At 40.9% G+C, this 135,640-nt stretch overlaps 1 protein-coding gene across 2 annotated transcripts; it reads right to left on the bottom strand.

Moving 5' to 3' along the window:
- Nucleotides 1-17,594: 17,594 nt before the first annotated feature.
- SMIM14 (small integral membrane protein 14) lies at nucleotides 17,595-94,323 on the bottom strand. Of its 2 annotated transcripts, XM_075544420.1 has the most exons (6): nucleotides 94,098-94,323; nucleotides 86,496-86,591; nucleotides 57,359-57,468; nucleotides 31,100-31,148; nucleotides 22,990-23,132; nucleotides 17,595-20,657 (listed from the first exon to the last, which is right to left on the bottom strand). In XM_075544420.1, the coding sequence occupies exons 3-6, from the start codon at nucleotides 57,431-57,433 to the stop codon at nucleotides 20,625-20,627; spliced, it is 300 nt and encodes a 99-aa protein (XP_075400535.1). In that variant the 5' UTR covers nucleotides 57,434-57,468; nucleotides 86,496-86,591; nucleotides 94,098-94,323; the 3' UTR covers nucleotides 17,595-20,624. The 2 variants fall into 2 exon arrangements, with proteins under 2 accessions (XP_075400535.1, XP_075400534.1); XM_075544419.1 differs by lacking the exon at nucleotides 86,496-86,591 and having other exon boundaries at nucleotides 94,098-94,319.
- Between the last annotated feature and the right edge of the window lie 41,317 nt (nucleotides 94,324-135,640).

Here is a 135,640-nt window from a genome sequence, read left to right as displayed (position 1 = left end):
GACTTCCAGGCCCTTGGGTCCGCACGCCTTTTGTGCTGGAGGCCCCAGATTTAGTCATAGGTCTCCCAGCGCATCGCTTTTGGGAAGCCGACTCCCCATGTCTGGACCACTAAGTACCCCCAACCGGACCCCTGGGAGGAGAAGCTGAACACCCACATCCTCCAGGCACATTTCCCAGATGTATTCCTCAGGCCAGGCTCCGTCAGGAATGTGTATGTGATGATTCATAGTCTAGAGTAAAATTCATAAACTTAGGCTACTCACATAAGCAGTACTACCCTGCAATGACTCGTTACATCTCGGAAACACAGGGGCAGTTCTACCCTGTCCTATTGGGACGCTATGACTTGCTATGACTGTATCGACTCCATGGCAGTGAGTATACATGAGTTTACATAATTCATTACCAACTAAGTGGACAGCACCACCCTTTCCCGCCAGAAGAATCCACTTAAGAGGACAGCACTGAGCTAACAGCTCAAGGGGGGAAAGAGAAAAAAAATAGTGAAGCACATCCTGGCTCACCAAGCCCTGAGGACAATGTTCCTGCTCAGAACAGCAATGCACACAGATGACCAAGGGCCAGCCTCACCACAGGACACAGCGTTCCTCATTGACCCATAGGACATTTGGGGACAACACTAGAGACACACGGCAGGAACGCTGAAGCCAGCCTCTGGGGGCATGCAGCAGAGCAGCGGGGGGAACAGAGCAATGAAGTCCCAGGGATAGATGTGGGGTCAGGGCATGGCACCCCATCAGACTCAAATGAAAAGCACTCCTGAAGAACAACAAATAGACCTTGAACTGTTTATAGTGTTTTTTGGTGGTGGTGGTGTAGCTATTGTTTTACTTTCTATTGTTGCATGTTGTTCTCAGTCTTGTGTCCTAGAAGGCATAACCAGGATAAACAAGCCAGAAGAGAGAAAAACGGGATGACAGTTCCGGGGGTACATGGGAGAAGGGGAGGCAGGGGAAAGGAAGTGGGTATTAACAAACCCAGGGACAAGGGAACAACAAGTGATCCAAAATCAGTGTCAAGGAGGGTCTAAGAGGTCTGGCAGGGAGGAATTCCTAAAATCCAAATGAAGGCTGAACAAGATAGTGGGACAAGAGGAATGTAAAAGAGAAATAGAGGAAAGAACGAGGAGGCAAAAGGTAGTTATAGAAATCTAAATACAAGCATGTAATTATGTAAATATATTTATATAAAACAAGGGGGAAATAGATGTATGTACATATATTTATAGGTTTAGTATTAAGGAAAGAGATGGACAGTGGGCCCCTGCTCAAGTACTCCCTCAACACAAGAACACTTTCTTCTGACAATTTGGCAGTCTGAGATGCTCACCTTCCTGGCACGATCACTGAAGACTATGGGTACACAAGTAAATATGGTGAAGAAAGCTGATGGTGCCCAGCAACCTAAAGATAGAGCATCTGAAATCTTAAAGGCCTGAAGTTAAGAAACAACAAAACCCATATGGAAGAAGCACACCAGCCTACCCCTACACTATTGCTGAAGACAAAGCGAGTGCATAAGCAAATGTGGTGAAGAAAGCTGATGGTGCCTGGCTATCAAAAGATGTAGAATCTGGGGTCCTATAGGCTGGAAGATAAACAAGGGGCCATCTAACTGAGAAACAACAAAGCCTACATGTAAGAAGCACACCAGCCTGTGAGATCACAAGGCATCGAGGGCAACAAGGAAACATACAATTTTCCTCTAGTTCTTGAATGTTTCCTCCCTCCCACTGTCATGATCCCAATTTTACCTTACAAATCCAGCTGGACCAGAGGATGTACACTAGAACAGATAGGAACTGGAAACACAGGGAATCCAGGGCAGATGAACCCCTCAGGCCAGTGTTGAGAGTGGTGATACCGGGAGGGTGGAGGGAAAGTGAGGGAGAAAGGGGGAACAGATTACAAGGATCTACATAAACCTCCTCCCTGGGGGATGGACAGTGGAGAAGGGGGTGAAGGGAGAAATCGGATGGTGTATGATATGACAAAATAATTTATAAATTATCAAGGGTTCATGGGGGAGGGGGATTGAGGAGGGAGGGGGAAAATGAGCTGATACCAAGGGCTCAAGTATGAAGCAAATGTTTTGAGAATGATGATGACAAACTATGTACAAATGTGCTTGACACAATGGATGGTGATAAGAATTGTATGAGAACCCAATAAAATGATTTAAAAAATTAAATATCCAACATGCAAATATCGTGTATAAAATGCAATAACATTAACAAACTAATGATTAAGAAATTAGCATGGTGATTGTCCACTTTTAATATGCAGACAGCTTTATTCATTAGCATTCTATGATGCTCACCTTCCCTACACAACCACTGAAGACAAAGTAGGTGAACAACTAAATGTGGTGAAGAAAGCTGATGGTGCCCGGCTATCAAAAGATATAGCATCTGGGGTCTTAAAGGTTTGAAGGTAAACAAGCGGCCATCTGGCTCAGAAGCAACAAAGCCCACATGGAAGAAGCACACCAGCCTGTGTGACCACAAGGTGCTGAAGGGATCAGTTATCAGGCATCAAAGAACAAAAAAATCCTATCATTTTGTGCTCATCTCCCTGATATAACAGCTGAAGACAAATGGGTGCATTAGCAAATGTGGTGAAGAAACCTAATGGTGCCCGGCTATTCAAGAGATAGCGTCTGGCGTCTTAAAGGCTTGAAGGTAAACAAGCGGCCATCTAGCTCAGAAGCAACAAAGCCCACATGGAAGAAGCACACCAGCCTGTGCGATCACAAAGTGTCAAGGGATCAGGTATCAGGCATCATCAGAACAAAAATCTTACCATAGTGAATGAGGGGTGGAGTGCGGAGTGGAGACCCAAAGCCCATTTGTAGGCCACTGGACATCCCCTTACAGAAGGGTCTTGGGAGGAGACAAGACAGTCAGGGTGTGATGTAGCAACAATGAAAAATACAACTTTCCTCTAGTTCCTAAATGCTTCCTTCCCGCCCCCCCCCCCATCCTGATCCGAATCCTACCTTGCAAGCCTGGCTAGACCAGAGGATGTACACTGGTACAAATGGGAACTGGAAACACAGGGAAGCCAGGGCAGATGATCCCCTCAGAACCAGTGGTGTGAGTGGCGATACTGGGAGGGAACAGGGAGAGTGGGTTGGAAAGGGGGAACCTATTTCAAGGATCTACATGTGACCTCCTCCCTGGGAGACATACAACAGAAAGTGGGGGAAGGGAGAAGTGGGACAAAGCAAGATATGACAAAATAATAATTTATAAATCATCAAGGGTTCATGAGGGAGGGGGGAGTGGGGAGGGAGAGAAAAAAATGAAGACCTGATGCCAGGGGCTTAGGTGGAGAGCAAATGTTTTGATACTGATGAGGGCAACAAATGTACAAATGTGCTTTACACAATTGATGTATGTATGGATTGTGATAGGTGTATAAGCCCCTAACAAAACGATTTTTAATAAATAGATAGATAGATAGAATCACAGGTCAGAGGAGGGAATTGCCTGGAAGCTTCAATTATAAGCACCTCACTTACAGGTTATGCATGATAATGAAAGACCAAACTTCCCAAACAGTGAATGACTTTGTCTTTCTCCCAAGGAGTGACTGGTGTTAAGCTGTTGAACTTGCAGTTGTCAGCCCAACTTGTGGCTCACCATACCACTGGGGCTCCTACTGCAGATATAATTAAGTAAAAACTTAACCTCTTCGCATTTATTTTCTCCTTCGAGCCATTTTTAGTTTTCCTAGTTTTTATTAATTTTTGCTTTCTTTTGGTTTGAAGTCTTTTTGTGTTTTAATCTGTGGTTGTGGTGGTAGGGTTTTGTGTATGGTTTCTTTTATATGATGCCCCGCAGGGGTAAGTCTATAGAGACAGTAACTTGGTTAATAGTTTCTTAGGATTATGGCAAGGGAAGTGGGGGAGAAATGGGAAGTTTATAATAGGTACAAGAATGAAAAATATGTTCTAAAATTTATTATGGTGGTAATCGCACAACTCATTTTAATACATTTAAAACATTGAATTGTATGGTACATGAATTATATGTCAATAAAATAATTTAAAATGTTTGCCACAAAATCATAGACACCTCTATTAAACAAAAACGAAAAAAAATGTGTGTGTGTGTGGGGAAAGTTCAGTGCTTTCTTCCATCACTCAGCTAAGTAAGCAGAAGAGAGAAATAATTACAAGGACAAAATGACAAGTACCTCCAGTGGTATATTTTATAAATTGACATATACAGATTTAAATTACTATTAGAACTGGCTTTATAACCATCATTAGCGACATTATTCTCTTTAGTTTTGTTTCAACATGCATGTCTTCATAGTCTTTAAAAATGTTTCCAGAATCACAATCCTCAAAACAGAATGTCAGGAATTAGGAGTCAGGAACAATAACTCAAAAATTAAACTAAGTCACACAACATCACTGCTAGAATAGATCTTTGAGATGAATTAACACAGCAGCTTTCAGAATGTGTGCTGGATCTCCAGTGGGCCCCTGAGATCATTTCAGGAAATACATGTGGTCAAATTTTTCGTTATAATATATATTTTTAATTTGCTCTTTTCACTTTCTTCATTATCATAAAGCACAATGCAATTCACCCTAGGTTAGATGACTTACCCACCACTTGATTGTCAGTTTGTCATAATGTGGTGACTTACATGTTGTTAGGATGCTAGAAGCTATGTCATTAGCATTTCAAAGTCCAGCAGGGTCACCCAAAGTGAACAGGTTTCAGCAGAGCTTCCAGACTAAGAACAGACCCAGGAAGGAATAAGCTGTCTGCTTGTGAGGAAGTAGCCACTGAAAACCCTGTGGGTAGCGCTGGCATAGCGTCAGATGATGAGCCCCTCAGGTCGGAAGGCACTCAAACTACAGCTGAGGAAGAGCTGCCTTCTCAAAGCAGAGTCCACCATCATGACAAGGATGGAGGAAAGCCGCCTGGACCGCCATTCACTTCCTAGGGAAGTGCCCTCAAAATGAGAAGAAATAGCTGAACCTCTGTTACTAATTGGAATTTAGAATATACGATGTAAGAATGTAGAAAAATTGGAAGTGGTCAAATGTGAAATAGACCACATAAAGATCAGTATCTTAAGCATTAGTGAGCTAAAATGGACTGGTGTTGGCCATTTTGAATCGGAAAGTCATTATGTTTAGTATGCCGGGAATGACAAAAATCAAGAGGGATGGAGCTACTTTTATAATCAAAACTGACATTTCCAGCTCTATCTTGAAATATATTGCTGTTGGTGATAGCAATTTATCTATCCACACACAAGGAAATCCAGTCAATACAACTATTATTCAAAGTTATGCACCAACCACAAAAGCTAGTGATGCAGAAATTGAATAATTCCACCAAACTCTAGTCAGAAGTGGATCCACTATGCAATCAAGATCCATTGATAACTATTGGCAATTGGAATACAAAAGTAGGAGACAAAGAGAAAGGGCAAAATCCTAGGTTCTAGTGAGCTGAAATGGACTGGTATTGGCCATTTAAAATCAGACAATAATTTAATTTACTATGCTAGGAATGACAAATTCAAGAGGAATTTTGTCATCTCCAAAAGGGCCATTTTAAAAGTTATGAAGTATAATCCTGTCTGTGATAAGATAATATCTATCCATCTACAAGTAAATATATTCAATAAAACTATTATTCAGATGTCTGCACCAACCCCTAAAGCTAGTGATGAAGAAACAGAAAAATCTACCAGGATCTTCAGTCTGAAATTGATCAAACATACAATCACAATGCATTGATAAGTATTGACAATCGGAATGCAAAAGTTGGAAACAAAAAGGAAGGAACAGTATTGGAAAATATGGTTTCAGTGAAGAGACAAAGCTGTAGATCACATGGTAAAACTTTGCAGGAACAAAGACTTGTTCATAGCAAATACCCTTTTTCAACAATTCAGAGATGGCTATCCACATGGACTTTTCCAGATTGAATACACAGAAATCAAATTGAATCCATCTATGAGAAGAGACAATGGAGCAGCTTATGATCAGCAGCTAAAACAGGCCAGGAACAGACCATCAATTGCTCATATGTAAGTTCAGGTTGAAGCTGAACAAAATAAAAATAAGTCCATGAGAGCCAAAGCACCATCGTAAATATATATGTATAAAGTACATCTGTACATATATAAATATTATTTTCTGCAAAGAATATTGGTCAACTACCTGTGTTTTGCAGACAGCTTGATGTTGTGGTGAGGTGCCATCGATTCAGTGCTAAATCATAGCGGCGCTAGCCAACAGAGTGAATCATTCCAGGGTCCTCAGCCATTCTCACAATTATGTTCCAGCACATTCTTGCAGCCACTGTGTCAGTTCTTCCTCTTTCTCGCTGCCTTTCAGCCTTACCAAGCACCATGTGCTTGTCTAGGGGCTGGTCATGTCTCTGACATGCCCAAAGTATGTACGATGAAATCTCACCATCCTTGCCTCCAAGTAGCATTTTGGCTGTACTTTTTCCAAGATCAATTTGTTCGTTTGGCAACCCATGATACTTCACCAGCAACCTAATTCAAATGCATCGATTCTTCTTTGGTCTTCCTTATTCTATATCCAACTAAAGAATTCATATTAAAAAAATCATACTTTCAGCAAGTCAATGCAGACTGATAGCAACTCTACAGGACAGGGTAGAACTGCCTCTGTGAGTTTCTGAAACTGTAACTGGTGACAGGAGTAGAAAGCCCCGTCTTTCTCCCTCTGAGTCTGGTGGTTTTGAACAGTTGACCTTGTAGTTTGCAGCCCAACATGTAACCACTACACCACCAGGGCTCCTTAAGAATTAATATAATATACAATTGATAAGGACTCACAAGGGTGAAAGGGTGTGGAAAGAGGGGAAAAAAAGAGTTGATACCAAGGGCTCAAATATAAAGAAACTGTTTTGGAAATGTTGATAGCAACATATGTACAGTGTGCTTAATACTACTGAATGATAGATAAGATTTATAAGAGCCCCCAAATAAAATGACTAATTTAAAAAAGAATAGAATTAATAAAGAAAATTCATAAAATTCTATTTTAATTCTAATATGGTAAATATTAATAACTATTTTTTTAGGTCTGCATATTTTTTAAACATGTTAAGGAGGTCTAGATCAAAAAAACTTCGAACAGTTGGAAGGCCAATTTTTTTAAAGTCATTAATGACGTTGCATTAGATTACACTGTGGGAGAGCAAACAGTCTAACGTTTGGCCAGACCAAGATGACACATAGACTTCACCACCCTAGTGTCCTTTCACAATCCTCCCACTCTCCTTTCAATCCAGCTCCTTTCCCTCTTAGAATGAAGGGGGCCTGTTTGGGACAGATGGGGGCAGAGGTAAAAACAGCCCAGCCTTTTCTGACCCCTCCTATTATTTCACAATGATGTGCACAGGGAGAGCTGTGTGGCAGAAACATGAGCACTGCTCCTTCATAAGCCAATTATTTTCAAATGATGTTTCCTGAAGCTTTGAGTTCTCTTTCGGTACCTCGGAGTTTGAGGTATGAGTGAGAAGTTAAAATCATCAGGTTAATTGGACTCCTACAATTCCTACACTCAAATAATAGTGCTTTCATCTGCTTAGCAATCTTTGCTCTTCCACATGCGATGGATGAGTACCAGATGCTGTTCCACTTTAGGGGACTGGATTCAGCTGATCTTTAGCATGCAAGTAGTGATGAAAGTTTGACCTTTGTTTAACGCATTATCTAGAGAAAATTTAGGTGTAATGAGAGAAACTGGAGCGGAAGAGTGCATGTGAAGAGATTAGCTCAGATGTTATTACAGTCACTGACCATATAAAGTGGAATGCCCAGGTAGTAGCTATGAAGAAAAAGAGGAATGCTCATCGAAGAGATGTTTGGGGAGGGAAAGTAACAAGACTTGGTAATAGTCTCCCATGTTGTGGCAGGTATACGGAATTCGTTTCTCTTTATGGCCAAGTGATATTTCATTGTATGCATTACCACATTTTGTTTCTCCATCTGCGGATAGACATTTAGATTGTTTCCGTCTTCTGGATATTGTAAATAGTGTTGCAGTGAACTCTGATGCACAAGTTTGTTTGCAGGGGTATATGGTAGTTCTGTGTTTAACTTTTTGTGGAAACCAAGATGTTTCCACAGCAGTTGTACCACACCTTCCTACATGACTGTTTCTGGCCTTTTTGTGAAAATACGACTGGTACTATTTTGTTCTATTGTCTATGAGGCATATGTATGAGTCAGAACCAACCCAATGGCACCTCCCCAAAGCAACCAGTAATGGATGTGGTTCTGATTTCTCTGTATCCTTGCAAATGCCTATTATTGCTTCTTCTTTTTTTTTAGACTTTTTTCTGGGGCTAGAATGCTACCTTATTGACTGTAGTTTGGGTCTGTATCCCTAATGCGTATCACATAATGACAGAAGGATCCCTGATAGCACAATGCTTAGAGCACTCGATTGTTAACCACTAAGATTGGTGGTGTGGACCCAGCGGGCGCTCTTGGTGGGGGCTAAGAGGGGAAGGAGGCTGAATAGATGGGATGGGATGGCACATGACAAAGACTAATGACTCTGATCATCATCCTGATTATTGGCCATTTGTGTGTGTTTTTGGAGTGAAATTGCAATCCTCACAATGTAAAGGTATTCATTCCCTGTGCTTACTAGTTCCATTCATCCTTTTTCCCTTCTGCCTTCCCAGCTTTACCCCTGGTTTGAAAAGGCTTCTGCCCTTTTGATCCCAGGTGGCTGGTAGTTCTAGGGAGTGAGTGCCTACCTGTTATTTTTTACTTTACAGGCCTATTGGCTGACTCAAAGTTGAGACACAAAACCTTACCCCTTTTTGTGATTGAGTTGTCTTTTTATTAAATTGCAGAGTTGGTTGATTTTTTAAATAAAATTTTGATATTAAATTCTTACCCCTCCCCAAATTCTTACCATATGGTTCTCCAAATTTTTATCTCACTCTGTAGATCGTCTCTGCTTTGTTGATCGTCTTTTAAAGTATTAAACATAAGAGAAAATTGTAGTTGTGAGATACTGTGAAGTTAATTCTGATTCGTAGCAATCCGATGTACAACAGGACGAAACACTTGGTCTGTGCCATCCTCGTAGGCATTACGCCCGCTGTCACAGCCATTGTGTCGATCCATCTCACTGAGGACTTCCTTTTTTGCTGACTCTCTACCTTCTTGAGCAGGACATCCTGTCCCAGGAATTGGTCTCTCTGGACATGTTGAAAGTATGTGCAATGAAATCTCAACATCCTGGCTTCTAAAGTGAATTCTGGCTGTATTTTTTTCTAAGACAGACTTCTGGATCTGGCTGGGATTTTTAGCAGTTCCCTGTTGACTTACTGCTGAAGCCATTTTTTAATTGAGCAAAAATTTACATGCATGTTAATGTCAATGACATTATTTGATAATTATCCCTTTTTGTAGAATTGGCCAGAGGAGCTGGTGTGACTGAAATGTTCATCAGTCAGTTATCAGCACTGATATCAGCAGTTCAGCATGTCGCCACTTCATTTCCAGGACTCTTTAAGAATACAGGCATAAAAATAGTTCAGTATAACGTTTGCTATATTAACTACTTTACTGAATAAACCACATAAATCCTATGTGAATTTTATCCAGTGTCTCTTGAAAAACTTAGTATCCCTGAAAAATGTTTTTTAAAGTTGTTTTTAATGTATTCAAGTCCACTAATTTATGACATTTTGGTTATAATTCAGAACACCCCAGCATAAACCAAAATGCTTTTAAGTCAGTCACCTTAACTAAAAACATGCGTAAGATAGGAAAAGACAGAGTCAGGGTGACTTCATTAATCATTTAAGGAGGCTTCCCACAAACCAGTGTTTCATATATCCCTTTGTTTGGCACTTAGGAGGATTTTACACCTGGGAATTGGATCATAGTAAGGTTTTTCTTTGGGTGAAAATGTAAGCCTTTCTTTTGTAAAGTGGAAAAAACAATGTTGTTCTCAGGCAGATCAGATTAACTGCAGGTTGAAACCTAGAAACTGACTCACTTTAAAATAGCTATGGCAAGGCAAAACACATCTTGACTAGCAGAAGTTAGGTTAGTGTCACCTTTACGGGTAAACTGGTGGATACTTTTTGTTAAAATGTTTACTTCTGTACCCTATATAATTTGATGTCTTAACAGAACTTGATACAGAACTTGAGCCTCTCCTTTAGATATATGATTTATTCTCTAGACTATATGACAAAGTAAAAAGCATTATGTTTGGGCATCAGGAAAAAACTCTGAAACATGATGTTTGTAATTTTACCCCCTCCTATATAATTTGGTGAAATTCAGGGTTTTGGTGGTTCCCTGCCCTTATATATCCATCACGCAGCCTGAAGGAAAGAAATGATTGTTTCTCGTGTTTCTGCTTTATTTCATCTCCCTAGAACTAAGCACAATTTTTAGCACTCCTTATGGTCAGCAGTTCTCTGCAGAGGTTCAAAAACTCCAGCTGCTCAAGATGAGCTTCCTATCCACTAAACCAGACACTACAATATCAGCAGTTCTTAAAATTCAACATGGCATGCAATGTACAGCCAAAGTTGAAAACTAATACTCTGTTTGTTCTGCTTTAAAAAAAATCATTTTGTTGAGGGCTCTTACAGCTCTTATACACTCCATACATCTGGTGATATTTCTTCTTTGGGGGTGGGTGGGGGGGATGGGGGTGGGGGTGGTAGCAGTAGTTGGGTTTGGAAGTTTTGCATGGTTTTTGATTACCATAAAAGTAGGAGATAGTTCTCAGGGGAATCCAGGGCAAAATGTAATCTTAGTGGGTTGCACTGGGGTCTTTATTGTAGAAGGTGGAATTTTAGAGGAAAGAGACCTTAGGAAACATATATAGCTAAATTGTTAACAGGGGGCATCTACAGAACTATGCCCTTAAGCGATGTGATTTGAAAAGTGAGGTTTGGGTCAGATCCGTGATAGGGTTATCAGTCTCTTCTCTGTATTTCTTCTCTTCTGGTTCACCTGCACTTCTGTGGACAAAGTTACCAGACATACATAGTTGAGCCATGTTAACAGTGGACAGGATTTCTGCACCTACAGAATTTTGCCTTCCGAGATCTTTATGAGTTAAAAACTGGGTTCAGCCATCTCTATGATATGGTATTATCAGTCTTTGAATTCTTTGAATTTCTTCCCTTTTGGTTTACCTAGTTATACAAATATTGGCACTTTCAAAGTATAACATAAGAACTATGCTATCTTTGTAAAAATATTCCTTATATTATATGCCAGCTATCGATCTAAATTCACCAGTAGGGTGAGTTCCTTCCAGTAAGGCATATAGATCTGGACTGTTTTGAATCCACACTTCGCATACAACTGGAATTTTGAAAAAGGAGGGTGTGTGTGTGTGTGTGTGTTTACGTATGCTGGAGTATTAGGAAAGCCTCTACAGAACATTATTGATGCAAGGCTTTACAAAGTATTTTTTGGCAAACATTCATCCTCATTCCAAGCTGTGCTATAAAGTAGCATTGCCCTAAATAAATGAAAGAGAACTGGTGCTATCAATTAAGTGTCCTTACCCAAGGGTCATATAATTTGTCCTTCCGAATCACGGTGTAAACCAAACCCAAACAAATTGCCATTGAGTAGTGACCCTGTAATCCTGCAGTGTGGATCTGTCCAAAAAATGTCTAAGGCTGCAAACCCTGACAGAAGCAGATTGCCACTTCTTTCTCTGGTGACTGGCTAGTGGATTCAACCTGTTGACTCTTCCACCAGCAGCCAAGTGCTTTAACCACTGCACCATCGGGGCTCCTTGATGTAAGGCATAGGCTACTCAAAAGAAACCTTTCAGTTATTGAAAACAACTAACATACATGCAGGGCCTGTCTTGGAACAGATTGAATGCAAATAAAGACATAAGGATACAGCCATCCTCTATTAAGTCAGACATGAGAAATTTGCCAAATTGTAAATAGTGTCATTCTTCTCACTAAACTCGTTTTTATAAGATATTTTTCATAAATCCACTATTTTCAACAAACCCAATATTTTTTATCAATAAATAATCATTTTAAGTGCTGTTTTAATTTTGTATGTGCTAAATATTGACAGAATTCATCTATATAAATAAAATCTCTCTGGGGTCTTCACTAACTTTTCAGACTGTAAAGCAGTCCCTGAACCCACGTTTCAGAACCACTGGGCTACAAAGGCTCTGCCATATTTTTCAGCCATGACCCAAGCTTAAAAACCACAATGAATTGCTTCCTTACTAAAAAGGCTGCTCACACAAAGCTAGCGAATTTACAATTGTTTCCCAAGGCTAAGCACTCTTAACCATACTTAATGTTTTTATTGCACATGACAAAATTGCTGCAGTGTGGTGAAGAAAGCATATGGTTCCCGGCTATCAACTGGAATAGCATCTAGAGCAGCGGTCCTCAACCTGTGGGTCGTGACCCCTTTGGGGGATGAAGGACCCTTTCACAGAGTTGTTTTCCGATGGTCTTAGGAACCGAGACACTGCTCCTCTATCCCTCTCCAGGTGGGTCCGCCCACATACAGATACAAGGACCCGGTGTGAAGACTTACCCATGCTACACCATGTTTTGAGACAAAATTTCATTTGTCATTAGAAATAAATATTTCACAATATATAATTACATATTATTTTTGTGATTAAGCACTATGCTTTAATTATGTTCAATTTGTAACAATGAAAATACATCCTGCATATCAGATATTTACATTATGATTCATAACAGTAGCAAAATTACTTACAAAGTAGCAACAAAAATTTTTATGGTTAGGGTTACAATCAGGAACTGTATTAAAGGGTCACAGCATTAGGAAGGTTGGGAACCACTGATCTACAGTGTAATAGATTTGTATTCAAACAAGCAGCCATCTAAGTGAGGTATCTAAGTGGAAGCATCCCACCAGCCTACCAGCCTGTGATCCAAAGATAACAAAATCCAAAAATGATGGCTAAAATATCAGCTTAATTGTGAACACCCAATTTGTAGAAGGCAATGGAGGGCAGTGGAAACCTAAAATCCCTCTGTATTTAGTCAGATTAAGCCTCTGAGAGATTTCCTCTAGCCACAGGGAAGGGACTCAAGTAGTTTTTATTGTTTTATGGGGCAACGGGGCAGGGTGGAGTGGGAAGGGTGAGCAACAGAACTGATTATGATGGTGTACGATTTTTAAAAGCAATGTAACTATGAAAGTGTATGACATGTGAATATACCAAGAAAATTACTACTAAATAAAGAAAACTAAACTTGACCTATGGTTACCATGGGAGAAGGAGGAAGTTTTTGCTTAGGGGGCACTGAGTTTATTTTAATGGTGGCAGAGCCATTTAGAGAGGGGTATAAAGAACGGCTACACCACACACAGAGTATAATCAATGGCACTCAATTATACATGTAGAGGTTGTTAAACTGAAAATGGTTTTGTGGTGTACTTTTGCCAAAATTAAAAAAAAATCACATGAATATAAGGAAGAAAAAATGTTCTAAAATTGATCATGGTAAAGATTATACAAAAAAAAGACTGTTAAGCTCTTCTTGATAAGATTGAACTGTTAATTGTATGGTATGTGAATGAAGTGCCAATAAAACCGTTAAAAAATAAATAACACTGCTACATTCCAAAGAGAAGTTGGAGAGCTGGATGAAAAATGAATGACAGGGGCTATGAGGTACTGTCATCAGTTTATTTGTCATAACAATTGCAGCGTTTAAAGTGGAAGATGACTGAGCTCCCATTTTCTCTTGGCAACAGAAAACCTTAATCTAGCACGACTAGAGGGTACAAAGATTTTCTAGTTGACCTCTGTAACCAAGTCTCTGTGCATTTGAATCCTTGAAATGGAACACAATGAAAATTCCTTGGATGTTATGGAACAGGAATATTGCAGGTTCTACTCATTCTTTAGTGAAAAACAAACAAAAAATACTGCTTTTCATCATTTCAGTTAGTCCAAAATTTCTTTAAATCTTCTATTTTCTGATTAACTTCTAAGAGATTCACGCTGAAGCTTGAGACAACCTGCTTTCAAAGGGAGCAGCGAGTGAACATCAGATGTTGGTACAGGTGCAGTGCAAGATGAAACAGCTAAATGTAGCCTGTAAGAAACACTTGTTAGCTAAACGTGAAGGCTAAGAACATGTGCACAGGTAAAAATCTCAACCCATTTGTTCGAGGTATAGGCAGGGTCTGGTCTGGTATGTATCTTTTAACCATAAAAGTAGTACTTGCTGCATTAGGAATAAGGGATTCCATTTAAATCATTCACACTTCCAAATGTACTAATTTGTTGGCATGGGAAGCTGCATTCACTTTGTGGTCTGTGATCTCACCTTTGCCTTTGGCACTAAAGTGAGTGACTAACAGATTCACTTAAAAAAAAATCATTTTATTGGGTGCTCGTACAACTCATCACAATCCATACATCCATCCATTGTGTAAAGCACTTTTGTACATTTGTTTCCCTCTTCATTCTCAAAACATTTGCTTTCTACTTGAGCCCTCAGTATCAGCTCATTTTCCCCATCCCTCTCTGCTCCCCCCAGATTCACATCTTTAAAAACACAGGACACTTCATCTACAATGCTGACCTATGTGCTGTTGTTTTAAAATAGACTGGAGTCAAATCTAATAAGGATTTCAATGTGGTGGCCTTTTCCAGGAAGATTACCAGGCCAGTCTTCTGTGGCACTTCTGGGTGGGTGTGAACCACCAACCTGTAGGTCAGTAGTAGTCTTTAATTTTCGCTCTTTCTATGTAGTCCTGGCTCTCACTCTTTAATTCTGCCAATTTTCTCACAATGAATGATCCAGTTTGAACCAATTAATCAAGACACGTAGAGGGTCTTGAGGTTATAAGCAGTGCAGCAGCATATATCTAAGAGTCTTTCGACACGAAAGGAACTTGACTGTAACTAATTTTTCTTATTCCTAAATCTCCTACAGTTTTGTATAAAGAAATATCTGGGTGTTTTTTTAAACCTTGTACAAAGCTACTCACAAACATTCTTTTGTTCTTCAGCCCTGTGTGTTCCCTGCTTCCCAGACACTGGTCTTCCCTTCACTTCATCCGCTTCAGTACCTTTCTGAATCTGATTCATCCCCTTGGTAGTTTACAATGATTTCTGTAACCCAATCCTGAATGGCATCCATTCTAGGACATACGTACATACAGAATTATGCAATAAACAAATATAAACACTTGTTGAAATTTATTGAACAGTGCCCGGTTATCAAAAGGTATAGTGTCTGGGGTCTTAAAGGCTTGAGGGAAAACAAGTGGCCATCTAGCTCAGATGCAACAAAGCCCACATGGAAGAAGTACACCAGCCTGTGCGATCACGAGGTGTTGAAGGGATCAGGTATAAGGCATCATCAAAACAAAAAAAATCTTACCATAGTGAATGCGGGGGAGGGGGGGAGAGTGCAGAGTGGAGACCCAAAGCCCATTTGTTGGCCACTGGAGATCCCCTTGCAGAGGGGTCTAGGGGAGGAGATGAGCCAGTCAAGGTGCGATGTTAGCACCGGTGAAAAATACAACTTTCCTCTAGTTCCTATATGCTCCCCCCCGCCCGCCACATACACACACTACCATAATCCCAATTCTACCTTGCAAGTCTGGCTAGACCAGAGGATGTACACTGGTACAGATAGGAACTGGAAACACAGGGAGTCCAGGGCAAATAATCCCTTCCCTTCAGGACCAGTGGTGTGAGTGGTGATACTGGGAGGGTAGAGGGAGAGTGGGTTGGAAAGAGGGAACCGATTACAAGGATCTACATGCAACCTCCTCCCTGGGGGACGGACAACAGAATAGTGGGTGAAGGGAGATGTTGGACAGGGCAAAATATGACAAAATAGTAATTTATAAATTATCAAGGGTTCATGAGTGAAGGGGGAGCGGGGAGGGAGAGGGGGAAATGAGGAGCTGATGCCAGGGTCTTAAGTGGAGAGCAAATGTTTTGAGAATGAATGTACAGATGTGCTTTACACAATGGATGGATGTATGGGTTGTGATAAGAGCTGTATGAGCCCCTAATAAAATGATTTTAAAAATTTATTGAATAGCTCTTTCGCTGTGGTCTCTCTCTCTCTCCTTTCTTTCCCCCTCCCCGCTCTCTCTCCTCTTTCTCTTCTCCTCTCTTCTCTTTTTCTTCTCTTCTCTATCACCTTCTCTCCTTAATAAAAACCCATTTGGATCACCAAAAAAAAAATTTTTTATTGAATAGTTGGTTTGATACGCAAACTAAAGTCCCTCAAACTAATAATTGTATTGATACCTCCAGTTTAAAGAAATATGAATGTGACAGATAATGACACATGTTTTTTGGCAGTGGGAAGGAAAAAAACTGGGGGTGGGGTGGGAGAACATTTTACAAATTAAGATCCTCACATTTGAAAACCATCAGGCAAAGAACTTAACTTTATTTGAATTCTACTTTCTGGGAAGAAAATTAGCATTGTAGAATCATTTAATGAAAACTTGTGATTGTCCTGGGGATTAACATATCCATTTATATTGATATGGATGCTTTAGTGTATAAACTTCCATTTAATATGTCCAAGAAATTATGTGTTTCATAAACATTAAGACATTAAAAAAATCATAATGGTTCCCTGGCAGGGACAACCTCCCCAGGTGATCACACCTCTCTCCCTAGGTGATCACACCTCTCACAAAAGATCTCCTCTATCCCTCTCCAGAAGACAAAAGAAACCCAAGAAGAAGCCCCACTTCCTACTTTCCGGATGTCAAATGCCCAGGCTGCTATAAAATCACCATGGTCTACGGCCATGCACAAACAGTGGTTCTGTGTATTGGCTGCTCTACTGTCCTCTGTCAGCCTACACGAGGAAAAGCAAGACTCACAGAAGGATGCTCCTTCAGACAGAAGCAGCACTAAAAGACCCTGAATCAAGAGGAGTGAGTGGGAGCCATCCCAACCAACCCATTTTGGATACATCCTGGGGGGTGGGGGGGAACCAGCATGCATCTGATTGAGTGAGGTGCAGAAATGCTTGACCTATCTGGTCCGGAGAAGTCATTCATTACTGGAGGCTTCGTGCTGTTTGAAATACCACTCAACAGGTTTAAATCCCGGACAGGGATATTATGGTCACGCCAGAGCAACTTTATCATTTTGAACATATGTGGGCATAATGATCTAATGCCTAGACACATTCTAGGTCACAAGCAAAAAGCAAACTTCTATTCGTGTATGGTTAGCAGTTTACATGTTGAACTCCTTTTGGATAATGGATGACTACTCAAAAAAATTAATAATGTCTATGTGGCCCTATATTCAGAGGGCTGGGGAGAAGAACTATAGAAATGTAACTGCAATTCATTCCTTGGGTCTAAGGATCTCTCTTTTAGAATACATAGCCCCATCTGTTATCATGCAAATATTTTTCTAACAACTTAAAAGTTCTCTGTTAGGAGTATCTTTAGTAAGGGTTTAGGAGCCATATAAGGATGTTAACATTTTACTAAGCAGAACTGTTTGCTTCTCTACCCTTGAAAGCCAAACAAAAAACAAAGAGTGTTACTAACATTTTCTATTTATTCATTAATAAAAAGTGCATAGTACAAGCCCTTTATCCCAATCCCAGTACTCAGGAAAATATTAACAAGAAACCCTGGATGGCACAGACATGATTTGTTTGGCATGATTTAAACATTTAAAAACAGCAATTAACATTTAGTATATCACATGACCACTTTTGCTTTTAACAAAGTAATCATCAGACATGGCAACAGATACATGATTTTTCATTTAGAAATATTATGTAACATTACGACTAACCCTGTTATTGCAACAACAAAAATGTAACCATTCACTGTAAACTCTCTTCATTTCCCTCACCAAGCTGCTGTATTTTGCATCCTAAGTGGAGCTGAGTCCATTTCAGCACATACTTAAGTGGCAGCCTTTCTTTCAGAGTGTTAGACTGCCACAGTTCTGTTGGAATAAACCTTGAATTCCATAAACACGATCATATCACAAAGGGTAACCATGAAATAGCCAGGCTCAACAGTTACGTCGAAAAAAATCTCAGCAAGTTATAAAATCTGATTTGCTGACCATGGAATAGTAGTTGGATAGCTATATAAATATTTCCAATGTTAACTTTTTCCACAGGGGAAGAAAAATATTTTGCATGAAAGAACCATAAAGGACCCTAAAACAATATAAACTCTTGATGGTTATGCAGTGTTTAAGATCAAAGGGAAATTAAAATGTGGGGTTTTGTATCTTTTTTTTCCAGATTATTTTAAAAAAGTTGTAGTCATGGTTCACATGAATGTTTTAAACAGTGCTCCCAATGGAAGCAAAGGTCACAGGTAGAAGTTTTAAGAATGAAACAGAATACTATCAATTACTTGTTAGGCTAAGCCACATATTTTATATGCACTACACTGTCTTTTTAGTAATGCAGAGAAATTTTGCTAGCAACCCCCCCCCCAAAAAAAAAACCCAAGATGAATACATCTCACTGATATAAAAACTTTTGCAACTAAGAATGGTCCATCCATATAGGAAAAGGCTAAAATGCTAACTATAATGTTAATTAAGTGTGTGTGAGACTGAAATCAGGGATTCAAGAAAAGAATCCAGATTTTCGGGTCTCTAGCCAACACTAAGAATTTGGTTTCTGTTTTTCACACCCCAGCCAGTTCTCAATCATTTGTAAGCTGCAGATTCAGTGTATACTTAAGTTCTTTCTCTTAGGGTTGGCTTTCTAGCAGCTTGGAGGACAGATTGTCAGGTTATAGGCATATGCCTTCAATGCTGAGGGGGCAGAATTCAGAAAGATGGAATAATAACTGGATTGAGTTCCATTTTCTGATGTGCCTGCCCTTTCTGCCTTAAACAGGTGGCCAGTTTTAGGCCCCAGCGGAGGAAAGACCTTGATGGTGCTGTTCATTTACGCAGGCTCTAACTTACCTGTGTTATGCTACCAATCTATCAGCACAGTGGTTAAGAGTTGATTCTATTACTTCAAGAAGTCGAACATAAAGCCAAGATACACAAGGAGGGATGAAGGCGTCAATACTGGGTTTGTGATGAAAGGCTGCCCTTGTGGCCTAGAATGTGATCATAGTGAAGGTAAGGAAACAACAAAATTCCACGAGGATGTCAGAGACTCTCTTCAATAATAATATAATGATATAGAGAAGTTTATTCAGTTTATACAATTTCTCAGATGTATACAATGAAAAGCTAGATTGATCTAGGGGGAAAATCCTTATACTGATAGCAAAATATCTATCAAAATAGCCCACATAAATCATCTGCAATTACTTGTTAAGAAAAAATCCATAACCAAGGTCATGCAGACTTTTTTTTTAAAAATGTCATTTGTATTCTTTTTTTCTAACTGTGCGAAACAGTGCAATCGTTTACTTTTGTGCATATTTCTAAACTTTACTTATATTAATACTCATCCCTGTCTCTGTGCAGTGCCCAGATAGAAGGAGAGAGGAAGTGAGAAAAAAAATCCTGATTCTAATTTTCTTCTCTTTTCCATAGAGTAAGTCAATAACCTATTTTTAAAACTTTAAAGTCAGAATAACAAAACAGGTCTCAAATTTATTTTCTTCAAATTAAAAAATAAAAACGCATTCAATTCAAATGTTGATAACCACACAGGGCCCCAAAATCACTGTAAGAGGAACTGTTAGAACAGAAGCTTCCCAAGAGGCACTCGTTTTAACAATAAATTATAGCTTAAATTACTACTGTATAGATTATACCTGGCAAAGGCGTAAAGAGTTTATTTTCTCTTCCTCTCAAGAATCCTCTTAAGGCGAATGTAGAGTGGATGACAAGTATTGTTACAAAATGAATTGGTAAACACCCACCAGACTAAACTGATCAATTAAATGGAAAGTTCTTAACATTAGACACATTTCAATGGGAGTAAAACACTTTGTAAGCCATCCTTTCATTTCTTCTCTTCTCTGATTCTACCCACGTACATACAACACTTGTAGTAGATGATACAGATTTCAGCTAAACTTTGTAAACTATTCAAAATGCTGCCACAGTCCCCAGAAAAGAAAATAACCATCCACAAGTAAACTCTCTCAGGGTAAATGCAAGTACAGCATGGTTCTAATTTTCTTTCATTCACTCTCAGACAAACCCAAGTAATTTTATAAATATCTTATGCAAAAAACCCACAATTTTTAAGCCTAAAAACTATTTAAAATATTTAAATGCATAGGTCTCAAATTTCCTTCAATCAGGTCAGAAAAATCATCAAAGAATTATGATCACAGTTAAATAAAATGAATGGAATGTTTAGAATAACCAGGGGGAAATCCCATGTAACTTCTTTAATATTTACTCAATATTCTATAAGTAGGAATGATAACAGAGAAAGCAAAAAATAAGCTCGCAAGTGAAATATCTAGAAGCTTAAGAAAAACAGTATCATCCCATATTGTAGATGTAGATGTAGATGCAAAAGCAAAAACCATTCTAATGGGGTTAAGAGTACTCTGGTCATCTTCGTTCATTTGGTCGTGCAAGGTGTTTAGCTATTTTCACTTCTCAGATCACAAAGTTAGTCCACAGGAGGGGCTGGCGGCTCTTGTCCCTGGCATTAGAAAGAGATCAATTATGGATTCACATTTCTAGTCCCAGTGAAAGCAATCGAATACATACAGTAATAACAGTGTAGCCATGCCCCTACCTTCCCATCTCAAAGCATGTACTTATTTGTACTTTTCACACATTTTTAAGGTGGATTAACACTGTGATTCCCCAACTTTTATCCCCTTCTTCCCTGTGGTATGGAATAAAGAGAAATTGTTTAACAGTGATATGATAGCTCTCTCTGTCAACTTTAGGGGTGAGTGGTCTTTAAACTAAAACAAGGAGTCTCATACCTCTGGGAAAGTAAATGTTTATTTCTCTTAAGATACCAGTAAAAAAGCATACGGTTCCAGTTGCTACTGACGTCATCCTCAGAATAAAGCAGACAGAGGAAATAAAGCAGGGTTTTGATGACACTGCTATGCTTGTTGAACTAATTATTCCAAACATCCACCTTTATTGTGTAAACAATAAAGTCATTTATTGTTTAAACCAATCTGAACTGCCTTTGGTTAACTGCAAAAGAGAGCTGTACTGGAAAGTTAAGAGTTTTTAGGAATTTTCAGAGGAACTCCATTTATTTACCCTACCACTGCTATGTTAGTTCCTACTTTTTCTCTTTGAAATTACATTCAAGACAGTTTCATGCCTATTCCTAGGGCAGTGGGACTGATCTTAGAACCATTACTTTATAATAAACAAAGGTCCAGAAGGCTGTTGCCTTGCCTTTCTGTCACCTTTAATGGATCATAAGTCTGTTTATTAATTTGAGTTTCTTTAGTTCCAAACATCATGAAATCAATAAAGCTTTAGGTAACCAACCAGTTGCTGTTGACTCATGGCGACCTCACTTGAGTCAGAGAACTGTGCTCTCTATAGGGCTTTCGATGGTTGGTTTTCTGAAGTTTATTGCAAGATATTTCTTCTGATGTACTTCTGAGTGGACTCAAATGTTAACTTTTGGGTTAGCAGTCAAACACTGTCTTTCTATACAGTGTGAGTGATGCTTAATTTTTTAAATTACAGCGAGCATCTACTTGATCTACATGTTCTACACCTGAAAAACACCAAAGCATTGACCAAATAAAATTGTCCATTTGCTTGCAGGAGAAAGCGGGGGCTGTCTGTTCTCTTGAAGATTTATAGTCTCAAAAACTCTATATAGGGCTGTTAGGAGTTTAGCAGTCACTTGATAGTAGTGGGTTTGGGTTTTTTTTGGTTTTATAAAGAAATTTGTTTAACTAAACCTTTTTCTAGTATTACCCACCTAAGGTCTCAGAAACAAAGCTATTATTTTAGAAATCCCACATGATAAAAGTTGAGAAGAGAATTAGGGAGTTCAGTAAGTGGATCCATCATGGAATTATTTTTAAAGAGATAATATCTAAGTTAAATGGAAATGAGAAAGAATTGAGTTCTGGTTCTTATATAACTAAAAGGTAATTTCTTAATGGAAGGCTCATTAAGTACTGAAAACTCCCTGTTGTGTTGCTTGATCATGTTTTTCACTTAGAAGGTTCTAAAATGGTAATAAGATATTCTGGTGGTACAATGGCTAAAGCACTGAGCTGCTGACCTAAAGGTTGGGGCTTCAAGCCCCCCTGCTCTCTGTGGAAGAAAGGCCCTGGTGAGATGCTCCCTGTGAAGATTACAGCCCAGGAAACCCGTGGAACAGTCACACGGTCGCACTGGGTCGCTACGAGTCAACTAGATGGCACACAGTGACAGTAAAGGTGACTATCAAGATTTATCAACATCATTGGTTCCTACCGCTTGCTCTCTCTTTTTTTGGCAGGGGGTGGGGGGGAAAGCTCGGGTGATCTATTGTGATGCAGAACAGGAAGAATGGGTTAGAGAGAAATAGGACAGGAAAAAACACTGGGAAAACAGGATTTATCCAGACAGGCTCAGGGGCCCTATTATATTTAATAGCTAAAACAGAGGAAAGAGAAAGGGGGATAAAAAACAATTGAGCTGGAGCTGGTAAGTGAGTGTAGGGTGTCGGAAGCATGAGAATCAAGGGAATCAACCACTATGGGGTAAGTAAAACTGGGGTTGAAGAACTGGGAATTGCTGTGAGTTATGAATGGAATTATTTTTGATATTTGTAAGAATTCAAATTTGTTTTACAATTTGGGAGGGCTAATTGTACTTCCATATGTGCAGACTAAGTCACTGGAGGCTCCAAGATTTATCAGGTCTAATTAGGAAAACCTTACTCCAGGAGTTCAATCTTCCCTTTGCTAATGTAGATATTTTATTAAAAACAAACTTTCCCTCTCCAGTTTATACCCTTTTACTCCTGAACTGGATTTATAACCCTTAACACTTACATGATGAGGGCTGGCTGGCTTCCCAGGTAAATTTGATCCTCTCAGATTAGGCGGTCTTAGTAAGAACAAAATGACTGCAATCACCATCCAGGCCATCAAGATCATGGTCATACTGATGCCATTGTCAGCAGAGGGTCCTGGTACTAAAGACAGAAATGTATTTGTAACACAACCTGCAGCATGATCTTTATAGGTAAGCAGGAAAAATTATAATGTTCATTAGTTTGAAAACAATAAATAATTTCAAGAAGTATACTTGTAAAATATTACATCTTTAATTTTTCTTCCTTCCAGTGAGTAAACCTAAATGGTGAACAAAGTTGAAAAGTCACACATTTACATGGGCAAATATCTATCACATGAAGATTTTAAAAGTTCAACAGTTCTTAAAAATTTGGGTGGGCTGGTATTAACAGAACCCTTTGAAAATCTGATAAAAGTATGAACTCTTCCCACTAGCAGAATGCAAATATGTACAATGGGTTACTAACTCATCCATAAAAAAGAATGAACACACAAAACATTTTGCAATGTGGATGAACCAGAAGGTCATGATGCTGAGTAATGTAAGTCAATCACAAAAGGACAAATGTAAGATCTCATTTTTAGGAAATTACAAGAATTGTTGTTAGGTGTCATTGAGTCAGTCTGAGTCAGAGACCCTATGTACACCAGAACAAAACACCGCCTGGTCCTGTGCCATCCACACATGTTCACTGGTGGTTATCATGGGTTGAGGAGGAAGGAAAAGAGGGAGATTCATTCTCTTGTCTAGATAGTAGTCAATTTTGTTTACGATGAAAGAAAAAGTATGTGAAGTATGAACACCTTGACTAGTGTAGTTGATGATAGTAAGAGGTACACTTGAAAAAAAGATGTAGTGGTAAAGTCTACATTATATATGCAAAACAAACAAATATATACACATATAAGTAAAACAAAAAGAGGTTATAGATATTTATTCTCCTTAAACATAACCAATCACCTGACAGGGTTAGGTTTTTTGATGAATTAAGAAACTACTGGAAGAGTTGGGACCACTGAGACTGTACAGAGAAAGCGGCACAATGGAGGAACAGGGAGACAGCAAGCTATTGCAATAACTATATGAGCGAATGATGAATAATCTACGTGAAAAGCTACTGCAATAACCTATGTGAGATGATGATGGACTACAACATGGAGGATGCAGTGAAGGTGGTAAGGGTAGAATTCTGGATCTACCTTGAAGGTAATTCTTTCTAATAAGACTGATATAGAATGAAAAGTCACTGATGACCCCCAAGGTCATTAACAGAAATTGGAAAGAACAGGAGGCCCGTGTTTAGAGGCGACTATCAGTTTATCAGCTCCGTTCTGAAATGCTGAGTTTGAGGTCCTATGAAACATCCTGGTGGAGCAATACAGAAGACAGCCAGCAGCAAACAAAGAGGGATCCATGAGCCCAGACAAACTCACCAAGGGAGTGAGTATAAGGTCAGAGGTCCAGGGACCAAGTCCTGAGGGACTCAATAGGAAAGAGGGTGATGTCTCTAAAGTGAACCAAGGGCGTATATAAAGACTAGTTAATTCTTTTTAAAATATCATTTTATTGGGGGTTCGTACAGCTCTTATCACAATCCATACATCCATCCATTGTGTCAAGCATATTTGTACATTTGTTGCCATCATCATTTTCAAAACATTTTCTTTTGACCAGTTAGCTCTTGTGATGTGGCACTATTTAATATTTGCCCTCATAAAGAGATCACTGAAGATATGGGTGCTGTAGTAATGTATGGTGAAGAAATCAGATGGTGCCTGGAAATCAGAAAGAATAGCATCTGGAGTCTTACCAAGTTTGTCTTAGAAAAAGCAGCCATCTAAGTGAGGTGTCAGCTAAATTCACATGAAAGAAGCACATTAACCTGTGTGATCCAAGGATTGTAAATAATAAAATCCAAGATGGGAGGAAAGAACTGTGTTTCAGCTTACACGCTGAGCACCCAATTTGCAAAAGGCTATAGATAATAGTGAATGCTCAATATCCATTTGCATAGTCTCTACTTGGATTAAGCTTCTGGTGAATTTCCTGACCATTGACCAGGAGTGCACTGGTAAATTAACTAAATGTAGATGTAGTTAGACTACACTCTAATAGCTTATCACTTTTGTTGTCCCTTTTGACCCATATTAAGAATTGTTCTAGCTTTTATTTTCTATTTTCCTGTTTTATTTTGTTATTGTTGTAGATTTTGTAAGTTTTTCTTTATATGAAATTCATGACAGTTAAATGTATAGTGACAGTAATTGGATCAATAATTTCTTATGGCTATGACAGGAGAGTTTGGGAGAAATGGGGAATTATGATGAATAAAAGAAAGAAGAAAATTTTCTAAAATTATGATGTGAAAGCACAACTCTTTAATATGTTTAGACTATTGAACTGTATTATATGTGAATTATGTGGAATTAAAACTGTTAAAAGAAATTAACAAACCCACAAAAAAGAAGAAAGAAAGGTACGCCAAGTGTCAGGAATGTCAGGGAAATGTTTCAATAAGAGAAATAATCCACACTAAACTGCCAAAGAATTATCAGAATAGTCAAGAAACAACACCTTTAGTAACCATCCAAACAAACATTAGAAACTCAATCTTTATCCAATGCCAAATTCCCAAAGTCTATAAACAAGAATATGTATACTGTATTAATTTTCCGAGAAACTACTTGTTATTCTATGTTTGAACAATTTTTCAATCTATCAGCTGGTTCTGTGGCTAAATAAATTTCATTTCTTTGTTTTTAACTGAGAATTCTGAATTGTTTTAGATCATTTTATTGGGGCTCGTACAACCCTTATCACAATCCATAAATACATCCATTTGTCAAGCACATTTGTTGTCCTCATCATTCTCAAAACATTTTCTACTTGAGCCCTTGGTATCAGCTCATTTTTCCCTGCCCTCCCCACTCCTCCCTCCCTCCCTCATGAACCCTTAAATTTCATTTCTAAAACAAGGAAATATATACAAAATCAAGCTGTAGGTACTGTTAAAAAGTGGGGACAGGACAGAAAAAAACAAAAGAAAACAAAACAAACAAAATTATAAACACCAATAAAACCATGGGAGGAAAATTAGATATGTTCACTTAAGATTTACTTCCATTAGATAAACAAGCGGCCATCTAGCTGAGAAGCAAAAAAAGTCCACACAGAAGAAGCACACCGGCCTGTGTGATCACAAGGTGTTAGGCATCAAAGAACAAAAATGCTATCACTGTGAATGAGGCAGAGTACGGAGTGGAGACCCAAAGCCCATCTGTAGGCACCTGGACATCCCCTTACAGAAGGGTCATGGGGAGGAGATGAGCCAGTCAGGGTATAGTATAGCACCAATGAAACACACAACCTTACTCGAGTTCTTTAATCCTCCCCCCACCCCACCCTGCATCATGATCCAGTTCTACCTCACAAATCCAGCTAGACCAGAGGATGTACACTGGTACAGATCAGAGCTGGAAACAGGGAATCCAGGACCCCTCAGGGCCAATGAGAATAGAGATACCAGGATGGTAACGAGAAAGTGGAACCGATCACAATGATCTACATATAACCCCTTCTCCCAGGGGGATGGACAAAGTGGGTGAAGGGAGACATCAGACAGTGTAAGACATGACAAAATAATAATAATTTATAAATTATCAAGGGTTCGTGATGGAGGGAGGGAGGGTGGAGTGGGAGGAGGAAAATGAGGAGCTGATACTAAGGGCTCAAGTAGAAAGAAAATGTTTTGACAATGATGGCAAGAAATGTACAAATGTGCTGACACAATGGATGGATGGATGGAGATAAGAGTTGTATGAGTCCCTCAAAACATGATTAAAAAAAAAAAAAAAGATTTACTTCAATTATCACCAAGCCCCCATTTTTGCCGGATCTGAAAACATATATAATTTTATTTTTAAAAGTAAATAATTTTACAACCAAACAGCAATATATATATATAAATAAAAAGGAGCTATAAAATATATCTTATTACTTTGAGGGTGAAAAAGGTATTTAAGAATTTGGCCATCAGAATGGATTTTGACCAAATGCTAAAAGTCCTGGGGGAAGGAGAGACAAAACTTGTCAATAAAAAAGGAAATTAATATATAGACTAAGAGTCCTGCCTTTATATTTAGATTAAGGAAGTAAAATTTTATTCAGATATAAAGAGTATATCTGGTTACAGATAGAGCTTGTTCAAGGGTCACAGGTAAGCAAACATATAATCAACACCTTTTTCCCATTAAGAATGCAGTAAGATTAATTTTCAACCTAGGAAAGCAGGTTTTAGTTTTATGTGCTGACTGGCTTATCAGAGGTTATACAATACAGAGGCCAAAGGCAGATATGGGAGAAACAACATACAGGAACCTGATATGGGGGAAGTGGGGAGCCACCACCCATCATTCTAACAACGTGGGGCAATGTCTACATATTTCCTTTCTGGCTTAAGGGAATCTAAATCATAATAAGCCAGTGGCTTCAAATTTCTTCTTCGGGCTAGATATTGCATTAGCTCATCTTCCAAGTTATCATATTTACCAAAGTTGATGTGCTGCCCAATCCAGACCAGGAATTCATGTATAACAAGTCCTTTCATACTGTGTTTTTAGTTTCATGGATATAAAGTGGAGTTCAAGTTTAGAGATGTTAAGTATAAAAACTAGCCCACCTCCATGATATGATCACTGAGGACAAATGGGTGCATAAGCAGATGTGGCGAAGAAAGCTGTTGGTGCCTGGCTATCAAAAGAGATAGCGTCTGGGGTCTTAAAGGCTTGAAGGTAAACAAGCGGCCATCTAGCTCAGAAGCAACAAAGCCCACATGGAAGAAGCACACCAGCCTGAGTGATCACGAGGTGTCAAAGGGATCAGGTATAAGTCATCATCAGAAAAAAAAATCTTACCATAGTGAATGAAGGGGAAAGTGCAGAGTGGAGACCCAAAGCCCATTTGTCGGCCACAGGAGATCCCTCTTGCAGAGGGATCTAGGGGAGGAGATGAGTCAGTCAGGGTGCGATGTAGCACCGATGAAGAATACAGCTTTCCTCCAGTTCCTAAATGCTTCCTCTCCCCCGCCACCCCCACAACTATCATAATCCGAATTCTACCTTGCAAGTCTGGATAGAGCAGAGGATGTACACTGGTGCAGATAGGAGCTGGAGACACAGGGAATCCAGGGCAGATGATACCTCCAGGACCAGGGGTGTGAGTGGCGATATTGGGAGGGTAGAGGGTGAGTGGGTTGGAAAAAGGAAACAGATTACAAGGATCTACATGTGACCTCCTCCCTGGGGGATGGGCAACAGAAAAGGGGGTGAAGGGAGATGTCGGACAGGGCAAGATATGACAAAATAATAATTTATAAATTATCAAGGGCTCACGAGGAAGCGGGGAGCAGGAAAAAAAAATGAGGACCTGATGCCAGGGCCTTAAGTGGAGAGCAAATGTTTTGAGAATGATGAGGGCAACGAATGTACAGATGTGCTTCACACAATTGATGTATGTATGGATTGTGGTAAGATTAAAAAAAACACGTGTCTGTTGGTTTGTGGTTCTGTGGTGGCTTGTATGTTGCTGTGACTCTGGAAGCAATGTCACTGGTATTTCAAATACCAGCAGGGCCACCCAAAGTGACTAGGTTTTACCAGAGCTTACAGACTAAGAACAGACTACGAAGAAGAAGGAATAATAGGCTGTCCATTTCTGAGAAATTAGCCACTGAAAACCTTATGGGTAGCAGCAGAATCTTGCCAAAGATAGTGCTTGAAGATGAGCTCATTAGATTGGAACCAACACACCACTGCCATTAAGTTGATTCTAACTCATAACAACTGAAGGCAAGACAGAATTGCCTTTGTGGGTTTCCAAGACTCTTTAGAGTAGAAGGTCTCATCTTTCTCCCAAAGAGCAGCTGGTGGTTTCAAACTTCTGACACTGCAGTTAACAGTCCAACCCACAATCACTATACCACCAGCACTCCTTCAGGTCCGAAGACACTCAAAATTTGGCTGAGGAAGAATTGCCTTCTTAAATTAAGAGCCAACCATAATGACACGGATGGAGTAAAGCCTTGGGAATAAAATCTTGGGAGCCTTCATTTGCTGAGGGAGCATTACTCAAAATAAGAAACAGTTGCAAACATCTATTAATAGGTGAAACTGGGAATGTATGAAGGCAGAGAATACCAGAAAGATGTTCACTTGTCTTTTACTGACTATGCAGACACTTGGCTGCATGGGTCATAACAAACTATGGATAGCTTTGAGAAGAACAGGTATTCCAGAACACTTCATTGTGCTCCTGCATTACCTGTACATGTATCAAGAAGCAATTGTGCAAACAGAACAAGGAAATACTGCATGATTTAAAATCAGGAAAGGTATTAGAAAAAAAATCAGGAAAGGTGTGAGTCAGGATTGTATCCCCTCACCATATTTATCCAAACTTTATGCTGAGCAAATAATCAGAGAAAATGGATTATAAGAAGAATCCAGCATCAGGATTGGAGGAAGGCTTACTAACAACCTGCAGAATGCTGATGACACCACCTTTCCTACCGAGAGTGAAGAGAACTTGAAGCCCTAGTGGATAAAGAACCAGGATTGCAGCCTTCATACACATGACAACTCAATGCCAAGAGGACCAAAATCCTCACGACTGGACCAATAGGCAACATGACAAATGGAGAAAAGATTAAAGTTGGCAAGGATTTAATCTTGCTTGGCTCCATAATCAATGTTCATGGAAGCAGCAGATATCAAGTGATGTATTGCACTGGGTAAATCTGCTACACAGTATTTATTTAAAGTGTTGAAAAGCAAGAATGTTACTTTGAGGACTAAGGTATGCAAGACCCAAACCATGGTATTTTCCAATGCATCATATGCCTGTGAAAGTTAGAGATTGAACAAGGAAGACCAGATAAGAACTGATGCCTTGAACTTTGATGTTGGCAAAGAATATTGCAAGAACCACGGACTTCCAAAAGAACAAACAAAACTGTCTTGGGGGTACAGCCCTAATGCTTTTTAGAAGCAAGGGCGATGAGACTTCTTCTCACATACTTTGGACATGGTGTCAGGAAGAGACTGGTCCCCAGAAAAGGACATCGTGCTTGGTAAAGTAGAAGGGCAGTGAAAAAGGGGAAGGCCCTGAACGAGGATTGACACAGTGGCTCTAACAATGGGACCAAACATAAGAACAATTATGAGGATGGTAGAGGCCCAGGCAGTGTTTCCTTCTCTTGTTCGGAGGGTTGCTAAGAGTCAGGACTGACTTGACAGCATCTCACAACAACAACAGCAACAATGAAAAACAACACACACAAGAAGATCTCATTTTTTCAAGTATATGTAATCTAATTGTGCTGGCCCTTCATCATCCTGTGAATATCAAGCTTACCTTCTTACAGTCAAATCATTAAGAAATAAGACTGGACTGTTTTACATGCTATATATTTGTGGTCCTCAATGTATGTCTCAGGTTATTTTTGAGTGTCTATAAAAGAATGGCCACTCCAATATGGACTGCATGGATCTGACACAGACTGAATGTCAGCAACATTCACCATGCATGATCTTCTTCCGGGGCTGTCTTTCACTTTACCATTGCCACTCACATGGCCTCATGGGAACGTGAGCCAGAAGAATGAGCCTCACAGACACCTAAAACTGACCAATGGATTCAAATGGATGCTGGGGAAAGGTGTGTGATTTGTGCTGGTAGCCTTGATGTGTCAGTTCGAGGCTCAAAGTGCCCAGATACAAAATAATGTGCCAAGATTAGGGTCTGGAAGGGAACCCACCAAGTTGTCAACAGTGATTAGTTTACATGATAAAATTCTGGGAGTTTCCCCTTCTTTTTATCAGTAATTTTATCATTTTCTTCAATAAGCAGATTTCGGTTTTGAGGCAGGAAAAAAAACAACTTTGCAAATTAAAGATGAAATATTAAGTGACAAATATACTACACACTATTGAGAAATAGTTCCATAAAGAGAAAATCTTATGAGCAAACATTCACAGTACTACAATTCTCCCACAATCCTAAATCTCCTTCTGTCCCAGCGTTACTTACATTCCTGAAGACATTCTGTGTCTGTGCAGTAGGACTGCGACTGCCTCAACTGCAAAGAAAAAGAAAGGAAAGTTAGCTTTGGACGTGACCAAAAGCAGACAATTATTGCAAGACTCATGTTCTGTTTTTAATGACTGCTACAATGTAAACAGTCCTGGTGGCACAGCGGCTACCCACTGGGCTGAGATCTGATCTAAAACCCAGAAAAACACAGACCACTTGAAAGGGCTGCTCTTTTTCAGTAGACTTTTTCTACTCAGAATCATTTTCAGATGGACTGCAATCTGATACAAGTCATCTATCTACGTCAGTATTTCCTGAAGTGAGAGCTACTGAATGCTGCTGGAATGATGGGGGAAGATACCTACACCTTATCCTGGATTATAAATGATAGTACAAAAGTTCTGAGTGGTTTTTCTGAAAAGGGGATGATGGGCCAAATAATTTGGGAACCTATCACCTACAGTTATTGTTTTACGTAAGGGCTTTACCTCTCCCTCCTCACTAAGTGACAAGGTTTAGAACAGTTGTCTCAATAGGGCAGAGTAGAATTGCCCCTGTGGGTTTCCAAGACTGCAAATCATAATCTCCCAGATCTCCAAATCTATTTGGCTTACTGCCTCCTTTTCAGGAAAAAAAAAACAAAAACCAACAAACTACCCAGCACTCCCTGGCAACTAAAAACTATTATACTATAGTCCACAATCCAGGATAAAGTGTAGCTATCTACTTTTGAAGCCCCACTGGATGGTTTAACACCCCCAGGGGTGGTATTGCCCACTTTGGGAAACATTGATCTACATTTTTTTTAAGTAGAACTACTAGAAAGAGCTCATTGATGAGTTTATTAATAAAATACATAAATTTATGAGTTTTTCTTCTTTTTGAAAATCAGAAGCACATAACGAAAAAGTAAATTCTATTTGTAGAAAATGAGCCTCTGGGGGTCAAAAATAGAAAATGAACCTTTGGGGGTTGAGGAACCCAAGTATGCAGGAGGGGCAGGGAGCACTAGAACTGATGATGAATACACAACTCATTTTTTATTACCTCTCTTTTTATAAAATAATTTTATTGGGGGGATCTTACAGCTGTTACCATAATTCATGCATTCATCCATCATATCAAGCACATTTGTACATATGTTCCCATCATCATTTTCAAAGCAGTTTCTTTCTACTTGAGCCCTTGGTATCAGCTAATTTTTTCCTTCCCTCCCTCCCTCCCTCCCACTGAACCCTTGATAATTTATAAATTATTATTTTCATGTCTTACACTAACCACTGTCTCGCTTCACCCACTTTTCTGTTGTCCATCTCTGAGGGTAGTTATATGTTGACCACTGTGATCAGTTACCCCTTCCTCCCCCCACCTTTCCTATACCTTCCTGTTATGGCTACTCTCTTTACTGGTCCTTAGGTGTTTATCTGATGTGGATTCCTTCCCTGTGTTGCAAACTCATATCTATACCTGTGTACATGCTCTGGTATAGCCGGATTTGTAAGGTAGAATTGGGGTCATGATAATAGTGGGGAGGAGGAAGCATTAAAGAATTAGAAGAAAGTTGTATGTTTCGTCAGTGCTATACTGCACCCTGGCTGGCTCATTCCTTCCTTGTGACCCTTCTGTGAGTAGATGTCTAATTGTCTACAGATGGGCTTTGGATCTCCACTCCACCCGCCCCCTTGTTTGCACTGATATGACTGATTGATTGTTCTAAGTCTTTGATGCCTGATACCTGATCCCACTGACACCTCATGATCATACAGGTTGGCGTGTGTCTTCCGTGTGGACTTTGTTGCTTCTCAGCTAGAGGGGCGCTTTTTTATCTTCAAGCCTTTAAGACTCCAATAACTATACCTTTTGATAGCAGGACACCACCAGCTTTCTTCACTACTTTTGCTTATATACCCATTTTACACAACTCACTTTAAAAGCTATTTAACCATAAAAAAGTTCAAGATTGAATGGAGTAATGTTCAATTCTTGATATCAAGAAGATTGAACTATTAAATTATATTTATGTGGGTTATGTGCCAATAAAACTAAAAAAAATAAAGTTAAATAAGGAAATGAACCTTTGAAAGGTAAATATATATACATATTATTTATATCTACATAAAGAAACTAAACCCATCTCATGAGGCTGGAGAGAATAAGGTAGGGGAATAGATGTAGGGATGGAAGCTAGTTTTCTTTTTTTTTTTTTAAGACAATAAAATTAAAAAAAAAATTTTTTTTTAAGGACAATAAAATTTTAATAAGCAGCAAATTCAGAATGGGTTGTCATAGCAGAAGCCATGGTGGCGTCGTGGGTTAAGTACTGGGCGGCAGTAACAATGACCCTTCAGCTGCTCCTTAGGACAAAGACGAGACTGTCAGCTCCCCTAAAGACTTGAGGCCTCAGAAACCCTACACAGGGTCACTATGAGTCAGAATCGCCTCAGTGGCAAGGGGTTTGGTTTCCCAAGATGACATCAGCTAAACCTGCTCAATACCATCCTTAAGCATCCGAAGTGATTCAATGGCAGTGAGTTTTTCCATTTGTTTCAACAAGAACAAGATTGTACAGGATGATATATTCATGCCCTTGTTTTCTGGAGAGCCTGTAGGCTGGTGTTACCCTCGTTATAGCAAGGAGAGACTTCAGCAGCAAAGACAGTCGGTTGTATACCGTGTAGGAAACTTTGATCTCCTTATCACACTTTTCATTCATTTCAAGACACCAAATCTCCAATTCCATGGAATCTCCCTCAAAAGTCTTGAGTGAGATCTCCACACACATAGACCTCCCCACAGCAGGCAGCTTCCCTGCCAGCGCCTTCTTTGCTTTATGTGTAACCTCTGGGATGTCCTTGATGGCTAAATTGAACCAGTCTGAACCCGTTGGAGATGAAGATGAACGAGTGCAAATCTTCTCACCAAGTCGAGCCTGGACAATCACTTGGACAGTCTTGAGGGCAAAAAACTTAATGAACTTGTCCAGGTCCTTCCTGTCCTGGGAATTGAGATCAGTTTCCATTTCCCTTTTTTTTTTTAACCATTTATTAGGGGCTCATACAACTCTTATCACAGTCCATACATATACATACATCAATTGTATAAAGCACATCTGTACATTCTTTGCCCTAATCATTTTTTTTCTCTTTTCTTTTTTTACATTTTATTAGGGACTCATACAACTCTTGTCACAATCCATACATATACATACATCAATTGTATAAAGCACATCCATACATTCCCTGCCCCAATCATTCTCAAAGCATTTGCTCTCCACTTAAGCCCTTTGCATCAGGTCCTCTTTTTTTTCCCCCTCCCTCCCCGCTCCCCCTCCCTCATGTGCCCTTGGTAACTTATATATCGTTATTTTGTCATATCTTGCTCTATCCGGAGTCTCCCTACCCCCACTTCTCTGCCGTCCCTCTCCCAGGGAGGAAGTCACATGTGGATCCTTGTAATCAGTTCCCCCTTTCCAACCCACTCACCTTCCACTCTCCCAGCATCGTCCCTCACACCCTTGGTCCTGAAGGTATCATCCACCCTGGATTCCCTGTGCCTCCAGCCCTCATATGTACCAGTGTACAACCTCTGCCCTATCCAGCCCTGCAAGGTAGAATTCGGATCATGGCAGTTGGGGGGAGGAAGCATCTAGGATCTGGGGGAAAGCTGTGTTCTTCATTGGTACTACCTCGCACCCTGACTGACCCATCTCCTCTCCTAAACGCCTCTATGAGGGGATCTCCAATGGCCGACACTTGGGCCTTGGGTCTCCACTCTGCACTTCCCCCTTCATTCAATATGGTATACACACACACACACACACACACGCACATACATACATACATATACACATACACCCCCTTTTTTTTTTTTTGCATGATGCCTTTATATCTGGTCCCTTTGGCATCTGCGAGGCTGCGGCACAGAGAAGGGCTTGGGCTCTCATTACGGAGGCCAGGGCCTGGGGCCGCTGGCCAACCGCGCCTCCAGGCTGAGGACTCGGGGCTGCAGTGACAGCTCGATCGATCACCGAGATACCTCACAGCCATGGCAGGTTCCTGCCTTAAGCCCAGCAGCCGGCCGCTTCCCGGCGCCGCCATCCTCCGGAAGCTAGTTTTCAATATGTATCTTTTCATATCATTTTTCTGGAGCTATGTGGCTCTATCAATTTTAAAAAGTAAAAAGTACATCTCTCCATGAACATATATCATACAAATGATGACACATCTCTTAAAATGTAAAACAGATGCCGATACAGTAAAGAAGGAAAAAAGCTCGATCCTGGCGTCAGACCCATTACTCTAAAGCCGCACTTTCTCCTTATTAAAGCAATAACTCATACCTGGAAATTGTTTGGGGAAAAGAATTACAGAACAGTGCTTAGCTGGTTAACTATAAGCTTTGTCAATAAGACAGATCTAGATTTCAAGTCTGGCTCAGCAACTTTCTAGAATTTCAAGACCATGTAGAAGTGATTTAATACTGTTTTCTCATCTGATAAAAATGGGAGGAATGATAGTACCTATAATTTCAGAGTACTGAGAATGGGAATAGAAAATTCATGAGAAATATAGTGATAGCCCAAGAAATGTTAGCCACTATTACCATGCTACACAAATTACCTCATCTAAATGATGCAGAATAAATCATTTCATAAGTTATTTGCTAAAAAGATCATGCTTGTCATGTCTATACCACTAAAAATACTATTTGAACTAGAATTGAAAAATGGATCTTAATACAGAATTGTGTTATAAAATGTATCTTAAGTCTTATTAAATATCAATTTAAAAACTCATATTAAAATTATAGTCCAAAGAAACTGAAAACAGGATGAGTAGGCCCTTCGGTCAGGAAACAGACCAAAGAACCTTTGCTTTGCACATTTTATTTCAAATTTTATTTCTTCCAATAAGGAAAACCTACACAGAGAGCAAAATTTAAAAGTATATAAGGACATTCTTTGGAAGGTAAATCTACTCTTCTGTCCTATTATAGCCTCACTAGCAGTTTTTCTTATGACTCCCTCTAGCGAGAAGCTTACATTTTCATAAACTTGTTTCCCAACCTCCAAAAAGCACTGAAGATATATAAAAAGAGCTATCAAATAAGGGGTAAAGAAAACTTTCCAACTCAACTGATTATGCTAAATTTAATCTTTAGCTAAGGCAAGTCATACTCCCAAACCTATAGCCGTAATCTAAATGACCAATGAATACCAGTTCTTTTGCATATTACCCAAACTAAATTCAATGCCATCGAGTTGGTTCCAACTCATAGCAACCCTATAGAACATGGGAGAAGTAGATCCGCCCCTGTGGGTTTCTGAGACTGTAACTCTTTACGGCAGTAGGAAGCCACACTAGTGGCTGGTGGTTCTGAACTGCGTATGGTTAGCAGCCCAATGTGTAACCCACTATACCACCAGGGCTCCCTATGTGACTAAAATATCAGCCTTAACTTTGGGTTATACCAACAGCTCTGTATGAAATCCTGCCCTTGTCTTGAGCTACGATTTGCTGGTTGTCTGTAGTTTAACTGACAACTATAAAGAACATGATTTCCAGGTGAAAAGCCCACCAGTCTCTACACATCCATCTGCTCACAGTCTATTTCTATGTGCGGCCATATCGCCAGCCTTTTTTTTTTCTTTTTTCTGTAATACCTTCCCTGCACTGTGTAGACAGACGTAGGGTCGACCAGAGGTTCATTGTGTTTCTTTTCTCCCTCCCACACCCCGTCCCTGTCCCTTCCCTGTGGATCCCTGATGGCACAGTGTAGGCTGGCAATTTAAACCTACCAGCTGCTCTTACTTCCACTGACACATGAGGAAGGAGAATCAAACTCATCAGTCCAAGGTCAATTGCCACCAGGCAGAGATCAGACATACCCACCACCCTTCTTAGTCTATCCTAACAGCAACCTGCCTTTCCCTGACACGCTCCTTCTCTGTTGGGAATTAATTAGGAGGCTACTAAATGTTAAAGACAATGGTTCTTTTTCCTGCAATGCCTCTTTCTCAGCCATGCTGGAAGGCATGCCTTTCACTGTCTCACTGGTCCTAGGCCTCTCAGCCAGTGTGGCCCTCTGCTCTGCCTCATTGTCTTAGTGCTGTGGTCTCTGGTGCCTCTGCCACTCAGACAGGGATTTTCCATACACTCTACTGGTGGCTCTTCTTTCTTGATGGTCATAGGATTCTCTGTTCTTGCTTTCTCAAGATGGCTCACTCTCATACCCAGCAGAATAACAAAACTGACCAATCCCCGAGTGAGATCCTCAACACTTTATTTACATGCTCCCAGTCTATGGATAGAAAAGCCACAGTTGCTATGAGCTGGATGAAGTGGATGACAGTGGTTGGAGGTGACTCTCCATGTTGGGGTTTGGTCTCACCCACATCCTGGTAGATGATAGGTCTGTGTTCTACAGTAGCGGTCAGCAAAGTACAGCCTACAAAACAAGTAGCCAGTGTTTGTAAGCACACTAAAGCACAGCCATAGCCGTTCATTCCTTGTTTTCTGTGGCTGAAAACAGCAGAGCTCAGTAGTTGCCACAGAAATTGTAATGCCTCCAACTCTAAAATATTTATTATTAGCCATTAAATCTATAAACACTGGTGAAAATGGCATCAATAAAAGATACCAAGGAATCAGCCATGTGGTAAGGGGAAAAACTATTAAATATTTTTATATGGCTATGTAAAAATGTTCATTTATAAATGTGAGATGCTCACTAATGTCTATTTATAATGCAACAATCATTTTACTTACCATATATACTCAAATATAAGCTTACCCAAGTATAAACCGAGGTACCTAATTATCACCTGGGAAACCAGAAAAACTGATTGACTCGAGTATAAGCCTAGGGTGGAAAATGCAGAAGCTATTGGTGAGTTTCAATAATCAAAACAAATGAAAATAAAATTACTAAAAATTGAGACATCATTGGGGTAATGTATTTAATTATTTATTTTAAATAAAAACATAGATAAAAGGACAAGTCATTTAACATTAGTAAACCAGCACAGTAAGTGGAAAATAGGTTCTAACAAAAGCAATAAGGTATCAATAATGATACTTTAAGAGTACTATTCCCCGAGCTCAATCAGCAACCAAGCTAAAATGTAAAGAGTTAAAATCCTTCAAAACTGGATTCCTCGTCATCATCCATATCCCAATGCAGAGCTTCAGCTGGTGTGAGGTCATCAGAGACGCTGTCCTCACTGAGATCGCCGTCATCACCATCACTGCTGTCATTTTCAGACAAAGCACAGTCTTCACTGCCATCCATAGCATTACTAATACTACATTTCTGGAAGGCACGTCGCACCCTGTCTTCTGGAATGTCTTCCCATGCATCTCGAACCCACTTTGCCAGTCTAACCTAAAAGTTGTGACTTCATAGGGGATTTTTTCCCCCTTAAGGAAATGGGCCAGAATAGTGGGGAGCAAATTTTAACTCTGAGCTTTTTTATGGGAATTTTTTATCGGGTCCTGCACATTGTGATTTACAGGACTTGTAATCTCTTCTTATAAAGGAGAAAATGAGTGCTTTGAGCTTCTATAAAATATGATTAATTAAATCAACAGAGATTTTAAAAAAGGAACTCAATTCATGGCACCTATCTTTGTAATACCGTAGCTATTATTTTTATGTACTTAATTAACAAAGGATCTTAAAAGATCTACTGTGCTTCCTAAGGTACAGGATTTACAGCTCCCTAGAACCTTTACTTTAAGAAGTCTTGGTGGCATAAAGGGCTATGCATTGGGCTATTAACCAAAAGGTCAGCATTTTGTAATCACCAGCAACTCTGCAGCAGAAAGATGAGGCGTTCTGTTCTTGTAATAATTGATGGCCTCAGAAACGCTGAGGCCGTCCTACTCTGTCCTACGCAGGCACACTAGGAGCTGCAATCAACTCAACAGCAATGAGTTTGGTTATTTGAAGAATCTTAACTTTGACTTTTCTTTTTACAAGTAAGGTCACTGGGAAGACTTAATTATTTTCCATCTTAATAATGTAATTTACAAAGAGGCATTTTTCTCTATATATTGTACGATGTAATGATCTTTGATTTTGCACCACAAATTTTTATATTCTGCTTCTAAAATTCAGATGTTTACGACATATTACTCCTTTTTTTAAAATCTTTTTTTTGGGGCTCATAAGGCTCTTATCACAGTCTGTACATACATCAATTGAGCAAAGCACCCTTATACATTCGTTGCACTCATCATTCTCATAATTCACCCAAAGCCAACAGATTTTAGAGGAGCTTCCAGACTAATGACAACAAAGCAACGGCATGGGTTAGGTGCACATATATATATATATATATATATGTATATATATATATATGTATATATATTAATTTATTTAATCTTTTTATTGGGGCTCATAAGGCTCTTATCACAGTCTGTACATACATCAATTGAGCAAAGCACCCTTATACATTCGTTGCACTCATCATTCACATAATTCACCTTCCACTGGGTTCCTGGAATCAGCTCGTTTTCCCTTTTTTCCCCGGTCCCCCTCCCTCCCCGATCTCGCCCCTGGTCCCTTGATAGTTTATAAATAATTATTATATCTTATCTTACACTCCCCGGCATCTCCCCTCACCCGCTTCCCCATTTCCCATCTCCCAGAGAGGAGGTTACACATAGATCTCCGAGATCGGTTCTCCCTTTCTACACCCCTTTCCCTCCTGATGTCGCCACTCCCACCACTGGTGTTGAGGGGTTCGTCTGTCCTAGATTCCCTGTTTCCAGATCCCCACTGCACCGCTGTACATCCTCTGGTATAACCAGGTCCGCAGGCAAGGTAGAATTGGGGTCATGATGATTGAGAGGGGAGGAAGCGTTCAGGAACTAGAGGAAGGTTTTTAGTTTCATTGTTGCTACACTGAACCCTGAGTGGCCCATCTCCTCCACACTACCCCTCTAGAAGGGGTGTCTAGCACGACATATTACTTTTAATGAGATTTGTTGTTTAACAAAGGAGATTTATTATTTGTCCTTTCACTTTCTAACTAGACCTGAACCAACATTTTATTGTTTATGGCTACCACTCGGAACTGAAACACATGTACACACCCATACACAGGAACAAAGAAATTCTATTTTCACCAAACGAGTATATAGTTGTCATTTCTAGAACAAAAGGGAGAAAGGAGATTGCTTTTAAATAATAAAGAGTTTAGAAGCAAATGATCTGTTATTTCCCACAATTTGGTTATATGTGGGAAAGATCCATCAGTAGCAAAATACTGTTCACATGTTCATTGAAATGGAGTTTGTGTATCACCTTTATGTATACTTTAAACCTTACAAGGAAAGAAATCAGGAACGAGGAAGAAGGAAATCATGACCTCTGGGTGGGTAGGTCGCTGGGGGTATGAATGGTATTATCTACCCACATGTGAAAACATTTTCTTTCTCCAGTCATAAAAATCAAATGATGAACTAGATGCAGGAAACTTGGGAGGGGTGGGGGGAAAAGTGGGGGGGGTGAGACCTTTTAATTTTACACGGGGCTTTGGTTGTTTGCATAAATAAACCTGCTCAGATTTATCACCACTGTTTAAACAAAAACAAACCTGAAAAACAGGGTTTCAAATCAAACCACTGGTGGAACAGCTCACAGAGCTCACGGTCTTCAGACTGCCTTGAAAACTTCTAAGCATTAAGAGTCTATCTCCTCACAACAAAGACAGAAAAAAAACCCCCAAAATTTAACAACTGCCTTCTAGGCAAATTGTGTACTAAAGCAGATTGACACATTCTTCTCCCGCAGAGTGACTGCTGGGTTCTCACCACAGACATCTGATTAGCAACCAAGTTGTTTGTTTGTTTTTTACTGTGTGTGAATATGTGGGGATTCCTAAACTACTATCATTTTTTTAAATATTAGCAACCAAGCTTTTAAACACAATACCACCAGGATTCCATCAAGAGACAAAAAAGTGATGAGAAATACTGCTGTTATGTTTCAACTCAGAGATGCCATGTGCAATAGAATGAAACACTGGCAGGTCCTGGGATCTCCTCCTCCTCATCACTCTGGGTGAACCCTGTGTTACAGCTACTGAGGCTCTCTCTCTCTGTCATGACCAAGCATGATGGTCTTCTCTAAGGACTGGTCCCTCCAGGTAACACAGATAGGTGCAGACAAGTCCATACGACAGAATGAAACAATGCCTGGCTCGTGCCATCCTCACAACTGTTATGTTTGAGCCCAACGTTGGAACTGCTTTGTCTATCCATCTCCTTCCTTTGTACTCTTTTGCGCTGCCCCTCTACTTTACCACGCGTGATGTCCTTCTCCAGGGATTGGTCTCTCCGGATAACATCAGCAAAGTATGTGAGACAAAGTTTTGCCAACCTTGCCTCTAAGGTTTGATCTGGCTGTATTTTTTTTTTCAGGACAAATTTGTTTGTTCTTTTGGCAGTTCGTGGTACTCTAAATATTCTTCATCAACATCATAGTTCAAAACATCCATTCTTCTACCGTTTCTATATTCAATGTCCAACTTTCACATGCTTATGAGGCAACTGAAAATACTGTGGCTTAGGTCAGGTGCACCTTAGTCCTCAAGTAAGCTCCTTGCTTTTCAGCATTCTAAAGGAGGTCTGATGCAGCATAATTACCTAATGCAATTTGATCTTTTGACCAATGCTTGCTTCCATGAGCATTGATTTTGGATCCAAGCAAGATGAAATCCTTGACAACTTATATCTTTTCTCTGTTTATCATGATGTTACCTACTAGTCTGGTTGTGAGGATTTTGGTTTTAACTTTGAATTATAAGCCATATTGGATGGTGGAATTCTTGATCTTCATCAGCAAGTGATTCAAGGCCTCCTCATTTTCAGCAAACAAGGTTGTGCTATCTGCATATCACAGATTGGTAAAAAGCCTCCCTCCAATCCTGATACCACATATAAAAGCTCTAAGAAAATACATGCCGCAAGCCATCCTTTCCAAAAGTGGCCACAGCAGTATGAAGGGGCTTCATAAAATTCACAGAAAAATAGAAATGAAAAATGTCCATGCACTTTTTGTAACTCCCTCATCTATCAGTGGCGAGCCACTGTCTGAATCCTGCCACTTCTTTTCAAGGATTTGTGACTGCTAAACTACGAGTACCACACAGTGCTATAAATGGTTTCCTATGCTAGGCCATAAAAAGGATACCACTTTCCCGTTCTCTCCTTCTGCTTGTGATGGATGCTTGCCTGAGAACGCAGCCACTATGCTGTGAGTAAACCAAGCAAGTTGTAAATGCTCTCACTGACATTACCACCCACCAGCATCAGCTGCCTGGGAGTGAGGGAGCCTACAGATGCTTCCCACTGCCAGCCTCTGAGTTTCCCAGCTAAGAACCTAGACAATGGACAGCAGAAAAGGTATATCCATCGCTCCCTGTTACAAATTCCCAGTATGCACTTTGTGAATTTAATAAACTGTGGTTTTATACTATGTTTAGGGGTGACTTGTGCTATGGAAATAACAACTGAAACAATATACAAGAAACTATCAATAGTGCATATTCAGTCAAGTGGCTAACAGGGCCTTAAGAATGGAGGATTTGTAAATGTTCTCTTCCTATACTTACCCTTGCTAGAATTGCTTGCCATAAGAATATGCAATAGTTATCTTTTAAGCAAGGCACAACCCCACTTCAGAAATACATTCCACCCCTCACTTATCAAGGAGTCTTGATGGCATGCTGGGTTACACACTGAGCGGCTAACAGCAAGGTTAGCAGTTGGAATTCACCAGTCACTATGCGAGAGATAGATGAGGCTTTCTGCTCTGGTAAAAATATACAGCCCATAAGTGGAGAGCAAATGTTTTGAGAATGATGAGGGCAATGAATGTACAGATGTGTTTTACACAATTGATGTATGTATGGATTGTGGTAAGAGTTGTATGTGCCCCTTGGAAATACACGGGGGCAATTCTATTCTGCCCTATAGTATCTGGAGGACAGAGTAGAACTACCACAGGGTTTCCAGGCTGAGTTTTTGTTTTGTTTTGTAATAAAAAAGAATCATTTTATTGGGGGCTCATGCAATTCTTATCATAATCCATACATACATCCATTGTGTCAAGCACATATGTACATTTGTTGCCATCATCATTCTCAAAACATTTGCCTTGTACTTATGTCCTTAATATCGATTCCTCATTTTCCCCCCTCCCTCTCCACTCCCCCCTCCCTCATGAACCCTTCATAATTCATAAATTATTTTGTCATATGTTACACTGTCCAACAGTATGTTCATGGGTTTTTTTTTGTTTTTCTTTAAACATTGTATTAGGGACTCATAAAACTCTTATCACAATCCATACATACATCAATTGTGTAAAGCACATCTGTACATTCTTTGCCCTCGTCATTTTCAAAGCATTTGCTCTCCACTTAAGCCCTTTGCATCAGATCCTCTTTTTTTCCCCCTCCCTCCCCACCCCCCCCTTCCTCATGAGCCCTTGATAATTTATAAATTATTAATTTGTCATTTCTTGCCCTGTCCGATGTCTCCCTTCACCCCCTTCTCTGTTGTCCATCCCCCAGGGAGGAGGTCACATGTAGATCCTTGTAATTGGTTCCCTCTTTCCAACCCACTCACCCTCTACCCTCCCAATATCGCCACTCACACCCCTGGTCCTGGAGGTATCATCCGCCCTGGATTCCCTGTGTCTCCAGCTCCTATCTGCACCAGTGTACATCCTCTGCTCTATCCAGACTTGCAAGGTAGAATTCGGATCATGATAGTTGGGGGCAGGGGGGAGAGGAGGAAGCATTTAGGAACTGGAGGAAAGCTGTATTCTTCATCGGTGCTACATCGCACCCTGACTGTCTCATCTCCTCCCCTAGACTCCTCTGCAAGGGGATGTCCAGTGGCTGAAAAAATGGGCTTTGGGTCTCCACTCTGCACTTTCCCCTTCATTCACTATGGTAAGATTTGTTTTTCCTGATGATCAGGCTGAGTTTTTTTTATGGCAGAAGGAGCACCAGGCCCTTTCTCCCATGGAGCCACTGTGTGTGTGTGGGGGGGGGGGGGGCGGGGGGTTTCATTCAAATTGCTTACCTTTCAGTTTGGTCTGCCAAACTGAAAGACCATGCCAACACTGCTGGACCCTGTGGATTCACTAGGGAGAATGTTCAGGAGACAGAAAATGGCATTAATAGTCCCCCTCCCCACCCCCAGGACTTTGGGTTTTGTTCCATCGACTACCAGTTGACCCATGACCGAAGGTAATCTGTAATATATCTAAATTGAACTGAATGTCAAACTCAAACCCTTGAGGGACAAATTCAGATACTTTCACGCACAGCATTTACCCAATATCTATCTGACTCTTAGGATAGGTGACTATGTAAATCTTTCATTCCTTTTTCAAATTTAAAGGAGACAGATCAAATGATTAGTTCCACTACAGTGTCATGAGCTGGCTAAGCTTGTGAGCTGCCAGCCACAAGCTGCTTTTGCTCAATTCCTATCATTCCTGTGAATAATTTTTGACATGCTGCAGAAATTCCTATCTGCTATTTCTTAAGTAGTATTGTATGTTCTGACTGTAGAAACATATTCATCCTTTTACTTTCATACTTTTAATTTAAAACTATTTAAGAAAATGGGGGTTCAAATTATTGTGTATATTTTTCTAAAAACCAAGTAAAGCTACCTATGAAAATGAAAACAACAACAAAACAAAAAAGAATTATCAGTCTTGGAAGAAATGCCACTAGAATTCTCCTCCGAGGCAAAAATTACTAGACTTCAACTTGCTCATTTTGGACATATTCCAGGAAAGATCAACCACTAGAAAAAGACATCATGTTTGGTAAAGCAGAGGGACTAAGGAAAATTGGGGTCACCCTCACCGAGATGGAATGGCACAAAAGCCACAACATGGACTCAAACAGGCCAATGATTGCAAAGATGGCACCAGACTGGACAGCATTGCATACTGTTACACAGGAAGTCACCATTTCAAGCTTGAATAACACAGAGTAACATATGATCAAAGATACCTGACAGCTACTACTTCAAGTGCTATTAGCCAACACTTATCAAGTATTAGAACGGAGTATCAAGACAAGAAAAGAAAAATGCCTACAATGTCAACCTGGCCCTCCATTTTTTAATGTTTCCGAACATTCTTGAGACAAATTGACATATGTATGCACACGGCAAAATGCTACTCCTTTAAGAACAGTCTTAACACGTTCACAGGTTAATCACAAAAAGGAACCGTGATGAGGCACAAAGCTTTGTCACGAGCTCCCCCAATGGGCATTCTTTGTACTGCAGCTCTATCAGCTTTGAATTTACAAACTGTTGGTTCAAACTTAAAATTCAAAGTACTTCTACAAGGAGCCTTAGTGGCAAAGCTAGCTAAATGTTGGGAGCTGCAGCTCAATAAGCTGAGACCGTCTGCTCCCATCAGCTTTACAGTCTCAGAAACCCTACAGTACCGTTTTATTATCAAGCCAAACTCACTACCACTGAGTCATTTCTGACTCATAGTGACCCTCTCCTCTCGGGCAGGGTAGACCCTATGTGCTCCTGTGGGTTTCCAAGACTCTAACTCCTTAAGGGAGGAGAAAGTCTCCTCTTTCTCCCTTGAGTCGCCGGTGGTTTCAAACTGCTGACCTTGTGGTTAGCAGGCCAACTCATAACCATTATACTACTCTGTTATATTAGGTCATTATTGTAGAAACAGAGTCAATAGCAGTGGGCTTGGTTTGGGTTTTATAATAATGTAGTCAGAAACACTGTCATTTGCTTTACTTTCCATATTAATAGATAATAAAATGAATAAAATTCAGGTTTATATTCTTCATACTATTACAGTTCAGCAGTTAGGCAATCAAAGCTTACCTGATTACCAAGGTAACAGCAGATAAGCTTGAATTGCTGCTTGTGACAGTATGGCATTGAGACATAAAAGTTAGTTATATATTGTTTCTTTGCTCTGATAAGAATAAATCCCATCAATTTAGAAACCAAAGAACCTAAGAAGCCTATGAAGTCTTCTTAGAATTAATGAAAATCTAAAAATTAGAAAATGCTTTCTTTTAAAATCATAACCACGTTGTTGTTGCTAGGTGTTGTCAAGTCGGTTCCAATTCACAGAGACCGTATGTACAACAGAACAAAAGAAAACAAAAGTAGTGACTGAGGTCCTAACAGTTCGTGAACAGCCATCTAAGGAGCAGGCAGGAGTCTTTTCCCGTCGAGAGGAAAGAAGTCTCAGGGGACACCGAGGTCTCCTGGCATGACATAGTTAAAGACAGTGATTCACACCCAACTCTGTTTTATTTGGTCATTGCTGCTGGTTCCTTGTTTTGTGTCTTTTGTTTTCTATGTTGTTGATTTTTTATAAAGGGTGTCAGGATGGATGGATTAACAATTTTCTAAGGGCACAATGGAGAAATGGGGGTGGGGGTGAGTGGGAATGGGGATTTAACAGCAATAGATACAATAAAGAAAATGTTCCAACAGGGAATCCAGGGCATATGATCCCTTCAGGACCAGTGGTGAGAGTGGTGATACCGCAGGGTGGAGGGAGGGTGGGGTAGAAAGGGGGAACCGATTACAAGGATCTACATATAACCTCCTCCCTGGGTGACAGACAACAGAAAAGTGGGTGAAGGGAGATGTCTGACAGTGTAAGATATGACAAAATAACTTATAAATTATCAAGGGTTCACGAGGGACAGGGGAGCGGGGAAAGAGGGGTAAAAATGAGGAGCTGATACCAGGGGCTTACGCAGAGAGCAAATGTTTTGAGGATGAGGGTGATGAATGTACAAATATGATTTATACAACTGATGTATGTATGGATTCTTATGAGTTGTATGAACCCCCAATAAAATGATTAAGAAAAATAAAGAAAATATCCAAAGTTGATTGTAGTGATGAATACAATCCTTCTTAATATGAATAAATTATTGAATTGTATGATGTTAATTATAAGCTCAATAAAACTATTTAAAAATAAAATAAAGCACTCAGCTGCTTAAGTCCAAAGGTTTGATATTTCAAAAGGTTGATAGTTCAATGGTTCAGCCAGTCTTCCAAAGACAAGACCAGGCAGTCTGCTTTTGTGAAGATTCCCATCTAGAAAACCACATGGGGTACTTCTACCAGCTATTTGTATACAAAGATCACTTAATATGTGTGTAAAAATACACTGGGTATGCTGGGTTGACTGAGTTGAAGTCCTGTTTCTAATAGTTTTTGCACTCTCTTTTGTTCAGAGCATACTGGTTCAAGTCTTCCTACTGGATTCCATCTTTTGTCAATATTATTCCTGTGGTCCGTTTAATTGTTTTGGCTCTTAGTTCTATTTTGTCTGAGATTAAGCATACTATGACCATGTTCCTTTGGCCAGTTTGTTTGAATACCTTTATTGCCTTTTTTTATGGCATTTTTGGTTGTGGAGTCTGTTTCCCTTATAAGCACCATTTAAAACTCTAATCTGTATCTTTTCATATAGGGGTGTAACTGGGGAGTCCACTCACACATGCTACCATCCTTTATGCCTTCAAATAGCTGTGTTTTTCTTCTCTATTGATTTGCTGGACTTCATTGGCTCATATGGGGTTCCCTCTTTTACCCTAAATTGCTTTTCATATGAAGGTTCTTCAGTGGGGCAGTACCACCCCTCTAAGGCATTCCGGAGATTCGAGAGGAAGGTTGTTGTGAATGGTTCATATCCCACAAGATTTTCAAATGTCCTTCCAGATATCCATGCAAGGAAAACCTGAGCTTATAACCTAACTCCATTTCACAGAGTCTTTTATTGGGTGGGCTTTATGTTTTTCCAACAATTTAACTATACTTTAACATGTAAATAAAAAAATATTTTATTTTAGTATGTTTATAGCTTTGCGCATCATGTCAGAAAATCTTGCCATAGATAGTATTTGACACCATCACAACATACTTTTACTAGTCTGGATTTGTGATGGTACATTCACCAGCGGTTTTTCATACCAGCAATAAGAAACTATTTCCTTTTTAAAAAATAGTTGTGCTTGATAACACCTTAGCCCTCTTTTATTTTCTTCAAATGCTTTTTTCCACACACACACATATATATATATATATATATATACACACACACATATACTTTTTTTTCCTCTTTATATTTTTTAAGGTACACTGAGGTAGGTAGGACAAAGGAGCCATGGTGGCACCGTGAGAAACACATGTGGCTGCTTACCAGAAGGTCAATTGTTTGAAACCACCAGCTGTTCTAGGGGAAAAAGTTGAGGCTGCTCCCACAGAGATTTACATCCTCAGAACCTAAGGAGGAAGCAGTTCAATCCATTCTGTCCTATTGGGCCACTGTCTCTTGGAATTGACTCAATGGCAGTAGAGTGGGTATGTAGGTAGAGAGGTAGGTGTGACAGTTACATAATCTACTGTCAACTTGAAGAAGGGGTAGAATCTAGCCTGTCAACCAAGTCATAGGAAATGAGGCCTGTATATGGGCATGGCCTTCTCCTAAGGATTATGGGAACTCCTGTCTTCGTGGGACACACACTGCTAGACATTCCTGTTGATGAGCCACATGAAGGCTATGCTGATGGAGCCAGAGCCCTGGAGCTAGAGCAGCCACATGGAGACCCATGCCAGTGCTGAGATGCTTCCACTGCCACCAGTCCACAAGACTTTCCACCCACTTGCCTGTATCGGCATCATTGCATGTGTTGTGTGAAGAGGAATGTATAGACTGGTATCGGACATATGGGCTAATATAGAACTTATGGACTTGATTTGGACTGGGCTGGGATGTTTTCTAAATATACAATTGCTTTTAAAAAAATCATTTTATTGGGGGGTTCATTCAACTCATCATACCCCATACATACATCAATTGTGTCGAGTACATTGTACTTGTACGTTTGTTGCCTTCATCATTCTCAAAATATTTGCTCTCCACTTAAGCCCTTAGTATCAGTTCACTTTTCCCCTCCCTCCCTGCTCCCCCCTTCCTCATGAACCCTTGGTAATTTAATAATCGGTTCCCCCTTTCTACCCCACCTTCCCTACACCCTGCGGTATTGCCACTCTCACCACTGGTCCTGAAGGGATCATCTGTGCTGGATTCCCTTGTGTTTCTGGTTCCTATCTGCGCCAGTGTACATCCTCTGGTCTAGCTGGATTTGTAAGGTAGAATTGGGATCATGATAGTGGAGGGTAGGAAGCATTTAGGAACTAGAGGGAAGTTGTATGTTTCATTGTTGCTACACTGCACCCTGAATGGCTCGTCTCCTCCCCAAGACCCTTCTGTAAGCATGTTCTTTGACCTACAGATGAGTTTTGCGTCTCCACTCTGCACTCTCCCTCTCCCTCATTTACAATGATGATTTTTTTGTTCTTTGATGCCTCATACCTGATCCCTTTGACACCTCATGATCGCACAGGCTGGTGTGCTTCTTCCATGTGGACTTTGTTGCTTCTGAGCGAGATGGCTGCTTCAAGCCTTTAAAAGCCCAGACACTATATCTTTTGATAGCCGGGCACCATCGGCTTTCTTCACATTTGCTTACAGTTGCTCTTTTATATAAAGCTCTTTCTTATACACATGTGTCTATGAGTTAGTTTCTCTAGTCAACCCAGACTAACACAGTAGGGTAGGTAGGCAGGCAGGCGGGTGGACATGTAGGGAATATGAGGGGGTACCCCCTAAAAAAATGACAGTAAAAAGCTCCACTGGGCAGAGCTTTCATAGTATGAAACCCTCCCCCAAACACCTCTTTCCCCCGCCCCCACGCCTCCCCTTCCTGCAGCAGTCAACTTGCTAGGAGTTAGTGTACCCAGTAGCATCGCCTGGGAAGGTTCTCTGGACACACTGACTTTTTTTTGAGAAGCAGTTTCTCTTGTTCGCTTCAACCTCATTTTTTTTGTGTGATGGCCGATTTAAGAAAAAAGCGTGCAACCATGAAATTTTGTTTCCTGCTCAGGAAAAAATTCACGGAAACTGTTGTGATGTTGAGCACAGCTTACAAAGACAGTGCTATGGGAAAACTCACGTGTATTGTTTTCTCGTTTCAAAAGAGGTGAAATGTCGATTTATGACAAACTTCATTCTGATGTCCTGAACAAATGAAACATTCCGTACAACGTAAACATGCTGTGCTTTGAAAGAACAGCTCCAAACTGACCTAGACGTTTTTTCCAAGGTCATTACTGGTGATGAGACATGGTGCTATTATGACCCCAAAAGCAAACATCAATCAAGCCAGTGGAAAATGCCAAAAACGTTCAAGTGAAATCAAAGATCAAGGTGATGCTCATTTGTGTTTTTTTATGTGAAGGGAATAGTGCATTTGGAGTTCAATTCCACCACTTTAGACTGTTAATCAAACTTTCTATTTAGAGGTTCTGAAAAGATTGCATGACAGTATGTGACCAAATAAAAGGTCTGATTTGTGGCAGACAGGTCTGGTTTTGTCACCATGACAATGTACCTGCTCATGTGGCCATCTCAGTGTGTCAAGTTTTTGGCAAAAAAAACCCATGCCTCTCTTGTCCCACACTCACTACTTACCTGATCTTGCTTTATTGAAAAAATTAAATACATAGCTTTGAGGGAAAAAATTCCATAGGTTTTTTTGGGGGGGCACCCCCTCATACACAGTTTCCCTTATCAAAAGTATATGGGCAGGAAGGAAACCATAGACTAGAGAATGCCCTACTTCTTAAAGTAAAAAAGGCTTTTATTCCTGAACAAGGTTTTTTCTTTTCTTTCCAATTCCTAAAATCTTCTGGGGTAACTTTGGCTTCCCTCTTGTTCCTTAAAATCCTACTGAGGTGCCCACCTCAGGTCTACTTCTACCTGTCTTTAAAAAACCAAACAACAAAACCCACTGGTTTTAGCCCATTAACATGGGCTCCAGCCCTCTTATATTCCACTGAAGGGAAAAGACACACAAGAAACCAGCTATTCAATAGATCGCCAACTCTTCTTTGGAGACACTAAATGTGTGTGTGTGTGTGTGTGTGTGTGTCTGTCTGTCAGGGGGATAATTTTTTCACATAGTTTAAAGTTAAATGGCCCTACAAGTTTTGTTCTAGAAAATAAGAGTTCTTCCCTCCTTCCCCCCTATCTTCTCCTGAGGTGCCCACTTTCACCTTCCAGGTCATTGTTGGTAATTACCCTCAGGTCACTGACTGACCAGTAGAGAGATATGAGATATGAGGATCCAGTCCTTTTTCCTTCCCTGGCTCATAAAGTCATTTAATTTCAGTACTCAGTTTTATGACCATATATGTTCTTCAGAATGAACCTAAGCATTATATTGTAATTATTCTTTTTCTGAATGACTTTCTGTATTTCCTTAAAATTAGTAAGTCATTTCTTGACTCTGCGGCGTTTCTGGCAGCCCTTCACACATTGAAAGTGTCTTAGGAACAAAGAGGTCTCCAACAGAAGAGGTCCAAGTAGCCCTGCACTGGATCATGAGCTGTTCCAACTGGCGAGGCAGTCATCTTCCCCAGATCTCTCGCACAGCAGGTAAAGCACTCACAATAAACCAGCTACGCTGTGGTCCCAGCACAGCTCTCACCTACCATCTCCTTTACCGTCATCCTGGAAGGTACGTTACCTCTTTCCTCAACTAGATCCCCCGATTTCTACATCCAAGCCTTAGTTTCCTTCAGTGACAGGTAGATTTTATGTCAACGTTCACTGTGCAAGGGGGAGTCCCACCTGTCAAACAGGTCACAGACTGATGATGCCTCTTGGGAGGGGTGGCCTTTTATATAAGAGATACCCAATAGAGTCCAATTTTCTTTGGCCCTTCACCTGCTGCTGAAGTGGGATCTACCATCTGGTTCTACTACCAATGGTGGATTCATTCAGCCAGCTTTGGATTCATGTTACGTCTGCATCCACTAGTCTGTGATTACCACTGTTTTCTGCTTCCTCATCCTGCTTCCTATTCACCAGCTTCCCTGAGTCAGGAGAAGCCTAACTTGAACCTGACTGGGCATACCTATTTCTACGACCATGTAAGCCATTTCTTGACATAAATCTGTTTCTACATACAAATACACATAAATATTGCTGGTTTTGTTTCTCTGAAGAACCCAACACATCTGGTACCATAGGCGTGGGTGGTCCTGAAGAACAAATCATGAAGATGGAGAGAGGAGGCTCTTCCTCATGGCAATCAGGTGGAGTTGGATTTCTTCTTTAGATGGCCAGAAGTGGCTAGATAGGGCCATGTGCTTTACTTAGGTTCTAGAAAGGACATGGGAAATGAAACTTTTGATTCTTAAAACACTGGTCATTACTACCTGAAATGGAGCAAAGGAATGTAATGGATTGTTATATTGAAGCTCAGGGAAATGAAGTGTCTGTTGGACTTATCTGAGGTAAAAGCCTTGCTGCTTAAACAAAAAGGCTGATAGAAGGCCAGGCCCTGGTTTGATCTGGCCTGGGGCCTAAGACTGGAGAGAAACTGAAAACCAGGAAGAAAGTGTATGCAGACAAATTCTCTATGCCTCCCAGGAGGCAGACTGTGGAGAAAGGCCTTCACATTTGTGAGTTGGAGATGAATACCAGTCATATTCTCCAGCCTGGGTATATCTACAGGCAAACTACTTGCTCAAGATTCAAAAAGTCAACATTCTCATAACTAAAAGTTATTCCCCACAATGTCCCCCATAATAATGCCAACTTAAAGATGTTTCTATTAAGCACATGGCTGCTCTCTAATACGCCCAGAGGCTATCTGCCATCAAGAGCAATCAGACTCTACTGTCTACCTCACCCTAGGCCAAGCCAACTGCCTTCTAATAAGGATCATTGTTCCTCTGGAGAAGAGCCCAGGGACACCTAAAGTCAAGTCAGCGTAGGGTAGCCAAGGTTAAGTTGCCATCTTAACCTAGATCCCGCCCACCTTGTTATGCATGTATGTGCCTTCCGGTATGCCCTTAGTGCCTCCCCTTTCTGTTGTATGTACGCTTTAGTACATTCCCTGCCAGTTATGTATGTGTCTACGGGGCTTTCCACAGTCTGTTACATGTACGCTCTAGTACACTCCCTGCCAGTTATGTATGTGTCTACGGGGCTTTCCACAGTCTGTTGTATGTACGCTCTAGTACACTCCCTGCCAGTTATGTATGTGTCTACGGGGCTTTCCACAGTCTGTTGTATGTACGCCCTAGTACATTCCCTGCCAGTTATGTATGTGTCTACAGGGCTTTCCACAGTCTGTTGTATGTACGCTCTAGTACACTCCCTGCCAGTTATGTATGTGTCTACGGGGCTTTCCACAGTCTGTTGTATGTACGCTCTAGTACATTCCCTGCCAGTTATGTATGTGTCTACAGGGCTTTCCACAGTCTGTTGTATGTACGCTCTAGTACACTCCCTGCCAGTTATGTATGTGTCTACGGGGCTTTCCACAGTCTGTTGTATGTACGCCCTAGTACATTCCCTGCCAGTTATGTATGTGTCTACGGGGCTTTCCACAGTCTGTTGTATGTACGCTCTAGTACACTCCCTGCCAGTTATGTATGTGTCTACGGGGCTTTCCACAGTGCCCACTGACCTACTTGGAATGAGACTGATATAATATGTAGAAGTTGTTGAATGGGAGAATGTTTTGTTGTGTATATTTTTGACACAATTAGAAAAAGTAATTACATAAATAACAAGGAGTACAATAAAGATGAAATGTTCTAAAACTGATCGTGGTAATTACTGCACAACTCTTCTTGATATGACTGAATTATAGAATTATATTGTGTGGATGAAATACCAATAAAACTGTTTAAAAAAAAGAAGAAAAAGAAACACATGTGCCCATGAGAAAACTATTTAAGAGCTGAACATTAAAGGGAACTTTTGGGCAGCCTGAAATGCTTGCTAATTGACCACCTGGATCCACTTATTGCATGGAAGTGGGGGAAATATGCAGCAAGAAAGAGATGGGTTGAGTGTGGCCACTGACAGCTCATAGGCACTAGGAGAGAAATGAAAATGGGTCAGGCTAGTCTGAAGTTTAAAGAGTTGCTCAGAATCCGATCCAATGGCAATGACCTAGCCGAAGGGAGCTAGGGTTGTTGAGAGTAAATGAAGGGTCCAGTGGCCTGAAGTTTGCCACACTACCCATTGGCCTACTTGGAATGGCTAGGACTGAGTCCACCAGAACCCAACCAGATGAAGATGATGTTTGACCATGTGAACTTGTACACGTCGCTTGCGGACTTGATGGCGATGTCCCGCTCTAGATTTGACTTTGTTTATGGATACAAGTTCCAACTGGAATGAAGATACTTCACATCAAAGAACATGTCTATCTCCTCAGAAATGACAGAAATGGGCTGTTTGGAAATTGGATACCCAAAATGGGGTTAGATAAAGGCTTGAAGTGACTGGTTTACCCACTTTCATGGGTAGGGGAAGATGTTGATAGGATTAAGGTGTAGGTGTTTACAAAACTGCAATTGTTAGGCAGAGATTTTTTGTTTTGTTCACTTACGTTTTCAGTTGTGCGAGTTTTAGTTTATCCTGTTAGGCACAAACATGATTTTACCATTGTCTTTGGAGATTTTATGTGGTTAAAGTATTGTGTATAGGTGTCGAATTGAAAAGGGGTGGTCCATGGCAGTTAAGATTTTATGTCAACTTGCACTTGTGGAGAGGTGCCGTCCAACCTATGGGGTCACAGCCTGATAATAGCTCCTGGGACCTGTGGCTTTTTAATAAAAGACACATTAGGGACCGCTGCCCCATCATCTTCTTGCAAGATGGGACTATGTGCCTCCTCCAGGGACAGCCCCATTCGGCCCCAAGAGGTTGTGGTGCCCTCTGAGATTTCCTCGGACCTAGGATACACATGACTCTGCACCCACTGGCCTGTGATATCCCTGCATTCTGCTTCACTTATCTATGTCACCTGCCTATAGCTATGAGTCTGAAGTGGGCTCTGACTAGCATTGGACCCAAGGATTTAAGTTGTAGTGGGCTGGGCTCCCTGAGATTACTTCTTGATATATAAAGATCTTTTTTATACATATGAGCATCACTAGTTTTACTTCTCTATCCAACCCAGGCTTATCTTGGTTTATGCTTTCATTTAAAAAAAAAACAAACAGTTCATCCTCTACTAAATTACTTTTTTGTTAAATGTTTTATTGTGAATTAGGTGGGGGGTTACATTACAGATAATCAATTTTATATTCAACAACTTAAACTACTTATCAAACTTCCCAAATAGTTTGTCCTGCCCTCCTGCCCAACCCCCTTGATTTCGCTTTTCCCTCATGTAGAACAAATGTTGCCCTTCACCCAAGTTAACACGCACATGCCTATCTTCTAGCTTATTGCTTCCCCTGTATTCCCTTCCCCTCTACCCAGGTTAACCATCAAGTCTGCTTCTTTTGGCATGAAGATGTTTATCTGGATTTTTTCTTTTGTATTAATGGTTTCATACAATATTGATCCTTTTGTGATTGCCTAATTTCATTCAGCACAATGTTCTCACATCCGTCCATGTATGAGGTGCTTCACAGCTTCATCATTATTCTTTTATTTCCATCATTATTCTTTAGTGATGCACAGTATCCCATTGTGTGAATGTACCAAAGTTTCCTTACCCATTCTTCCACTGATGGTTATTTGTTTCCATCTTCTTGCTACTGTGAACAGTGCTGTGATAAACACAGGTGTTTGTGTCCTGGTTCTTATTTCTTCTGAGTCTATACATCAAGTAAAAGGACTGCTGAGTTATTTCTATTACAGGTTATTTCTAGTCCCAGTTTTTTGAGGAAGCACCATACCACTTCCCACAGAGTTGACCATCTTGCTTTTTTTCCCCAAGAGTATTAAAGAGCAAACATATCAGTCTGAGGCTAAAACTGCACCTGACCCAACCCATGCTCCTTCTAATTTCTCACATTTTTAATGGAAATGTCTATCTTGTGCCTGTTTCATCATGGTGCTTTGGAAGCAGATGACTTCTAGTGCAGATTTCACAGGATCACAGATGAAGAGGAATTTCACTCCAGAGTGTAATATAACTAAAATCTCTTATCCATATTTGTTTAAATGAGTCAGCAGATAAGATTTCAGATTTGGAATTATATCTTGAATCAATCTCTTTTGCGATATAACAAGCAAGGAGAAAGGGGGACGGAAGGAAGAAGAGGAGGAAAAGGAAAGACAGATACCCAAGATACGTGGAGATCTCCAAAGAATCAGATCTGCAGAGACAAGACCCTTCCTCCACACACAACAAAGAAAAAGCCGCCTGCCCGAGTCTCCCATACTCTGAGAAAACAAATGTCTGTCTGTTGAAGCCATAGGCTTGTAGTATTTCTGTAAGAGTAGCACTAGATAATTAAAGAACAGGCAGCAACCTTTATTAAACATTTCTAACAGTTGAATGAAAAGTCTTTTTTGGGGGGTCCCCAATGTCTAAAGTAATTTGAAATAAGTTTTGCCTTTATTTGATTAAATTAGACCAGAAAGCCTATTGTTCTTTACTTCATAAACAAACAAGAAAAATATGTACATATTTTTATTTCTCACTTCAGATTTATCGACTTTTGTATCAAGTCATCAGATGTGGTATTCCATGTATATTTCTGTATCCACAAAAGCCTGGTTTAACTTGTAGGTTTTTATTTTGTTCCTTTCCTTCAAAATCAGACTTACGAATCATAAGTAAGTCCTAGCACAGAGTAACCCCAAAACATACTTCTAATCATTACATAGCCACACCAATCTAACAGAAAAATTGTTGATCAACTGACACCCATCCAAATGTTTGTGCCTGTCTTCATTAACTGGCCAGTATAGACCTCTAGTAGACGTTAGACTGCTAACTGCAAGGTTTGGTCATGCCTTGTGCTGGAAAAAGGGTTGAACCATATTACAGTGTTACCTGTGACTTGCTATTAGTTTACCAAACCAGCAGGGTTCCTGGAGCTACAGGCAACTACATGAATCTGAACTAGAAATAGCTATACCCAATTCGTGCTATCCACTCCTGCTGGCCAATTCACCAAAGTAAGTCTAGCATGGATGAAAACAGCAATGCTTTTATTTCTAATAAAAGGATCCCTGGGAAACATTTATTAGCCCAAAGACTTAAATCACTATGAATTTTCAATTATGAAATACTTTTTCCCAGTAACTAATATCCTCACAAAAAAAGGACAAGAAAGGTACAGCAGTTCAGTTCTGGATACGAGAGTTCTGTTATCTTACCAGATTGATAAGTCTTCTCATTGCGTGTTCATGAGAGCAAACGCATTCACAGGGATCGAATCCACCTTCTGCCATGATTACCCAGCTTGATTTAATGTGACTGTTTAAATCTAGAAGAAAGGGAAAACAGTATCAGATTGAGATTATTTTCTCCAGAGCTATGAACAATTCTGTAGACCCTCAATGAGAAGGAATGACACAGTTGAACCAAAAAGCTCAAACATAGCAAATTATTGTGAAGACCAGACTTTCATTCTGTCATACATGTGATCACTGTGGGTCAGAACCAACTAACAAGAACATACACAATTCACATAGTTCTCTTAAACTGTTATAGTGGACAATTTGGCATTTCCAAAGAGAAGTCTAGCATTTGCTTTTGGCTTCTATGTGTCTTTGTTTAGAGCAGGGTGGGGGATGAGGCCTGTGAAATCATCCATACCAGCTAACATCACACATTTCACCCACGAAGCACTCCAGCCATCACCTTAAACTGTTACCTCCTGCCTGCAAGTCGGCGCGCACTAACAGAAACCCTACAGGACAGTGTAGAAACTGCTCCTGTGAGTTTCCAAGACTACACTGTACCTGGGAATAGAAAGCCCCATCTTCCTCCCTTGGAGAGGTTTGGAACTGCAGACCTGTGGATTACAGCCTGTGTCACCACTACACCTCGAGGGATCCATAGCTGATACATTAGGATTGAACTAATTAAATGTTTGATAGCAGGCTAATTTTTAAGTTGATGAATTTGTTTGATCCATAAATAATGCTATAAATATCCAAATGGCCCTTGGCAGAAGTTCCCCGCCTCTGATTTAGAGTGAGGCTGAGTTGCTGTATATTAAGGAGAGGCTAGTGACACTTAATAATCACAGGGTATGGTTAGGCACACCAGAAAAACCAACTATATCACAGAGAATGAGAGCTTTGTGTCATGTAACATTACTCAACCTAGAAACTGTTTTCAACCACTTAATCAATCAGCCATGGCTGTGTAATGAGAGCCCAAGAAACCTCTGGACACTAAAGTTGGTGTGTTTCCGTGCTGGGCAATACTCTGTGGGCATGGAAAACTTGCTGTTTTGAAATCTTCTCACACTCTGCTGTATGTGTCTTTCTATTTTTTACTTATTTTTTAAAAATCATTTTATTAGGGGCTCTTACCACTCTTATCACAATCCATACATCAATTTTATTAAGCGTAGTTGTACATGTTGCCATCATTATTTTCTAAATATTTGCATTCTATTTGAGCCCCTGGTATCAGCTCATTTTATCCTCCCTGCCCCCTCCTATCCTCGTGACCCCATAATAAATTAGAATTATTATTTTCATATCTTACATCGACTGCTGTCTTCTTTCCCCCGCAGTTTTTTTCCCTCTCCTTTTCTCCCCACCTTCCCTCTACACTCCTGTTTGCTACTCCATTTATGTTCCTGAAGGGTTTATCTGACCTGGATTCTGTGTGTCCTGAGCTTTTTTTAAAAATCATTTTTATTGGGGGCTTGTATAACTCTTATCACCATCCATGCATATACATCCACTAAGTCAACAGTTGTACATTAGGTGCCATCATCATTTTCAAAAACACTTTCTACTTGAGCCCTTGGTATCAACTCATTCTTTCCTCTCCCTCCCGCCTTCTCTCTTCCTCACAAACTCTTGATAATTCATAAATTATTTAAATAAATAAATAAATAAAAATTTATGTTATTTTTTTCATGTCTTACACTATCAGATGTCTCCCTTCACCCACTTTTGTGTTGTCCATTCCCCGGGCAAAAGGTTATATGTGGGTTCCCCTTTTTCTCCCCAACCTTCCCATTACCCTCCGGGTATTGCTACTCTCATTATTGGTCCGGAGGGGTTTATCTGTCCTGGATTCCCTGTGTTTCCAGTTCTTATCTGTACCAGTGTACATCCTGTGGTCTAGCTAGATTTGTAAAGTAGACTTGGGATCTAGTGGGGGGGGGGTAAGCACTAAAGAACTAGAGGAAAGATGTATGTTTTTATAAGTGCTATACTGTACCCTGACATCCTGACTGGCTCGTCTTCTCCCTGCTACCCTTCTATAAGGGAATCTCCAGTTGCCTACAGATGGGCTTTGTGTCCCCACTTGCATTCCCCCTCATTCACAATCCTATCAGCACCTCGTGGTCACACAGGCTGGTTTGCTTCTTCCATGTGGGCTTTGTTGCTTCTCAGCATCAAGCCTTTAAGACCCCAGATGCTATATCTTTTGATAGTCGGGCACCATCAGCTTTCTTCACATTTGCTTATGCACCCATTTTGTCTTCTGTAGCCGTGTTGGGAAGGTGAGCATCATGGAATGACAGTACAAAGTGTTCTTGCATTGAGGCAGTACTTGAGTTGAGGCCCCATGTCTACCTGCTACCTTTAACACTAAACCTATAAATGTATGCACATAGATCTATTTCCCCATCATCATATAAACATATTTACATGTGTATATGCCTGCATTTAGACCTCTATAAATGCCCTTTGCCTCCTAGCTCTTTCCTCTATTTCCTTTTACTTTCCTCTTATCCCACTATAACGTTCAGCCTTCATTTGGGTTGCAGTAATTCTCGGTTACATTGCTCTTGATCACGCCCTACAAAGTCTCCTGCACAGTCCTCGCCATAAATTTTGGATTACTTATTGTTCCCTTGTCCTTGGGATTGTTAGCACCCACTTCCTTTCCCCTGCTTCACCTTCTCCCATGTACTCCCCCAACTCAACCCTCAGTCCCTTTGTTTTCTCCTCCAGATTGTTTATTCCACCTACCTTATCTAGATAGACCTGCAGAGATAATAATATGCACAAAAAACAAGACAGGGCAAAACAAAGCAACAAAAGAAAACAAAACAACAGAAAAAACCAATGACACAATAAACGAAAAGCCTGTAAATACTTCAAGGTTGACCTTTAGGAGTGATTTCCAGTAGAGTCTGATGGGGTGCCACGTCCTGGCCCCGAAGTCTATTTTTGGTATTCCCTGGGGACTTCGTTGCTCTGTTCCCCTTGCTGTCTTGTTGCTTATCCTTAGTGTTTCGCCTTAGTGTAGTGGGGTTGGATCGGGGAAATTCCCGCACTGTGTCTCCAGTGTTGCCCCCTTACCACTATGGGTCAGTGAGGGATGATGTGTCTCTTTCTTTAGCTGATTTGAACCAGAATCCCTGCCCTGTAATAAATTGTCACTGGGTATAAATAGCTTTCAGGAGCCAATACCAAGTGCTTAAGTAGAAAGCAAATGTTTTGAGAATGATTATGGCAACAAATGTACAAATATACTTGACACAATGGATGGATGTATGGATTGTGATAAGAGTTGTACAAGCCCCCAGTAAAATGATTGAAAAATAAATAAATAGTATCCATTAAGTTCTGTAGGTCTGTTTAGTAAACTATCCTCCCCTGAATTTGAAGGTGGTGTCAGAAGTAAGGACAGTCTTGTGTGCTGTGCCCTCCAACTTGGCAGTTTTGCTAACTCAATAACAATATAGCTCATAATTACCAATGACCTTTAGCTATATACTTATTACTAATCCTATATGAATTATGAATTTCCCCACAAATTTATATAAGCAAACGGATGCCCTTTCTGCCATTAAATTGATTCCCTACTTACGCAAACCTCTTCAGGTGCTCGATACGGGCTCCAGAGCTGCAACTGCTGATGCTAGACCCTCACTCTGCTCCAAGTTCAAGTGTTTTAAACAGCCTTTATCCAAGCATTAAAAGAAAAATAAGTTGAAAACAATACAATGGTTTATCTGGAAAATTAACTTGACACAGTCAGGAAATAGCCAAAAAAGATTGTGAAAAAGAAGCGCAGTGAGTAAGAGGCAAGAAGAAAAGAAGTACGAGTGGCTACATTTATCCTTGTTCCTAACCCAAAGAACTGGACAAAAGGCTATGAAGCAATGGTTTCTAAGACACTGGACATTGTGCAACGAAGAACAGCAATCCCTGAGAGATGGGAAACTAACAGGGTGAGCCTATGGTTTACCCAACTGACTGCCTGGAGGAAGTTTCCAGGATACGGTGGGGGTGGGGAGAAAACTACGTCTGATATGACAAATGCACTAGAGCAAAATGAAAGCAAACTAGGTAGTGAAGAAAACATTACAGAACTTGAAAACGTAGTAATTAAAACTATCCAAACTAACATATTAAAAAAACAACCTGAGTTTTAAAATGAGCATTTTTGATCTGGGAGACAACTTTAACGTCTAGTATGTGTGAGAAGTTCTATGTATATTTGTAAAAACTAATTAAACCATATATTTCAAATATGTACAGTTGATTGTACATAAATAATAATGCTGAATTTTACAATAATGAGTAACATCAATATTTATTATAAAAAGCTAAATTGTAAAAATACACTTTGGTACTATACATGGAATCAATGAGACAACTAACAAATAAGCCCAAATGCCTACAGAAACTTAGTTAATTTAACTCAGTTCATGCTTAAACACTGGGCATTATACAAGGCATTAAGGGTATAAAAAACAGCAGAAAATGTTGATGGCAATATATGTACAAATATGATCAATTCAATTGATGTATGGATTGCTTTGTTTTTTAATTAATTTTATTAGGGCTCATACAACTCTTATCACAATCCATACACACATCAATTGTATAATTGATCCCCTCCCTCATGAACCCTTAATAATTTATAAATTATTATTTTGTCATATTTTACACTGTCCAACGTCTCCCTTCACCCACTTTTCTGTTGTCCGCCCCCCAGGGAGGTTATATGTAGATCATGGTAATCGGTTGCCCCTTTCCACCCCACCCTCCCAGTATTGCCACTCTTATCACTGGTCCTGAAGGGATCATCTGCCCTGGATTCATTGTGTTTCCAGTTACTAGTTGTACAGTGTACATCTGCTGGTCTAACCAGATTTGTAAGGTAGAATTGGGATCATGATAGTGGGGGTAGGGGGTAGGAAGCATTTAGGAACTGGAAGAAAGTTGTATGTTTCATGGCTGCTACACTGCACCCACTGTATCATCTCCTCCCCGAGACCCTTCTGTAAGGGGATGTCCAATTGCCTATAGGTGGGCTTTGGGTTTCCACTCCGCACTCCCCCATCATTCACAATATGATTTTTTGTTCTGATGATGCCCAATACCTGATGCACCTCGTGATCACACAGGCTGGTGTGCTTCTTCCATGTGGGCTTTGTTGCTTCTGAGCTAGATGGCCACTAATTTACCTTTAAGTCTTTAAGACCCCAGACACTATATCTTTTGATAGCCAGGCACCATCAGCTTTCTTCACCACATTTGCTTATGCACCCGCTTTGTCTTCAGCAATCGTGTTGGGAAGGTGAGCATCATGGAATGACAGTTTAATAGAACAAAGTATTCTTGCATTGAGGGAGTACTTGAGTGGAGGCCCAATGTCCATCTGCTACCTTAATGCTAAAACTATACATATATGCACAGTGATCTATTTCCCCATCCTCATATAGAAATATATTTACATATGTATGTACATGCCTTTATTTAAACCTCTCTATATGCCCTTTGCCTCCTAGCTCTTTCCTCTATTTCCTTTTACTTTCCTCTTGTCCCCCTATCATGTTCAACCTTCATTTGGGTTTCAGTAATTTAGTCACATTGCCCTTGATCACACCCTACCAGGTCTCCTACACCCTCCTCACTACTGATTTGTATCACTTGTTGTTCCCTTGTTCCTGGGTTTGTTAACACTACTTCCTTTTCTCCCACCTCCCTCTCTCCAGTGTCCTCCTGGAACTGTCAGTCCCCTTGTTTTCTCCTCCAGATTGTTCATCCAGCTTATCTTATTTAGACCAACCTTATCAGATTTTTTTAACCGGAATTTACCAAAATGCCCAATGCTTATCCAGTTCTGAAGTCTCAGAATACACATATGGCAGGAGTGTCAGACACTGACTCATAGAGATTTGTTTTCACCACTGTTGTGCCAATCAAAATGATAAAACACAACTATTTAAGATCTCTTTTTAAACCACAGGATTATCAAACTTAGGTTTCACCCTTGATGCTCCCCTCACCAAGAAAAACCCTCGGGTCTCCCGGACAGGAGCCATGTGCTAGTCATGATTCTGCCTCCAAACACCTCCTTCATGGCTTACAGTCACTGCATTCCCTGAAGAAACATTGACTGAATTCTTAACAATGTTGATCTTCCCGCCTTGTGGTGTGCCAGGAACATGTAAATCAACTGAAATTTTAAATTATACTCCAGTCTTAATTAGCCTCCAGTAAATGAGAAAGTGTATTTACGAATAGGGCATTCCTCAACAGTATTATGCTTCTGTGGAACTTTCTCCATGTATATTTAGGCTATTTTAAGTACCATTCAGTTTTTAGTTAACAGTTTCCATTGAAAACATTTTTTTAATTGCAGTACAAACTTTACTTGTGGTGAATTATATTGGTTGATTACGCCAATATACATAACAGGAGCTTTTAGCTGCTCACTGAAAGGTTGAAGGTCCAAATCTACCCTTAGAGGTGCCTCAAAAGAATAGCTTAGTGATCTTAGAATCCTGAAACTCCAATGGGGCAATCCTACTTTGTCACATGGGGTTGCCATGAGTAACAAATCGACTCTACAGGACCCAAGAGATAATTATTGAAATTGAGTCTTAACCCAAACCAAACTCACCGCCATTAAGTCTCTACCAACTCAGGTCAGAGTAGAATGCAGGTCAGAATAGAACTCCCCCTGTGAGTTTCCAAGACTGCAAATCTTATAGAAGTAGAAGCCTCATCTTTTTCCCATAGAGTGGCTGGTGGTTTCAAACGGGGGACCTTGAGGTTAGCAGCCCATGTAATCCACTACACTACCAGGGCTCTTGAAATTGAGTCTTGGGTACTTGAAAAGTTCCCTACAATAGACTATTTTTAAAAATATTCCATAATGAAACGATTACATATCAACATGTCCCTATAATAATACAGGCATCTGATTCTAGATAGAAATTAGCTTACAGGTAACATTTTATGCAGTACAAAAGGCAAAACAAGTATACACATCTAAGTAAAGTAATGCACTAAGCATATTTAAAAGGCAAAGACTGCCCCTGGTCTCATAGATCCGGGTCATTTTCTCCCTCCACTACAATTAGCCCAGCCTTTCCTGGTAGTTTGGCAGTAAAAAGTCAGTTGAGTCATCTGCTTCTACATGTGCTGAATGAATTTGCCAATGGTGTTAACCAATTTGTCATCTGCTGTTAAAAACGTAAATATACCAGCTCATGCTGGATTTACTTTACCTTATTCCTTCCTTGGGGAGTCAACTATAATTGCCTTTTTACACCTGTGGAAAAGTTAAACAGATATTTTTGTTTCACTACAGTGTCTATATGCTGGAATCAAGGTGTGGAACTACAGGGTATATACAGGGTTGATTCCACAAGAAATAAACGTAAAGGCAGTTCATAATTAGCACCCCCCACAAAAGTAATGACAACAAAGTTATCAGTTTTATAGGTTTTTAAGGGCTCCATTATTAACAGCGAGCCCCAAGTGGCTCCAGATCTGGACCACCTGTATAAACTGGAACTGGTAGAAAATGTGATCCTTCTGGTAACTGATGCAGCTGGGTTCTAAGCCTGGACCAGGGGCTGGCAATCAGTTAAGAGTCTAGGACCACCAAACTCATGGACTTGATCCTTGAGGACAACCCAGCCTCAGTAGATGTTTCTCACAAATAAATAAAACTAATAGTTCACAAAGGCTTAATAAGAACATGAACAGTGCACTGAAAATTTTCTATCATCACTATCTAAAAATAAAACATGTAGCATATGCTTCCTCAACATGACTTTGCTCACCCCTATTAGGTATTCAATTATTACAGTTAGGTGCCCCCTGAGAAACACCCTACTCACCACAGAACAAAACAAGTCATTGCTCAGTCCGGTGTCTCCTCCCAATCATTATGTCTGATCTCACTACTACAGACAGTGTTTCCATCTTGCCGAGGGTCTTCCTTTTATTCACTGCCTTTCTACTTTCCCAAACAGGATGTCTTTTTCCAGGGACTGGTCTCTCTGGACAGCATGTCCAAAATAGGGAAGATAAAGTGATCCTTGCTTTAAGCAGCATTCTGGCGATTATTTCTTCCCGAGTTTTCATTCTTCTGGCGGCCCATGGTACTTTTAATAGTCTTTGTCGACAACATAATGTGATACATCAATTCTTCTCCAGTTTATTCATTTTCCAGCTTTTGCATGTATATGAGGCAACTGAAAATTCCATGCCTGCACCAGGTGCACCTCAGTCCTCAAAGTGACAGCTTTAAAACATCCAAGAAGTCGTGTGCAACATTTGCTCAATGCATTGCAGTACATTGTTCGATTTCTTGATTGCTGCTTTCAGGAACATTGATTGTGGACCAAGAGAAATTTTTGACAAGGACGATCTTTTTCTCATGATGTTGTTTATTGATCCAGTTAGCCTTTCCTTTCTAGTCCAACTGCATTGACTACTACTGTATTCATTTAAAAAGCCAAAAACATTAAATGGGAATATCCAAACCCTTGTTTACTAAAAATAGATTCAGAGTGCAGAGTAAAGTATCAACCTTTTAACTCCCTTTCCCTCAATTCCTTTCACTTTTTCCACTAGTGCCATGGTCAATAGTTTTGGGTGAACACTTCCAGGTCGAAGGTCTATATATATGCTAGTAAGTTTAAAGTATTGCTACAAAATCATAGAAACTTTTACTAAAAAAATAAAAACATGAAGCTATTGTTTCCTGGCATGCCCTCCACCAGGCAGTGTTTCCATGTCTTCTTTACTGAAGAATTCAGCACGGTGGTTCCACCACACCAAAACAGAAGCTTTGGTGCCCTTGAGGAATTCTAATCGCTTTCCTTTTACACATTCTTTTAGTTTGGGGAACAAGGTCTGAAGGGGGTGGTGGTGGTGTGTGTAGACACACATTGTTTTGGTGAGATTTATATTTGGCAACTTGGATTTTTGTAGCATAAAGATAAGCTTAAGAGGTAAAAGATTTGAGTTGAAATAAAACCCAAAAGAAAAGATAATTCCCAAAGGAGGCCAAGTATGAAATAATGAACAGTAAAATGGTCAAATACACATTAGAATGAGAATATTCACCTAAGAACATTGCCAGCCCTACCTTAAATTGCTACAACCCTGCTAGAGTACCATTTGGCAGTGTAACAAGAATTATGGAAATGTTCATATCAATGATATGTTACCTGAACATGGAAGGGATAGTGGAGGGATTGGGGGGAGAAGATGAATCTTTTTTAGGGGAAAAAATTAAACATAAGTAGGTTGTGAGAGGAGACCAGTCCCTAACACTATCACCGGTTTGGTAGGCGCAATTGTACAGTTATATTATATAAAGTCAGAGAGAATAAGGTAGGAGAGAGTGTAAAATAAAGGAGTCAGACACATTTTATGGTAGCATGCTCACCTTCTAGATGGCCATGATCTCAGTGCCAGGTCTGCCTGCAGTGCAGGTGGAGGAGAGAGAGGAAGGACCAGGCAGGTGGGAGAGAGGAGGAGGACAGGAGGAGAGCATGTCTTTACTTCTGACCAAGGCCTATATATACATCAAATATACTCATGTATAAGCTGAGCTTTCCAGCACATTTTTAATGCAGTTTTTGTGGTAAAATTAGGTGCCTCGGCTGATACTCAGGTCAGCTTATACTCGAGTATATACAGTACTTAGGGGGGTGATTACAGGTAACCACACTCGTCACAGGAAGGGGATGTGCAATAGGCATATGGGTGACAGGACACATAATTGGGAGGAATTAGGAGCACACGTGACAAGATGGGGGGACCCTACCTCAATATGGTAGCCTAACCTTGGTCACCCTTGAATGGGCATGGCCTTTTATCTGGGCTCTCCTTCAGGGAGACAATCACTATCCTTATCAGAAGGGAGTGGGCCCCACTTAGGGTAGGACAGACTACAGAGTCTGATTGCTCTAGATGGCTGATAACCCCCAAGGAGGATAACCTCTTGCATAGAGCTCCAAGTGTACAATCTTTTACCGTGTGTAGCAAGCAGCATCTTAGGTTTGGCACATATTTGGGGGAGACAACCTGGGGAAGAACCCTTTTGCATCACACAGTAAGTATGACCTCCCCACCCCCTTCCAGGAAGTGAAGATTAACACTCCCCACAACCTTGATTGTGGACTGGGCTAGTGACTCACTTTCAAAACTTAGAAGACAGGAAAGGAAGGTAACTTTACAGTGGAGAGTCCTAGCAAATACTACCTTAACCAAATGTTCAAGGTAAACATCATTAGTGATAAGGCATACTGTATCAGGTACCCCTCAATATAATGTGATAACATAGCACTTCACCTCTACGGAATTCCTCCCCTAAACCTATGAACCCGTCTAATGATGAGAAACTACTAGGCACGGAGGGGTATTTTATTTAACCAGTAGTAATAGGCAAGAGCATGACAAATAAGCAATGTCTAAGAAACTGTCTCAAATCAGAGGAGATGTAATGACTAAATGCAATGTGGTATTCTAGAAAATATCCTGAGCTATAAAAAGGATGAGGGGGGAAAATGGTGAGTTTAATGTACTACTATTGGCTTCTTGGTTTTAACAATAGTACAATGGTAATAAAACTAAGATATTAGCATTAGGAAAAAGGGGATAAGGAGCCCTGGTGATGCAATGGATTAAGCATTGGCATGCTAACTGAAAGGGCAGTAGTTTGAACCCACCAGCCCCTCCAAGATGAGAAAGACAAAGCAGTTGCTTCAGTAAAGTTTATAGCCTCGTAAACTATGGAATAGTCCTGCTCTGTCCGACAGAATTGCTTGAGTCACAATCCACTCAACGGCAGTGGGCTTGGGCTTTGTTTTGGTTGGGGGTACATACAAAATGTTATCTTCACAACTTTTCTATAAATTTAAAATTACTCCCAAATAAAAATGTTAACTTAATTAAGAAAAATAAAGTGGACGGTGGAGAAATGAAACAAGAGTGGCCAATCAAGCCTTGAAGATGACATTCCTGCTCAGAGCAGCCAGTGAACAGAGAGGACCATGAGGCTGGGCCTACCACGAGCCGTGAGGTCCCCTCACTGACTCACAGGGCTACAGGGGACAGCACTGGAGACCCAGAGTGGGAATTGTCCTGGTCTAAATCGCGCCCCCCCCCCCAATCAGAGCAAAAATTGAAGGGAGCACAGCCGAACAGCAAGGGGACTAAAACAATGATGTACCTAAAAATCCTGAAAATAGACCTCAAATCGGTAGGCAGGGTGTGGCACTTCACCAAATCAGATTGGAAAACATTCAGAAGGGTCATCAGACAGACCTGAAATTATATAGAGGGTTGTTTGGGGTTTTTTCCTCTCTTTTTATCCTTTTTCTCTCTTTCTTTTTTCATTCGTTTTCACATGTCTATCCATATAGGACAGGCAGGATAACCAATCCCAAAGAGAAAACAATGGGCGTCAACTTTGGGAGGACAAGGGAGAGGAGGAGGTGGGAGGAAAGGGAGTGGGCAGCCAATGAACCCAGGGACAAGGGAATGATAAGAGATCTAAAACCAATGGCTAGGAGGGCGAAGAATGCCTGATGGGGTATGATCAAGTGCATGCAGCCGAGAGAATGTACTGAGAGTTGAATGAGGGTCAAACATGATTGTGGGACAGGAGGAAAGTAAAAGGAAATAGAAGTTCCAGGCGCAAAAGACATTTATAGAGCATAAATTTAGGCATGTATGTATGTAAATATATTAATATATAATAAGAATATAGGTCTATGTACATATTTAAGTGTTAAGGATTAAAGTTGCAGATTGACAATGAGTCTCTACTCAAATACTCCCTCAATGCGAGAACATTTTATTCTAATAATCCAGCATACTGTGATACTCACCTTCCCGATTCAATCCCTTGTCAAAATGGGTGCATAAACAAATGTGGTGAAGCTGGTGGTGCCTGGCTGTTAAAAGATTAAGTGTCTGGGGTCTTAAAGGCTGGAAGTGAAACAAGTGGCCATCTACCAGGGAAGCAACTAAGCCCACGTGGAAGCAGCACACCAGCCTGTGTGATCATTAAGTGTCAACAGGTTAAGGTATCAGACATCAGAAGACGCCAAACAAACATATATCAATGTTGATGACGGGAGTCAGAGTGGAGACCAAAAGCCCATCTGTAGCTAATTGGACATTACTTTTCAGAAAGGTCACAAGGTCACAAGGAAAGAACAAGGTAGCACTGAAGGAACACACAACATTGCTCTAGTTCTTTTAACACTTTCAACCCCCCCACCCCCAAATCATGACCCCAGTTCTACCTTACAAATCCGGTTAGACGGGAGCATGTACACTGGTACAGGTATGACCTCTCGATACACAGAATCCAGGACTGATAAATCCCTCAGGAACAGCAATGGATGTAGAAATACCATAAGTAGAAGGAGGGTGGGGAGAAAAAGAGGAGAAACGGGGCAACGACTACAATGACTGACATATAAATTCCTCCCTCCCCAGGAGGATGAACAACAGTCATGTGGGCAAAGGGATACATCAGACGGTGTAAGATATGAAATTAATAATTTATCATTTATTAGGGGTCCATGAGGGTGGGAGGGGCGCAGAAAAAATGAGGATCTGATACCAAAGGCTCAAATAGAAAGAAAAATATTTTGAAAATGATGATGGCAACATATGTACAAATATGCTTGATACAATTGATGTATGGATTGTTATCAGAGCTGTAAGAGGAAAGAAAAAAAAGCTGTAAAAGGTCAGGAGTTAAAAACTATTGAAACTGAATCAAGGATAGGCGGGTCCATTATCCAAGGACTTCCTTTTGTTTATCTGTTCCATGAATACGCATGCCTACACCAGCTGCTCTGAAGGGCAAAGGAGTTTTCTAAATCCTGTATTAATTTTTAAATCCTGTTATTTTAAAAGTTTATATCTCTAAGAATTATGCCTATCATCTTGTCCTAAGGAAGTATCTAAAAATGTGGATTATTGAAATAAAGAATACAAATGTGCAAAAAATCAGTGAATAAGCAGTTAGAGTACATTAGCTTAACAGGACATTATGTCAGAAAGTAATGTGACATAGCTAGAAAGACCGATTTCTTACTGAAAATCTCTTGAAAAGCTGTCTCTTGGCAAACCCAGGATAGGCCCATCCCTAATAGGGTTAGATAGTCCCAGCTCTGATTCCCGAGAGCAACCAGCCTTGGAAGGGAAGAAAGTGACCAAAACCTACAAAATCAACCTACTGCTATCGAGTCAATCTCAACTTAGAGTGACCTTACAGGACAGAGCACAACTGCCCATGCATGGGTTACCAAGGCTATAAACTTTATGGGAGCAGAAAGCCTCATCCTTCTCCAGAGAAGTTACTCGTGGGTTTGAGCCCCTGAGCTTGTTGTGGTCCTCAGCCATCCTGTAGCCCTCTCTGCTCTGCTGCCCGAGCTCCTGGAGAAGGGGAGGGACCTTCCACTGGCCCAGGGCATTGCCTCAGGTCTGACAGTGAAATGGTGAAAGCCTCCAGGGACTTGTAGGGGCCCAATCACTTCTTTTTAAAACTTTTAACACATCTTAAAATTAGTATCTGTTTCCTAAGGTTACTATAATCAAGTGTCACAGAGTAGGTGACTTTAAACAAGACACAAATTTATTGTCTCTCAGTTCTGGGGGCTCGCAATCCTGACTTTGGGTGCTGACAGGGCCACATGCTCCATAAAAAAAGACTTGTCTTTCTCAGCTTCCTGCAACCCAGATATGCCTTTGTTGGAGATGTATCTTCACATGCCGGCTTTCCTTGGCCCTTTCGGTGTCTCTGATACCACTCAGTTGAATTAGACCCCATTCTACTATGTATAACTTCATGCTAATTGGTAACATCACCAAAAACCCTATTTCCAAAAAGGTCAGATTCACAGGAATGAGAAATTAGGGTGTCATCTTCATGGGAGATACAATTCAATCCATAGACAGTCACTTATGAGAATTAAAATAGGCAAAGAAGATTAATGAACTAATCAGCAATGACTTTAATATATGTTCTGCTCCTAGTAGATCTCAGGACAAAAGTTTTTATATATAACTGAAGTAGATTAAACAATTTTCTCATAAGTGACATTTTTACAAACTATGAATAGTTAATTACATACAATTACAACTGAATTTTAAAGTAATTTTAGCAACAAAGTCCACATGGAAGAAACACACCAGCCTGTGTGACCACGAGCTGTCGAAGGGATCAGGTATCAAGCATCAAGGAACAAAAAATCGTATCATTGAAAATGTGGGTGAGTGCAGAGTGGAGACTCAAAGCCCAATGGTTGCCAACTGGACACCCCTTGCTGAGGGGTTGTGGACAGGATATGAACCAGGCAGGGTGCAGGGAAGCAACGATGAAACATATAACTTTCCTCAAGTTCTTAAATACTTCCTCCCCCCACTATCATGATCCCAATTTTACCTTGCAAATCTGGCTACACCAGAGGATGTACATTGGTACAGATAGCAAATGAAAACACAGGGAATCCAGGACATATGACTCCTCCAGAACCAGTGATGAGAGTGGCGATGCCTGGAAGGTGGAGAAAATGTAGGGTAGAAAGGGGGAACTGATTACAGAAATCTACACAGTTCCTCCTCCCTAGGGGAGGGACAGCAAAGAAGAGGGCAGGGGGAGACATCAGACAGTGTAATATATGACAAACTAATAATAATATATGAATGATGAAGGGTTTATGAGGTAGGGGGAGTAGGGAGGGAGGGGGGAAATGAGCAGCAGATATTAAGGGCTCAAGTAGAAGGCAAATGTTTTGAGAATGATGATGGCAACAAATGTACATATGTTCTTGACACAATGGATGTATGTATGGATTGTGATAAGAATTGTATGAGCCCCCAATAAAATGATTTTAAAAAGTAATTTTAGTAACTAGGAAAATGAGGCAGTGAAATTTACTTTTGTGCATATGCAATTATTAATTAGGATAATTAATTATAATTAGATTTTAGTAATAGTTTATAAAACTGTGAACTTAAATTTCTTTTCTGACTTTTCTAAATAAAAAACACATGGCAAGAAAAGATCCCTGCAAAGTAAAAAGGCAAACTAAATTATAATTTATTTAAAAATATAATATATATACTTAATATTATCTATCTAATCACTGGAAAGAATCCTGTATTAACCAAGATTTTATGTGTATGAAAAGAGCGTTTAGGAGAGAACAACATGGCTGGCCCCACTATGAGACATGATGCCCCTCAGTGACTAAGGGCGATACAGGGGACAGCACCGGAGACACAGTGTGGGAATTGCACCTGACCTGATCCCACCACACCGAGGCAAAGCACTGGGGGAGTGCAGTGGAACAGCAAGGGAATGGACTGGCAAGGACCCCAAGGAATGCTGAAAGTGGACTTTGGGGCCAGGGCGTGGTGCCCCAACAGACTGAACTGGAAAACGCTCCTAAGGGCCAGCAAATGATCCTTGGACGAACTACAAGCCTTTCTTTTGTGAAAAAAAAAAAAGAAAAGAACGTTTAGCTCCTAAAGGTTAACAAACAGTCCTTGAACTAACTACAAGCTTTTCTTGTTTTTATTTTTTTTGTCATTGGCTTGTTGTTGTTGTTTTGTTTTGATGATTGGTTGTGCTCTGTCTTGTTTTTGTGCATGTTATTATCTCCGCAAGTCTGTCTAAATAAGATAGGTTGGATGAGCAATCTGGAGGAGAAAACAACGGGACCGACAGTTCTGGGGGAACTTGGGAAAGAGGGAGGTGGGAGAAAAGGAAGTAGTGTTAAACCAGGGGCAAAGGAACAACAAGTGATCCAAATTGGTGGTGAGGAGGGTGTAGGAGACCTGGTAGAGCGTCATCAAGGGTAATGTAACTGAGAGGAATTACTGTAACACAAATGAAGGCTGAGCATGATAGTGGGACAAGAGGAAAGTAAAAGGAAATAGAGGAAAGAGCTAGGAGGCAAACGGCATTTACAGAGGTCTAAATAAAGGCATGTACGTATGCAAATATATTTATATATGAGGATGGGGAAATAGATCATTGTGCATATATGTATAGATTTAGTATTAAGGTAGCAGATGGGCATTGGGCCTCCACTCAAGTACTCCCTCAATGCAAGAATACTTTGTTCTATTAAACTGTCATTCCATGATGCTCACCTTCCCAACGCAATTGCTGAAGACAAAGCGGGTGCATAAGCAAATGTGGTGAAGAAAGCTGATGGTGCCTGGCTATCAAAAGATATAGTGTCTGGGGTCTTAAAGGCTTGAAGGTAAACAAGTGGCCATCTAGCTCAGAAGCAACCAAGTCCACATGGAAGCACACCAGCCTGTGTGATCACGAGGTGCATCAGGTATTAGGCATCATCAGAACAAAAAATCATATCATTGTGAATGAGGGGGAGTACAGAGTGGAGACCCAAAGCCCATCAGTAGGCAAATGGACATCCTCTTGCAGAAGGGTCTCAGGGAGGAGATGAGCCAGTCAGGGAGTAGTGTAATGATGAAACATACAACTCTCCTCTAGTTCCTAAATGTTTCCTCCCCCTACACCCAACCCCACTATCATGATCCCAATTTTATCTTACAAATCTGGCTAGACCAGAGGATGTACACTGGTACAGATAGGAACTGGAACACAGGGAATCCAGGACGAATGATCCCTTCAGGACCAGTGGTGAGACTGGTGATACCGGGAAGGTAGAGGGAGGGTGGGCTGGAAAGGGGAAAACGATTACAAGGATCTACATATAACCTCTTCCCTGGGGGATAGACAACAGAAAAGTGGGTGAAGGGAGATGTTGGACAGTGTAAAATATGACAAAATAATAATTTATAAATTATCAAGGATTCATGAGGGAGGGAGGGGAAAAATGAGGAGCTGATGCCAGGGGCTTAAGTGGAAAGCAAATGTTTTGAGAATGATGAGGGTAATGAATGTACAAATGTGCTTTACACAATTGATGTATGTATGGATTGTCCTAAGAGTTGTATGAGCCCCCAATAAAAATGATTGTTTTAAAAAACAACAACAAAAAAAGAAAGTAAAGAGTGTTTAGGAAAATATGTGTTGAGGAACTGGAAAAGTAGAGTCAGAGAACTACTTTCAGATGATCTTCCTCATAAAATTGTAAAAAGAAAACTTACTGGTATTTACTTATCCTTTAATTAAGAATTTTACTTATCCTATAAGTAATATGCTATGTCTTATAAGTAACATTTTACATATCCTATGAGTAACAAATATAAATTCCATACTTATCCATCATTCTCCAGAAACTCTTGGGATCTCTTGCTTTGTAATTCTAACTAGAATCTTACAAAGTAATTCTATTTGAGGCAGTGGTGTATACCAAAATCCTCATTGCCATCAGTTTAATTCTGATTTATAAAGACTCAGAGGGTAGAACTGCCCCTTTGAGTTTACGAAACTGAACTCTTTCGAGGAATAGAAAGCCCCATCTTTCTCCTGCAGAGTGACAGGTGATTTCAAGCTGCCGACCTCGTGGTTGTTTGCAACCTAACTTGCAACCAATCTGCCACCAGAGTTCTGAGTATAGACCAGTGGGTTTCGAAAAATTCATGGGAAAATGGAATTAAAGAGAATGAAATTTTCCACGAACTTTTTGAAACTCTTCATACATGAGGCATTTCTGTTTTCACAGCCCAAGTATTTGATTCTTTTACATTTTATGACTTAAGAGTCTTTGGACGCTGATGCTTCAACTGTGTTGTGGATATACAAAAGCTGAATGCATGATCTGGAAAGTCCTTTTCCTTTTAAAACAAATCCTCCCTGGCTTTGTATCAGCATGTAACAAAATTGTGTAATATGACCACCAATGTATCCTACACTCTGCACACATCTCAGTTCATCCCTACCTAAAAAAAAGGAAAAACACAGCCATCAGTCGAACCACCTGATTTACAATTTGATTTCCGCCCCCACCCACCAAGGCTGCATTATAAAAATGCTACCCTTATTTAACCTCTTTATTCTTTTGCCAACCTAGTTTCCTCTCCAGTAAAGGTTAGTTCCTTGGCCATTCTTCCAAGAGCAACATTTCAGATTTTTCTTAAGGCACAGCTTTCCATAGCTGACTGAGAAGAAAAAGACAGAGTAAGGAGAGGGGTGAGATTTAGTACTACAATCCCTTTTCTGGACGTGTCTGGCATAACAGAGACTGTATTTATATTTTAAAATATAAAGTCTATTTATATCTTGGAACCTGAATCAGAAATTGATAAGTAGTTCCATAAACAGCCCTAGGAAAACCTGCTAGCAATTGAGAGGGGCAATAAAATGTTTTGAAAGTTCCATTGTACACCAAAATAAACTGCAAATGAATTTTGAAAAGAAATGACAAAACTGGGAGGAGGGAGCGGGGAGGGAGAGGAAAAAATGAGGACTTGATGCAAAGGGCTTAAGTGGAGAGCAAATGCTTTGAAAATGATCGGGGCAAAGAATGTACAGATGTGCTTTCTACAATTGATGTATGTATGGATTGTGATAAGGGAGAGTTGTATGAGTCCCCAATAAAATGTTTTAAAAAAAAAGACACAACTAAGAAGACAACCAAGAACAATTCTAGAAAATACTCTAGGTGACTTCTGAGGAAGGACATCCTAAAAAATTCACAGAATGGAAAATAACAAAGTTACTACATAAGACATGTGCGTCATTTTTTTTTAAAATCTCAAGTAAAATTTAACTAGTAAAGGAACTTGCGGGGAGGAATGAACAAAGCCACATTCCACAAATGGGGCTGTCAAAGTATCTCATTGGCAAAGCGTTTGCAAATATTCACATCTTTAAAAAGATCATACATCGAACACTTGAGATTATAAACTGGGTTAACTTTTCTGGCAAGACTAATTGGAAGCTTAAAAGTGTCCTTGTTCTCTGGGAAATTCCTCTTCTAAAATGCTAAAGAAAATCATCTGAAAGACGAAGATTTACATACAAAAACTGTTACCACAGATTTATAATTGTATAAAACTGGAACTATCTAAATGTCTAGCTAAAATGGAGTGTTTACATATGATCCTTATGCTACATACTGCAAGGTATTTGCAGCTCAATGCTTAGGGTTCTCATAATGACATGGAAAAAGAATCACAATGTCCAAGGTTTTTTGAGTACCCAAAGCAAACCAATTACCATCTAGTTGATTTTGACTCATAGTAACCCTCTAGGACAGAGTAGAACTGCCCCGGTGAGGTTACAAGATTGCTATGGCTGATGGTTTTAAATTGCTGATCACAGCACATGGCATAGGCCTGCATGCACGCGCACGTGCACACACACACACACACACACACACACACACAAACAAAATAAATGGACTCACTCTCACTCACTTTCTCACTCTCTCACTCACTCTCACTCTCTCACTCACTCACTCTCTCTCACTCACTCTCTCACTCTCTCACTCAACTCTCTCACTCTCACTCAAAAAAAAAAAAGAAAATAAATGAAAATAAATGAACATTTTGATATTATCTCTGGGTGGCAGGTTTTATTTTTCACTTTGTACATTTAATTTCCAGATATTTATCATATATTTACTAACAAATATAATAGGTGGGGGAGAGAGAGGGAGGGAAATAAGAGGAGCTGAAACCAAGGGCTCAATAGAAAGAAAATGTCTAGAAAATGATGGCAATATATGTGCAAATATCCGTGATACAATTGATGCATGGACTGCTATAAGAACTGTAAAAATCCCTAATAAAATTGTCTTTTAATTTAAAAAACAAAGAAAGAAATATAACTTGGGAAAAAATTAATGGAACACCTAAATCCAGAAAAATCACTATTAAATACATGGGGGAAGCTTTAAAGATGGCAATAGTTACAGATTGAAAGAGACTTGCAGTATCAATCAAATGCCATGTACAGAGTGTTCCATTTCCGCCTGATTTATACGAACCTAAAAGGGCACCTGTGGAACAACCAGGGAGGGTGAACACGGTGCTACACGACATTTACAAAAACCAAGCTCACTGCCCTGCGTCCACACTGACTAATGGCAACCCTACAGCCAGGGCAAGCCACGGGTTTCTGAAACCACTACTCTTACAGGACTAGGAAGCACCTTCTTTCTTCCCAGAGTGGCTGGAGGTTCCCAACTGCTGACCTTTGGAATTGCAGCATAGCACTGTGCCCCCAGGACTCCTGGACTGTATTTAGGAATTAGTAAATTTTAAAAGCAAAACCACAATGTCACTTGTCACACCTAAAACGCACTGTTAACTTGGAGATCCCACTAAATCTGTGTAGCTCATGTGCTGTAACGCCTAAGCTTTGCTGTGGCTGTAGAGTGGCATCAAGTCAGTTCTGACCTAGGGGGACCCGATGCACAACAGAACGAAACTCTGCCTGGTCCTGTGCCATCCTCATGATTGCTCCGATGCCCGAGCCCATTGTGGTAGCCCATTGCACTGAGGGCCTTCCCTCCTTCACTGCCCACTCTACTTTATAAGCATGACGTCCTTTTACAGGGACTGGTCTTTCTTGACAATAGATCCTAAATATGTAATACGAAGCTTTAGCTTCTTAAATTAGCCCAGGGTCACAAAAGCTCATTCAAGTCTCTTTCTATTGTGAGTTCTAGGTGACATATGATGAAATTTTTTTTTAGTCAAAGCTTTTTTTTAATCGTTTTATTAGTGGCTCATACAACTCTTACCATAATCCATACATACACCCATTGTGTCAAGCAAGTTTGTACATTCATTGCCCTCATCATTCTCAAAACATTTGCTCTCTTCTTAAGCCCCTGGCATCAGCTCCTCATTTTTCCCCCTGCTTCCCAGCTCCCCCCAGTTCGACAAATCTTAACCATGATCTGGTATTACATCACACATTTTCAGAATAAAAATCCACACAGGAACAGGATGCTAAGTAACAATTTAGATAACAAGCTATTTGCTTGTATAAGACAAAAAATGGAGCTGCTGATCAATTAAATAGAAAAATCTTTTTTTTAATCACTGACTTTTATCCCTAAAAAGCACCGATTATACTGATAGAAGTTCTATGGTTATAAAACTTAGAAAGTGAAACATATGCCCAGAACGACTAGAACTGGTCCCTGGTCATTCGGGAACCAACACATCAGTTTGCACTCCATTCTTCCTTAACTGTATTCCAATTACATCACAGAGGAAGTCACTCACCTAAAGTACTTTTTCTAGAAATCTTCCTGACCCTGAACCACATGCTGAGGTTTTTCACCTAGTAGACAATTATAAAACGAGCAGAGATATCCTGAGTCCTTTCATATTAAACAGAACACTTGTCTATCTTCTAGTCATACTATTATTGTACCATTCCAGTATGATGAACAAAAACACCCCAGTGGAGTTGTGGTCACATATAGGGCTGCTAACCACAGGTTAGTAGTTAGAAAGCACCAAAAGCTCCACAGGAGAAAAATGAGGCTTTCCACTCCCATAAAGAATTAGTCTCAGAAACCCACAAGGGCAATTCTACTCTGTCCTATGTGCTCTCTATGACTCGGTAGCGACTGGATGGCAGTGAGAGAGATGAGTATACTCACATATTATTACAATAAGTAGTTGGGATGAATTTTATCAGATGACCCAACATCTCAATATAATTCCTTTATTCTTTTATCAAAATGGGTCTTGATTAAACATAGTTGTACCACACTGCCATGGAGTCGATTCCAACTCAGCAAAACCTTTACAGGAGTAGATAGCCTCATATTTCTTCTGCTGAGCAGCTGGTGGGTTTGAACACCTAACCTTGTGACAAGCATCCCCAAACCTAAAGCACACCACCACCACGGCTCCTTAAGCATAGTTATGTCTAGCAATAATATGCAGTTGCCTTCAGCTTTACTAAGGAGCACTGGTGGCATCAACAGGTTAAGGAGGCTCACGGTTAGTTGGGCTGTTGACCACAAGGTCGCCGATTCAAGCAAAGTAGCTGTTCAGCAGGAGAAAGACACGGTTATCTGCTCCCATAAAGATGTACAGTCTCGGAAACCCTGTGGAACAGTTCTATTCTATCCTACACAGTCTTTATGACTTGGAGTCAGCCTGAGCAGTGGGTCTGGCCTTAACAACTCCTTCCACATTCTCACAATGGCCATTCTGACACAAAGCATGAAAATTATCCCTGTTTTAAAAATGAGGAAAATGGGATGGGGAAAGCGAGCAATGTCCCTACCTACTGTGTGACAGCCTCTTACAAGGAATCCCACTGTAAGTTCTTATCTGGACTCATCAGACACCTGCCACATCTATCTAATCATCACAGTACAGTCCCTAGTCCCCTTCCCACCTCCACCGTGCCCATTCTCTCAAAGATGCCATTGGAACAGCAAATAAATAAATAGGTAACATCAATTGACTTCCCACTCTTCCGAATAATGTACTTTATCTTTCCTAAACTACATTGACATCATTGATTGGAGGTGGGCAAAGATGCAGATTCAAGTTCAAGTCAAATTATTTGCAAAAAACGTGCTATTGCGTATACCTGGGAAGAAGGGAAAGACATTTTATAAATGGAAATGATGAAATAAACTCATTATTTAGTCCAAATATCACAATTCTCTATACTTAGGAATGAAAAAATTCCCACAATCTTATCATGACCAATTTTTCCCCAAAAAACATTTTATTGTAAATTAGGTGGTTTACATGTCAAGAGTATCATTTTTGCATTCGACAACTTGTCAACACCCCCACCCCATCCCCTATGGCTTGCTGTTTCCCACCATTTCCCCCTGCTTTTTCCTCCCATCTTCCTCTTGTATGTTATCTTATCCTTTAAACCAAAATTAACACCATCTAGCCTATTACTTCCCCTTTCAACCTTTCCCTTCCCACCCTGGTAACCATCAAAGTCACTTTCTGTTGTTATGAAAATCCTTTCTGTTTTTTTTTTAAACAGCAGTCTCGTACAGTATTTGTATCTTTGTTTTTGACTAACTTCACTCAGTGAAATGACCTCTACGTGCATTCATGCCAGGAGGTGTTTCACCATTATTCTTTAATGATGGGTATCCCCTTGTGTGTGTGAACCAACATTTATCTGTTCTTCCAACAATGGGCATTCAAGTTGTCTCCCTCTTCTTGCTATTGTGAATCATTCTGTGATGAACGTGAGTGTGCATATTTTGTGCTATGTTGTTATTATAGGGAATATACCAAGTCGTGCTATTACTGGATTGCATATTTCTTTTCCCAGTTACTTGAAGAAGGGCTGCACCACTTTCCACAGTGGCTACAGAGCATGACAGCTCCACCAGCAGTGTATGCCGGTTCGTCTCAACACCCTTCTCTAGCATTTGCTGTCTTGTTTGTTTGTTTAAAAAACTTTGCTACCTCTGCTGGAGTACACTAGTGTGACAACACTGTTTTATTTTGGATCTCTTAGATGGCTAGTGATCATGGGCATTTCTCTATTTATTGGCCATGTAAATAACTTCTTTGGTAAACTGTTCATGCCCTTTGCCCATTGGGTTATTATTTGTCTTTTTCTTGATGAAGTATTAAAGTTTAATATAGAGTTTAGAAATTAATCTCTTGTTCAACATGTCATTGTCAATTTTCTTTTTTAGTCTGTGATTTTCCTTTTTACAGTTTGTGTGAAGCCTTTTGCTGTACATAAATTCCTTATTTTTAGAAGGTCCCATTCATTTTGTCTGTCTTCTGTTATATGCATGTTTGAGAGTATGCTTATGTCAATATATTAGGACCCCGACATTTGTCCCTGATTTTTCACTGATGATATTGATGGTTCTAAGGTTTACATTTAGGTCATGATCTAGTTTTAAAATTTAGACTAAAAGCTAAGCAAATATAGTTACAAAGTTCTTATAATGCTCCCCCATGCTGATCCCATAGTCTTTTTCTTTTTTGCTGATAAATAGAATATCATGCTTATTATCTTTCATTTCTAATTTCCATTATACTTTGACCCATACCTTTTATGGTTTTGAATTAGGAGTTTAATGGTTAAACATTTTGGCTGCAAGTTACTTTTTTTAGTAGTTTATATTTTTTCTCTTTTCTTAATTAAAAGACCAATTTATTGGGGCTCTTACAGCTCTTATAACAATCCACACATCAATTGTATCAATCATATTTGTACATATGTTGCCATCATTATTTTCTAAAATTTACTTTCTATTTGATCCCTTGGTGTATGAGCTCCTCTTTTTCCCCTCCCTCCCCCGTTTTTCTTAGTTATTTCTAAAAAGCATAAACTACCTACCTCTGTTACCTTCCTCTTTTCTTTTTTATAAGAAAAATAATGCTCATTAAAAAGGTATATAATTCAAAAGAGTAGGTTGGGCAAATGACAATACGTCTGGTTTCCACTGAGTGGAATGAGAACATTTAGAAACAACAGGGTCAGCCACATGGCCAGAGAGCCTGCAGAGAACAGATGCCACGTCGTATTCAATAACCTGCAACATACCAAGTGGTACTAACCATTTAGGATGCAGTCCTTCTCACTCATTCTTTAAAGAGAAAGGGACTTTCTGAAATTGCGGTGATTGCACAACTCTTCTTAGTATGACTGAACCTCTAACGTATGCTATGTGCATTATGTGCCAATAAAAACTTAAAAGAGTGAAGAGTTGAAGCCCAGAGAGCTTTAGTGCTTTGTTCAAAGTCACATAGCAAAAAGTGATATTGGTACCTACCTCTGAGTCAGTCTTCTGACTCACTTCTCCTTCCCTTCAAAGGAAGTATCGAACAAGTCCGGAGGGGACTAAGTAACTGACAACAGAATTCAAAAGAAATAAAATGCAGTTCCTAGCACCAAGAGCTAGCAAGCAAGTTAATTATTATTACAAAAAAATAATTCTCCAAACTGTTAATTAAATACCAGCATATCAAAAGTCCTCACTCCCTCACTGGTATAGAGTGGATCCCGACTCATAGTGACCCAGTGAGACAGGGTAAAACTGCCCCTGTGGGTTTCCACGACTGTAACCCTTGAGAAGGAGGAGAAAGTCTCGTCTTTCTTCCATGAATTGGCTAGTGGTTTTAAACTCCTGAGCTTGTGGTTAATGGGTCAATGTGCAGTCAATACACCATCAGGGCTCAATGAGCACAGTCCTACTCTGACACGCACTCAAGGGGTCCATGTCTCAATACTGCAGGAAAGGAGAACTTTCTCTTTAACCTCCAATCCTATTGCCACTAAAAGCATAGCTCCTTGAAGGTCATTCCTCCCTTTCTCAGCTGCATCTGATTCTGCTAAAGGGCTGGTTTTCTGGAAAGTCTCACAATGATCGTATTTTCCTACCTCCGAGGCATCCTCTTCCTCAGGGCCACTTTTCCTTTCACCTGTGTTTGTTCACTTTCGAGAAATCACCCGGCAAGGCTTGCTGAGGTAAGAGCTAGCGGAAATAATTCAGTTAGGGCACAACTGAGAAAGGGATGAAGTACTGATCCTCTTTGGTGCCTTCAGTTTCTCCAGCCATAAAACAAGACTGACCACTGAAAAGATTCATTTTAAAGGGTTGTGGCAAAGATCAAGCGTGAATCTGTAAGAATGCTTTTGAACGGATGAAAAGCTGTGGGCCAATTCAAGTATAAGGTATCTTCAAGCTTCACCCAGAGTTTGCTTCTGTTCACTGTTTGGGTGTGCTTGCATTCCCCTGGGCCAGGCTTATCTCTTGTGTGTAAAAGAGAAGTCTCTATTCTAAATCTAATTTCCCATCATCCCCTGGGCTGTACTCTTACAATCTCAAAGAGGCTCTCTTTGTCTTGTCAAGGTCTGGGAGTCCATGTACCATATGTTAAAGAAAAAACTTTTGTTTATACTCAGTATCCTATCTTTGTTGATAGCCGGCATTGTAACCCAACGTTTCATATTGTAATACGTTTGCTAAAATGCCTACTATTAAAAAAAATGAAATAAAATGCCTACTCAAAAGTATTTATTTACTATAACCTAAATTTTAAAAAAATTTAACTAAGAAATAACAATGTTTTTCCTAAGTTAGGAATAGAAAAATTCAACAAAAGTTATCAAAATTCCATACCATGTGATTCCGAAATCATAGTGATGTTTTTCCAAAAGGTTGGGGGGAAAAACAAATGCCCATATCAAAAGATAAATGGATAGACAAAACATGATATAAAAGAGAGCTTCAAAAAGTTCATGGATACTGGTCAGAAAGAGACCCTCACAACTATGGCCTCTTGTCACCCTTCAGGGTTGGAACTGCACCCACCTCTGTGTAAAAATAATCAACCATTTAAGATCAAAAGGGTAGCATTTATTTACCTAAGGACAAAGTTCAGGGGGTTCGAAAAGATGGAAATCGGAATCAGGGAAGAAGTTGGTTGAGTGATGGTACACTGAAGGGACTGCAACGGGCAGTCTGAAACAAGATGGGCATGAAATGTTAAATTCAAAACTGAAGTTCTGCTCAGTAACCTTCACCTAACTCATAACCAAAGGTTTCTTTTTAAAAATTTCCAGGAAAATGGAATGAAAAGATAATAGAGTTGTTCCATGGGTCTTTTGAAGCTCTCTTGTCTACACAGAGGAGGATTATTCAGTCACAAGAAATGAAGTACTGATGCATGCTACAACACAGATAACCTGGAAAACACTATGCTGAGCCAAATAGGTCAGACACAAAAGGATAAATATCATGCACAAAGTATTAACGTTGACCAGGAACTAGGGGGTAGGGAGAGCTGTGAGTGAGTGGGGAGTTATTACATAATAGGAACAGTTTCTATTTGAGGGGATGTAAATAGATTGAAGTGGATGCCTAACATTTTAAAAACCATTAAAATAGCAGTATGTCTTAGAGATAGTTTACCATGGTAAAAATGTTAACGTCAGCTGAGTTCTGAAATTGTGAGTTAAAGCACAATACTAGGTTTGTGAATGATAATCATTCAAATACTAAATTAGAACACAATCAAGGTTCTTTTTGGTTTTGGGTGCTATCATGCTCATCTCCACTTGCTTATCTACCTTGTTTTGAATAGAGCAAAGGAGTGCCTGCTCTCTCAACTCCCGTAACTCTCATGCGTGCTACAGCCTGCGAGGTAGAGCTGCACCTAAATGCCTTTCATGGTGACTGGAAAAACCCTTAGAGTCACTGTGATCAAGAGAGCAACCTGGATTTTTTAAACATCTGCTCAATATTTCATGTCAATTTCTTCTGTTACCTTTGCTAAGAATAACAAGGCAACAAAATATGAGAAAAAGTTAATGGGAAATTCCATTATCTTTCATTACTATTTTCTCACAAATTTTTGAAGCTCTTGTACACACTGTTTAGAACGAAGACTTGTTTCTAAAAAGTATGCTGTAAGCAAACAAATGATGCCAAGCAGCAGAGAAAGGGGTCAAAAAAGATCAAATGTGGGGCTAACTTGTCCCCTTTGGCATGAGACCAGCAGAACTGAACAAAAGGTTCATAAAAATATTACTGAACAATTTGACCAAAGATTCTATCAAAGAATCATGATCATATAAGGAGAAATGCAGAACGGAATTTCAAACTGTCATGGAGTGTAGACATTTTAGAGGCATGGAGGCTAAAGCTCCAACTACTGACCCAAGATAACCTTTACACCTTAAGAAAAAACATCCCCTGAAGTTTTCTTAAAACCAAACAGGGAGGAGATGAGCCAGTCAGGGTGCAGGGTAGCAACGATGAAACATATAACTTTCCTCTAGTTCTTAAATGCTTCCTCTCCCCCACTATCATGATCCCAATTCTACCTTACAAATCTGGCTAGACCAGAGGATGTACATTGGTACAGATGGCAACTGGAAACACAGGGAATCCAGGATGGATGACTCCTTCCGGACAGTGGTGAGAGTGGCGATGCCTGGAGGGTAGAGAGAATGTGGGGTAGAAAGGGGGAACCGATTACAAGAATCTACATATAGCTTCCTCCCTGGGGGAGGGACAGCAGAGAAAAGGGTGGGGGGGGGAGGAATAAGACGTTGGGCAGTGTAACATACAACAAAATAATAATAATTTATGAATTAGGAGGGATTCATGAGGTAGGAGGAAATGGGGAGGGAGGGAGAAAATGAGCAGCTGATATTAAGGGCTCAAGTAGAAAGCAAATGTTTTGAGAATGATGATGGCAACAAATGTACATATGTTCTTGACACAATGGATGTATGTATGGATTGTGATAAGAATTGTATGAGCCCCCAATAAAATGATTTAAAAAAGAAAATTTAAAAAATTTAAAAGTTTGAAAAAAACAAACAAACAGTAGTTCAGCTAAAATAGTAACTGCCTGCCTTGAGCAATATGCTCCTTTTAAGATGTGAGATCAAAGTGACCATAACAACTCAAAAGATGAAACAAGAAATTTAAGGAGGCAGTGAGCTTATGTTATGGAGAAGGGATAACTCAGAAAAGGAGGGGGAATTGGCTGACCACCCCAAGAATGCAATCATGCCAAGGGACATGTAGAAATGGTTCAACTGGTGTATGCTGCTGAGTACCCTCAGCATAGCTGGCTATCTGGACCAGGAAGTTCATGACCAACTGACTACCGCAGGGAAAACAAACGGTCATTGATGTCCTTCACCCTGGGACAGAGACAGTGTAGTGTCTAAGACAGAAAATCATAAAAACTAGCCAAAATGTGTAAGACCACACCAGATTTCATTTTTGGTTTTGGAATTAGAACCCATTTTGGTGGTGGCGAGACTACCGGCTTCGGCATGATTTACGGTTCTTTGGATGCTGCAAAGAAAACAACCTAAACACAGACTTGCCAGATGTGGCCTGCATGAGAAGCAAAAGACATCAAGAAAAAGCTCAAGGAACGCAAGAACCGAATGAAGGCCAACGTTGCTGCTGGCAGAGAGAAAGAATAAAAATTCTACAGTGACTTGATCTGCAATGGTAATGTGCATTTTTCACCAGAGAATTAATAAACTGTTCATTCTTAAAAATCTTTTTTTAAAAAAAGATAAACCATGAGAGCAGTCAGAACACTGACCACTAAAAGTCTGAACTATACCAGAAAGATGCTTTCTGACACCACTAACTTGATTTGAAGCATTGTTATTGGCTGTTAAATTTGGATAGCTCGGCACCTGTAATATCTGTCCGGTGAGTGCAGTCAAGCAATAAGCAGCTCCAGTCTGTGTTTCAGAAAGCAGAAACTCACATCTGGGCTTTGGACCGCAAGACTAAAAAAAATTAGGAAATGAAATTCAGTATGAAAATAAGCAACAAGACAGCAACTTTCTCCAAAACAAACGCAATGAAGTTTAAATTTTTATTAATAAAACATATGCTTGCTATAAAACCTACTGAATAGTTTAGTTGAGAAAAATAAAGTTTCTAAAGAGCTGAATCTTTTTCATTTTAAAAACGATATACATTTAAGGTTAAAATAAGAAAAATTGCCCAAAGAGAAACTGCCAGGTAAATGAATTGTCAGAATTCAAACTCAGTTTTCTATGGACCTAACAACACCATTTACTAGTATCTTGACCTTGGGCAACAACCTGAGATTGATTGCCCTTGTGTAAATTAGGGGCATGCATGGTTGATGTGCTAGTTAAACATATTAAAGAAGGTAAAAAAGAGTGGTATATATGCTCCCAATATTGTCAAAATTATTGATATTCAATCAAGCCATTATGTTTTCAGCCCTCTTTCAGAATGGCTTTGGGTTGACAAATTCTACAGCTCTGCGCCCACTTCTCGAATGAAATAAAAGTCCATGTGGTTAGTAGTTGTTTTTCGAACCACACACAATGCATACAAACACACTATATGTACATACACTCTCCCTCCCTCTCTCTTTCCTAATAAACCTGGCATAGTGGTTCAAACCACCAGCAGCTCCGAGGAAGAAAAAATGGAGCATTCAACCACCCTACACAGTGAAGTCTAGGAAACTCAGAGAGGCAGTTTCTACCCTGCCCTATAGAGTCACAGTGAGGCAGTATTGACCCAACGGCAATACATTTGGGTTTGGTTTAGTAACTAAGAAGTCTTAAAATCTTTTTTAAAAATCATAATATAAATCAAAATGTAATAAGGAAGAGTTGGAGGGTTTGCTTAATTTTTTTTTACAAAATCATTACAACACGGATGTTGTTGTTAGTTGCCAGTGAGTCGGTTCCAACCCATAGCGACCCTGCGCTCAAAAGAACGAATCATTGCCCAATCCTGTGCCAACCTCACATTGTTCCTCTGCCTCGGTCCAAACTCACTGTCACGGAGTCAATTCAGACTCATGGCCACCTTGTTGGGCGGGGTAGAACTGCTCCTGTGGGTTTCTGAGACTCTAACTCTTTACCGGCGTAGAAATCCCCATCTTTCTCCTGATGGATACTCATGTCAGTATTTACCAACTTCAATGTGAAACAACTTAATTTTCTTTCTTGTATTGCATTTTTGTTCCAAGTCTTATAAAGTTATATGGGAAAAATCAGTACAAGTAATTAATTTTGGTAAAGTACTGTTCTTGAAAGACAAACAGAAGTCTCGACTTTAATCTTTATTCCATCAACAAATCCTACTGGTTGCCTAATTGGATCCCCCTGACCTCCAGAGCCTCCCAAATAAGTAAGCCAGCTGGCCCAAAATCATTAAACACAAAAGGTGAAAGGGCAGGAGACACAAATACATGGCTTTTTAGAAAAGCCTCAGATGAGTTAGGTAAGAGATCTGGGGAAAACCCTGTGAGATCTGAGTCTCTAAAGATAAACAGGGAGAGTTAGCCAAGCTTACAGAGCAGAAAGTACTTCTCTGGAACCAAATCTCACCAAAACGATGCAATTTTTAAAATCACCTGGAAGAGGGTGCCGCAATGAGAAATTGCTACAGTTTGTGATGATTCATGAGATGTCCAAAGAATTATAAAAATCACCCAAGTTAATGAAGGAAAAGTCAGAAGAATTCAAATGGCTGTTTGAACAAGTCAAAATGATAGGAAAAAAACCCCCACCAAATTGAAGGTATGGTAGATCAATACAACAAAGAAGATGATCTAGAAGTCTTGTAGAATATTTCTTAATGTCATCTCCATAATCACTAACAAATTTCCAGGCAGGAGGGCCAGCAAAGCAACACAGCTTCCTTAAAGACAGAACTGGAAACAGGACCTAAAACGTCATCTTATCCTTTGAAAAAACATGGCTTATCATAATTAAACTGGGCTTTTCTGAATGCTATAGTTCAGAGGATGTCAGGGACAGAGGTTAAGAAAACAGTCAGCCAGTCAAGTTCCACCACCTATAATACCTCACCTCACCCAACCTTCTTACTTATAAACTGTGAACTGCTTGTAAACATCTGAGCTGCTCAGCAGTGAAATTAGAAACTTTTAAGAGTTCTTTGTATAATACCTGACTCAGTATTTCAAAATATGGTAGTTATCATTATGCCTATAAAAAAGCAATAATCTCAAGAAAAACAATGAAAATACTCAGACAACCTTACATTTTAATGTGCATTTAAATCACTCACAGGACTCATTGAAAATGCAGATTCCTGGCACCAATTCCTCCCAGAATCAATTCCATAATCCTAAGGTGGTGCTGTTGAGTAACCTTTGGGTTACTAACTACAAGTTCGGGGATTCAAACCCACATCTTCTCAGCAGAAAGTTGAGGCTGTCTGCTCATAAAAATATTTATAGTCTCGGAGATGTGCAAAGGAGCTGTTACAAGTTGGAATCAGCTTGAGGGAAGTGGGTTTTAGTGGAGGAAGAATGAGGGTGTTCCTTGGACCAAACATCACAAGTCACTCAAGTAAAGAGTCAAGACACTGCCCAAAAAAAGAGAGGCTGAACTAAGGTTCTTAATAAAATAAAAAACAAACAAACAAACTAAGGTCTTCTACAGAAATAAATGACCTAAAATGGACATTTATGTTTAGGACCAATACAAACATGTTCACCAAATTTATTTAGTGAACATTCACTGAGTACCTTCTATGCAGTAAACAGATAAACAAAGTTCATGTTCATACAGGGTGTACTTTCTCCAGTGTCCAAACAAGTGCACATTACCTCTGAGCTAATTCTAACTTAACCCACTCTGCCAAAGGGCTCCTCTTTCTAGCGTAGAAGTCAGATAGGAACATAAAGAAGGCCAGTTCAGATAGTGATAAATGTTGGGGAGAAATAAAATTGGACTGAGATCACTGGGGGAGGGTGCAATCTCCCAGTACAGATCAGGGAGAAAAGTACTGAAGGCACAGGGCACAGATATGGCAGGAGCAGAGCTGGCCCATTTCACAGACAGCAATGCCAGTGAAACTGCAACATGGAAAGAAACCGATGTGGCCAAGCTCCAGGGCCATGGACTACGATGAGTTTGGAAAAGGCAGTGCCAGGACATGTAGGTCTGGAAAGCCTTAGAATGGAGTGTGCACGCAACAGGTGGCTTTTCAGAGGGAAGTAGATAATGCTTTCCATTTTACAGGAGACCTTATGCTCGGGTACGGATAATGCACCCCAGAAAGCCCAAGTGGAAGCAGGCAGACCAGGAGGTGGTTATCACAGTAGAGCACATGAGAGACAGTGATAGTCTGGCAAAGTGGTAGCAGTATGGATGGGGGGAAAACAGAGAACTAATCTTATATAGACAAATGCATATATATGGAATGTTATGAACTGTAAGAGCCCCCAATAATGGATGAACAATCTGGAGGAGAAAACAATGGGACCGACAGTTCCATGAGGACATGGGAGAGGGGGAGGTGGGGGGAAAGGAAGTGGTGTTAATTAACCCAGGGAAAAGTGAACAACAAATGATCCAAATCGGTGGTGAGGAGGGTGTAGGAGGCCTGGTAGGGTGTCATCAAGAGTAATGTAACTGAGAGGAATTACTGAAACCCAAATGAAGGCTGAACATGATAGTGGGGCAATAGGAAAGTAAAAGGAAAGAGAGAAAAGAGCTAGGAGGCAAAGGGCATTTATAGAGGTCTAAATAAAGGCATGTACATATGTAAATATATTTATATATGAGGATGGGGAAATAGATCATTGTGCATATATGTATAGGTTTAGTACTAAGGTAGCAGATGGACATTGGGCCTCCACTCAAGTACTCCCTCAATGCAAGAATACTTGGTTCTATTAAACTGGCATTTCATGATGCTCACCTTCCCAACATGATTATAGAAGACAGAGCGGGTGCATAAGCAAATGTGGTGAAGAAAGCTGATAGTGCCCGACTATCAAAAGATATAGCATCTGGGGTCTTAAAGGCTTAAAGGTAAACAAGCGGCCATCTAGCTCAGAAGCAACAAAGCCCAAATGGAAGAAGCACACCAGCCTGTGCGATCATGAGGTATCGAAGGGATCAGGTATTAGGTATCATCAGAACAAAAAAATCTTATTGTGAATGAGGGGGAGTGCAGAGGTAATTGGACATCCCCTTACAGAAGGGTCTCAGGAGGAGACGAGCCAGTCAGGGTACAGTGTAGCAATGATGAAACACAACTTTCCTCTAATTCTTAAGTGTTTCCTCCCCTCCCCACACTCATGATCCCAATTCCACCTTACATATCTAGCTAAGACCAGAGGATGTACACTGGTACAGATAGGAACTAGAAACACAGGGAATCCAGGACTGATGATCCCTTCAGGACCAGTGAAGAGTGTGGTGGTACCAGGAGGGTGGAGGAAGGGTAGGGTGCAAAGGGGGAACTGATTACAAGGATCTACATAAAACCTCCTCCCTGGGGTACGGACAACAGAAAAGTGGGTGAAATGTAAGATATGACAAAATAATAATTTATAAATTATGAAGTGTTCATTAGGGAGTGGGGAACAGGGAGGGAGGGGGAAAATGAGGAGCTGATGTCATGGAGCAAATGTTTTGAGATTGATGAGGGCAATGAATGTACAAAAGTGCTTTACACAATTGATGTATATATGGATTGTGATAACAGCTGTATAAGTCCCTAATAAAATGATAAAAAGAGCCCCTAAAATGACTTTAAAACAAAAAAATGAAAAAGTAAATAATTTTAAGAGAAAAAATAGAAACACCTAATTCAAGGCAAAACAGAAAAAGAACTAAGTTGTGCAATAAATAGCAGGCATCAAGGGATTCAGAAAACTTCCATATGGTCTATAGTTACCTTTTGAAGTTGAAATGAAAGAGCATGGGCACATACTCAAGACTCAGTGTGAACAGAGTATGTTTTTTGCATAGAAAAACCATCCCGGTCCTTCTTACTGCCAGCAGCCGGGCAGCAGGGCAATGTCAGACCATGCAATGATGGAATGAATGCTCACTGTTGTGGAGTTTATTCTAATTCACAGGGTCTCCCTAGGGCAGAGGAGAACGGCCCACACTGGGTTTCACAAACTGTAAATCTTTACAGAGTATTGTGCTTCCTTCACCTTTCTCCTGATGAGGGGATGGAGGGTGCGGACCACTGACCTTTTGGTTAGCAGCCCAACTTTTACAGAGGATACCCAGATACAGGATAGGGCTGAATTAACTTATATCTAACTCAAACCACTTTGTTAGCAAAGATGTTTTAAGCTTCCATATTGGCCATTCTCCCAAAAATTAAACATGCAAAACCCTACATTGCCACGCAGTGCATACAAATTTCGAAAACCTGTCCATCATTGTCATCAGAGATTTGGGAAAGAAAAGCCACAATTTTAAAAATTGTGACTTGCCAAACATATCATGAATACTTCCTAATACTTAAAGGTCAAAATGTCCATATTTTCAAAACTTTTCATTTTGTTATTCAAAAAAGAAGTACTAGGGTAGCGGTTCTCAATCTGTGGGTTGAGACCCCTTTGGGGGTTATACGACCCTTTCACAGGGGTTGTCCAATTTATAACAGTAGCAAAATTACAGTTATGAAGTAGCAACGAAAATAATTTTATGGTTGGGGGGTCACCACAACATGAGGAACTGTATTGAAGAGTCGCAGCATTAGGAAGGTTGAGAACCATTGTACTTGGGTGGGTGAGGAAGTATTTCGGAAAGTGGGTTATTTTTGAAAAACATATGCAGCATACCATTTTTTGAATAAACACAAAAATGTGGAATTAAACAGCTAGGAAGGTATTAATATACTGCTAACATTTTGGCAATTTCTGGGTAGCAGCATTATTGACCAACTGATTTTCTTCTTTGTTTTTATCTGCTTTTTCCTGTTTTTTTTTTATCTGCTTTTATCTCCAATGATCCCACATTATTCCAGAGAAGCAACGATGTTAGGATAAAGGCGAAAGGCTTGGAAGGAAAAAAAAAACTTTCAGAAAATGTTCTGTGTCCAAATATTTCAGCAGAATTCCAACAGTGGTATTAAGAATTAGCTCAATGGCATATTAAGTGGTATTAAGAATTAGCTCAATGGCATACCGAAGCGAGAGGAAAAAACGGGTGACAAAGAGGTCCATGTTATACCACCACGAGGCAACCCCTTTCGAGGGAGTAGTCTACATTCCTAAGACCGCTTTCTGGATTGGATGGCAAACAATGAACACACGTATGCCTGTTTACTACAGAAATACTTCAATTAATGAGTTCTCCAGGAAAAAAATATTTTGTTAGTTCCTCATACCACCTTCGGCCACTTGGAAGGTTTGCCCCCTGGTCTGTCTCTTTGGCGCTGTCAAGGTTCAGGGCAACTACTCTGGAAATGTGGGTGGCCAGTCACCTCAAGTAGAAGGACATCAGCTTCCTTCAATGACCACATCACTGGGCAGCGAAAACGACCCCTCAAGAATCACAATACCTGGAAGGCCTTATAGCTAACAAATGACTGATTTGCTAACTACCAACCGTTTCTAAACCACCACCTCCCCCACCCCCCAAAAGGCCGCAAAAACTGGAAGGTCTCTTTTCCACAAACGTGTGTATCACCTGCACAAAGCTCCTCCGCCCTTCTGGATGTGAAACCCGGACTTTCTACTTACGCCACATCCTCTATTTTGCAAACGGGCGCGGGGTGGGGGTGCGGCGGGGGGGGGGGGGGGGGATAGCATCCTACGGATTCTCTACAGCTCACAAACCTCCTCTTGGCGAAAGTCCCTGATAAACAGCCACTAAACTTTGGCTTTCAACACCAATATGGGACTTCGGGCAGTGCCAGTGGCCAGTTTATCACACATTATCTGTTCCAACGGGAAAAGGAGCAGCAGCTACCTCCGTCCCGTCTGTCTGTCAGCCCCGGTTCCACTCACTGAGCAAACAGAGAGGGGGACTCCTGCACGTTCGCCACACAATAGGGCCCACGAAGCGCCCGCTTTTCAAGAAAGCAGCTTCCCGGTCCCCGTCAAGCACAACAAAGGCCGCCTCCTACTACCGCCGGCACCATTCCCAGGAAGGGCTGCGGAACCGGAGGCCACCGTGACTGTCCCTCTCAGGATGCGTGGCATTCTTCTTCTTTCAGCCACGACTCCCCCCGCCTCTTTTTACCCCTTGGCACGTCGCACGCAGATCGGGCTCTCAAAATAAGAAATGCCATCCTGGCTCCCGTCGACGTTCCTGCCGCGCCCCGCTCCTCCCGGGGACGGGGCGCCGGCTGGACAGCGGCGGGTTATCCGGGTGCCGGACCGCCCGGCCGGCGAAGCGCGGAGCCTGAGGAGCGACGCCGTCGGCTGCAGCCGCCAACGCCTGCGGAGCCCTCAGGAGAAGCCGCGGACGGGGAAGGGAAAGACGGGCGGCGGACAACGGCGAGACAGGGGAGACACTCACCCGCCCGAACCACGCCGACGGGGCGGGGAGGCTGGCGGCCGTGCCGGGGCGCAGCTGGAAGGCCCACTGGAACCGCGGGAGGGCTGCCTGCCGCCGCCGCCGCCGCTCAGGACTCCGCCGCCGCTGTGCCTGCCGCTCGCCGGCGCCGACGTCGCCCCTCCTCTGTTTTGATTCGACGGCCCACGTCACGCTCTGCCACGAGACCCGGATCTGCCGGCAGCCTCCGGCCGCCGCGCAACAGATGGTAGCGGCTCCAGACCCTGGCGGCTCGTTCCGCGCATGCGCGCGCGCCGCGCCTGCCCACTGCGCGGGGGGGGCGCGAGTGGGGGCGGGGCGCGAGTGGGGGCGGGGGCGCGTGGCGCGCGGGTGGTAGTTCCGGTTGGGGTGGGTGGGGCGGAGCAGAGGGCGAGGCTCGGCGGGCGTTGTTGAACTGGCCCGCGGAGCCGCTGCGTCGCCTGAGCTGGACGACAGTCCTAGTGTACTCTCTGAGCCTGAGCCTTTTAAAACACCTGGGCGGAGGCGGACACACGTGGCAGTTTGCTGAACAAGGTGTCCTTACTGTAGAGATGCTGTTAATCCGGTCAGGGTGAAAATTGGATATCGAGAAGTTAGCCTCATGTTGAAAAGTGTATCAAATGCGGCATTAATTGACCACCCTCTCCACCTGCACTGATTGTTTTTGCACCCAGAAGGTGGATAAAATCAAGCTTTAAAAACATCCCCCAAACCGACAAAATAATAATTTATGAATTATGAAGGGTTCAGAGGGAAGAGAAATGGGGAGGGAGGGGGGAAATGAGGAGCTGATACTAAGGGCTCAAATAGGAAGCACACGTTTTGAGAATGATGATGGCAACAAATGTGCAAATGTGCTTGACACGATGGATGGGTTGTGATAAGCGTATGAGCCCCCAATAAAATTATTAAAAATCTATATATTCCAAAAACCATGCTGCTATTTGGTTGATACCCATTTGTAGCAACCCCATAGAACTACCCCCGTGGGTTTCCAAGACTTGACAGGATCCTTGTCTGCATCAGGTAAAGGAGCCGGTGGTTAGTAGCCCAACTCGTAACCACTACTCCACCATGGCTAGTATTAAAAGGAAGATGTCACCGACTGACTGAGAGACTAGGGAATGGCTAGGGGAATGCAGTCAACCCAAAACGTTGCTGTTTGGATCATGGGGATGGAATAAGTTTGTGATGCTTCCAACAGGCTCAGGGTCCTTTCTACTCTCCCAGTCTGACTTCCTAGGCTGCACGCTGAACCTTTGGAGCCCCCCAAAAGGTTCCAATTTGGGAAAGTTCAGGAATGACCTAATTGTTTTCTTAGGCTGATGAATTGACAACCTAAACTGATAGTCCCAAATGTATTTTACAAAGGTTCCTGCTAGGAGAGGTGATGGTTGCCTGTGAGAAATTGCCTTCCTTCACTCTGACTACCTAACCTTCACTTGAATCCAGACATTTACCTCAGCTGTTTGGCTAATCACCCTTCAGCAGGCTGAGTCACCTTCAGCAAATTAGTATAATCTGTAAGAGCTTTTTAATTAACATGGGTATTGAACACAGGTAAGGGTTTCTAGAAAATGAAACGTTTCTGGTAAAACCTGCAGTGTTAGCTGGTTAATGAACACATATTACAAGTAGGTAGAAGTCAAGTTTACTGGCTCTCAGTCTACACATCTTGAACTTTTAGTTTCTCGAATTCAGAGTTGACGGTGGAATCTAGTGTAGCCATGAAAATTTATGGGCAATGACCTCTAACAAAGGGTCTCTACTTTGTGGAACTCTGTAAAGAAAACGTGTGTGTTTGGGTGCATGCATGTGTAACAGTGGCTATTTGCAAAAACAGCTGCTGTTTTTAAAAAGCCTACAAGTATATGTGTTGTTGCAGAGTTACCATTACTTGCTTAATAGAGGCGGCACCTCCACTGTCATAGCATCCGGCTGCTAACTACAAAGTCTTTGCCCTACAGTTCACAATAGCAAGAAAATGGAAGTCCAAATGCCCAACAGTGGAAGAATGTATAAAGAAACTATGGTACATACACACAATGGAATACTATGCATCCCTAAAAAACTGTGATGATTTCCCAACACGGTCGCTGAAAACAAAATGGGTACATAAGCAAATGTGGTGAAGAAAGCTGATGGTACCCAGCTATTAAAAGATATACCGTCTGGGGTCTTAAAGGCTTGAAGATAAGCAAGCAGCCATCTAGCTGAGAAGCAACAAAGCCCACGTGGAAGAAGCACACCAGCCTGTGTGATCACAAGATGTCAACAGGGAACCAGAAGACCCCAAAACAAACAATCATATCTGTGCAAACAAGGAAGGTTGGAGTGGAGACCCAAAGCTGTAGACAATTGGACATCCCCTCACAGAAGGGTCACAAAGCAGGGATGAGCCCCCCAAGGTGCAGTTTAGCACCAAGGAAACATACATTTTTCTAGTTCTTTAGTGCTTCCTGACTACCCACACCCCCGGCTAGACTGGAGCATGTACACTGGTACAAATAAGAACTCCCAACAATGGAATCCAGGACAGATAAACCTCTCAGGAACAATAATGAGAGTAGTGAAACCAGGAGAGTAGGGAGAAGGTTGGGGGAGATAGGGGGAACCAATTGCAATGATCAACATATAACACACACACCCCACCAGAGTGACAAATAACAGAAACATGGGTGAAGGCAAACAGCCTTCGGTGTTATATATGAAAATAATAATAATGTATATATCAAGGGTTCATGAAGGTGGGAGGGAGGGAAAAAACGAGCTGATACCAAGGACCTAAGTAGAAAGAAAATGTTTTGAAAAGCATGATGGCAACATAGGTATAAATGTGCTTGACACAATGGATGTATGGATTGTTATAAGAGTGTAAGAGCTCCCAATAAAAGGATTTATTAAAATTTTTAAAACACAAAAACTGATGAAAGCATGAAACATCATATGACATGGAAGGACGTGGAAAGCATTATGTGAGTGAAGTTAATCAATCACAAAAGGACTAGTAGTGTATGAGTCCACCACTATAAGGAGAAACACCAATTAAACAAATCTTAGGGACCAATTCCTGAACAAAAGGGGAAAAGGGTACCTACTGGCCATGAACTATACACCACCTCCCTTTTACACAACTCACAAGAGCCATCTTGGAGGAGACCTCACATTGTCTGGGATCACTCCTTTAAGATGGGAGGCTATACAACATTGAGACAAGGCTGGGACAGATCAATGGAAACCCTCCCTCCTCCACACACACACACACACACACACACACACACACATGAAGGGAACTAGAACCTTGCTGGAAAATCAGGCCAACAGCAGAGGAGAGGATCATTTCGGAGGAGACACTGATAGATAGTTCTGTTGTTGAGTATGGAAGGTGAGAAGTAACCTCACATCAGAAAGAAATGTTATAAACATTGATTGTAGGGAACCTAGAGGGACAGTGGACCAGATTTTTTGTTCCTGGATAGACACTACAAATACATATCTATCCAACCCTCAGTGAAACACGCCATAGACTAAGCACCATAATGACCTTGGATTCTGACCTTGAGGGCAGCATGGCATGATCCAGGGGCTACACCAGAAGGACATAACATAGAGGCCCAGCAGAATGAACTGAGTCCTGCCTCAAAGGTGCCTGCACCCTTGCACTGAGGACGAACGGGGTACTAGGATGGGAGAGGAAGCAGAGAGTGGCCGCCCCGGAGCAGTGGAAGTGGCAGTCATTGGACCTGGGAGGAACCCTTGGCTTGGTGGGTGTCCAGTGGAAAGGGTCCCAGAATCATCATATACTTAGTTCCTTGATGACCCCCTTTCAGTGACATGGCAGGTTTTGATCTATTGAGTCAGAATTTGAACTTGGAGGAATTGATCCAGGAAGTTCCCCTGGGACCAACCCCCATGTTTAGGGTAAAGAGAACCCGATCAAATGGGAGATCGAACTGTGTGGAGCCACCACTCATGGGGTGTAGCTCACAGGGGACTGTACTGGCCTAGCCTCCTCATCCCTTTACTGTCCAGACTGATGTATCATTGGAAAAACTGATGACATTACCAGTGCAATCGCCTTATATCCCAGGGGGGATGATTGATGCCTCCAATGGGTTTTTGTTTCCCTGCCTATAGTTTGCTTATTTTTATTTGTTTGTTTTTCTTTTGTTGTCTGCTATTTGGTTTGTTGCTGTTGTTGGGGTAGTTGGTCTCATGGGGTCTTGAATTTGTCATAATACAACAGCCAAAGTTCACCAGAGCCATGCATATCTCAGGGACAAGTAGACGAATTCTGGGCCCCCACTGAACTCTAGTCCCAATGTAAGAAGAGTTAGTTCTGATAACATGGCCCCATTTGATGGTCACCTTCATGAAAGGATCACTGAAGATAAGGGTGCTACAGCACACTGTGGTGAAGAAAGTAGATGGTGCCCGGCTATCAATCCAGAATAGTGTCTGGGGTCTTAAAGGCTTATATTCAAACAAGCAACCATTTCAGTAAGGAGTCAACTACATCCAAATGGAAAAAGCACAGCAGCTTGTGTGATCCAAACGACAATAACAAAATTCAAATATGACAAAGGGAAAAGTATCAGGGTCTAAATTGAGAACACCCAATTTGTAGAAGTCTATGGAGGACAGTGGGGGCCCAAAACCCATTTCCAGAGTATCTAGTCAGATTAAGTCAATGGCAGATCCCCACCAGCCACAGGCCAGGGCGTCCAACAGCTTTACTGTATCAGATAGGGGTCATTGTAAGAGTGATAATACTGTATTGAACTTAATACTAGATCATTTGACCTCCCCTTGACCCAACCGGAAATTCTTGTAGGTGCAAGTATTCTTGCTAGTTCCAGGATAAAAATGCCTTCTCTGGCCTTTTAAATATTCACGGTGGTCTTTTCTTTCTTACTATTTGTCTTTTTATCTTTGTGTTATTATTATTTTATCCTTACCACCTTTTTTTGTTTCAATTTTTTATTGTTTCTGTTTGGTTTTCCAGTTTGTGAAGCATGGAAGGAGTGGATGCATAGAGATAAGAACTGATGTAAGGGTTTATAGGGGAGGTCGGGGTAGCGGGTGGGAGATTGTGAGAGAGGGCGGGGGTGGGGAGCAAACAATGTATGTGGGAGGTGGGAGGGAGCACTAGAACTGATGGTGATTATACAACCCATTTAAAAAGTGATGTAACCATGGTGGGGAAAACAGTGTTCTAAAATTGATTGTGGTGATGATTATACAATTCTTCTTGGTATAATTGAACTATTGAATTGTAATATGTGGATTAAGTGCCAATAAAACTGTTTTAAAAAAAAGTCTGTGCCCTATGGAGAAAGATTTATAGCCTCGGAAACCCTATGGAGCAGTTCTAGTCTATCCTATAGGATCTCTATGAGTCAGAGTAGAGTCTGTGGCAGTGAGTTTGGATTTTTTATTTAATGGGCAGGGGAGCTTAATAAAAGGGGAATCCTGGTGGCACCAGGGCTAGAGAGCTCAGCTGTGAAGCATAAGGTCGGTGGTTCATACCAGCAAGAGAAAGATGTGTCAGTCTTCTTCTGTAAAGGTTTTCAGCCTTGGGACTTCGGAGGGCAGCTCTTTAGGTCCTATTCTATAGGACCTATAGGGTTGTTATCAGTCAGCAGCGATGTGTTTGGCTTTGGAGTAGGCTTTATAAACCGAATCACAGGAAAATCAAGATGTTAGAATCCTTGGTAACTAGTCTCCAAAATGATCCCCAATGATCCTTACCCGTTGGTATTCAGGGCTCTTGGTGTCTTTCTTTTTGAATCAAGATTTGTCTGTGTGACCAATAGAACACTAAGAAAGTGAAGGCGATGATTTCTGAAACTAGGTCATAAAGACACTGATGATAGCTTTCCTCCTTAGTCTTTTGCTTGTTCTGGAGGAAGCCAGATGCACCATTCAGTCTGTGGGCCCATGTAGAGGAACAAACATTTCCCCCAACAAGAGGCCCTTCTGAATTGCTGATTCACATTCTGATACAGGATAGTGTCTGGATTTCTACCCCAATCTTTATATCCAAACTTTCAAAACTTTCAGCATTAGAAGAACTAAACTGTCTGTGTCTAAGTCTATGTGTAATTTTACAATAATAGTTCCTACTACAGTGTTTGGAATAGTAATTGAGGTGGTAACGATTGTACAACTCTTCTTGATAGGATTGAACTATTGAGTTGTATAAGTGGTTTGTGTGCCAATAAAACTATTTTTAAAAGTAATTTAGTACATATATTTTTAGTGGATACAGAGAATTAAAAGCTAACCACCAATTAAGAGATATTTGGAATATTGACAGAGAACTCATAAGAATCAATAGGAAGCTATTAATGTCTCCAATAGATAAATAGGCCATGATTAGATAGAGTATGGTGTTTTAGTTACCCAGCCCTACTATAACAGAAATATTGTTAAGTAGATGGCTATAACAAACAGATGTATTCTCTTACAGTTTCTCAACTCTCACTGCTATAAAATAGATTCTGACTCATAATCACCATATAGGACAGGAGAGAACTACCCCCTTGGGTTTCTGAATTTATAACTTTTTACTGGAGTAGAAAGCTTCATTTCTCTCCTGTGGATCAGCTGGTGGTTTCAAACTGCTGACCTTGCAGTTAGCCCTTTAATACAGAACCACTATGCCACCAGGGCTCATCTCACAGTTAATAAGGCTAAATGTCTGAATACAGGGTCCCACTTCTAAAGGAAGTCTATTTCTCTGGGAGGAAAGGTCCTCAACCTCCTTTCTACACTTGAACTTGGCATCTGGGAAGAGTCCCATGTGTCTCAACACCAATCTTCCCCTAGTCTAGGAGGTTCTCATCAAAAGAATTCAGGTCCAAAGGATGTGCCTGGCTCCCAGCTCTTCTTTCTTGATGATACTGAAGTCTCCTTACCTACTTGCTTGTTTAATCTCTTGTATATCTTCGGAAACATTGACTCAAAATATAATCTAATATTATAGTTTGCATCCTGTCTCGTTAACATGAAATACTTTAATAACCTATAATATCATGTTGTTGTTAGGTGCCACTGAGTTAGTTCTGGCTCATGCAACTAACACATGGGGAAAAAAAACACTGCCCAGTCCTGCACCATCTTCATAATTTTTCTATTGTTTGAGCCCATGTTGTGGCCACTGTGTCGATCCATCTTGTCAAGAGTCTTTCTCAAAAAAACCCAAAAAGCCTTTTTCTTTTTCACTGCCCCACTACTTGCAAGAGGTCATTTAAAACAAACAAACAGTAAAGAAAAAGAAGATAAAAGTGGATGTCAGAAGATACTGAAACATGTTCTTAATTGTTGATCAGCTAAGGCACATAGAAGAAACGATGAAATAAAAACAATGAATAGACTATTTTAAGGGGTAGCTCAAGAAGACAAAATATAATAATGAAATTTGAAAAGATATAAAGCTAGAAACCCCAAAAGAAAGAACATCCTCAACACATCTGGAAGAACACAAGAAAAAATTCAAGCCTCACGCTGCTATACTGAAAGATTCTATGGGCAACATACTGAACCACGAGGAAACGCCAAACGATAATGGGAAGAATGCACAGAATTACTAAACTCAAAAGAACTCGTAAGCGTTCAACCAATACAAGAACCAACGGTGTTAAACGAAGAAGTGTAAGCAGCATGGAAGGCATTAGCAAAAAGAAGGCTCCAAGATCTGTGGGATACCAAATGGAACCTTTCAAAAGGCCGATGGCACACTGGAAGCATTCACTGGTCCATGCCAAGAAATTTGGTAGACCGTTGACTGGCCAACTGAATGTAAGAGATCCACATTTTTACCCATTCCAAAGAAAGGTGACACAGCAGAATGCTCAAATTATAGAACAATATTGTTATTATCACATGCAAGTAAACTTTTGCTGAAGATGATTCAACAAATTACAATTCATTGACAGAGACCTTTCAGAGGTGCAGGGTGGATTCAGAAGAGGTCATAGGACAAGGGATATCACTGCTGATGTCAGATGGGTCTTGGCTGAAAGCAAAGGCTACCAGAAGGATTTTTATTTGTGTTTTAATGACTATGCAAAGGCATTTCATTGCGTAGACTATAACAAACTAGGGCTAACCTTGAGGAGAATGGAAATTCCAGAATTCTTCATTGTACTGGTGCAGAATCTGTACATGGATCAAGGGGCAGTAGTGGGAACAGAACAAGGGAACACCGCATGGTTTAAAATCAGGACCAATGTGTGACAGGGCTGTATCCACTCACTATACCTATTCAATCTCTGTGCTGAGCAAATAATCAGAGAAGCTGATTTATATGAAGAAAAAGGCGGCATGATTGGAGGAAGACATATTAACAACCTTCAATATGCAGATGACAAAACCTTACCTGCTGAAAGTGAGGAGCACTTGAGGCCCTTGCTGATGAAGACCATGGATTGCAACTCAACGTAAAGGGAAAAAAATCCTCACAACTGGACCAATAGGAACTCATAATAAACGGAGAAAAAAATTAAAGTTATCAAGGATTTTGTCTGGCTTGGATCTACAATCCAGATCTACAATCTTCATGGAAGCAACAAAGATCAAAGGACACACTGCATTGGGTAAGTCTGCAAGGATGTTACTTTGAGGACTGATGTGTGCCTGACCCAAGCCATGGTGTTTTCCATGTCTCATGTGCATGTGAAAGTTGGACCTAGACTGATATCAAGCGCTCAAGTAGAAAATGCTTTGAAAATTATGATGGCAACATATGTACAAATGTGCTTGACAAAATGTATGAATGTATGGATTGTGATAAGAGCTGTAAGAAGCCCCAAATAAAAGTATTTAATATTAAAAAAGCTGTAAGAACCCCCAATGAAATGATTAAAAAAAATAAAGGTTGGACCATGAATAAGGAAGACTGATGAAGAATTGGTGCATTTGAATTATGGAGCTGGTGAAGACTGTTGAAAGTACCATGGACTGGCAGAAGGACAAACATCTGTCTTGGAAGAAGTACAGCCAGAATGTTCCTTGGAAGCAAGGATGGCTAGATTTTGTCTGTGTACTTTGAACGTGTTATCAGGAGAGACCAGTCCCTGGAAAGGACATCATGCTTAGTAAAGTACGGGGGTGGGGGGGTGCAGTAGTGAGAAAGAGGAAGACTTTGACAAGATAGATACAGTGGTTAATACCATGGGCTCAAACATCAGAACAATTGTCAGGGATGGTCAGAATTGGGCAATGTTCTATTCTGTTGTACAGAGTGTTGCTGTGAGTCAGGACCGATTTGATGGACCTAACCACCACAAGAGAATCACACAGATCCGGGGTGCTTGAGCCTTTTCAACCATTACTTCCTCCAATAACTAGAAAATTGATCATTGGCTGTGGTCTACACATCGCCTAGCCATTGCCCTGATGCTGCTTAGTGAAGGAAAGGGGGCATGAGATAACAGGTAAATTTGAGAGTAGCAAGTATCAGCTGAGTAGGAGAGCAGCCTGCATCTCCTCTGTAATGGCCAGAAGGCTCCCCAGGGTGCAGAAGCAGGACCACCAGCAACCACACCCTGCCAACGTGCATATGCCCACATCAACTATACATCATCTCTACTTTAGTCAAAAGAGATTTCTGGATTTCCTAAATCCCAGTTCCAAATTCTGGGGGGAGAGAAGACAATTACCTGCGTTTAATCTAACCTAAAGAATTCATGTACCTCTATGATTGAATTGTATGACATGTGGATGAAGTGCTAATAAAACTGTCAAAGAAAAAGAATTGTTAATTTTGAGGAAGGATAATGGTATTATGGTTATGTGCTAAAGAAAAATGGGATCCGGAGAGGAGCCAGTCAGGGGGCAGTGCCACAATGATGAAAAATACAACTTTCCTCTAGTTCCTAAATGCTTCCTCTCTCCGCCCCTCCACCGACTATCATGATTCCAGTTCTACCTTATAAATCCAGCTAGACCATAGGATGTACACTAGTACAGACAGGAACTGGAAACACAGGGAATCCAGGGACAGATGATAAGAGTGGCTATACCGGGAGGGTGGAAGGAAGATGGGGTAGAAAGGGGGAACCAATTACAAGGATCTACATATAACCCCCTCCCTGGGGGACAGACAACAGAAAAGTGGGTGAACGGAGATGGTGGACAGTGTAAGATATGACAAAGTAATAATAACTTATAAAATATCAAGGGTTCGTGAGGGAGGGGGAGCAGGGAAGGAGGGGAAAAATGAGCTGAATCCAAGGGCTCAAGTTGAAAGCCAATGTTTTGAGAATGATGAGGGCAACAAATATACAAATGTGCTTGACACAATGGACGGATGAATGGACTGTGATAAAAGCTGTATGAGCCCCCAGTAAAATGATTTTTAAAAAAGGACCCTTACATTTTAGAGATGCAGACTAAAGATAATATGTATGGATCAAATGAAATGATATTAAGTTTTCTTCAAAATAATGCAGAAAAATTGTGGCAAAATGGGTGTGAGCATAAATATTACCAGGTTGGTCATGAGTTGGTAGTTTTTGTAACTGGGTGACTAGAGAATTCCTTAAATTGCTTACTTTTATATATGATTGAGAATTTCTGAAATAAAGTTGTTTTTAAAATTGTAAAAAGAAGAATTCATATTCCGTAGGGTTCTTTGTTTTCATTTTGTATACATGAGGTTCCTAATTTACATCGTGGAGTTAAGACAAAATGCACTTACCACCATATGTTGCTGTATATAATTTGCTAATGTATTACGCTCAGATGTTCAATGTTCTGACTTACTGTTCAAAATGATGCCTATAACAGGCTATAAATTCTTTTAAAAAATAAATAAGAGGTTTTCAACATATATCAGAACCAATTTGGGCAGAGCACTTTTCTATTTTAAAATTGTTCTTTATTTTACTATTTTAAAAATCATTTTATTGGGGGCTCATACAACTCTTATCACAATCCATACATACATCAATCGTATAAAGCATATTTGTACATCGTTACCCTCATCATTCTCAAAATATTTGCTCTCCACGTAAGCCCCTGGCATCAGCTCCTCATTTTTCCCCTCCCTCTACGCTCCCCCTCCCTCATGAACCCTTGATAATTTATAAATTATTATTATTTTGTCATATCTTACACTGTCCAATGTCTCCCTTCACCCACTTTTCTGTTGTCCGTCCCCCAGGGAGAGGATTATATGTAGATCCTTATAATCGGTTCCCCACCTTCCCTTCACCCTCCCAGTATTGCCACTCTCAGCACTGGTCCTGAGGGAATCATCCGCCCTGGCTTCCCTGTGTTTCCAGTTCCCATCTGGACCAGTGTCCATCCTCCGGTCTAGCCAGGTAGAACATTCTTGAAAGTCGGAACTACCTGTTCTTTCACGGAGTAATCTATTGAACCTATGGTTCTAGCGACCTTCATTAGTATTTCTATTAGTCTCAACCTTTGTTATGTCCAGAATTAGAATCTTTATTTTTCCTCTCAATCCTGTATTTTTCCTGAAATCCGTATTTTGAAGAATTGTACCACCAGTTATCCAAAGCAGACACACAGGAGTCACCCTCTCATTGCTGCATGAATCAGAGTAAAGGCGCCCAGGACATGCTATGGCTAAGTGCTCAGCTATTAAGTAAAAAGGTTGTTGGTTCAAATCCACTAGCCACTGCAAGAGCAAAGACTTAACAATCTGCTTCCATTCAGATTTCAGGGACGAGCCGGCCAGGGTTCAGCATAGCACCAGCGAAACATACATTTCTCTAGTTCTTTAATACTTTCTCCCCCCCACACACACAATCATAACCCCAGTTCTACCTTACAAATCCTGCTAGATCAGAGCAAGTTCACTGGTTCAAGTAAGAGCTCTCAACACAAGGAATCCAGGAACAATAAGGCGAGTAGCAATACCATGAGGGTAGGGGGAAGGTTGGGAGAGAAAGGAGAAACTGATCTCCATGATCATCATATAACTTGTACCCCAGGGTGAAGGGAGATAGAGGACAGTGTAAAATATTAAAATAATAATAATAATTTACCAGGGGTTCATGAGGGTGGGAGGTTAGGAGACGGAGGGGAAAAATGAGCTGATATCAAAGGCTCAAGTAGAAAGAAAATGTTTCTTTGTTTTTTTTAATCATTGGGGGCTCGTACAACTCTTATCACAATCCATGCATCCATCCATTGTGTCAAGCACATTTGTACATTCATTGTCTTCATCATTCTCAAAGCATTTGCTTTCTACTTTAGCCCTTCGTATCAGCTCATTTTCCCCTCCCTCCCCGACCTCCCCTCTCTCATGAACCCTTGATATTTTATAAATTATTATTCTTTTGTCATATCTTACACTGTCCGAGGTTTCCCTTCACCCACTTTTCTGTTGTCTGTCCCCCAGGGAAGGGTTATATGTAGATCCTTGTAATTGATTCCCCCTTTCTACCCCACCTTCCCTCCACCCTCCTGGTATTGCCACACTCACCACTGGTTCTGAAGGGATCATCTGTCCTGGATTCCCTGTGTTTCCAGTTCTTAACTGTACCAGTGTACAACTTCTGGTCTAGTTGGATTTATAAGGTAGAATTGGGATCATGATAGTGGAGAGGAGGAAGCATTTAAGAACTAGAGGAAAATTGTATGTTTCATCATTGCTACACTGCACCCTGACTGGCTTCTCTCCTCCCTGTGACCCTTCTGTAAGGGGATGTCTAGTTGCCTACAGATGGGTTTGGGGTCCCCAATCTGCACTCCCCCTCATTTTGTTCTTTGATGCCTGCTACCTTCAATACCTCGTGATCACACCCGCCGGTGTGCTTCTTCCATGTGGGTTTTGTTACTTTTCAGCTAGATGGCCGCTGGTTTAACTTCAAGCCTTTAAGACCCCAGATGCTATATCTTTTGATAGGCAGGCACCATCAGCTTTCTTCACCACGTTTGCTTATGCTCCAGCTTTGTCTTCAGCAATTGTGTTGGGAAAGTGAGCATCATGGAATGCCAGGTTAATAGAACAAAGTGTTCTTACATTGAGGGAGTACTTGAGTGGAGGCCCAATGCCCATCTGCTACCTTAATACTAAACCTATAAATATATGCACATAGATCTTATTTCCCCATCATCATATATAAATATATTTGCATATATACATGCTTGTATTTAGACCTCTATAAATGCCCTTTCCCTCCTAGAGTATTTTTTCCTTTTCCTTTCCTTTTACTGTTTCCTCTATTTCCATTTACTTTCCTCTTGTCCCACTATCATGCTCAACCTTCATTTGGGTTTTAGTAATTCCTTTCAGTTACATTGCCCTTGATCACACTCTGCCAGCCCTCGTGTACCCTACTCACCACAGATTTTGGATCACTTGTTGTTCCCTTGTCCCTGGGTTGAAATAAAATATTTTTTAAAGGATGATGGCAACATCGTACAAATGTGCTTGACACAATGGATGTATGGATTGTTATAAGAGCTGTAAGAGCCCCCAATAAAATGATTAAAAATAAAATAAATAAATATAATATTTCCATAAATAGCCTAAAATTATTTTTTTTTAAGATTTAAGCTTAGTCAGAACCACTTAATAGCTTACACTGCCACTGTTGTCCCCAGTTCCGGGGCCGCTGCCACAGCAACAAACTGTTGAATCTCTAAAACACCTGTCTTCAAGCTGTGCTATATCATTTATCTGAAGCTGGACAATAACTTTTTCTAGTCTTCCCTATCCCCAACTTTTAGAATAACAACTGGCAATATCATCTAAAATAGCACCATCATATTCCCACCAGAAGTATATGATGGTCAGTTCTTCCACATCCTCATCAACAGTCATTATGGTCTGTTTGAATGTTCATTTTTTTAAAACATTTTATTAGGGGCTCATACAACGCGTATCACAATCCATGCATATACATACATCAATTGTATAAAGCACATCTGTGCATTCTCTGCACTAATCATTTTCTTTCTTTTTTTTTTACATTTTATTAGGTGCTCATACAACTCTTATCACAATCCACACATATACATACATCAATTGTATATATACCATAGTGAATGAAGGGGGAAGTGCAGAGTGGAGACCCAAGGCCCAAGTGTCGACCACTGGAGATCCCCTCATAGAGGGGTTTAGGAGAGGAGATGGGTCAATCAGGGTGTGAGGTAATACCGATGAAGAACACAGCTTTCCCCCAGATCCTGGATGCTTCCTCCCCCCAACTACCATGATCCGAATTCTACCTCGCAGGACTGGATAGGGCAGAGGTTGTACACTGGTGCATATGGGAGCTGGAGGCACAGGGAGTCCAGGGTGGACGATACCTTCAGGACAAGGGGTGTGAGGGGCGATGCTGGGAGAGTGGAGGGTGAGTGGGTTGGAAAGGGGGAACTGATTACAAGGATCCACATGTGACCTCTTCCCTGGGAGAGGGACAGCAGAGAAGCGGGGGAAGGGAGACTCCGGATAGGGCAAGATATGACAAAATAACAATCTGTGGATTATCAAGGGCTCATGAGGGAGGGGGGAGCAGGGAGGGAGGGGAAAAAAAGAGGACCTGATGCAAAGGGCTTAAGTGGAGAGCAAATGCTATGAATGTTCATTTATCGACTAGCTGAAGACGTTAAGTATCTTTTCACATTTATTTACCTTCTATCTTTGATGATCTTAAATTTTAAAGGATTGTAATAAAGCTGTGTTCACTATATCTAAAAATAAAATGTAACCTTCCAACTACCCATTTGTTTTTCCTCTTAGTGTGTTGTTAGGTGCAGTTGAGTTGATTCTAATTCCTAACAACCCTATCTATGGTTGAACAAAACAATACCCCACCCCGTTTCACTCCTTGCTCCTACTGTGCATTCTGGTTGTACTCCTTCCAAGCTGGACAATGAATAATAAGGAAAAGCAAAGAAAACTTGATATATTTGAATTATGATGTTGGCGGAAAATGTTAACTACACCACGGCATGCCAGAAGAACGAACAAATCTGTCTTGGGGGTAAAAAAGTACAGCCTTTTTTAAAAGTTTGTTTAAATAGCGGCTTTATTGAGATATAATTCCCATAACGTGAAATTCACTCTCTTAAACTACATAATTCAGTGGCTTTTATCACATTGAGATTTGGGCATTTATCACCACAATCTACCTTCAGCGCATTTTCATACCACAAAAAGAAACCCCATAACCATTATGAGTCACTCCCAGTTCCTCTTTGTCCCCCAGGCCCCAGAAACCACTATTAGACTTTCAGTTTCTGTGCATTCGTTTGTTCATAACAGTTCCTGCAAAAGGCATCAACCCATCGTGACCTTTGCAACTATCTGCTTTCTGTTATCATAGTGTTTTCAAGATTCATCAATGCTGGTGCATGAATCAGTGTTCCATTCTCTTTCCCATCAAATAATGTTTGTCCTGTGGATACACCACATTTTATTTGTTCACTCATCAGTTGACAGACTTTTGGGCTGTTTCTATTTCTTGACTCTTACGAATCAATGTTAAAAACATCCATGTACAAGTTTTTGTGTGAACATGTACATGTTTCCTATCTCTTGGGTATGTGTACTAGGAGTAGAATTGCTGGGTGTGGAAATAATTTCTTCTAGAAAATTTAATCCAAAGAAGAAGGAGGTTAACTATGCCCTAAACATCCCATTTTTCCAAAATGCTATACCACTCCATTTCCCTGAAGACAAGTCCCACTCCTCCACTCAGTATATCCCTGTACTACTTTATAAGTTAACTGTTCATTTCTTGTATTATGTATCTATTTGTATATAATTTAATAGTTCATTTCTTGTGTTATATAGCTGTCAATCTTTATAAATATATATACATACATATACATAATTATCAGCAATCTGGTTTTATCTCTCTAGAGAACACATTTTGGTACCAGGAGTGGGGTGGATCTATTGACTGGGGTGGGTCAATTGTTTCTAAGGGTTCAATATCCTTCTCTTCTGTATCATCAGCCCATATGTTCCAATTCCATGTTTCAGGGTCCCAACTTTTCCCAATCAATGCCCTTACTTTGGTTTCAGACACTGCTCTAGATCTGCAATTCAGCTGCCGTTGTAATTCAGCCACTCACATAATGAGACTCTGGACCTGGTTCTCAGCAATGTCAGCTCTTTTACTAGAGGAGAGAAGGCTCTCCTTTGTAGCACAGATGGAAGTTTTCAAATCCGTTAGTCTACACCTGAGGCGTGCTTGTGAGGCTCTGAGATCATCCCTCTCCTTAATCACACTTTCCATTGTAAGAAGGACCAGCCAACCAGCTTCCCTATACTTGTCATCCTTACAAAACTCCTGGAAAATATCAAGCATGATCACTCAGAGAATCTTCTTTAACCAGCGCCTCATCTATCGGTGGTGCTACTTTAGGTATTATCTTTGCTATTTCACACCATGGATTAGGAAGAGTAGCAGACTTATCCATGCTTTGGGATGTTGAAGTAGCATCACTAGTGTTAAGACTAATCAGGCTGGAGAACCAATTTAAAAAGCCCATATTTATGATTTTATTTCTCTAGAAGCACTCCTGGCACCAAAACGTGTTAGACATGGTTCTCTAAAGAGATAAAACCAGATTGCTGATAATTATATATATATACATATATTTATATAGATAGATAACACAAGAAATGAACTATTAAATTATATACAGATAGATAAATATATAATACAAGAAATGAACAGTTAAATTATAAAGCAGTACAAATGTGTCCTGAGGACATACCCTTTACCACAACCATAAGGAACAAGTTTGTGAAGTGGGCCCCAGCATCTCTTAAGACTCCTGTAATTGCTATTTTATGTGCACCAGGATTAACAGTGAGCACTGCCCTAAGCGAACTCTGACATTTGCCCACAATGGGGCTGATTGGTTCCCATGATGGTAGAAGGTAGGTGTCAGCACTAAATCAACAGAGACAGGGTGGGCGTGGTTATAATAGACAACAAGTTTTCAGTAGTAATCAAAACAAACTGTCTCGTGTGGAATTATGGCATTAGCTACTTAGCCATGGTGTCCCTAGGCATGAAATAGATGGGAAACCTACTAAATATTTACGTGATCTGTACAGACGAAAGAATGGTAGATTAGGTGAACAGCAGAATAGACAGTCATGATCGCTCAATCAATTCCCAGACCTGAGCCAGTTTACAGACCCACAACCCTTTGAATGAGGGGGAGGCCGGGTCCCTTTGAAGGAGGACCCTGTTACATCACCGAAGGTCTATACTGTTAGTCTTTCTTCTAGCCTTCTCCAAAGGGACCTGCGGCCTTTCACGAGTGACTGTTCATTGGGAGAAAGGAAATAATCAAACTTTTCAGGGATTACTGGACTCTGGCTCAGAACTGACACTAATTCCAGAAGACCCAAAGTGTTTGGAATGCCCACCAGTCAGAGTGGGGCTTATGGAGATCAAGTTATCAATGGAGTTTTAGCTCAGGTATGCCTCACTGTGGGTCTAGTGGGCCCCCTGACCCATCCTGTGGTTATTTCTCCGGTTCCAGAATGCATCATTGGAATAGACATACTTAGTAACTGGCAGAACCCCCATATGGGATCCCTAAAATGTGGAATAAGGGCTATCATGGTAGGAAAGGCCAAGTGGACACCATTAGAACTGCCATTTCCTAGGAAAATAGTAAACCAAAAGCAGTACCGCATTCCTGGAGGGATTGCAGAGATCAGTGCCACCATCAAAGACTTGAACGATGCAGGGGTGGTGATTCCTACTACATCCCCACTTAACTCACCTATTTGACCTGTAAAGAAGACAGATGAATCCTGGAGAATGACAGTGGATTATCGTAAACTTAACCAGGTGGTGACCTGCCTTGCTGTTTGCTGCCTGTGCTGGGATAGCCTGGATCTCTCTACAGAGGACTACCTGGTGGCCCTCAAGACTCAAAGGACTGCCAGTGTCTCACAACTCTCTCACGGGAGTGAGTTACACTGAGCCATTTATACTGCTTTAGTGTTCCGACCCACGGGAACGTCAACGTGGACCCTGGAGGAGGGAGTGGGAATTGGGGGGACAAGAGACACAAGAAATGGAGACAAGACAGTAACCTGATCAAGTCTCGTTTATTGAGTAAAAGGCTACAGCTTATATAGGCCAGGGAAAGGGAAACAAGCTGCAGGTGTTTCCCTGAGAACAATAAATGGGGGAAGCAAGCCGCAGGTGTTTCCCTGAGAAAAATGACCGCAGGAAAAAAAGTTCCTGTGGTAAGTTACAGAGCTCAGGCAATAAAGATCAAAACAATGGCCGGGCCTCATGGCTCCGGACAGGCAAGGTTATGGCCGGGCCTCATGGCTCCCGGCACTTTATAATTTAACTGTTCATTTCTTGTATTATATATCTATTTATCTGTATATAATTTAACAGTCTATTTCTTGTGTTATAGATCTAGCTTTATAAATATATATATAAAATTATCAGCCATCTGGTTTTATCTCTCTAGAGAACCCTGTCTAACACAATCCCATACTTCCCAAAGTTCTCTAATTCAGTGCAACAGCCACACAGAATTCACAGCATGAAGGACAACAGTTCACATAGTTTGTGGGTGCTTGTAAGTCCCAAAAATCCACCTGGAGGATCCCCTGCATCTATGCTGATGAAATCAGGCCAGGTGACAGACAGAAACTCAAGACCCCAAGAACCATAAGCCAGGCAGAAATAAAGGCAAACCAGGAGCTTTGTTGAAAGGACACTCTCTACTCCTGGCCCTCCGCTCTTGCTGGTAATGAAATCCCACTCCTTGGACCTGAGATGGTTCATTTTATACCCAGCAGGTTGGTAATCACAATTAACACTGTTAACCATCACTCACAACAGAATCATATACTTCAATCTATATCTTCCCTCACCTTCTTACCCAGACCCATCAGGGCAAATTCATTTGATGGGCGTTAAAAAAACCCTAACTGTGCCTAGGGGGGCCTTGGTGGTGTAGTGGCTATGCGTTGTGTGCTAAATCCTAAGGTCCCAGTTAGAGTTGCTGTCTCGGAAACTCACAGGATCCTTATGAGTTGACATGGACTCAATGGCAATGAGTTTAGGTTTGGTTCGGTGACTAGAAAAACCATAAATTACTCACTACAGCTGGCCCAATCGCAGCTACATGGACACCTCCTCTTCCCTCCCAGAAGAATGCACTGCAGAGGACAGCACTGAAGCTGCAGCTCAGGGAGAGAGGGACATCTGATCAGAGCACACGGGAGCAAACGGAGAGGGAAGGAGAGAGTGAAGCACATCCTGGCCCACCAATCCCCAAGCGCGATATTCCTGCTCAGAGCAGCCAATGCACAGAGAGGGCCACTGGGCAAGCCGCATCATGAGAAAAGGTGTCTCTCAAGGACCCATATGGCTATGAGGGACAACACTGGAGGCACAGTGCGGGAATAGTGCCCGCTCTGACCCCACCACACCGAGTCAAAAGGCTGAGGGTGTGCAACAGAGCAGCAAGGGGAGCAAAGCAATGAAGTCCCTGGGGAATACCAAAAACAGACTGTGGGGCCAGGGCGTTGCACCTCTGCAGACTCAACCGGAAAACACTCCTAAAGGTCAACAAACAGACCCGGAACTATTTATAGGCTTATCTTTTTTTTTTCTTTTTTGTTGTTTGTTAGAGTAAACTAGTCTCTAACATCCATGGGGGTCCATAGGAGAAATTGTACGGTTATAATATGTAGAGAGCATAGTCAAGTCATGGAAAATAGGAGAGATAGGAGAGAGAGAGAGAAACAAAGGAGTCAGACACATATTACTGTACCATGCTCACTTCCTTCCGGGACGGCCATGATCTCAGCAGCCAGGTCCAAACAGAACAGAGTGGAGGAGAGGGGAGGAGAGAGTGTATCTTCTTTATTTCTGACCAAGGCCTATGGATATTTGGGGATGTGCAATACCCCTGAGTCCAGATAACCCCATACATCAAAGGAAGCGGCTGTACAATAGGCATATGTATCACAGGATGGGGATGAGATAGGGTGTACACGTAATAGGAAGGGGAGGGACTAGGGGTACAAATGTGACAAGATGGGCAGACCCTAGACTCAAGATGGCAGCGGAACCTTAGTCATCCTTGAGTGGGCAATCCACTACCCGTATCAGAAGGGGCCCTACTTAGGGTGGGACAACTATACAGTCTGGTTGTTCTAGAGGGCTGATAACCCCCAGGGAGAATAACCTCTAAGCAGCTTGCATTGACCTCCACATGCACAGTCCTTTACCATGTGTAGCAAGCAGCATCTTAGGTTTGGCATATATTTGGGGGAGACAACCTGGGGAGAAGTCTTTCTGTATCCCACAGTTGCTTTTGTTGTTTTGTTTTGCTCTGTCTTGTTTCTGTGCTTATTATTGTCTTTGCATGCCTGTGTAGATAAGATAGGTGGGATAAACAATCCAGCGGAGAAAACAATGGGATCTATGTTTGTGGGGTGAGGGTGGTGGAGAAGAGGAGGCAGGTGAAAGGAAGTGGGTGTTAACAAACACAGGGAAAAGGGAACAACAGTGATCTAAAATCAATGGCGGTAGAATGCCTAGTAGGGCTTGATCAAGGGTAATGTAACCGAAAGGAATTACTGAAGCCCCAATGAAGACTAAATATGATAGTGGGACAAGAGAAAAGTAAAAGGAAATAGAGGAAAGAACTAGGAGGCAAAGGGCATGTACATATATAAATATACTTATATATGATGATAGGGAAATAGATCTATGTACATATATTTATATGTTAAGCATCAAGGTAGCAGATGGACATTGGGCTCTACTCAAGTACTCCCTTAAAGCCAGAGCACTTTGTTCTAATAACCCGGCATTCTGTGATGCTTACCTTCCTGACACGATCACTGAAGACAAATTGGGTGCATAAACAAATGTGGTGAAGAAAACTGATGGTGCCTTGCTAGCAAAAGATATAGTGTCTGGGGTCTTCAAAGCTTGAAGACAAACAAGCAGCTATCTAGCTGAGAAGCAACAAAGTCCACATGGGAGAAGTAGACCAACCTGTGTGATCATGAGGTATCAATGGGATCAGGGATCAGGCATCAAAGACCCAGAACAAAAAAATCATATCAATGTGAATGAGAGGGAGTGCAGAGTAGAGACCCAAAGTTCATCTGTAGGCAACTGGACATCCCCTTACAGAGGGATCACAAGGAACAGAATAGCCAGTCAGTGTGCAGTATAGCAACGATGAAACATACAACTTTCCTCTAGTTCTTTAATGCTTCCTCCCCCTCTATCATGACCCCTATTCTACCCTACAAGTCCGGTTGGACCAGAGAATGTACATGGGTTCATATAAGAGCTGGAAACATAGGGAATCTAGGACAAATAAACCCCTCAGGACCAATATTGAGAGTAGCCATACTAGGAGGGGAAGGTAGGGGGATGTAGGGGGAACAGATCACAATGATCTACATAGAACCCCCTCCCAGGGGGATGGACAACAGAAAAGTGGGTGAAGGGAGACATTGGTCAGTGTGAGACATGAAAAAAATAATAATTCATAAATTATCAAGGGTTCATGATGGAGGGAAGGTGGGTGAGGGAGGGGAAAAATGAGGAGCTGATACCAAGGGCTCAACTAGAAAGAAAATGTTTTGAAAATGATGATGGCAACAAATGCGCTCGACACAATAGATGCATGTATATATTGTGATAAGAGCTGCATGAGCCTCCAAATAAAATGATTTATAATAATAATAATAATAATAATTCACTATACTACATTGGGTCATAAGATAGTTTTAAATTTTGAAAAATTGTCAAGCTGGTTTCCAGAGTAGCTGCACCAGTTTCCAAAATCAATAGCAAAGTATCTTTCTACCCACTGGCCGGTGATCGTCCTGCATTCAGTGTCTTTCCATGTGTTTCATGAGTCTGAAGAGGACTTTATAGATTGGTATTGAACATATGGGCCAATATCACACTTATGGGTTTGAACTGGATTGGGTTGTGATGCTTTCTTTTTTTATATATATAAAACTCTCATACACATATGAGTTTCAATGGATTTGTTTCTCTAGTCTACCCAGACTAAACACAGTTGCAAGGGCAAATGTTTTATTTTCAATTTCACTACAATAAAAATAATTTTAAGAGGTGTCCTTGTTTGGGGCACTGCTCTTTGGAATAATTATGAGAACTCTAAGAGAAATCAAAGTGGAACATGCTGATAGTCACCATATAATCCCTAAGCCAAAATGATCTGAGTCAGCAAGTTGGTGGCCAACTTTGATGTTTGAGTGGCAGCCTACATCCATTAAATGGAATTTCGTTAAACTATGTTAGGTGTTCCCTTTTGTAACACCAGTTTGACGGCTCATTTTCCCTTGGGAACAATTTCACCCTTCTTTCATTTAGCAGTCATTATATTCCAACCTTTTCATGGCAACGCAGGTTGCCACTTCAAAGATCAAACGAGGGCATCAACTTGACAATGAAAATCAACTTCAGACCCTAGCATAGGGTTTCATCGGTGAGTATTAGCTTGTCCCACTTTGCTTTGCCTTTGGAATTCCCATAAATATCTCCAAAATCATTCAGATATGGGCCAAATGACAACATACACCTGCTAGCCCTTCCTGAAGCTCAAACAGCTGATGATTCCTAATTCCCAACAATCTCATTGAAGAGCTTCCTCTTTTTTGCTAAGCCTCCACCAAGCATGATGTTGCATGTGAGACAGTCTCATCATTCTCACTTGTAAGAAGCACCTGACTGTACATCTTCCAAATTAGCTTAGTTTGATGTGTTGACAGTCCATGATATCTCCAATATTCTTTGTGAACACCATCATTCAAATGCATCAAATTTTCTTTTCCAATATTGGATTCAGTAATTCCAAAACCAATAATTGAGGAACCTCAAAACCAAAACCTCAGAGTCATAGAGTGTGTTTTGACTCACAGGAACTCTATAAGACAAAGTAGAACTGCCCCTGTGGGTTTCCAAGACTGTAACTCTTCACAAGTGTTTAGAAAGCCTTATGTTTCTCCCATAGAGCAGCTAGTGACTTGAAACTGCTGACCTTGAGGTTCGCAGCTCAACACATAACCCACAACACCACCAGGGCTTCTAATTAAGGAACCTAGAGAGCGGTCATCTTTTAAAACAAGATGCAACGTAGTAATTTAAACCTAACTGCAAGCCTCACCAAGTTGGGACTAACTGTACAAATGTTTGTTTCCTAATGTAAAAGGACAGCCAAATTCTCTTTAATTACACAATGTGATACTCTACAATTTAGAATGGATTAGAAGGGAATTCCTATTTTGCTTCATCCTGTCACTAGCCACATGAACCAGCTAAGTGGTAAAATCAAAGAGAACTACCACAGTGATTCAGATGAAAAGTATTGATGAATGAAAAAAGGTGAAGCTGTTACTGAGGAAGAAAAACCTAATGGATGTTGGATTTTATGTCAATTTGGCTGTGGCAGGGTTCTCAGTAGTTTGAGAGTTGATTTTGGCCTCGGTGAACTTGTTTTCTTTAGCTGGAACATGACACTTGCATATGAACTTAACACTTGCATATGAACTTTCAGCTGACGGTCAATTTCACAGTGAGCAGCTGGGGTTTTTTTGCTCCTGATGTTGAGCATCAGTCTCTTTCCCTAGAGGTGTTGAATTTCATTCCTGTGATTTTCACCGGAAGAAGTCTGCAATAGTTGCCATTTATGTTGTTGGAAAAAAAGGTATTTGTGATGAAGAAGTTGTTGGTCTTGCAAAATGCTTTTGTGTTACCTCATTTCCTTTCTTTGCTCAGTTCTATTGTGTGTAGAGTCACAATGAGTCATAACTCAGTTGATGGTATCTAACAATGGCAAAAACTACGACTATATAGAAAAAGGCTACTATGCCTTTTGGCTCTTGTTTCATATGACATTATGCTTTTGGATATTTGGTTAGAGGAAGATGTAGACAATAATGATGGATCTCAGTATAGACTCCAACCTAGAGTACAGATTACACTTCAACATAAGAACAAGCAAACTCACACGACTGGGCAGATAAATAATATCATGAAAAATGGCAGAAAGGACTTTCAGGAAGATGACGTACACGTCGAATCCCCACTTGTGCTCCCATTGTTAGATCAGAAAATCAAAGTGCTTGCCCTCAAATCCCTTCCACCCCCAATATCAGAATCACAGTCCTGAGGGTAGAGGGAGAAAGCAGGCAGGGCGGGGTGGGGGGGGGGGCTGAGAGCATTGATGATTGTGTAACTCCTCTCAAGGGGTGTGAGCAACAGAATTCTATGTGAATGCACATATTGAATGGTGTAAGATATGGCAATAAAGAAACAAGGGATTCCTGGAGGGGCTGGGTGGGGGAGGGAGGCGATAAAGGGGAGCTGAAGCCAAGAAGTTCAAGAAGAAAGAAAACGAAGGGGCAGGAGGAGAGAGTGGAGCACAGCCTGGCCCACCAGGCCATGATGATGATGTTCCTGAGTAGAGCAGCCAGTCCACAGAGAGAACAACATGGCTGGCCCCACTATCAGACATGATGCCCCTCAGTGACTAAGGGCGATACAGGGGACAGCACCGGAGACACAGTGTGGGAATTGCACCTGACCTGATCCCACCACACCGAGGCAAAGCACTGGGGGAGTGCAGCGGAACAGCAAGGGAATGGAGTGGCAAGGTCCCCAGGGAATGCTGAAAGTGGACTTTGGGGCCAGGGCGTGGTGCCCCAACAGACTGGACTGGAAAACTCTCCTAAGGGCCAGCAAACGATCCCTGAACTAACTACAAGCTTTTCTCTTGTGAACTGTTTTGTTCTGTTCTTTGTCAGTGGTTTGTTTTTGTTGTTGTGTTGTCTGGTTGTATACTGTTGCTTTGTTTTCCTCTGTCTTGTTTTCGTGCATGTTAGTGACTCCACAGGTCTGTCTGAATAGGACAGGCTGGATGAACTATCTGGAGGAAAAACAACGGGACCGACAGTTCTGGGGGGACTTGGGGTGGGGGGGTAGGGGGGATAAGGAAGTGGTGTTAACAAACCCAGGGACAAGGGAAAAACATGGGACCCCAAATGGTAGAGAAGGAGGAGTGGCAGGCATGGTGGGAAATGATCAAGGGTAAGGTTGCTTAGAGAAGAGGTATACTCTAGCCCAGGTGGCGACGAAGCATGGTAGTAGGGCAGGAGGAAAGTCAAGGGAGATGGAGGAAAGAGCTAGGAGTCAAAGGGCATTCATGGAGGTCTAGACAAAGACATGTACATACAAATATATATAGGAGGATGGGGAAATAGATCTATGTGTCTATATTTATAGGTCAAGTATTAGGGTGGTGGAAGGACCTTGGGCCTCTACTCAAACACTCCCTCAATGCATGAATACCTTCTTTTATTAAATTGGAACTCTATGATGCTCACTCTCCCGACACAACGGCTGGAGCCAAAGTGGGTGAACAAGTAAATGTGGTGAAGAAAGCTGATGGTGCCCGGCTATCAAGAGATAGTGACTGGGGTCTTAAAGGCTTGAAGATAAACAAGCGGCCATCTAACTCAGAAGCAACAAAGTCCACATGGACGAACACACCAGCCTGTGTGATCGAGTGGTCCCAAAGGGATCAGTTACCAGGCATCAAAGAACAAAAAATCATATCATTGACTGCACACCTCCACGATAGGATCGCTGAAGACAAATGGGTGCATAAGCAAATGTGGTGAAGAAAGCTGGTGGTGCCGGCTATTAAAAGAGATAGTGTCTGGGGTCTTAAAGGCTTGAAGGTGAACAAGCGGCCATCTAGCTCAGAAGCAAAAAAGCCCACATGGAAGAAGCACACCGGCCAGTGCGATCACGAGGTGCCAAGGGACCAGGTATACGGCATCATGCAAAAAAAAAAAACAACAACGATATAAGTGTGTGTATGTATGTGTATATGTATATGTATATATATACCATATTAAATGAAGGGGGAAGTGCAGAGTGGAGACCCAAGGCCCAAGTGTCGGCCAATGGAGATCCCCTCATAGAGGCGTTTAGGAGAGGAGATGGGTTAATTAGGGTGCGAGGTAGTACCGATGAAGAACATAGCTTTCCCCCAGATCCTGGATGCTTCCTCCCCCCAACTACCATGATCCGAATTCTACCTTGCAGGCCTGCATAGGACAGAGGCTGTACACTGGTACATATGAGGGCTGGAGGTACAGGGAATCCAGGGTGGATGATACCTTCAGGACCAAGGGTGTGAGGGACGATGCTGGGAGAGTGGAGGGTGAATGGGTTGGAAAGGGGGAACTGATTACAAGGATCCACATGTGACCTCTTCCCTGGGAGAGGGACAGCAGAGAAGGGGGGAAGGGAGACTCCGGATAGGGCAAGATATGACAAAATAACGAGGTATAAATTACCAAGGGCACATGAGGGAGGGGGGACAGGGGAGGGAGGGGAAAAAAAAAGAGGACCTGATGCAAGGGGCTTAAGTGGAGAGCAAATGCCTTGAGAATGATTGGGGCAGGGAATGTATGGATGTGCTTTATACAATTGATGTATGTATATGTATGGATGGTGATAAGAGTTGTATGAGTCCCTAATAAAATGTAAAAAAAGAAAAGAGGAGAAAAAAATGATTAGGGCAAAGAATGTACAGATGTGCTTTATACAATTGATGTATGTATATGTATGAACTGTGATAAGAGTTGTATGAGCCCCTAATAAATTGTTAAAATAAAAAAAAAACAGGAAAAAAAAGAAAAGAAAGAGAAAAAAAAGAAGAAAGAAAATATTTTGAAACTGATTGAGGTAGCAATTGTATACAATAGTGCTTGATGTGATTGAACTATGGAATATTCTGGTATCTGTAACAGCTCCCAATAAAGTGATGTATTTGTTTATTTATTTACTTAAATACTTTTATTGGGGGCTCTTACATCTCCCATTACAATCCATACTTCATCCATTGTGTCAAGCACATTTGTACATATGTTGCCATCATCATTTTCAAAGCATTTTCTTTCTACTTGTGTCCTTGATATCAGCTCCTCATATTTCCTTTCCCCTCATGAGCCCTTAATAAGTTAGAGATCATTATTTTCATATATTACTTTGTCCTCTGTCACCCTTCACCCACTTTTCTGTTGTTCATCCCCCTGGAAGGGGGTTATATGTTGATCCTTGCGATTGCTTCCCTTTTTCTTCATCCACCTTGTCCTTCTTCTCCTGGTATCTCTATTCTCATTGTTGGCCCTGAGGGGTAAGGTGATTTTTAAAATAAATAAATAAATAGTTTAATAGTGTCTACATTGTTAACAAAATGGAGAAAAGATTAAAGTTGTCAAGAATTACATTTTAATTGGATCCATAATCAACACCAATAGAAATAGTAAAGAAATCAAACATATTACATTGGACAAATCTGCTTCAAAAAAGGCTCTTAAAAATGTTTTTATTAAAAGAAACTCAAACGTTATTTTAAAGACTAAGGTATGCTGATCCAAGTCATAGTATTTTTCAATCACCTCATATGCATGAATTGAAAAACCAATGAAGAACCAACACATGAATTACAGTGTTTTTGAAGAATAATACATATGAGGGGATTACCACCACCCCCCAAAATGGAAAAATTGTGTGTATTTTTTCCTGCTAGGCAAGGCAATCATCAAGCAACTTGCTCTGAGTTATTGCACCCAGTGGCATATCCTGGGAAGGTTCTCTCTGGTCACAGTGAATTTTTTCCTAAAAGCAGTTTCATTCAAACTTTGTGTTAGGTGATGGCCAATTTAAGAGAACAGTGTGAGGTTGTGAAGTTTTGTTTCCTGCTGGGGAAAAATGCCGCAGAAACTGTTGTAATGTTGAACACAGTTTACAAGGACAATGCTATGGGAAAAACTCAAGTGTATGAGTGGTCTTCTCATTTCATGAACGGGGAAATGTCAATTGATAACAAACCTCGGTCTGGACATCTGTCAACCTCCGGAACTGATGACAATGTCAACTTATAGTGCATTTGGAGTTCATTCCACCAGGTCAGACTGTTTGTTGTTGTTGTTGTTTTATTAATCATTTTATTGGGGAGCTCTTACAAATCTTATAACAATACATCATTCAATTGTATTAAGCTTATTTGTACATATGTTTACATCAATATTTCTGAAACATTTTCTTGCTACTTGAGCCCTTGGTATCTTCTCCTCTTTTTTCCCTTAATCAATTATATATTATTATTGTTATTTCGTGTCTTACACTGTCCATTGCCTCCCTTCACCCACATTTCTTTTATTCATCCCCCTGGGTGGGAGAAAACTGTTAATCAAGGTTTCTATTTAGAGGTTCTGAAGAGATTGTGTAACAGTATGTCACCAAAAAAACCTGATTTGTGGCAGATGGGGAACTGGTTTTGCCACCATGACAATGTACCTGCTCACTCAGTTATCTCAGTGTAACAGTTTTTGGCAAAAAACAGCATGCCTCTCTTGCCCCACACACCTTACTCACCTGACCTCATGTTGTGCAACTTCTTTTTGTTTCCATGAATGCAGAGGGACGTGAAAGGACAGTTATTTAATTATGTAAAAGAGGCAAAGAAAAAAATGAGGGAGGTGCTGTCAGTCATCCACACAGATGAGTTTTTAAATGTTTCTGTAGTAGTTATCTAATCTGGTGTCAATTTGAGGATTAAGAATGTAGAATGGAGTCTAGACTGCCAATCCAGAGATTGCCAATAAGACCTCTGTGTGGGCTTGACCTTCTCCTGAGAATTCTGGGAACTTTTGCTTTTCCTCCTTGAAGACAAGAGAGTCTCTCTCTGCTGACTCCCTGGGAGACATTGCAGCTCACATGACACATGAGTGCCCTGAGCTGGAGAAGACACATGGACCTACCCTGATGCAACCAGACCACCTAAGCTGGAGAAGCCACATAGCAACCCTTACCGGTGCTGTGATGCTTACAACGCCACTGGATCCAAAGACTTTCTACCCACTGGTCTCTGATCATCCTGCATTCAGCGTCATTCCATGTGTTTCGTGAGTTTGTAGAGGATTTTATAGATTGGTGTCAGACATATGGGCTAATATCTGACTTATAAACTTGATCTTCACAGTGCTGGGATATTTTCCCAATATTCAACTGCTCTTGTATATAAACCTTTTTCTTATACACATAAGAGCTTCTATGGATTTGTTTCTCTAGTGTACCCGGACTGACACAGTTTCCAAGAATTTAATCGCAGATTTGACAAATGTATCACTAAGTGTAATGGAAAGTATTTTGAAGATGATAAGGTTGCTATGTAAAACAGTTTAAATACATAGCTTTGAAGGGAAAAATGTTTTGTGGGGGGTACTCCCTAGTATACCATGACCTGCCAAAAGGACAAATCAATTGTCTTGGAAGAAGTTCAACTAGAATGATCTTTAGAAGCAAGGATGTAAATTATGATGAGCCATTTAAAAAAAGAAGCAAGGATGGTGAGACTTCACCTCACATATTTTGGACATGTTATCAGAAGAGACTAGTTTCTGCAGAAGGATGTCATGCTTGGCAAGGTAGAGGGTTAGCAAAAACAACAAAGGAGGGTCATCAATGAGCTGGATTAACATAGTGACGGCAACCATGAACTCAAGTACAGCAAGGACTGTGAGGGTGACAAAGGACCAGGCAATGTTTGGTTCTGTTCTGCATGGAGTTGCTAAGTTGAAACTGACTTGATGGCACCTAATAAAAATGATAGATTTAATATGGTTTTGTCCATATGAATTATGAATATAGGTGGAATAGTGTTTTGTATCTGGTCTCAGCTCTGCTGCTGAGACTAATTATTTAGTTGGAATAAACTTCTGGGACTAGCAAATATAAAAACCTCCTATCATGATTCCATTCAGAGTCCCCAGCTCCCAATATATTCTATCCATACATCAGTGTTTTCTGATCTGAGAAACAAACTTCATCTAACCTTAGCCTTTAAAGAAGGTAGCCAAAGGCCTCTGGGGACCTCTTGCTATAAGGCAGCCATTAGGCATAATGAATATCCTTATTTTTGGTTCTCTAATGCATTTTCTTACTTTAATGCTGTTGCCACATTGCATCATTTTCCTGTTTTAAACTGTAGGCTTGTAAGGATTACCACTTCTGTTTCATCTGAGTTTTTAGCAATTGAAGCCTGTTTACAGCTATTAGTTCAGGTATGCATTAACTAAAAATGTTCCACGATGCTAAAAGCATGTAGGCTAGGTCAGCAATAGCCTTTGTTTAAAGATAAAAAAGGAAATTAAGGGTTACCAAACTGATATAATAGTACTTAATAGGAAAATGGAGAAAAAGAGTATTTTGATTCTATCACCCCCACTGCTTAAGACCTGGGTCAAACTGTCTGCTCCAATGGACTCTGGGCCTCTACTTAAATCGTACCTCTGTATAAGAATACTTGATACTAATAATGTGGCACTGTATGATATTTACCTTCCTGACACAATTGCTGAAGACAAAATGAGTGCATAAGCAAATATGGTAAAGAAAGCTGCTGGTGTCTGGCTATCAAAAGATATAGCGTCTGGGGTCTTAAAGGCTTGAAGATAAACAAACGGCCATCTAGCTCAGAAGCAACAAAGCCCACATGGAGGAAGCACATCAGCCTGTGTGATCATGAGGTGTAGAAGGAAAGAGGTATCAGACATTCAAAAACAAGCAGCCAAATTGCTGTAAGGTGCATGCGTGTAGTAGAGACACAAAACCCACGTGTAAGATAATTGGACAGTCCCTCTCAGAAGGGCCACATGAAGGGGTGATAAATCCAGGGCACAGTATAACACTGATGAACTACATAACTATCCTCTAGTTCTTTAATATTTCCTCCCTTTACTATTATGTTTTATATTTGTTTTATCTCATTAATCATGTTAGATTTGTGTATGTTCATATGTATATTTAAGATCATTCAGTACATGAAAATCAAGAAAGATAATCCATCAGAAACAGGAACAGGAGTTATGGATCCCTGAGGGTATGGGAAAAGAGGTGGGGGGGATGGGGAGCTGTTAGCTTTGATGACTATATAACCCCCACATGATGTAAACAACAGAATTGTGTGTGAATGGATATATTAGATTATGTAGGTAGCAAAAAACCCACAACACAACCCTATTATAGAAAGAGATAGAGAAATGGAGAAGGAATAAGGGTTCCTGGGGGAACTAGTGGGGGAGAGAGGAAATAGAGGGGAGCTGATATCAAGGAATTCAAGAAGAAAGCAAAAAAGAAAAGGAAATGTTTTTTTGTTTTGGTTGTTTGTGTTTTTAAGAAAATGTTTTTTAACTGATTGTGGGATCAACTGTACAACACTGCTTGATGTGATTCAACTATGGAACGTTAGGCTATCTATCAGAGCTCCCCCCCAAAAAAACAAAAACCCGTCTGCTCTGATTCCATCCTTAACACACATTATTTTATTTGAAATTTAAATTCCTGACTTAACTTTCAATTGCTATGACTCTGGAGTGTAATTGGACAAGAGCACAGGCAGATTCCAACAGAAAAAGTATGATATTTAAACATATAATCCCAGAGACTCCCCCAGCCCTGAACTAAAGGCATCATGATTGATCAAATCATGAAATCTGTGGAGAAGTGTACGAAGTGTTCCTAGTTAAATCAGTTTGTCTCGTGAAATACTTTGGAGGATCCCAAATGCATTGAACTGGGAAGAAAATGGAAACGAATCTCCTATGGAGAAATTTTCCGTTTTAGAGTGTCATAGTGTTTTACAAATTGGACTGCCAAACGTAAGTTCAGCCGTTTGAAATTACCAGCTGCTTCATGGAAGAAGCATGAAGCTTTTAGCTCCATAAACATTTACAGTCTCGGAAACCAGAGAGACAACCCTGTCTTACAGAGTTGCTATGAGTTGGAATTGACTTGATGGCAGTTAATTCGCTTTTTTGTTCTGTTTCTGTTTTTAAGAGTATAAGTTAATTAGGGACAGGACACATTTTTGGAGAGTACACAGGATCAATTGGATTCAGAAGTTAAGACTGAAAATGAGATGGTATTTGGTAATATTTTATAAGAGGCAAAAATGAGCTTCAGATTGTAGATGTTTGTGTTTGAATTGGAGTTAAAATCGAGGATGATGGTGTTTGGGTTGAGTGACTTGTCTGGGTGGAGACCCTGTAATTCCTACTGGAAGGTTGCCCTGCGTACAAACACAATTTAGAACCAGATACCATTTTCGAGAATTAATCATAGAAATTAATGCGTAATATAAGGCCAAAGACAGACTCTGTGATTATTTAATGACTGAATAAAGATGACACAGAAACAGAACACAGAGTCCTTGGCTTTGATAAATAGTTCTCCACCCAAATACTGGAAATCGCATACACAGAAACCGTCGTTAAATTATGAATGTCTCTCCACCAATTACTTGCAAAGTAAATAGATCACCAGGAACAGGCGAACGTAAAACCCGATTGTCATAAGCAAGGGTTAGGTGAGCATTTTCCAGGTGCTAGGCCTGGTACTATATTGGGCAGAATATGTCGCTCTAATGTGTTAGATGACAGCATTGTTACATTTTTTAACAGATGAGAAAGCCGGGGAACAGAGAGGATAAGTGATTTTCTAAGGTCACCCAGCATTCTAAGTTCAGAAGCAGCGCTCTTAGTCCTTGTCCTCTAGATAACATGATCGTCTGCATAGGCCAGTGTCTAATGACCTGTGCAGCTTGGTGGTGAAGGGTTACACTTTCAGCTGCTGACAGCAAGGCCATCAGTTGAAACCACCAGCCTCTCTGTGATAAAAAGACAGGACTTTCTATTCCTGTAAAGAGTTACAATCTTTAAAATAAAAAAATTTAAAAAGAGTTACAGTCTTGGAAACACACGGGGGCAGTTCTACCCTGTCCTATAAGGTCTCGATGAATCGGCATTGACTTGATGGCAGTGAGTTGGCCGGTTAGCTAGTGGAGGCAATGAAAAAGAAGAAAAGTAGAGTATCAGATTTTAATCACCAAAAAAGAGGACCTGAATTGAAAATTTCATTATATATAAATTTGTACACATGAAGATCTTATTATATGTCTTTTCTCAAAGTTATGCATGATATTCCCAAAATTGACATGTCCATCATCATCAAGTGTTAATTTTTCAAAATAATATTGTATCATATCTTTGGTGAAAATATACGCAGCAAAGCCTGTTCCCATTCAACTGTGTATACACGTGATGACCGATGGCATTGATTACAATCTTCCCATTGTGTAAATATTCTGGTTATTTCTGATTTAGTTGCTTCACTTTCTTTCACTGACACTCCCTGCCTCCCAACTTTCCCATCTAGGGTTTAGAATAACTGGTGTGAATCGATTACTTTAAGAAGAGTACAACATTCCCAGGCAGTAATCTTTACTGTTTAAGTTAAACTGTTACTTAGTTTTAAGGTGATTTCAGGAGGTGGCTTCGATTCAAAGTTTAATCAAGAGCTCATGTTAAATTGTCCTTGGAACGAGTCTGATGCTTGAATCCCAAAGAATCAGCAAACCAAGAAGTCTTTACAGTACACTGGAGATGTTAACCGATGTCCACCCCCTTCCATAGAGGGGGTAAAAAGCCCCGTCCACACAAATTCTGAAATGATGATGCATGCCAAGTTTAATACAAAATGAAGTATTGAAAAGAGAAATTAAGCTGGCCAATAAATGCTTTTGGCTTTGTTTTGGCATGGAAAAGGGAATCACCGCTTTATGTGGAAGGTAAAGAAACCCTGGATAAGAAAAGCAGTGCTCAAGAAGGACAAAGTAGGAGGCCTGTCGCTTCCCGATCTCGAAACCTGCTGCCCAGCCATGGTCGGCCAGACGGCCGGGGACTGGAACGTCCACAGACACGTGGATTCATAGAACAGAACTGACAATCCAGAAGTCAATCCATCCACCTATGAAATGCCAGTCATTGAGGGAGAACTGAAACACACCAAATGGGAAATAAATAGTCTCCTTAACAAATGGTGCTGGTTCTCCATCTGCAGAAGGCTGAAACAGGGCTCAGACCTCACACCACAGACAAAATGAACTCAAGATGCATCAAAAACCTGAATGTAACAACCAGAGCTGTAAATATCATCAGTGACAAAAAAGGGATAAACGTAAGCCCCCAAACGCACGGCATAAACACCTTATCAAATATAATTGAAAACAGGGACGGAGCATGGTAGTGGGGCAGGAGGAAAGTCAAGGGAGATGGAGGAAGGAGCTGGGAGTCAAGGGGCATTTATGGAGGTCTAGACAAAGACATGTATATGCAAATATATATATATGAGCATGGGGAAATAGATCTAAGTGTCTACATTTATAGGTTTAGTATTAAGGTGATGGAAGGACCTTGGGCCTCTACTCAAGCACTCCCTCAATGCATGAATACTTTCTTTTATTAAATTGGCACTCTATGATGCTCACTCTCCCGACACAACGGCTGGAGCCAAAGCAGGTGAACAAGTAAATGTGGTGAAGAAAGCTGATGGTGCCCGGCTATCAAAAGAGATAGTGACTGGGGTCTTAAAGGCTTGAAGATAAACAAGCGACCATCTAGCTCAGAAGCAACAAAGCCCACATGGAAGAACACACCAACCTGTGTGATCGCATGGTCCCGAAGGGATCAGTTATCAGGCATCAAAGAACAAAAAATCATAACATTGACTCCACACCTCCATGATAGGATCGCTGAAGACAAATGGGTGCATAAGCAAATGTGGCGAAGAAAGCTGATGGTGCCCGGCTATCGAAAGAGATAGTGACTGGGGTCTTAAAGGCTTGAAGGTGAACAAGCGGCCATCTAGCTCAGAAGCAATAAAGCCCACATGGAAGAAGCACACCAGCTGGTGCGATTATGAGGTGCCAAAGGGACCAGGTATGAGGCATCATGGAAAATATATATATATATATAAATAATATATATGTGTGTGTGTATACCATAGTGAATGAAGGGGGAAGTGCAGAGTGGAGACCCAAGGCCCAAGTGTTGACCACTGGAGATCCCCTCATAGAGGGGTTTAGGAGAGGAGACAGGTCAGTCAGGGTGCGATGTAGTACCGACGAAGAACACAGCTTTCCCCCAGATCCTGGATGCTTCCTCCCCCCAATTACCATGATCCGAATTCTACCTTGCAGGACTGGATAGGGTGGAGATTGTACACTGCTCCATATGGAACTGGAGGCACAGGGAATCCAGGGTGGATGATACCTTCTGAACCAGGGGTGTGAGGGGCTATGCTGGGAGAGTGGAGGGTGAGTGGGTTGGAAAGGGGGAACTGATTACAAGGATCCACATGTGACCTCCTCCCTAGGAGATGGACAGCAGAGAAGGGGGGAAGGGAGACTCCGGATAGGGCAAGATATGACAAAATAACAATCTGTGGATTATCAAGGGTTCATGAGGGAGAGGGGAGCGGGGAGGGAGGGGAGGGAAAAAAAGAGGACCTGATGCAGAGGGCTGAAGTGGAGAGCAAATGCTTTGAGAGTGATTAGGGCAAAGAATGTATGGATGTGCTTTATACAATTGATGTATGTATATGTGTGGATTGAGATAAGAGTTGTATGAGCCCCTAATAAAATGTAAAAAAAGAAAAGAAAAAAATATATAATTGAAAACACACACAAACAGCAGAAGAAAAATGAGATGACTGGGACTTCTCTTATGGGCATAAAAAATTTCATCAAATAAGTAAAAAGACCCAGTGGCCTCGCTTGGGCTTAGAGGTGGTGGTCCCCAAGGCCTCAGAAGCCTATCCCGCGACCTTGTGCCTGGAAACATTGCCACTATCTGGCCTGTCTGGCAGAAACCAGGAGATCAGTCTGCTCCTCCCACCCCTTCCCGTCCCCCTGGACGGCCACCTGCCAGCTCTGCAGGATGTGCCATAATGGTGTCCCAGGATTCACAGTCAGGATGCTAATTAAACAAGGCATGGAACAGGAGACACAGTCACAAATTCAAGACTGGCGGCAGACGAAATACATCACAGTTACTATGACACCGCAGAAGCAGAAACAGGACCCGATTGAGACATACATGTTATGTTAGAAGAGCTTGCATGACTGCTCCATGGCCAAGGCAGCCAGGGCAAGGCTGATAGGCCCATGACTCATGACTATGCGAACAGCTGGACAGTCCCCAGTACACTGATCCCATCAAAGGCACACGCAGGCAAACCCCTAAGGAGGACTGCCCACCCCTCCCCAGACTGGCTAGAGTAATCCACTCTCCAATGCACTCTGCCTGATGGCAAGATTATCTACATCCTTGGTTAACAATCAGAAGAGATTCAATGAAGCCTTAATCTACATGGGGATTTTGCAAATCACTTTGGGGTTTTCACTTATGCAGAGTAGTCAGATTTAAGCTTTAATAAACTATTAAATCTACACGCACACACACACAGATTTGCTGCTGTCAAGTCTATATCGATTCACAGTGACCCAATAGGATAGGGTAGAACTGCCCCTGTGCGTTTCCTAGACTGTAACTGTTCTTGTTTGTTTGTAAAAAACTGTAACTGTTTAAGAGAGTAGAAAACCCTGTCTTTTCCCCATGGGGCAGGTGATAGTTCGTATTGCAGACCTTGCGGATCACAACCCAATGTGTAACCACTCCTCTAGCAGGACACCTCTAAGTTTCTAAGTGAACTGTTTTAAGTCTGGACACTTGAGTGTTTGTCTATATTCATAGATAACCTGAGGCTTTACAGAATGCAGCTGCTCCTGGTGCCCATTAGGCATAGATAAACACTTCACAGTACTTATTATTCTGGGTGCAGGGACCTTTAGGTCTTGGTTCTGTGGGTTATTTTAGACAATTCGTCTAAGATCTTATTATTGCCGTTCTACCTCTAGCTTTCATGAAAGTCGAGGTAGCCCACAAAGACCATTGCCTCTTGACATCTTTTCAGAGGGTGCGGGGATGGGATTGGTGCCTGAACGCCATTTTGAATTAAACAATGTTTCAGAGAAACCTGGGGAGACCTTTTTGCTCCGGGTATTGTACTCTTTTTGAAAAACCCAGTGTGTCTAAAAACAAACAAAAACTCCCAAATGGAAAATCAGACTGGGTGCTTAGTTATAGGTAAGATCATTTTATTTGATATCCAAGACATGTTATGATATGTCTGTCAAGTGGTTGTAATCAAACATTCACTCTCTTACGATGCATCTTAAAATAGGTCTGCATAACCCTTGAGATCCCCTACCCGTCACACCTACACACTGACTGGTCTGAGTGGTTTTCAAAAGAGGAAATGTAAAATTAAAGCGGACTTAAATTCTTTTGTGACACACTACCTAGTATCAAAAAACAACACATCACGGAAGGTGTGTCCACTGGACAACAGAGTGTGGGGATTCCAAAAGTACGGGCATTAGAAAAAATGAATTCTTCTATCAAACTTAAATGTTTGGTTATTCATTTACTGCCTTGCCCTCCTGTTACTTAATTATCATTAGATAGAACCATATCTTCGCTGCCTTGTCTTTTCAGTTTGTCGTGCTCATGCAAACATATCGTGTTCTGTGTCAAATAAAATTCCAGTTGGATTCAGGAAAAAAAACAAACACAAAAAAGCCCGCGTCTGCATAAACGAAAGCAATTCTTCCACTGGACTCACGTACCATGCAAACATCAGTCTCCACATCCTTGAGAGCTGAAGACACAACGGTGCCTGGCTGCCTCTACCAATTCTGAAAAGGCTCACACTAGCAAGTTCTTGAGAGAGTGAGAGAAAAATGTAGGACAGAACTCAAAATCACCAAACAGACCAGACTCACTGGCAAGATGGAGACTGGTGGGGTCCCTTACCCTTCAGGTCTAGAACTGAACTTACCCCAGTTACAAGAATCAGCCGTTTAAAATCCAAAGAGCAGCATTTGTGAAGGAGAAAATTCACATCGTTAGGAAAGAAGGTGGAATGGAAATAAAAATACAAAGAGGAAGCTGGGAAATGGATAGTGCTTTCAGAGGATTGCAATGAATGAGTTGAATCAGAATATTTATTAATGATTAAATGTAAAATCTCAATTTATAATAAACATTTTAAAAACTCTCCAAGGCGATATGATCAAGAAAAATAAATAATGAAAAGTAGACTTAAAAATAATGCTAAAAGTATATAGACCCAAACGGAAGATATATAAAAAAACAATAGCTTCACATTTTGTTTTTTTAAAATCATTTTATTGGGGCCTCCTACAACTCTTATCATAATCCATACATCCATCCATGGTGTCAAGCACATTTGTACATTTGTTGCCATCATCATTCTCAAAACATTTTCTTTCTACTTAAGCCTTTGGTATCAGCTCCTCATTTTTCCCCTCCCTGTCCCACCCTCCCTCCCTTCCTCACAAACCCTTGATAATTTATAAATTATTATTTTATCATCTCTTAACACTGTCCGATGTCTACCTTCACCCACTTTTCTGTTGTCCATCCTCCAGGGAAGGGGTTATATGTAGAGCCTTGTAATCCCCCTTTCTACCCCACCTTCCCCTTCCCCTCTTGGTATCACTACTCTCATTATTGGTCCTGAGGGGTTTATCAGTCCTGGATTCCCTGTGTTTCCAATTCCTATCTGTACCAGTGTACATCCTCTGGTCTAGCCAGATTTGTAAGGTAGAATTGGGATCATGATAGTGGGAGGGGGGTGTGGAGGGAAGCATTTAAGAACTAGAGGAAAGTTATATATTTCATTGTTGCTATACTGCAACCTTACTGGCTCGTCTCCTTCCCGTGACCCTTCTGTAAGGAGATGTCCAGTTGCCTACAGATTTGTTCTTTGATGCCTGAATACTGATCCTATTGGCACCTTGTGATCACACAGGCCGGTGTGCTTCTTCCATGTGGGCTTTGTTACATCTCAGTTAGATGGCCGCTTGTTTTTCTTCAAGCCTTTAAGACCCTACATGCTATATCTTTTGATAGGCAGGCACCATCAGCTTTCTTCACCACATTTGCTTATGCACCCGCTTTGTCTTTAGCGATTGTGTCTGGAAGGTAAGCATCATGGAATGCCAGTTTATAGAACAAAGTGTTCTTGCATTGAGGGAGTACTTGAGTAGAGGCCCAATATCCACCTGCTACCTTAATACTAAACCTATAAATATATGTACATAGATCTATTTCCCCATCATCATATATGAATATATTTACATATGTACATGCCTGTATTTAGACCTCTATAAATGCCTTGCTTTGCCTCCTAGTTCTTTCCTCTATTTCCTTTTACTTTCCTCTTGTGCCACTCTTGTGCTCAGCTTTCATTTGGGTTTCAGTAATTCCTCTCGGTTACATTGTCCCATGATCAAGCCCTATCAGGCCTCCTACACTCTCCTTGCTGTTGATTTTAGATCACTTGTTGTTCCCTTGTCCCTGGGTTTGTTAACACCCACTTCCTTCCCCATGCCTCTCCCTCTCCCAAGTCCCCCTGGAACTGTTGGTACCGTTGTTTTCACCCCCAGATTGTTTATCCCGCCTATCTTATCTAAATAGACCTGCAGATATAATAATATGCACAAAAAATAAGACACATTTAAATATTTTTGTTTGATAAATGTTTCTATAATTTTTGTAGCAAAATAAAGACCAAAAACCCTAGTCCACACATCTGCCCTTAACTTGAGTCAGTTTTTGGTTTTTTAACAATGTGGTTCTTCCAGTCTGACCTTGATTGCCCTGCGCTTACTCTCATTTGGTATCACAGAAGCAGAGTGTTGAAGATAGTCTTAAAATGGTGCTCAAAGAATTTCCAAGGAAATTCCAAGGAGACATGTGTGGACATCACTAGATTTTTATCTATCTATCTATGGTAACTAGCTGTTTATTTTTCATCCTTAGATTTTTTCTCTCTCCAAAAAGGAGACTCACACTTTGGTGGGGGAAGTAGGGAAGGTCTTGTTTGCCCTTGGGAAAAACACAACATTTAAAATAAACCCCAACAGGAAGAGCCAAGCGGTACTAACTTGTTAATCAGGCATTTTTTAATCTGAATTTCTTTTTATTCTGCCTCTTGCTTTTGGCTACATGTGTTTTAGATTTGGCTTTACAAAGGGTCAACATTTTTCATAGGTGAGAGAGGCTTGATTCTGAGATCTACCTGATTTCACCCCAAAATATTACATATTGGAGGAAATATTAAAGGATTCAAGTGGAACCCTACTAGAATAAAACAAACCTTGCTGTGTTTAACTTAAAACACACTTATCACAATTACAGAAACTGAAATATTTATTTGGCCTTAAAGCTAAAACACCCTTCATGGACAGAAGCAGAGGACAGTTATGCCAAAGTCATAGACTTTAAGGTCATTGAGTTTTGATCGACTATAGACTACTTTTTGTTTGAGCCAGGTCCAGACCATGCAGCCACTTCTCCCAACTCTCCCGAAAGATAGCTGGTTGGACTGTGTGGACCCTCCCCCCACCCCACACCCCTTGAAGACCAGAGCTGACTGTGCAGTCCCTGCCTCCAGCATTCCAAGGAGCTTATCTCCCCAGCCTGGGTCTGTACAGCCCTGTCCCTCAGCGTTCCAGGATGATTTACTCACAGACCACATCCTGACTCAGACCCTGCAACTGCAGCACCAGAAGGCCTCCCTCCCTCTTAGCAGCGCAAACATCCTCAGCTCAAGCCCTCCATATGTCCCACCGCCTCACTGCCAGGCACGACGGACTTCCCTCACCTTAATAAAGCCTCTCTACATTTCTCATTCCTGACTGAGCCTTGTCTCCTTTGCCTCCATCTCCAATTTGTCACTTTTGCGGTTTCCTGGCATTGACAACTCGGGTTTAGTCTATCTTTATTACCCATCTTCACATTCTATGCTGTTGTGTGATATGCCTTAGGTTCTGGACAATAGGAATGTGGCCTAAGTCAATAAGTGTGTGTTGTTGTTGTTGTTAGTGCCAACTCACAGTGGCCCTCTGTATGACAGAGTGAAACACTGCCTGGTCCTGGGCCGTCCTCACACTTGTGCTTGGGTTTGAACCCACAGATACAGCCACTGTATCAAACCATCCTGTCAAATGGTTCCTCTTTTTCACTGTCACACTAGTTCCCAAGCATGGTGTCCTTTTCAAGGGATTTGTTTCTCCTGACAACGTGTCCAAGGAATGTGAAATGAAGTTGAGCCATTCTTGACTCTAAGGAGCATTCTGGTTGTACTTCTTCCAAGATAGATCTGTTTGGTTTTTTGTCCGTCCATGATTCTTTCAATAGTCTGCCAGAACCATAGTTCAAATACATCAATTCTTCTTCTGTCTTCTTTTTTTTTCTTCTGTCTTCTTCATTCAGTGTCCAACTCTCATATGCATATAAGATGATCCCAAAATACCATGGCTTGTGTGTAGTGAAGTGAAATAATATGGCATGATTCCTTTATCCAGAGTCTTTGTAATTCACGCCCAGCAACTGGGTGGGGGCATTTTTCTGGGTCTGAAAGCCATTCCATCAGCAGGAAGAAAAATCCTATGACTATCAAGAAAGAAAAGCCACCGAGGCATGTACAAGATCTCTGCCTGAAGTGGCAGAGGCAGCTGAGAAGCCAGGCACCACAGCA

The sequence above is a fragment of the Tenrec ecaudatus genome, chromosome 3, assembly GCF_050624435.1.
Source record: "Tenrec ecaudatus isolate mTenEca1 chromosome 3, mTenEca1.hap1, whole genome shotgun sequence".
Lineage (NCBI taxonomy): Eukaryota > Metazoa > Chordata > Mammalia > Afrosoricida > Tenrecidae > Tenrec > Tenrec ecaudatus.
The sequence above is the reverse complement of the archived record's forward strand: the minus strand, read 5'-3'. Positions and strand labels throughout refer to the sequence as shown.

What these genes read in the sequence shown, in the direction of transcription:
- SMIM14 (XM_075544420.1), bottom strand. Translation starts at nt 57,433, where the DNA reads ATGGCAGAAGGTGGATTCGATCCCTGTGAATGCGTTTGCTCTCATGAA. An exon ending in TGAGAAGACTTATCAATCTG is followed by an intron (nt 31,149 to 57,358) that starts GTAAGATAACAG and finishes TTTTCTTTGCAG; the next exon opens with TTGAGGCAGTCGCAGTCCTA. An exon ending in AGCCAGCCAGCCCTCATCAT is followed by an intron (nt 20,658 to 22,989) that starts GTAAGTGTTAAG and finishes TTCTAATGCCAG; the next exon opens with GGACAAGAGCCGCCAGCCCC.